The sequence below is a fragment of the Fundulus heteroclitus genome, chromosome 7 (assembly GCF_011125445.2).
Source record: "Fundulus heteroclitus isolate FHET01 chromosome 7, MU-UCD_Fhet_4.1, whole genome shotgun sequence".
NCBI classification, from domain to species: Eukaryota; Metazoa; Chordata; class Actinopteri; order Cyprinodontiformes; family Fundulidae; genus Fundulus; species Fundulus heteroclitus.
In genome coordinates, this window is record NC_046367.1 from 5,575,762 (window position 1) to 5,719,940 (window position 144,179).

At 42.8% G+C, this 144,179-nt stretch overlaps 5 protein-coding genes and 1 long non-coding RNA gene across 8 annotated transcripts in view; 1 reads left to right on the forward strand and 5 right to left on the reverse strand.

The window, feature by feature from the left end:
• The window catches only part of LOC118563667, a 10,586-nt gene extending 6,015 nt beyond the window's left edge, over positions 1-4,571 (reverse strand). The window contains exons 1-3 of the mRNA XM_036138802.1: positions 4,563-4,571; positions 4,266-4,444; positions 4,068-4,161 (exon numbers count right to left, since the gene is read on the reverse strand). Of these exons, the coding sequence (XP_035994695.1) occupies positions 4,068-4,161; positions 4,266-4,324 (153 nt within the window). The 5' untranslated portion in view covers positions 4,325-4,444; positions 4,563-4,571. The remainder of the gene's footprint in view (positions 1-4,067; positions 4,162-4,265; positions 4,445-4,562) is intronic.
• Positions 4,572-25,934: 21,363 nt separating this feature from the next.
• Positions 25,935-108,065, forward strand: LOC110367605. 3 transcript variants are annotated; one of them, XR_004931342.1, is made up of 5 exons: positions 25,935-26,180; positions 105,804-106,121; positions 106,651-106,802; positions 107,915-107,955; positions 108,031-108,065. It is a non-coding gene; the product is annotated as an uncharacterized LOC110367605 (long non-coding RNA). The 3 variants fall into 3 exon arrangements; XR_004931341.1 differs by lacking the exon at positions 25,935-26,180 and adding an exon at positions 93,283-93,316; XR_004931343.1 differs by lacking the exon at positions 25,935-26,180 and adding an exon at positions 93,283-93,316 and having other exon boundaries at positions 106,651-106,809; positions 107,915-108,059.
• LOC105922256 (gamma-crystallin M3) lies at positions 35,591-36,403 on the reverse strand. Its single transcript, XM_012858146.3, has 3 exons — positions 36,335-36,403; positions 35,997-36,239; positions 35,591-35,909 (listed from the first exon to the last, which is right to left on the reverse strand). Exons 1-3 carry the CDS (start codon positions 36,341-36,343, stop codon positions 35,634-35,636), a joined length of 528 nt encoding a protein of 175 aa, XP_012713600.1. The 5' UTR covers positions 36,344-36,403; the 3' UTR covers positions 35,591-35,633.
• On the reverse strand, positions 39,041-39,842 carry LOC105922254 (gamma-crystallin M3). The gene is made up of 3 exons (XM_012858144.3): positions 39,775-39,842; positions 39,428-39,670; positions 39,041-39,348 (listed from the first exon to the last, which is right to left on the reverse strand). The coding sequence occupies exons 1-3, from the start codon at positions 39,781-39,783 to the stop codon at positions 39,070-39,072; spliced, it is 531 nt and encodes a 176-aa protein (XP_012713598.1). The 5' UTR covers positions 39,784-39,842; the 3' UTR covers positions 39,041-39,069.
• LOC105922255 (gamma-crystallin M3) lies at positions 41,812-42,628 on the reverse strand. Its single transcript, XM_012858145.3, has 3 exons — positions 42,541-42,628; positions 42,195-42,437; positions 41,812-42,115 (listed from the first exon to the last, which is right to left on the reverse strand). The coding sequence occupies exons 1-3, from the start codon at positions 42,547-42,549 to the stop codon at positions 41,837-41,839; spliced, it is 531 nt and encodes a 176-aa protein (XP_012713599.1). The 5' UTR covers positions 42,550-42,628; the 3' UTR covers positions 41,812-41,836.
• On the reverse strand, positions 105,699-106,990 carry LOC105922114 (gamma-crystallin M3-like). The gene is made up of 3 exons (XM_012857999.2): positions 106,966-106,990; positions 106,632-106,880; positions 105,699-106,078 (listed from the first exon to the last, which is right to left on the reverse strand). Exons 1-3 carry the CDS (start codon positions 106,972-106,974, stop codon positions 105,797-105,799), a joined length of 540 nt encoding a protein of 179 aa, XP_012713453.1. The 5' UTR covers positions 106,975-106,990; the 3' UTR covers positions 105,699-105,796.
• Positions 108,066-144,179: the final 36,114 nt, after the last annotated feature.

The following is a 144,179-nucleotide window of genomic DNA, read 5'->3' on the forward strand; positions in this document are numbered from 1 at the left end:
GTTAGCAATGCACCTGAGCTAGCATGTAGCTCCCAAGATCCTGAGACCACTACAAGTGTAGACACTGAACCAAATGCTTCTGATGCTTATGATTCAACCAATTCAGCAGTAGCCAGTTGCTCGGATGAATGTGAGGTCACTGCACCTCTGGACAGCATAGAAAATGAGCTGAATCTTTCTTCAACACCATCTACAGTGACAACTCTACATAGTGATCCCGCTAAATGGGCTGAGACCCTCACTGAGTCAATGAAGGAAGTTCTTATTCAAAGAGGTGCAAAATCATTTCACAACCGTCACAGCCATTATCCAGCTTCTGTGAGGAACAGTGGGCTAGGAGGCAAAACCCGATGCCTAAACAATGAACATTTTACTTCACACTTGCCCAATGGACAACGAGTACAAAGAGAGTGGCTGATGTACTCTCCCTCTACTGGTAATGTTTACTGCTTTGCATGCAAACTGTTTTCCCCAAAAACGCATTCTTTTGTGACAGGCTATTGTGATTGGAAACACTCAGAAAGATTTGGTGAACATGAGCGAAGTGCTGAGCACATAACCTGCATGCAAGCAGTCTTGAACCGCGCCAAAGGTGCCACAGTTGATGCAGACCTGTTCAAACAGTTTCAGGCAGAGAGCAGCTATTGGAGGCAGGTGTTACAAAGAGTTGTTGCAGTCATTAAATTCCTTGCAGAAAGGGGCCTTGCATTTAGGGGTAAAAATGAATCGTTAGGGTCTCCTCTCAATGGGAACTACCTTGGTATTCTGGAGGTCCTGGCTGAATTTGATCCCTTTCTAAAGGATCACATCAGAAAGTTTGGGCAGATGGGTCGAGGTAATACCTCATATCTGTCCTCCACCATTTGTGAGGAATTCATTGAATTGATGGGTGCAAAAACCAAACAGGCTATAGCAGATGAACTGCAAGCAAGCAAATACTACTCTATCATTGTGGATTCAACCCCAGATTTATCTCATGTGGACCAATTGACATTCATATTCCGTTTTGTTAGCAAAGAGGGCAGTGTTGTTGAACGCTTTGTGGGTTTTGAGCCCATTACTAGCCATACAGGTGAAAGTTTGGCTAACTGTGTCATGTCTGTGTTGGAAAATCTAGGGTTAGAGCTGTCAAATTGCAGGGGGCAGGCTTATGATAATGCCAGCAACATGTCAGGGAGGTATAATGGGTTGCAGGCTCACTTAAAGAAAAGCAACCCATTAATACACTATATTCCATGTGCAGCTCACTCTTTGAATTTGGTGGGAGTCAACAGCATTGACAGATGTGGAAATGAAGTCTCTAAGTATTTTGACTTGATTCAGTCTATTTACAACTTCACAACTGCATCCACACACCGATGGGACAGGGTATTTGGCAATTCCAACATAGATCTCACACTTAAAGCTTTATCCAACACGCGTTGGAGTTGCCGTGCAGAATCTACCAAAGCACTGTGGCAGAACTACAGTAAAATAAAAGCAGCACTACAGGTTATTTCCACTGATGACACAGAGAAACGAGACACACGAACTGAAGCTGACAGTCTAGTGCGGAAGCTGGATTCACTTGAGATGGCCTTCATGGCAGGCTTTTGGGACACTGTTCTGTCCAGATTTCAGGCCACAAGTCTGCAACTTCAAAAAGCAGACATGGACCTTGGTACAGCAGTTAGATTGGTGGAATCTCTGCGCACCTTTGTTCTCTCCCAAAGAGATCTATTTGATCATTTTGAGCAGAAAGCCTTAAACATGTTGGGTGGCACCCCATCTTACAGGGCTGAACGGACGAGGAAACGTAAAAAGTTTGCTGATGAATCAGCATCCCCAGATGTTGTGCTTGAGGGAAGGCAACTGTTTCAAATAGAGACATTTATTGCCTCTATTGATCAACTGAGTTCAAGCCTTAATCACCGTCTGGAGGCCTACAAACATCTGAACAATTTGTTCAGTGTCCTTTTCTCTTTGGATACAGAGTCCAATGCTTCAGTCCTTCACAAGGCCAAGATTCTCACTGAATCATACCCATCTGACCTCAATGAAAGTCTTGGACAGGAGCTTATACAGTTCAAATCTTTTATACAGCTCAACAACACTGATGAGGAGAGGACCCCTTCAGGACTGCTCAAAACAATAATACATTTTGGACTACAGCCTACGTTTCCTAATACATACATTGCGCTACAGATTTTTCTCACTCTACCGGTCAGTAACTGTGAGGGAGAACGCTCATTCTCTCTTTTGTCAAGAGTAAAAAATTAGCTGCGCACAAGAATGACTCAGAAAAGATTAAATGCGTTATCTCTAATGGCAATTGAGAGTGAGCTGACAGGAGAGTTGGACTTCAATGATGTGGTGGATGATTTTGCAAAATTGAAAGCACGAAAGAAACCCCTTGCTTAAAGGTGCACTGTGTAAGATTTTTAGGTTATTTCCAGAATTCACCCATTCACTAATGTTAGGCTACCTGTTTTCATGAATACTTACCACCACCATAAAATTCTAAGTATCCATTATAACTTGGAGAATTGCACTTTCGACATTTCTGGGAAGTGTCACCTGGATTGTGAAGATAGGATTGACTTTAGGCAGAAGCTTGGTGCTTTCTCTGGCAAACTGAACCTCAAGCTTCATTCTCTGCAGCTTTGCATTCTTGTGCAGACTTTCATCCACAAGGAACTTTTCAACTTCCCCACTATCGTGAAGGGGCCATCAAAAGATTTCAGTGTGTCCAGCATGTCTAGTCTCTTACTCTCCTTTCTTTGAGCCATCTCTTGTTTCTCATCTGCCCTACTCTCGAATTTTGCCTTCATGAATTTACTCCAGTTGAGTTCAACCTCCCTTTTTGCTTGTGCTGCTGCCTTGAAACCTCTGAAGCTCCTGGCACTTCTGTAAAATTATTGACCTATTGACTGCGTTCAGTGTGCCCAACTTCTTCAGTTTGTAGTCCACCTTGCCACATTGTCTCTCCATCCCAATGTTGTGCACAGGGGTGCCATCAATGTTACTAGCCTGTTCACTGACAGGGTCCATTGGGAAGGTCTCCTCATCCATCCTCTGCCTGGCCAGGACAGTCTTCAGATGGGGCAGCATGAGATCTGTCAGCTGCTTCACTTCATCCAAGTATTCGGCAGCCACGTCTGACACTGAGTTCAGGACATGTCCAGTGCCTGTCCAGCCACTATAGCATTCTTGGAAATGGGCTATCTTGACCTGCATGCAGCCCTTGTACCATGAACTGGCCTACACCTTTCTTTGTGGTGCTCTCCGATGCATGTTATCATTTTACCTTTCTCCTTCTCCTCAAGCTTAACCACAAATAGATACAGACTTTGAGCCTCAATTTGCTGCACAGCTGCCGTTATGCCAAAGTGTTTTCCTAAGATATTATTTTATTTTTAATGATAGAAGGGAGGAAAAGGGGGCAAAAATCATGTCCGATTTAGTTTTTTGGGTGGGGTGGGGGGTTTATTTCATGATAGCTACCAACTTCCAATACATAATATCTCTCAAATGACCCAATGCACCATCACTGAAGTGGGCATAATCATTTTCCAAAATGTTTATTTTTAGGCCATTTATCCCCTCCCCCTGTGTCTGTGTGAAACCTGTGCTTGTCAGTGTCTGTGTGGTATACCTAATAGTGTGTGTGCAGTATGTGCACTCTTCTGTACAGGACAGTGTGCATGTCTGTTCACAGTATACAGTATTTCTTGCATAGTGCGTGCATGTGTGTGCGCCCGCACGCGCGGGGGGTTGAGGGGCCAAGACCATGTCAGGCCCAGGGGGCCAAAATTTCTTAATCCGCCCCTGAGGACCTTGAACCGTTTGGTTACCAGTAAAGTGCATTACATGGAGAAAAATCCTGGAATGTTTTCATCAAAAACCTTAATTTCTTTTCCACTGAAGAAAGAAAGACGTGGACATCTTGGATGACATGGGATGAGTAAATTATAAGCAAAGGTTTTTTTTTTAAAAGTGAACTACTCCTTTAACAGCAAATATTAATGAACAATGTAGTGCCAGCAATAATGTCGGCAATGAGACAAAAAACAAATATTTGAACTTACATGTTTTGTTTGTGTGTGGATGTATTCAACAAACTTGGCTACCTCCTCATCATTTTGAATAAAAACATCATCAAAATGTCCTGGCTCTTGAGTGCTGAAAAACAGACGATTTGTTTTCATTATACAATTTCTCCATTTTACATGTGCTGTTCATACAATCTACTAGTTAACTGACATGTCATTCACAATGTAGCGTACCTTGAATTTGATTTGAATCTATAAAGCTTGCGATTACCATCCACTGATACTGCAAGCATCTCTGGACTGCAGGCGGGGCAATTGAAGAACTGCGGCGTACACAGCTTTTGTACTTCATATTTTACGGCTACCCATTCCAAGAAGCTTTTATAAAATGTGTCTGGTGATATCTTGCCAGTCTTAAGACAAACAAAATACAGGGATATTTAATTTGTGCAGGTTGTGTTGTAACTCAACATAAATGTTGATAAATTGAAGGCATGTAACTAAATTGCATTTTGTAAAATGAACACTCACTCTTCCAAAGCACACAGTCCTTGCATCAAGCATTCTTAAGTATGCCTTCAGAGAGACCCCTGGTGCTGCCATTTTCAAGTCATAAAATGACTGAAAGATATCAGTGGCATATAGCGTGCAGAAGTTTGTGGTACCACTGCCTGGCCAGTATCCATCACGCTGGATGTCCTTGATGGAGATGGACCATGTGACACAACAGCTGCTGCAACTCACCACTGGCATTGATAGGTTGTAGCGGCCTGTACAGAGAATGAATCCAAATGAAGTAATACAGCATTTCCTCAAAAAATTGACTTAATTTACCTCACCAGAATAAGGCAATACTTCTTTGGATGTAAAAAAACTTTTTACAAAGTGTAATTGGTCAACGTTCTGAATGAAAACTGATTCAGTTTCTATTTGCATTGTTAAAGCTACTCAATTATGCTGAAATTACAAATTGAAACACCAACATTACAGTGGAGAGAAGACTGCTACTTAGTGATAAACCTGTTATTGTGAAAAATTACAGGCCTGTTTGTGTAATCATCATGGATTTCATGATTCCAATAATATAATTACAACTTAACAACTGTGATCCAAACAACATCCTGTTTTTTTATTAACATACTTACACCTAAAACCAGGCAGTAAGTCCACTGAAGTTGGAATACCTGGGTGACCATCGCTGACCCCACCCTCTCAGTCCAGTCACATAACAAAAACATCACCCAAATCTGCCTTCTACTACCACCTAAAAAAACTCTGAAGAGCACTCTGAAATTGAAACTCACATTCACTGTTTCAACAGCTCCTGTCTGGCCTATATTGCAATGATGTCATTGCACGGCTGCCAGGATCCTAACATGCACAAAACCCGAGCAGCATATCACACCCATCCATTGTAATGCACGACGCCAGACGATGAATAAGGGTCTTATTTAGCGAAACAATCGGTCATTTAAAAAATAAATTAAAAAGTTTAAGTTTTATAAGCACAAATGCGCCTTGCTCTGTTCTGTGATGCGCGTTCGTGACTCTCCTGTTTAAACTCGTTCATCAAAATGAACAAATGTTTTTTCGAGTCATGACTCAAAGGGTCCTAGATAAGACCCTTATTCATCGTCTGGTTTGTTTAAAGCCCTTTGAAGCTGCACTGAAACTGTCATTTGGACCTTGAACCGTTTGGTTACCAGTAAAGTCCATTATATGGAGAAATCCTGGAATGTTTTCATCAAAAACCTTAATTTCTTTTCGACTGAAGAAAGAAAGACGTGGACTTCTTGGATGACATGGGGGTGAGTAAATTATCAGCAAAAGTTTTTTTTTTTTAAGTGAACTACTCCTTTAAGTGTTTGAAACTGTAGTAACATGCAGTGTCCAATTTCACTAGAAACAATGTGGTTTAGCTGCACTTTATTGTAAAAATAGAAAGCATGATTTTTAACAATAACCCACATGTAAATTCTGCAGAAGTTTATCTGTGTCGTGAAGATCATCCTCCAACTCCAAATCATCCAATTGCTCCATTTTTCAAACACACTGAAAAGAAGAGAATTTTGACAGTCCATGTCAGTGAAATAAATAGAAACATACAATCTAATCTTTATAATTAATCTTGGATTATTATGTGAATAAGATCAGTGTTCATTATCTTTGCTGCAGGGTAGGCTACAAGATGTGAAGATGGGGATTATGGAAGTAATACACAGTCAAAGCACCTGTAGCCTATGCCTTAGAGAAATATGTAGACATCCCAACACTGAAGATTTAAATACGACTTTAGGTCAATTTTTCTAATATCTGGCCTATAATGCCTATTGCTTGTAGGCTAACGTAACATACTGCGGAATATGCAAAGTTTTGAACAGAACGCTTGTCCGAAGCACCATTCTGTCGCCTGTTTCACACAGTCTTGTTGGCTGAACGACAAATATGACACAATACCCTGCTGAAAAAAACAATAGAAACCATTCCAGAATAACTAATGGTTTTAATGGTTATAAAGGGAACTGTATTGGTTTTGATGGAAACTGTAATGGTCCTAGTGGGTCTCTGTTGGCAATTTGCTTTCTTCTATTGGTGTTATGTTTTGTCTATCTGTCTGTATTGGTTTTAATGGAAACTGTACTGGTCCTAGTGGGTCTCTATTGGTGATTTGCTTTCTTCTATTGGTGGCATGTTTTTTCTATTGGATACCATTAAGGACCAATAGAACACTTTTGAAATCTTATAGGTTGCAAGTATCTACTGGAACTAATTTGCAATGGAAACCATTAAATATGCACAAATCATGACCAATACATATGTGTTGGCTGCAACGCATTCTCATCCTTTGGCGTTTTAGAACCAATAGAAGCTGTAATGGAAACCATTAAATATGTGCAGAACCAATACAAACTGTATTGGAAACCATTAAAAATACAAATCATGACCAATACAAATTTGTAATGGAAACCTACACTGTAAAAAACTTAACTCATTATTTTGAGTTATCTTTTTGCATGGGTTTTTTTTAGTTTAACTAACTTATTTCGATAAGTTGAGGACAAGAAAAACTTAAAATTTCTTGTTGTCTGGACAATCTAGTTATCTCTACACAAAAAATAAGTTAAAATAACTAATTTGCTAAAATATTTTTTACAGTACCAATAAGTCCTAATGGAATGCGGCCCAAAACACACTACGTAATGGACACCACTTTGTAATGGTTTTAATGGTTAACGGCTGGTTTGTAATGGTTTTGTAGTGGAAACCATTAGCATTTCTGTAATGGTTTCTATTGTTTGTTTTTTTTCAGCAGGGATAGCAAGGCATATTTTATCTATTCATTGTATACAGAGAGCAATCAATGCTACCTGACAGTCGGACGCTGATACCAAGCGAAGTTAGCCACGAGCGTCCAATATTGCAGTCGATAAGGTTTACTTCTGAGCTGATTAAAGCGTTTCAAACAAACGCCATGGGTGACATGTGCGTGTTGAACATGCCCGAGAATAATAAACCCTTTTATTTAAATAAACCCATAAGTTAATACAATTAGAGGTGCATTCTGTATAGAGCATTTAGGAACAGGAGGCAGATGCTAACATTATAGCAATTTGCTCTGGATTTCTTTTTTTATTATTAAAATGTTCCGTTTTTATTACACTATTTGCAAAGACTATATAGGGAGTTAAATAAAACTTCCTGCTGTAACCAGCTTCAACATGACCATAACATGAGCATATATGTCTATATTCACATTTCACTTACCTGAATCAGCAAAGTAAAAAGAAGATTTAGAGAGTTGAAAAAGACTTAAGTCGGAATTCTGGTATGGACTGCGTCAGCGAAGTGACATGTGACCTGTGATCTTCTGGAATTATGGGATTCCGCTTTCAAAAACTGGAGAAAGCCTTATATTCATCAAATCAAGACAATTTAAAATGATGATATACGAATCACCAAGAAATGTATATATATATATAGAAAGGCCTAATATGTAAAACGCATTGGAGGTGGTTTAGCCGAGAGCGTGTAATAACATCGCGGATGGTTTTACATTGAAGTTGGTTGAAAGCCATTTGCGTGTCATGTGTACGCAAAAGGGTGCTATATGCGTGGGCAGAAAACGCCGAAGGACGTGACAAAACGGCCTTATATGACGCCCTGAGATGAGAACAGGTTGACCAGTTTTGATCCGGGGTTTTCGCGCATTGTTTTCACTCTATGTGCACAAATTATACATCAAAACGTAGGTCTTTTCGTCTGGATTCAGGAAATGTAACCCTCGTTGGTGTAGGACTTATAGATTTTTCTCATCACGCCATTTCAATTTACCATGGTGACAAAATGATCCAAAAAACACCAAACAACTTCAGCCTACTCGCTCAATTTCCATTCTACGCACACAAGTTATACATCAAAATGTAGGTCTTTTTGTCTGAATTCAGGAAATGTAACCCTCATTGGTGTAGGATTTATAGATTTTTCACAAATCACCTCAGACCGGCAACAACCCCAAACCCTCCCCAAATTGAGCGAATAAGCTACAGTTGTTTGGAGTTTCTTGTCGTGCAGACAGCCAGCCAGGGCCGGTCCCAGCCATAGGCGAACTGAGGAGCTGCTTGGGCCCACCGGTGCAATGGGGGACTGGAGGCAAATTGTTAGTTAGTGTACAAAAACACCAAGCCTCTTTGTTATCTTAATCAACAGACTGACTGGTCAGCGCAGGTCAGTGCATGACACCGCATTTCCTGGTTAGGTAGGGAACCAGACAGGAAATGTCCCTGTTATCTCAATAAACCATTGACCGCCACAGGTCGGTAAAATCTAAAAACGGTCAGTGCACCACACACCAGTCCATTGTTACGTAGTGAACAAAACAGGAAACGCTTCAACTTATCTCAAGGAACTAACCACTCAGCGCAGGTCGGTGTATCCGGTACCTCCCTCTGCATAACAACGGTCAGTAAAACTCAACACACCGTCTGAAAGTCACGACTCTCTCAGTAAACGCAGCCTCTAAGTACCAGAAATGTATAAAAATGGCCATTCGGTGCAAGACATTCATCAGGTGGACCATGTCAGAAGCCTGTTCTGCACCGGCCCTCACTAATGGACAGATTCACGCCGAGGGTCACAGCTCAGAATCCAACCAGACTCAACAACATGGCATGAGTTTTGTCGGTAAGTTCTCTTTTCTAATTAATATATTCTAACCCTCTGTCTCAGAGTTCTTCCTGCAGGGTCTGTTTAGGAGATATGTTGAACAATCTATTCCCTCGATGACGCCACTGGACATGTGATACCGTAGTAATGTCACTCGGGGTATACTCTTACACTTTCGGTTGTATTACAATATATGTTTAATTATTTAGGTGTAGAGCTGGAAGATATTGTCTTAACGCCGTCTGTTTTTGGTACTTTTTACTTTAATTTTTAATACGTCCGTTTGAAAATACTAATACATTGTTTTAACCATTTTCTTTTTATTCTTTTAGAGTTTTTAGATGAGGCGAGCGGTAATCCATACCTGCAATACAGCGTTTATCAGGCTGAATTACCAGCAAATCAGCCACAACCTGAACCGGAAAAAACTTGGCGCAGACGGGACCTGTCTATAACCATGGCCAGAAAGAGGACCGCAGGAGTCCACCTCTCAAGATATGGTTAACCCTAAATGAGAAGCGTCAGAAGTAATTGATCTGATTACGCCATTGCCAGTTCGCCGACCTCTCTTCACCCAGTCGCCGGTACCGCAACCTCACCAGCAGTTCCCGGCAGCTGTCCAGCTCACCTCGCAAAACAACCGGGTCCAAATGGTTGTACCATATCAAGGAATGTTTCCAGCAGCAAACCCAACGCCTTGTAAGTTTACTATTCTGTCTGAAACTATATATCGATTTTATTTTTCTGAATTAGCCCAGTTTAATTTTCTCCTTGTGTGCGGTTGACAGTCACACTAAGCGTTGAAACCTCAACCCAAACGGTACAAGAGGAGGAGGACACTTCATCATACGGTAAGCCAACAGGGCACAATTCATGTGGCGTGCTGTGATAACATGTAGCTTACAGCCAAGTTTACGTGGGTTCGATTCCCAGTGTGGTGCAGCTTTTTTTATAAATATATTTATTTATGTTGCATCTGTTTTTTCGCAGTCTTAAAACATGCAATTTTTAGACCTGTGTAATTAACCCCGTTTAAAAGCGCTCTCTCTCTCTCTCTCTCTCTCTCTCTCTATGTCTGTCTGTGTCGGGGTGTGTGTAGCATGCTGTGTTAACACACAGTTTGCGACCCAGCTTACGTGGGTTCGATTCCTGGTGTGGTACATTTTCTTATTTTTTTTCTTGTTTTTCTTTTTGTATTTATTTCTGTTGCATCTGTTTTGTCGCAGTCTTAAACTATGCAATAATTATAGACCTGTGTAATTAACCCCGTTTAAAGGCTCTGTCTCTCTCTCTTTCTGCTTATAGAAGCAACCCTCCTGAGGGAAAACGGGGCAGAGGTACGGACGATCCCATCTCGAACAGAAGAACAAGAACACGCAGCATCGTCTTCAGACGGTGAGTTACACAGTTGTCTCTTTCGTTACAGCCTTAGAGTAGTAGTAGTTGTAGTAGTAGTTTTCTCCCTCCCTCCCTCCTTCCCTCTGTGTGTGTGTGTGTGTGTGCGTGTGTGTCTGTTCTACCATATTTAGTGAGGACTATCACAGGTTTTTAACCTTTGGAGTGAGGACATTTTACAAAGTGAGGATATGTTAGCCGCTCCTCGTGTGTGTGTGTGTGTGTGTGTGTGTGTGTGTGTGTGTGTGTGTGTGTGTGTGTGTGTGTGTGTGTGTGTGTGTGTGTGTGTGTGTGTGTGTTCGAATCAGACCTCTGCTCCTTGGCCTCTCTGCACTTTTCATCTATATGCTGCTTTTTTTACTCATTTATTTAATTGTATTTATTTATTTACTTTTTCTACAATTAGGCTGCCGTATAATAATAAAATGAATAAATCCAACCTTCTTTTCTTTATTATATCATAATGAATCAATGTATTTCACCTATTTCTATATATCAAATCACCTTTTTTCTATAATTAAGCTGTCGTATAATAAATTCCCATTCATACCATATTAAATATCTGTATTTACAGTTAGTTTATGACATAATTAATCATTGTATTTTCACGTCTTCTTATATATGAAACTACCCTTTTTTCTACAATTAGCTTGTAATATAATACATTAATGTTTTATTATATCCAGATTATAGTTGCTCTGTTCTATTACAGAATCTGCATTGATTATTCAACAAATTCCACAGTGCGGCCACAGTGGAACCTACTACCTCTGGAGAGCTGATGAGCTTCAGAGAAGCTTCAGAGAACCTGCAAGTTTCTCCTGGATGAAGTCTCCAAGGCCTCGACACTACAGTAAAGTTAACCTTTTAAATTGTGACCTCTGTAAAAACGGATAGTCAGCAAATGAGAGATGCTTTGAATTAAATTGTTGAAACTGTGAATGAACTCCGTAATCTCCCTGTACAGCCTGCAACCGAATTTCTCAATCTAGCCCCAAATTCCCCCATCAGAACTCAGACCGGTCCCGATTGGGATCTTGAATGTTTGCTATCTGTAGAACGAGCCATTGAACGATTAAACGATTCTTTCTCTCAACCACTGTCTCCTGGAAATGATTTGTTGCAGTTTCAACAGCAAGTTACAAATGCTTTAAACGAAATCACATAAATGGTTAATGACCTTCAAAATCTTCCTGTTCAGCATGTGCCCGGTTCTTTCAATGTAGCTCCACATTCGCCATCCAGGTTAGAACAAGCGATCCATTAATTAAACATTTTTCTCTCTCAAACATTTAGCCCTAATCCTACAGGAAATCAGTTTCCGCAGCAACAGCAGTAGCAGCAAGGGGGTAGTTTAAATCAAAGTGTTGTAGAAAACGGTGAACATAATCCCTCAGGTTCTTTGAATACTGCTTTGCAAAATCACTCATCCAACCAGCCTCAACAGCCAAGCCTCATTGCACCCAACCTCACCACACTCTAACGAGCAAATCAACCCTGCACCAGTCATGGAGAGCGAGCTGTAAACAGCTCTGAACATACCCAACAAACTCAGAGAGAGTGTGAACGTTTCAATGTTACAGAAATAAGACGTCCTTTCAACTTGATTACCTCACGAGCCGGCAACACCCCCAACTCCGCCGAATTTTACACACAAGTCTATCATATTCTTATCGAGCTCGCAGAGTCAGCTGCTTGCTTAGCCTCTCGTAACGATATTACTCAGCAATAATTGAGCGGGGAAGGATTTTCTCGTCATGCGATCGTTCAAGTAAATGATGAATGTGATTCAATTCTGCCTGCATTTCTGGAATTTTTAGAGGAGCTAACACAGTCAAACGCGGAATTGCCAGATCCAAACAACTTAGAAATGATCATTCAGGTTGTAAGAAACCCTCATGGAGGTGTTGAACGTAAAGCCGATAAATCATTGGACTGTGAACTGATTCGTAAAAAATATCAACATTTGTATACCGTTGTCAATCGTTCTGATCCGCTGTGCTTTTCAATCAGTCAAATCCTCTTTTTCTGTTTCTGTTCAAAAACCATTATTATGGAATCAAAAACCTGGCAGCGTTCACCAGTTCTAAGTACATTTTCAGCTTCTGCTTTAGCGGTTTCGAAAACATCAACAGACATAACTGTGAGGGTCGTTGTTCAGTTTGCCTCCATTTGAACTGTACTCTCCAACAGTACAACTCTGTACAATGCACAGATTGTAACCGTAATGTCCGTAATTGTAACCGTATGTCGTAATTCATTCTGCTTTGATAAGCATAAACAGCCCACACTGAGACCTAACCTCAGGAAGCATGAGTAACTGCGAAACGACTAAATTCTGTCCTGTGTGTGTTTGAAAAGCTATATGATCTACCAGCAGGCAGAGACAGCAAGCCTCACGACTGTTCGATAGGGTTATGATTTTGAAACTTTTACTGATCAAACCAGTAAGCACATTCCATTCCTCGTCTACACAAGAACTTTGGCGGTAGATGTTTGGTACTCTTACGGGTTGAACTGCGTCAAGGATTTTCTGCTCCATTTCAGGAAACCCTGTTACAAGAGTTGCACCTTCATAGCCCACAACATTCGTGGGTTTGACTCGCTTGATACTTGATTCTGAGTGTGATGGTTCAATTGTTTATTACCTCATCACACAGGGGAGCAAAATCCTCTGTTTTACTGAACCTTATTACGGTCTGAAATTCATCGACAGCCTTTCATTCCTTAATATGAAACTGAGTCAAATGCCAAAAGCATTAGGCTTCACCGATCACTGTAAAGGGTTTTTCCCTCACTTGTTCTCCTCTGAGAACACTTTAGCCTAAGTGGGTCCGCTTCTTCCCCCAACCTTCTATGCGGTAGAGAGCATGAATCCTGCCAAACTGGAACGGTTTTCCATTTGGTACAGCGAGGCTTACAAACAACCCTTTGACTTTCAGAAAGAAGCTCTTTATTATTGTCAAAACGATGTGGAGATTCTTTTCAAGGCTTGTGTGAAATTCAGAGCAGAGTTCTTTAAAGAGACAAACGTGAATCCTTTAAAGTCCATCACAATTGCCTCAGCCTGCATGAATGTTTTCACATCCAGTTTCCTCCCTCGTAACACACTCGCGATTATTACCGCGAGAGTGTTACGAGGGAGGAAATTGGATTACCGATGACAGTGTAAGAAGTTTTTTGACGCATCCATTCAGTGGGTAGAATGGGTAGCTTTGGAATGAGGCATTTTTATTCAGCATGCGCTCAATAAAGGTGAAATGACGGTTGGTCCTTATCACGTCGATGGATACGCAGAGGTTCAAGGGGTGAAAATTGTGTTCAACGGATGTTTCTACAATGGTTGTCCCACTTGCTATCCACCTGAGAACACCTGTCCTCTCAGGGGTCTTTGAAGAATTTCACTCTGCTATCATGGAGAGAGCCAGGTTATTGCAATCAGTTTACGGCGTGCAATTAGAAGTTATGTGGGAACACGATTGGGTTCTGATGAAGGTGTCGCACTCGGGTCTTAAAAGGTTTCTGCAGTGTTTCAACGCACCAGAGCCCCTTTCCCCGCAAGGAGCGTTGTACGGCGGCAGGACTTGTGCTCTCAGACTCCGGTACACGGCTGGGGAAGAGGAATCGGTTCATTATGTAGATTTCACCTTGTTGTACCCGTACGTGAATGCAAACTGCCCCTATCCTCTCGTCCACCCCAAAATCATTTGCAAAGATTTTGACGATCCGCGTAACTATTTCGACTTCATCAGGGCGGTTGTGTTTCCACCCCGTGGTCTCTTTTTCCCTGTTTTACCGTACAGGACATCTGCCGGTAAACTGGTGTTTACTCTCTGCCGTGCTTGCGCAGAAATTAACTACCAGACAGGTCCCTGCCCCCACTCTGATTGAAAGAGAGCGTTCACAGGTGTTTGGATAAGCATGGAATTCTGCAAAGCTTTAGAACATGGTTACCGCATCGCTGAAATCACCGAGGTTTGGCATTTTGAAAAACAAAGCAGTTCAATCTTTAAACCATTTATCCACACTTTTCTCAAGGGTAAGCTGGAAGCTTCAGCTTTCCCTGCTTAAGTGACGGATGAGGAGAGCAGGTTACAATATGTGGCAGACTACAAACTGAACCAAGGCATCCAGCTTGATGTGGAGAAAATCGAAGTGAATCCTGCTAAAAGGCAAGTGGCTAAACTGTGTTTGAACAGTTTTTGGGGGAAATTTGCACAGAGAAATGACCTGGGTCAAACTACCATTGTGAGCGAGTCCGATGAGTTTTTTAACTTCCTGTTTTCAGGTGAATACGCTGTTAGCTACTTTCACTTTATGAACAATGACATGTGTATGGTTCAGTGGAAATACAACAAGCGATGCATCTCTGCCCAACAAGGTAAATAATGTGTTTATCACGGCGTTCACCATGGCACACACGCGGTTGAAACTGTTCATTTGTTTCGAACGACTTCAAGAGCGTGTTCTGTACATTGACACAGACATCCTGATCTATGTGGTTAAACCGGGTCAGACCTCCCTCAAGCTGGGAAATTATTTGGGGGATTTAACGGACGAACGGTGCTCTTTTCTTTGTGAAACTCTGTTCAAATTTCTTGTCAAACAGTCCACGCACCTTGGAGATTCTGACATGGTCGCCAGGTTTAAACCCAATCTTGACTTTTGCGCAGCATTCGGAATTGGTCCCATACAGATTCTGAAACACTTGAAAAGCGTTACTAGCGGTGATTTTGATAGGCGTCATTTTAATACTTGAATGATACCTGTGGTTGTAGCTTTTGACCAGATCCTGAAGCACGTTTAGATATCAGAGAGTGTTGTTTGCAGTGAAATATCTCCACATTCTTGATTTTAACGTACGGTTAAAACTCTCAACCACCGATGCTTTTATTTCACTAGCCGTGGAAAAATTTTCAATACCGTTTGATCCATTAACCCTTTGAATGATTTGTTGAAAAATTCTTTACCGTCGTCAGTTTGAAGCTTCTTTGGAATCTGAATAAAACGGATTCAAAAGCTTTTACGATGTTAGACGCAGTTTTCCATTTAAAGCCCTGGCATAGGCTCTTTTGGAAAATACATTGATAATGGTTAATAAATAATTGTAACCATTGTTTCTTCGGACAAGCTTTACATATCACAAAGATCGGCTTGGAACTGTTTCAGAGGCCCGGTGACAAACACTCTATTTCTAGGAAATCTAATTCTTGCGGGTTTATGCAAAGAATAAGCATCTTGTTCTGATAAAAAGCTTTGAACCTTTTCAACCGGTACCTTCTCGCCCGTTTCACTTTCCAAAGCTCTCTGTAGTATTTTCACCCCGCCAAAAGAACCGGGGTGTAAAGGCGTGTAATATACCCGTTTCATAAAACAAATTCAGCCATGCCTTCCCACATACACTTAGTGATGATGAATGAAGGAGAGGAGAAATGCGGCTGGGTTTTATATATTTTTTATTAACATAATGAGTCAGGAAAGAAATTACATTCATTTATTATATCACAAATTGATTGTTAAAACACTCATTTCATATAAAAAAGACGTTCTTTTAATACAATACGATAATCATAAACTAATTGTAGAAAATGCTACTTTAATATATCACAAGCTCATTGTAAATACAGTCATTTCATATATAAAAAAAAGATCTGAAAAGACACTATTTTAATATGATGCCACAAACTAATTGTAGAAAAGACTAATTTAATATATATTAAAGAAAGACCAGAGAAAACATGCATGCACTGGTTTTCAGCATCCCCGCCAGTACTGCGTGATGGCTTTAAGTTGATCTTTTAATTCATGGTTTTCTTGAACCAGCTGATCATACACCTTGTTGATGGGGTCATGCACCCGCTTGGATAGCTTCAATTCGTACAAATACGCCTGTGCGACAGCGTTGGATGTTGCGAGCGGCTAGAAACTGTTGAACGGCATTAATGACACGCGCATTATAAAGTACTCGCATTACACCATAGTAATTACTTTCAAAGAACCTGTCCTCAAGCTGCATTGATGGTCTCTCTGATTAGGACAGTCATTGTTACATCCATAGCACTTATCACGCATGTACTTTTCGATCGCTGAGCTCAAAAGATGGTGCACCACAATTTTCACTGCTCTGATAAAGCTTAAGCGGATCTACCCGTCATTTTCATCCGCCCCGCTCTCACCGTCTGGTTGGCTGTGGGGAATTTGCGTGTCATCATGTTGAGAAGGGTCCGGGGAGGCTGGATCTCCTTGGCTGGAGGGAAGTTGCGAGTCCTGAAGCTGTGAATCTTCCACCTGGGTCTCTGACAGAGACGGCATGGCTGGAATCCTGGCAGGAAGCATGGAATTCTTATCTCATAAAACAAAGTACTCGGGCCATAGTTTCACACCTCCAAGGGGCCTGGAACAGTAGACGGCAGTGTTTCCCGAAGGAATTTGCTCAGGCAAGGCGGTGAGTTGGGGGGGGGGGGATGAAGACCAGTTTTGCGCAAACTGAGTCGCAGAGCGGGGGGGGGGGGGGGGGGGGAGACGACTAGTTTTGCGCAGACAGACTTGCGGAGCAGGGGGGTGGACGACAACTTTTGCACGCGTGGGGGGTGTATCCATGTGTTTTTTTCCCTGCCATTCATTATATGCAGGCGCAAAAGCAACAACAAAAAAACGCGTCTTAACGTCAAATAAACATGCAAGCATATCGAGTTAGGTTTGTTTATCTATTTATTTTTTTGGAATGTTGGCGAGGCGGTACCGTGAGTTTGGCGAGGCAGCCGCCTCGCCAAGATAGCGCTGTGGGAAACCCTGGACGGTATGCCTCTGCAGCAATGTGAGGAGACTCTCACTGTCGCTGTCACTTTGGGAAGAAGATTCAGGGGTTGGAAAGGGTGCGGGTGAAAGTAGGTAAAAATTTGTTGCGTTCCGGGGAGCTATGCTGCGGTGATGCTGAAGCGGTTGAAGCGGTTGAAGGAGACGGCAGTGGAGTAGGATCGCTATCCAGTCCGCAGACCGTCAAACCGCTGCCCGTGTAGTTCCTCATGGTTTCAGATGTTAGAAGTCTGGTCAGTGAAGTTGCATGGAGTCCCCGATGTTATTTATACTGAGAAGGGGTGTGGTTAACGTTGAAGGGGGGCGGTATCGACTGTTGTGAGAGGGTGGGTCTAAAAAGCCAGCACTTTCTTGACCCCCAAAATCTTTCTCCACTTGCGACAGTCGCTAAACAGCATTGTAATCCGGTCTGCTATTGCAGTCATCTTGTCACGCCACGCATCAAAGGGAATCAAACACCCGTCTTTGATTGCCATGTTGCCGAGAAGATCCTATTTGTTGAATCTTTGTCAGTTTCGTTCAGGTGGGTCAGCGCCCGCTTGCAGTGTTTAGTGGCGGGTGAATCCATGATTCCGTACACGGTTTCTTGATGACCCCGTTTGCAACGCCTAGCGATGGGTGAATCCATGATTCCGTCATCGGTTTCTTGATTCACAGCGGGGTATGCCGCGTAGGTGTCTTCAGGGCCTGCCGCATACGTGTCATCGGGGTTTAGTCTGCGGAGCATGACGAGTCTCAGAACAGCCCAATCGTTTGACGTTAGCATGCACAAGGAGTGGATAGTTTGCAGCTTGTCGGCTCCTTCATCCAGCTGATACAGACACATTTTGCCGGTTTCGTACTTGAAGAGGTATCCCCATTTACCGCGAGCTCCATATGGTTTCTGATAGTTGTAAGTCGTGACGGGTGTGTTGGAAATGATAGATTCAAGCTTGGTTGTTGAAAAGGATTCAATCACTATCGAGGCTTGAGAAAAGGGCCTTATATTATGAGTGCAGCGAACGGTGGCGGGGTGATGTATGGGAGGGTGTGAACTCCCGGGGTGGGGGATGGGTCCGGAAATGGGGGAGGGGTGTGGATTCCGGAAGCGAGGGGGATGGGGCCGTAAATGGGGGAGGGGCAGGAAATCAAGGGGGGACCGTAAATTAAGGGAGACCGGAAATTATTAGGGTCATTAATCATCCATCAATTAAAATTTGTCATAAGGTGGGTCCTATGTCTCTCTAACCCCATATGGTATCATGGGGTTGGAACACTGAGCTGGAGCTGATCTCTCTTCTGCTCCTATTAGACTGCAACATTTCTCTACATATTGTGGAATCCAAGCTCTGCAGTAATAACACAATCCTAAAAAGGACATTTGTTTTTTAGTAACTGGTTTTTGGCGCACTTGCTATTGCAGTTTTTCTATCTTCCTGTATTTTTTTTTACCTTTTTCACAGATAACATGGCCTGTAACGGATTTGTTTTTGCACCCACTGCATTTTATCTTTTATAACTTTGTTTCCTGTTTTAGCTAAAAAGATGTAGCAGCTGCAAAGTGTTTAGCTGTTTTAGATGCAATTAGAAGGCCATCTACGTACATTAATACCTTACCTCCATGCTTTGGATTAAAGCTCTCCAAGGATGTTAAACTGGCCTGGGGGTGAAATTGTAGAACTATCTGTAAATCCCTGTGGTAGGCGTGTGTACGTATATTTTTTCCCCTTGAAAGTAAAAGCAAACCAAAATTGGGAATCTGGGCATGGTCTAAATGTTCCTGCATCCAATAATTTTTTTATAACTGCCGTTATACCCTCCTGTTCTTCATGTTTTACCAGGTATACATGTTTTACAGGCTTCTGAATGGCATAAAAGAGTAACTGGCTGTCCATTAATTATCAGCACTATGTATGGTTTTACTTTTTTTTCTTTTTCTTTTTTCCCAGTGTCCTGTCTAGCAATGTGGCAATAAGAATTGATGTCTTAATGCAAAATAGAGCTCGACAGATTTTGCTTTCACAAGTGGAGCAAACAGCTTTCGCCATAGTGCTCCGCTTGATTTGCATGTAAATAGCTTTATTGTGATTCTTGTAGGGAGAATTTCAAATTATATGGACACTACAATGGGAAAGTAGGATAGTAAAGGAAGAACAAGAAGAGAAAAAAAAGAAAGACAAGAGGTGAAAGAAGGAAGAGATAAAAGGGAGAGAATGATAAAACGTCCTCTGTCTGCTCCATCACCTGGAAAGAGACACACAACCAACAGACATAAAGCAACAGATACAATCGAGTAACACCTTGATGCCATTGCTAAATCATATGTATTATTATTTAACACTAGAAGTCCCAGAGATACGAGAATTTTCGTCAGCCTCCAGTCCCCCGACAATACTTCACAACTCATGAATCCCTGTTCAGATGTAAATGCCCCATTAGCCCTGTCGTTGGAGAACCATTCCACCCCCTTCAGTTTCGATTTTAGCTCAAACCTCTCTGTTGATGAGTATTTTACCCGAGAGCAGGGGGAAAAAATCATATTTGTAGTTTAATATAACTAGGTCTACGTCATCAGTGTCGCCAAGACCGAAATAATTTCAGACAGCGGAGCCACCAGCGCAGTGATCAGCTGTATATCTACATGTGCTGGAAAGTTGTAAAGACGTCTAGCAAGAATATTTATACGGTAATGACCATCTGCCCTATTCACTAGGGGGCAAATATAACTCAAGTCAGTTCAACGCGATCTCTCCTCCGCGACGCTGCAGCGAAGCCGCTCCGCTCAGCGCACACACACACACACACACACACACGCACGCGCGCATATATATACTGGAGGGCCAACTGAGTTTGCAAGCCGAAAAAACTACAAGTCGCCTCGAAAGCTTCCTCTGTTTGGTGGATATTGGTGTGCTGATGACCATCAGAGACTGCACAGTCCAGGAGGGTCGCATAACAGAACATGGCTGGAAAATGAGTGTGTATGAGCTGGTGGCTTTCATTGCAGTTCTGTTTATGAAGGCAGCACAGGGGAGTGTTGGCGCCATGCGGAATGTGTGGTCCAAAGACTTTGGGAATGCACACATCAAAGCCACAATGCCTCGAAACAGGTTTCAAGATGTGAAGACAACACCTAACAGACCCATTATACAGATACAGAAATTTTAATAGAATAGATATACATTATTTTTTCTCCTTTTGTCCCTCTCTTATCCCTTTTCTTGTTGTTTTCCTCTGTTTTTTTGTCCCTTTTTCTAGTAGACAAGCCATGATCTACTTATTTGAATGAAATAATAGCTGGAAGTAAATCTGCGCCCGTCTCCATTTCTTGGAAAGATCCTGTTCTTCACCTGGAGCGGTCCTCTCAGTACTATTGAGCAGTGTGCACGATCAGACAGCTGATTGGCCAGACCTGGGTCATCTTCAGGAAGTAAACTGTGCTGACTGCTTACCAGCAGAGTGGATGATGCTGGACTCTCTGTCTGGTGGAACAACATCATTATTAAAGCCTGGCTGGATAATCGGGGCCCCTGGGAACTTGGGGGCCCTAGGCAACTGTCTAGTTTCGCCTAATGGTAAATCCATCCCTGATAATATATTATCTGCACTTCTACAACAAAGACACTCGTTTGGACAAATTTGCTGCAATTTCAAACATCTGGCAACAGTTTGTACAGAACTGTGTGTGTCCTACAGTCCAGGGCAACATATTCCTGTTGATGAGCAGTTATTTCCATCAAAGGTTCGTTGTCCCTTTCTGCAATACATTGCATCAAAGCCTGATAAATTTGGAATTAAGTTTTGGATTGCAATGGATCTGGACACAAAATACATGTGTAATGCTATCCCCTTTTTGGGAAAAGATCCCTCCCGCCCCACAGGAGAAAGGCTGTCTGAGAACGTTGTTGTGAAACTGATGGAGCCATTTATGGACCAGGGCAGGACTGTAACTATGGACAATTTGATGAACTTTGTTAGAGGTTTATGCAGGAAAAGGCAATACAAAAAGAAAAGATGAGACAGCATCGTGAGATAAAGAGACATTCTCATGGTAAAACAACACAGTGCCAGGTGCGCAATCTCTGCAACAGGAACCACAGCACTGAGCGTTGTGTGCACTGCACAAAGTATACCTGTCGCAAATGCAGGAAGGACTCACCTTGGGTTTGTGGAAGCTGTTAAATGGGACAATTGCAGCTTCATATGTAGTGCTTTTCCTTGGGTGAAATCAATGTTACTCCAATACTGAAGTCATAGTGTTTGTTATTTTCTAAGCTGAAATATTGAATGACATGAAAAGGCGAGACAAGACAAAATACAATTATTCTCTTAGTTGTCTTTCACGTAGTGAGCTTTGAAGTATAAATGAGTCTGTTGGTGAATGGACAATATAAATAGGCTCTGCCTTGCCTTGTTGGAAAAGCATCGCTATGACCTGTTCTCAGCTCAGGAACTAGGACCATCACAGGTTATTGGCATTACAATAGGGACAGTTAGCAAGGTAGAGTGAATACACAAACCTGAAGAGGGGAGGGGGGCTTGCAAGAAAACTGAAATGCGGTACCGCGCGCGAGCTATTTTTAGAAACACAACGTCACAATGACGTCACATCACGTGGTACGCAGTGGGGCAAACTCCTGAAACCCGCTGCTGCTTTGCTTTAAAAGAGACATGCGTTAGCCTAGGTTTTACTCGGTAAACGACTGCTTTTTCCAAATCTAAGACCATGGTTTTTAAACATTGTTGCTATGGAACGGGCAACAGCGACTCGAGGTACGCTGATCGGCCGCATATGAAGGATGTTTTCTTCAAGACTGCCAAGGAGAAATGTGTGCGCTGGGACCGGGGCGGTCGGCCTACACAACAGTTCAACCCGGAAAAAGTTACCAAATTCAAGTACATATGTAGCAAGCATTTTGTCGGAGGAAAGGGCCCAACCGAAGAACATCCTGACCCAATTCCAGCGACATCAAGTCAAGGTAAGAGTATTTTGGTGGCCGACATGTTAATAAAGTAGCGCCTGCTACCATGACAGCATATAGGCTATCATGGTAGCAGGCGCTAACATGATAGCCTGCTACCAGGATAGCTTACTCAAAAACATTTCAAATGAGACAAACATTAAACATATACCCATTCCTGGACGGTGATTGCAAACAACAACAAAAAAAAAAAACGGCCGACGCTGCCATGATCGCCGCGCAGGAAAAAAAACAAAGCTTACCGTTCATCAACTCGGCCAGTTTTCCAGTCTTTTTAAGCCCTCGAACCTCAAGCCATCGTTTGAGCTGAAGGTTGGTGTGTTCTTCAACAGTGCGACCAGTAAACCGTGTGCCTGGGACATCGTCTTGGGAAAGTTTAACGGCTGTAAAGTCGGTCAGATCGCTGGTTCTGTTGCGCTTGTAATAGCTGGGTTATCCGTGCTTTCTCTCCTGTATGCCCTACCTAAGCGGCAAAAGGGGCGTTGCTCTTGAGACGGTGACGTCACGTGCGCGGTACCGCATTCTCTGGGACTTCTAGTGTTAAGCTGACATGTGTAATGTGATACCTGAAAAAAGAAAGTGAAAGAAAATAAATAAATAAATTACAGGCTTTCTTATATAAGTGAACACTTAATACCTGGAACCCTGCACCTGTGGGAGTTTGTGAGAGTGCACTAGTTTAGGTGAAAATTATCAAAAAGGAAATAGCTTGATAGTGGTTGTGGAGAACCAAAGACCCACCTTCCCCGAGCACAGATGCAGGGGTCAGGGGACCCATAACCGCGGACTCCCAAAGGGGCCCCCAAAGCAGTGCACCCAAGAGGGGCCATCACAGGAAATCTGCAACCCCACCCCCCCGAGGAAAGAGGAGAGACGACCTCGAGGAAATCCCCCCAGCCACCGCAATGCCGACGCCCCAAAGAGCCGCGGGGACGAGCCCGTGGGCTCTGCCGGCAGCCAGCCGCGCTGAAGTGGTCCCGGCCATGGGCCCTGAGGGCCAGAGGCCCCAGGGGCGCCCCGCCCCCGCGGCGGGGGCCCCGGCCCTCCACTGGGGGTCCAGGTCCTGTGAAGCCGCCACCGGGAATGGGCCGGCACCCACCCGGGATCCCGCCCCAAACCCGAGGACCATCAATGCGCCAGAGGGCCAAGGCGCCTGCCAGCGCAGCAGAGGAGGGCAGGACGTGGGGGGATGGGCTCCGCACCTATCGGAGACTTAAGATGTTCTTGGAAGAGGGAGCGGACCGGACCCGAACCTGAAAAAAACTCATTCACACCATCCCTCCCTAGTGCCCCACTCACCACACACAGACACAAAAAAGGACGCTGTACACACATTCCCACATAACACTCACATCCAAAAATCCCAAGTGTGGGGGGGGGGGGTCACCACAATTCAACTATACGACTGCCTGTGGTCGACCCCCGGACCCGCCCCCGGACCAGACGCCCCCCAGACCAGGCCCCCCAAAGAGGGGGGGTTAACACGACCCGTATGGGGCACCCGACCAGAACCCCCCTCACCCACTAAATACCTAATAAACGCCCTCCCTCCACGACCTTACCCTAGCAACCCCTGCCCCCCACCCCTTTCTGGGGAGAGCAGAGGCGTCAGCCCCACACCCGGCAAGCCGCTGGCTACCCACAGCAGCCCCCCACCAAGACCACGGACCCATTGGCCCGCACCTCCTCCAGGCCCCAGATTCCGTGCCGCGATCGGAGATCGGGGGTGTGCAAAAGACCCCCGATCCTCCCTACGCCTGCTCAAATATTGTGTTGTTGCATGTTGTTCTCAAGTGTGTTTAAAACTGGGAGCACTGAAGGGGGTGCACGGCACAGCCCACCCCCCCCCTTCGGAAGGAAGCTGGTGCCAGCGTCCCCCTCCAAGCAACTACCCAGAACCCTCAATGTCTAAAAGTGAGAGGGGGTGAAGGGAGCCGTCCGAGGCGAGGCTCACACAACAAATATTTCTTCTGGATCACACGTAGGATCTGCCCAGAAAATGTGTCCCCCCCCCCCCTCCAGACACACCACCTTCCATTTTAGCGTGTTTCTCGGCGTGATGCGCATATTCCATAACTGTGGTTACAGTAGTCGTTGTCAGTGTAACTAAGTGTTTTTAACCCACGCGGATATATGCAGCTGGAAAACTCCCATTAACATATTTTTTATCTGTTGCTGATATGGTGTTTCATCTCTGTCAGGGTGAGGGAAAACTGCTTGCGTGGCATCTGCTACAGCTGTCCACTGCTGTCTCTGTTTGTTCCCCATTTGCGCTTGATGTTCAAATATTCCGCCTTGTGGGGTTCTGCCTGTATAATCCACCCCTTATTTTTCCCCAATGTTTTCCCACTGACGACTGTAAGGCTTGTCCGAACTCATGTCCATTTAAACCATATGAGCTATAAATTCCCTCCATATCTTGGATCCATATTTCTGGATCTTCCTGCGGAGAAGTTAACTTTCTACAGCCTTTCTAACTTCCTCTAATGACCACAGGCGGAAAACTGCGATTGTTTGAGGCTGCTGAGCTCCTACATTAAGATTTGCGACCTGCACCATAGGATACACTCCTTTAGACTGGTCTGTAACGGATGATCTGATTTACTCAGTTCATCCAGGTCTGCATACAGATTTGAAATATCCTTGGGGGTCTAAGTGATTATAAGGTGGTGGTCTGTCTTCTACAGTTGCTACCATAGTTTGTGTGACTGAAGTAATGTTCTGGTGGGTTCTTTAAAGCCTAATATTGTGAGAAACCAAACAGGAGCTGAAGGACGGCTGACCAATGGACCAGCAATGCAGTCGCTGTCCATCGGCCACTCCACCCCCTACTGCTGGTTGAGGCTGTCTCCCATTATCTTCTGGATGGAAGAACATAACATTAATTCTATTTATTTTATTTTTTGTAATAACCTCCTCTCTACCTCGTGTCTGTATTAACCAACACCGCGCTATTTCGAGCTCTATATATATATATATATATATATATATATATATATATATATATATATATATATATATATATATATATATATATATACATACAGGGTGCGATTTGCAGGGGGGAATGGGGGGGATTTCCCCCCCCTCTGGTTGTGACGTCCCCCTCTGGTCATTCATGTTTTATCCCTGGGGGGGATACATTCCTCCCCCTTCTGATCTGAATGAGTAATATCATCAGGGGTTAAAGTTCTCCGTCGCTGCGACAGATTTCCGTCATTTGGAAAATGAGCGCAAAATGTTCTGTGTAGACTTTTTATTCAAGATTTTAAACAGAAGCCCCGCTCAACCAATGAAATCTGGCAGAGCCAGGACATTAGCCAATCAGAAAGAGAGTAGGGCGGGTCTTTGCAACGCGGAGGTCTCCCATCTGAGTTTTCTCGGTGTTTAATCATTTTAACTTTTGGAAGAACATCTCAAACTGACCACAAATGCTATGAATGAAAGTAGAGGTGGCATGGGCGGATCTACAGGGGGGCAAGGGGGGGGCAGCTGACCCCCCAATATAGAGCCCCCCAGCTGCCCCCCTAACTTTGTTGATCCAAAAGCTGTACCTGTAAAAACAACCTGCCACTATGTTCACAGGCTTCTCAAAACAATACATTTACCAAAAGGTTGCAATTTAGTTTTTTATTTTTAATGTATTATTTGCCACCGTCCCTCAAATACTTAGCTACGCCCCTGATTCAAACGTGCAGAGCGCAGTTCGCGCTCAGTCTGTCTGACACACCCACACACACAGTCTGCAGCGTCGCGGTGGCTCTGTAGTGTGCAAACCAACTGGAGAGACTGAGCTGTCCCAGGGCATCTGAAGGTGAAGTGACTTTTACCAGGTGTAGTTTAAACACACGTTTCACTTAAAAGTTACATTTGTAGTCAATATCTGCTAAAGACGATTAGCAAAAACAGCGAGTGTGTCGGTCAAATCCTTCCCTCGGGATTTGTAAGAGCACTCTTCCCTTTGATTAATGTTAAGAAAAAAACAGCTTAATAAAAAAATACAAAATATTTTTTGTATCCATAACGTTAACTGATGGTAACCGTTATGCCGCCGTTACGTTACAACACGCAGGCTACAGTGTTGATTTGATTAGCTGAGCAGTCCTATAAATCCAATTCCTCTCAGATATCGCAGCAATAAAACCAGGTTATAACTGGGGAAATAACAAATACAATAGAATTAAGTAGTCTAAACATAACTGGTGTGTGAGTGTGATAAATCTTTCTCATTTATATTTGTTGTATAGGCTATACTACAATACATATATATATATATATATATATAGGTATAGGTATTGTAGTATATGCTACCTAACTAAGTTCCATGGCCCTACAGTGTAGGCTAATGAAATACAAGGATAACCAGAGGTTTTCACATATTGACTTTTGCATGCAAATATTACTTCATAGGCCTAGCCATGAAAAGGAAGGCTAAAAGTGGGGATATAACCAGCTTTTTTGCAAAGAAAATTCCAACAAGTACACAAGAGGAAGAGCGCAAGGGAAATGAGGGAGAAGGCAGTAAACTGGAGAGCCCAGGAGGGTCAGTGCAGGAAAAGACTGAAGGAGACACAGAAATAAGTGACAAAGAAGAGGAAATACATGAAGGAGACACAGAAATGAGTGAAGGAAATGAGGAAATAAGTGCAGGAGCTGAGGAAAAAGAAGAATCAGTGAGAGATAAAGAGGAGGCTCCAGATTCAGAGAGAGGAACAGACGCAGGGAATGATCAGGAGGAGGAGGAAGATGACAGAGAGGAAGAGGGTAGACCTGAAATTCTCCCTGGACCACATGGTATGTTTTTATTCTTCTTCTATATAAATTGCCATACAGAGGGATAATATATGTAATGCCACATATGCATTAGCTATGTCCATGTACTGTTCAATTGCATTAGATCATATTTGGCACGCTTTGTTTTTTAAGATATATCAAAATGCAAAGGTGATGCAGCAGTGCAGCCTGATTTAAAGACATTTAAAGACACCACATGGTGTGGTTCAGGAGAGCTTCCTTGAGTACCAGAATTTAGAGCACTTAGATGCAGTAAGTTTGACAGAGAAAATTATTTCATGTCTAGAAAAGTATGGACTGGAATACAAAGAGAATCTGGTAGGCCAAGGCTATGATGGGGCTGCAGTCATGAGTGGCAGGTGCTCTGGGGTCCAAACAAGGGTTAAAGAAGTTGCCAAACATGCATTTTATGTTCACTGCAGGGCACATTGTTTGAATCTTGTCATTGTGGACAGTGTAAAAAATGTCCCAGAATCTGCATGTTTTTTTCACTTTGCTGGAAAGACTGTACACATTCATGTCAGGCTCATATGTTCACATTAAGTTGATGGATGTTCAAAAAGAAATGTTCAGTGGTGTGCCACCACGAGAACTTCCTAGGCTAAGTGACACTAGATGGGCCTGTCGCTATGCTGCATGTAGAAACCTTATGGACAGGCTGCCTGCAGTAATAAGAGTGCTGGATGAAATTTCAGATGAGGCTAATCCACAGAGAGCTGTAGACGCAAGAGGACTTCGTTCTCAAATGGATTTTAATTTCATAGGGCTCCTTGCAGTCTTCAGAAAAGTTCTAGGTGAAACTAAGATTTTATCTGAGATGCTCCAGTCAACTAATGTGGACCTTACCAAAGCAGCTGACCTTACTGAAACCCTCAGACAGACATTGGAAGATTATCGTAAAGAGGAGAGCTTTAATGACCTGTGGAGTACAGCAATTGACACATGCAATGGTTGTAACATTTCTACTATTGTCAAATCCAAAAGAACCAAACACACATCTAGGATACTACATAATACTCTTGTAACATCTACACTTGGACAGCAAACACACATTGACAGCAAAGATGCCTTTAGAATAGGTATATTCATTCCCATCATAGACTCAATGATCAGTGAAGTGGACAGGCGCTTTTCTAACTCTAGCAGTAAAATTATGAGGGGTATACAAGCTTTAAACCCATCCAACAATGACTTTTTAAAGGAAGAATTAGTTTTGTTAGTGGCTGAGGAATACGGCTCTGACTGGCAAGACTTAAAAACTGAGATACACCAGGCAAAAAGACTTCTTGAAAGAAGCAGAGCAAACGGCAAAGTAAACCCGTCCAGTCTGACGGAATTTGTGACATTCTTGGTGCCTTTTAAAGAGGTTTTCTTTGAACTTTTTTTCTGCCTGTGCAAGATTGCTATTGTTTTGCCAGTTAGTACTGCTGGGTGTGAGCGAAGCTTTTCCACTTTAAAGCTTGTAAAAACTCACCTGCGCTCAACCATGGCAGATGACCGTTTGAGAAATCTGGCTGTTCTCAGTATTGAGAAACAGCGTGCAAAAGCACTAGATTTAGATAAGTTTGTAAAACGTTTTGCTGCTAAGCACAACAACCGTCGCCTTAAGCTTTCTTAAAGAAATGGCTGACCATGGGTCATTTGTGGTTTCAGGGCATAAGTTTTTAGGTAGAGTATTGACCGCTGTTTCATACTTGTAGTCCACTGCATCTTGGACACAATTATTATAACAAATAAATTAAAGGGATTTTGCTTGTTAGACTTTTACTTTTCAAAAGATGCAGGCTTTGCTTATTCTGTTTTGAATTTAAAAGAAAAACTTTGTAGTGTGTAAGGGCATGATTAAACAACAACTACTGTAGTTTAAAAGTGTTTTGTGTTTATTTGGTTAAAGCAGCTCACATATAAGGATTCCCATGTACCGTCTACTTCTGCCACCCTGCCAAGACCTCTTGCCACCCCTTTGCCCCCCCATGTAAAATTTTCTAGATCCGCCACTGAGCGGTGGTGAAAGATTTTCTTTGGATTTATGTGAATCAGAAGGTCAGAAAGTTCAGTGACTAGAACAGCTGACAACAACTTCCCTCAGTAAGCAGTCTGTTGCTGCTCCTCCAGCTAATTAATGAATTATTTCCACCTGTAGCCATGTCGCCTGTCAGTGTTTATTCCCTCACTTCCAGTACTTTGGCTGATAAACGCAGCAACTAACTGCTGTCAGAGCGGCTGTCAGTCAGTATGCAGCAGCCTCCACCTCATGAGGAGCTGAACCAGGACACTCGTTAAAAAAAACGACTAGGATTTTGATGCATACAGATTATTAAGGAAACTACATCAAAAATAAACAAATAAACTGCAGCTACAACGTGGACTGGAGAACGGGTTCTAACTGTGTGAGACCAGAGAAAGGCGATTCTCAGAGTTTTTGTAGTTATTTGTTATTTTTACACGGAGTGGAGCGTGATGTGAAGCGACACTGTAGAAGCGAGTCGCACCAGAAACATGTTAAATAGACTCCTGTGAATCTATGGACTCATTTTACTCCAACCCAAAACACCTGCCAGACAGATAAGCTAAACCAGCCAAGATTACCTTAAACAATATTTAACTTAGCAGAAGTTTAATAAATTTTTTTTAATGTTCTTTAAAAGCAAGTTACATTTTTTTCTGATAAACTTTAAGCAATTTTATTAAACTTCTTAAAAATGGAACCTCCAATCCATGGATTATCTATACCTTCTTTTCCGTACAGGTGTTACATCATGCCGTATCTGATTGGAAAAAGCGGCTTGACGTAACACAGGGTCGTGGAGGAGCTGGTGACTCTCCAGCAGTCAACGAGCGAGAGGTGGGGACACAGAGTCCATCCTGGACATGTCACTGGGCTAAAATATAACCGTTTTTATAAACTTCAAAAAAAAGTTAATGCCTTTTTCTAAACTCACGAGTTGTGATAATTAATTGGTCAGCAATAACGGGCAAAGCAGAGACTGATTATTGTAATGTGCGATCTGTGTCGTGTTGGTTTTGTGTCCCTCTTTGTACATGGCTGTTGTTGGCCTTGTATGGTCATAGGATTGATTTATATTGAATGTGACAATGGAGTTAATGTACAGGTGTGAAGAAGATGATGTAATGATAGCCTCGTGAGACCATCCTGATCTCGCGAGCTTTCAAGGTTTCACTCGCAGATCAGTCTGGCTACTCTCCGTTAAAGAAAATTTGGAACCGTTCACCAAACGAACGTCCAATCAGCGTTGGCTTTGAGTCAATCTCAAAAGGTGTGACGCAACGAGAAGCGCGACAGTTCAGTCTAAAGAACATGGCGGCTTCAGCCGATGAAACTAGCGTTAGCGTGGCTATCGAGCAAGTTTTATCGGAATTACAGAGTATTTCTTTGCTGAGCTAACGAGCCTTTACCTGCAGCAGCAAGAGTAGCTTGGCTTGTGGTTGTGTTTTCGTCGTCGCTCGTAACAGAGCGACGACGAAGCATGTTGACGAGTACGTCATATGCTTCGTTGATCTGATTGGTTTATTTGGCTTGTCTATCACCAACATAGGCCAATCAGCTAACCAGTATTTTCGCCCCTTCCCAAAATTACTTCAACGGAAGGTTTCCAGATGGATATGCGAAGCAAATCTATCTGGCGGCATCAGGTTAATGTAATGATGCAAGCTGCTGTCTTTTGAATTAGCTGCAGTTTATGGAGGGTTTTCCGGGGGACAAGGAGGGAAGGGTTTTGAAATTGTAAAGTGGAAAGGTGAGTCGACTGTGGACCAGTTTGGCAAAAGTGTGAAGGAAGAACTTGCTTGATGCTGTAAATATGAAAGTTAACCAGGTAATATTATGGATGTGGAAAGTGAAGGAGAGGATGGAGAGGGCTGTCAAGGATGGCGCCAAGGCTCTGAAGCTGAAAGGTGGAGAGATACAGGAATTGTCAATGGAACTACCAGATTTGGTTAAAGTGGACTTTGCACAATAAGCAAATGAGGTTACTAAGGTGGCATGACGTCCACGGCCCAGGAATATATGGGCTGACTAGAAATTTTTTCAGTCAAATTGAATATTTTTGCTTTAACCCCTGAATATTATGTATTTATATTAATACATGTCTTGTGTCCTTCACATTTGTAAATTAATTTTTTTTGTTTGTTTTTAAAGAGTATTAATACCTTTTCTGCTCAAAGCGGTTAAAGTAAACTAATACCCACTCCCGAGTCCCGACAGTAGATGGCGTAAGTTTAAAAACAATAGTCTAACCTACTGGACCTAGCTAGCTACCTGAAAGGGCACCTGCTAGCTAACTTTTGAAATGATCCCCCCCTCTGTTTTTTTTGCAAATCGCACACTGTGTATATATATATATATATATATATATATATATATATATATATACACATACATATATATACACATACAATTTTTTTTATTTCCCTTTTTTTCCCTAGCGCTTATTTTTAGCCGGCACACAACGTTTTCCATTGATTCACCTTCAACACACCATCTTTTCCTTTTTTTTAAATATATATATATATATATATATATATATATATATATATATATATATATATATATATATGTATATATAATATTTATTATAATAATATTTTAAATTACTGGATCAATCTGATGCATAAACTTTCCATCCCCTCTGGGATTTCCCTTCTACTTTGTCCTGAACCCATCCTATTTACTTTTGCTTTGTGTTTCCAAACCTTCCAGGACCTTAATCCTGTTTCTTTTTTTTTATACCTTTCAGGACTTAAACCTGTTTTTCGTTTACTTCTGCTTCCATGACGGACTGAAAACCGCTCGTTTTGCTTCGAGGAACTTAAACCTCTCGATTTTACTTTTCAGGGAACTTTTAATCACCCGTAACAAGGGACTTAAACCCTGAACGACAGACTTTAACCGGTCGTTTTACACTTACTTGATTTGGTTTGCTTTCTTCTTCGGCTGTATCCTGTCAATCCCTCGTTGGCGAAAGGAGTTACCCTATGATGCTGGCACAGCGAGGAAATTACCTACTGGGACTTTCAACGGGTCCTTGATTCAGACCACTGGTGGGTTTCAGCGTGTCCGCGAGTTGATATGTTGGGATCCGGCTCACGGCACCAGGCTGTTAGGGTTATAATAAATAACCCATTTTATCCTAGGACGAAAACCACACAAATACAAGTTTAGACTCTTCAGCAGTAACAGGGCAGAAGGGCCAGAAGCGACCTGTTTCATCACATTCTTGGCTCATCTGCGCCGAGCCACCTGCTTCTCACTGCTATTATTATCAACTTCAAAGAAGGGACAAGGGGGGGTTTAAAACATGGGGTTTGGTACTCAAAGAGGTGTAGGATTAACATTCGTTATCTGGGAGAAGCATCTGTTCTTCCTGTGTGAAGTTAAAACAATAGAACATTGCTGCAAGTCAGCTCTTTAAACAGACTAAATGCTTGTAACTTAATAAAAAGAAAATGATTACATTCACATATTTCTAACAGTGTGAGGTGCTTTGAGTGGTTAGTATGACTGGAAAGTGCTATATGAGTTCAGTCCATGTACTATTTAGTATGTATATATGGAAATGCAACCCATTTGCAAAGCCCCAGGTTTCTCAAAAGCCTGGGGGTTTGGACTGGCAATGGAAGAGGGACTATTGTTATCACTTTTTTCCTAGCTGCGAGCCGCCGTTGTTTTCAGAATCCAAACAGTGGCTTCTCTGATACGTCACGTCTACGAAAATGACACCCGGCGGTCCTGAACGGACCTATTTTATGTGATATTGAAATCCCTCCCAATGGCAGCGAGTGCAGATGGATGTGTGGGTCAGTGAGTCCATGTCTCACTCACTCTTAGCATATAGCTTAATGTCATCCATGTACAAGAGGTGGCTGAGTCGATATCCATAGTTAGACTTGTTGATTATTTGGCTGAAGAGGTTCAGGTCTACGCAGAACAGCAGAGGGTACAGAGCATCTCCTTGGTATATTTTCGTAATTTAATGGAGATTTGTGCAAGTCCTCAAAGGTGGTTTTCCACAGCCTCATGGAGTTTGCATTGAAGGCTCTCAGTGATGTTGCCCTTGTACAACTTCAGGCATTTCAGTGTGTGGTATTTGGTCATAGGCTTTCTTATAATCAATCCAAGTAGTTTAGGGTTAGGGGTTATCCCATTTAACAGATTAAATATACACTCACCGGCCACTTTATTAGGTACCCCATGCTAGTAACGGGTTGGACCCCCTTTTGCCTTTAGAACTGCCTCAATTCTTCATGGCATAGATTCAACAAGGTGCTGGAAGCATTCCTCAGGGAGTTTGGTCCATATTGACATGATGGCATCACACAGTTGCCGCAGATTAGTCGGCTGCACATCCATGATGCGAATCTCCCGTTCCACCACATCCCAAAGATGCTCTATTGGATGGAGATCTGGTGACTGTGGAGGCCATTTGAGTACAGCGAACTCATTGTCATGTTCAAGAAACCAGTCTGAGATGATTCCAGCTTTATGACATGGCGCATTATCCTGCTGAAAGTAGCCATCAGAAGTTGGTTACATTGTGGTCATAAAGGGATGGCCATGGTCAGCAACAATACTCAGGTAGGCTGTGGAGTTGCAACGATGCTCAATTGGTACCAAGGGGCCCAAAGAGTGCCAAGAAAATATTCCCCACACCATGACACCACCACCACCAGACTGAACCGTTGATACAAGGCAGGATGGATCCATGCATTCATGTTGTAGACGCCAAATTCTGACCCTACCATCCGACTGTCGCAGCAGAAATCGAGACTCATCAGACCAGGCAACGTTTTTCCAATATTCTATTGTCCAATTTCGATGAGCTTGTGCAAATTGTAGCCTCAGTTTCCTGTTCTTAGCTGAAAGGAGTGGCACCCAATGTGGTCTTCTGCTGCTGTAGCCCATCTGCCTCAAAGTTCGACGTACTGTGCGTTCAGAGATGCTCTTCTGCCCACCTTGGTTGTAACGGATGGTTATTTGAGTCACTGTTGCCCTTCTATCAGCTCGAACCAGTCTGGCCATTCTCCTCTGACCTCTGGCATCAACAAGGCATTTCCGCCCACAGAACTGCCGCTCACTGGATGTTTTTTCTTTTTCGGACCATTCTCTGTAAACCCTAGAGATGGTTGTGCGTGAAAATCCCAGTAGATTAGCAGTTTCTGAAATACTCAGACCTGCCCTTCTGGCACCAACAATCATGCCACGTTCAAAGTCACTCAAATCACCTTTCTTCCCCATACTGATGCTCGGTTTGAACTGCAGGAGATTATCTTGACCATGTCTACATGCCTAAATGCACTGATTTGCCGCCATGTGATTGGCTGCTTAGAAATTAAGTGTTAACGAGCAGTTGGACAGGTGTACCTAATAAAGTGGCCGGTGAGTGTACAATATGGTATTGACAAAAAGAAATTCTTAGAATATCAACTAAATAAATCCATATTAAAAATGATTTAAGATCAATGAAGTTGGTCTACAACTGGCATTAAATGTATTACCGTTGTTTGATATACCCCCCCCCCCCCAAATAAATATTGTTGTCTAGATTATACAGGACATTGTCTAAATTAGATGATTCCATATCTTCTTCTGTTATAAACATGTTCATATATATATATATATATATATATATATATATATATATATATATATATATATATATATATATATATATATAAATGTTTAACAGAAAGGGCATACAAGTATTTTAGAATGTTTTCCCCCTTGATGTCCATTTGCTTGTTTTGAAGGAAATACTTTGATTCATGTTTTTGTCTTATTTATTTATTTATACATTTTTTTTTCTATTTTTGAATGGGATTTATAATTAAGGAATCATTATAACACACTGTATAATTTACACAACAGGGATTTAATGTTGTAGTCAGAGGTCTTTTTTCTCTTTTTTAACTTTTTTACCACATTTTGCAACACAAAGGATGTATTTCAGGAACAAATTAGAACAATGGCTGAAGAAGTGAGCTTTTTGGGTGATAACTTCTCAGCATCCTCACCATCAGCATCTCAGGATCAGAAATGATGCCGTTTCCTTGGCCTTTACTCTGTTACACCCTTTCACAACTGCCCCCCACAAGAAGGCCAGATGTTCTTGATCTTGATTTCCTGAGGTCAAGAATTTATATGTTAACTTTCTCAACTGCTGATTAGGTGCTTGATGAGTGAATATTCTAGATGAAACTCATCAATTTCTTTACTTTGTGTTAAATTCTCACATTTCTGTATAGGACCAACCTTTTTTTCCAGATTTCTTTCTAATTAAAGGTTCAAATTAATCATAGATTTGTAACTAACAAGAAGGCTTACATTAAGAGAACTTTCCTGAGGTTTTATCAGACCAATGTTAAAAGTCAATATTTTCAATAATTAAAATAACATCACTGACACTATTAGCATGAAATCTACATAGCTTTATTTTATGCAGTTAAAAATGTACAATTAGCACATGTCCATGATCCTCCTCATGCTCATGAACCTTGTGCCTCCATATCCCATCTCCCTGAAGCTCCTGTACTCTCCAGGCCTCAGGTACATCATCCTGCCTCTGAAGTGGGGCTGCTCATACATCAGCCAGTGGCCGTCCATCACGTGGCAGGACATGCAGTCAGACATACGGTAGCGGTCCATAATGGAGTCACAGTCATCCATCATCTCGTACATCTGACCCCCGAAGTTCTCCCTCTCATAGATCCTCATCCTGTAGGATCCCCTGTACTGTTGCAAGGAATAAAAAGATAAATAAAATTCCAGTTTCTGGTTTACCCAGTCATAGAAGATAATGACTTATTGCTTAATACCTACCGAGGGGATCATACGACAAGACCTGATTTCACTACTAAAGCCCATCATGCTCATGTAGTCAGCGTACTCGCCCCTCCTCATGAAGTACTGGTTTCCCATGTAGTTGGGACGGTCGTAGACCATGAAGCAGCCACTCTCCACCCTGCAGGAGTGACACCTGCTCAGGTAGGAGGACATGTCAGAGCAGTCGCTCATGCACTCATAGGAGCGACCCTGGAAGTTCCTGTCCTCGTAAAAGATGATCTAAAAAGGTTTTCAGAAAGCACAGCCACTATTAAACTCTACCAGGTACACCCTTCTAAATAATCTATCATTTAACGATTGTTCCAAATATTTACCTTGCCCATGGTGGTTGTTGTGGCTGGTCAGGTCTCTCAGAGAACTGTAGTTGAACTGATACCCTGCCTGCCTGAAAATGTTATATTTATACCTCGCAGGAGACAAAGACAGTGTATCCCTCTATTGTTCAAATTCATGAGCTGGCAAACTACTATTGAGGCCTATAGCATTTTGAGTAGTCCTAGCAGTAGGGCCATGACCTTTGTTTAGCAAATAATTTTTTTCTAGCAATAGTTTCAGTCTATAATTGAGTACCTAATGAATGAATGAAAAGTTATTCCAAATGGCAGATAAAATAAGACTTTGCTCTAATGTTTATAACTGTAAATAAAAATTGCAGTTTAATGTTTGTGACTGTAAATATAGAGAAAAGTGTTTTTTATTTTTTGTTATATTACTTGTACAAAGGGCCATGACCTTTGTTTAGCAAATAATTTTTTTCTAGCAATAGTTTCAGTCTATAATTGAGTACCTAATGAATGAATGAAAAGTTATTCCAAATGGCAGATAAAATAAGACTTTGCTCTAATGTTTATAACTGTAAATAAAAATTGTAGTTTAATGTTTGTGACTGTAAATATAGAGAAAAGTGTTTTTTATTTTTGTTATATTACTTGTACATTCAGGAATATTTAGCATTTTGGCCACAGACTGCACACAAATATGTAATGTTATGACATAAGGTTTGTACAGTGGGGTCATGTAAACCCACAATCCTTATGTTAGATGAACTCTGTACAGCTGATCTGAGATCCTTTAGGTAGGGTTCTATGTTTTTTTTCTAAATAGCAATAATGATTCTAACTTTAGCAACAATCTGATATTAGCTGTTGCACAAAAAAACACTAAATTTTATGTACAGCTTATATGTGTCATAAGCATAAAGTTTTTTTGTACTTCTGGCCAGGGAAAAAAATGTGAAAAAAAATGAAATTGATTACTTCTACAAGCACTGATTATCTAGCCTCATTCAGTTTGTTAGTAATGGACTTGTTGAGCTAGTTAGAGGAAATCAGATGACTACCAGCTCAGCATACTAAGCATGAGCCTAAACAGGTTATAGGTATAATTATAAAGAAGCCCCAACAATTCAACTAGCCTCCTCATGGATGCAAAACATTCACATGACTTTAGATTCTGCAATAATGGTGATTTTTTTTTACTTTAAAAGATGAGAAAATGATCAGGTTAATTCAGGTTCACTTGATCTACTCAACCTGTGACTAGCTGAATAATACATAGCCCCCATTTATACATATTTTTTCAGAGTTTTGTGAGTGCAATTGGATGAATGTGGCTCTAGTTAAAAAAAAATTGTATGGTCAGATGACAAAAAAAAGACCTACATTTCGTCCATTTAACATTTAAAATTATATTGTATAATAGGGCTGATGTCAGTGGAAAGTCTTAAAGATTTTAGTTCACTTATGAGAGTGGGTTTCTACTCTTAAGATGTCATCAGCCTTTTTCCTGCAGAATAATTAGCATCACCTATCTGTCAATTAAAATATTATTCAACATTATTAGGTTGGTATTAACTGTAGCTATTTTTGGAAAATGTTTATTGCAGAAATACAACCAAAACCAAAATCCCAAGAAACTGCATGGTAGAACAGTCATTGCCCGGCTTTCTTGGTTGTGAGACCTGTGCTTGAATCCCAAGCATTTCTTTTCTATATGGAGAAGAGATTTTCTTGTGATATATGCGTGGGTTCTTTCTCCATGCTTTGGCTTCATCCTTTTATCAAAAAACATTCATGTTAGGCTGATTGGCCACTGTAACCTGATCTTAGTTGTGAATGTGCCTGCTATAATGCTGTTTAATAGTGTTACTGAATATTATCCAGTTTAAAGCACAATCTGTGCAGTCGTGCTTCCTTAACCACACTCATCATCTTAGACTTTGTCCATGCAATTGAAAATTGGTTAGCTTTTTTGGATAAAAGGTTGATATCTATTTTGAAAAATCATATTTTAAAAATGCGGTGCATACACTGAGTCTGACTTGAAAGTTAAAATAAAAAAATCAATAACTCTAAAACGGTACAAATATATTACCATTACTATAGTATAATGAAACATGATCCAATATTGCACAACTATAATTACTGGGATGGACTGATTATTTTCAAACAGAAACTGTCAGGTGAAGGAGTTTAAGCAGCTTTTCTTCATGCATATCAATTTTCTTCATTGCTAAAGGACTACAGATATGGAGCCAAGGTAACATGGTGGAAGTGGTGTATTACTTTTAATTCTCTTTGAAAATAACATTTATCTCTGACTTCAAAAGAAAATCTTATTTTACCCAGGAATTGTCTTACACCACAGTTAATGTTTTGGATCTGATAAAATGTCAAATTATGATATTCAACATGTAACAGAAAGTTATTTAGGGAAACATGGGAGCATCAGGGATGTGTGGACTTTTTGTACTTGCAAATATGCTTGTTAGACATTTACATCGGGCATTTACTCATAGTTCTTGTTTTGAAAGGTGGTGAAACCAGAAATTATTGTTTTTTCAATGTATTTCTTATTATGTTTGTATTCACATTGAGGATTCTGATTTGAGAACTTATGTCGAGTAAAGTTATCTTAATTTGTGGTTCTGACACCATTTCAAAGACTACAGTTGAGATTTTGACTCATGATTCTTCTTTGCATCTTCTTCAGAAATAAAAACAAGGATTACAGAAAAAACAGAAATTGAAGTGAATATCTTTATTTGAATTTAATGGTAGGAATCCATGATCCTCCTCATGCTCATGAACCTCGTGCCTCCGAATCCCATGTCCCTGAAGCTCCTGTACTCTCCAGGCCTCAGGTACATCATCCTGCCTCTGTAGTTGGGCTGCTCATACATCAGCCAGTGGCCATCCATCACATGACAGGACATGCAATTGGACATACGGTAGCGGTCCATGATGTTTTCGCAGTCATCCATACACTCATGCATCTGACCACCGAAGTTCTCCCTCTCATAGATTCTCATCCTGTAGGATCCCCTGTGCTGTAGACATTTGAAAAACAAGATTAGATCAGGCTTTGCTTCTATGGATAGAAATCTATGTAGAAAGGAGATGTAGTACCATGGGGATCATACGGCAGGACCTAATGCAGTCAGACATTCCCATCATGCTCATGTAGTCAGCGTACTCGCCCCTCCTCATGAAGTACTGGTTTCCCATGTAGTTGGGGCGGTCGTAAACCATGAAGCAGCCACTCTCCACCCTGCAGGAGTGGCACCTGCTCAGGTAGGAGGTGAGCTCAGCGCAGTCACTGCTGGTCTCATAGTGACGACCCTGGAAGTTCCTGTCCTCGTAGAAGATGATCTGGGAATATAATGTTTTCAGAGCACACAGTAGTAATTAAACTTTATCAGATACACCCTTATAAGTAAGCTACCAATTATTTAACAACTTTTCCATATTTTTACCTTGCCCATGGTTGCTGTGGCTGGTCAGGTCTCTCAGAGTGCTGTAGCTGAACTGATACCCTGCCTGCCTGAAAATGTTATATTTATACCTCGCAGGAGACAAAGACAGTGTACCCCTCTATTGTTCAAATTCATGAGCTGGCAAAATACTATTGAAGCCTATAGCATTTTGACCAGCTTACACATATACAGTAGCAGTAGGGCCATGACCTTTGTTTAGCATTTTGTTACAGAAATGCATTTTTCTCTAGTAATAGTTTTGAGGTCTTTTGCTTTTTTTTAGTAGCAATAGTAAGTCCACCTTTAACAATATTCTAGTGTTAGCTTAAACAAAATAAATAAAACAACAAAACATAAAACAAAACCTATTTCCATATGCAGCTATGACATGTGTGACAATAATTTGATTCTATTATATATGTCCCAGAATAGAAGTGCAAGATGACATTTTTAACTGAAATTTATTTTTTGTATAATTTGCCAAAAAAAAAAAAAAAAAAAAGCTGAAATTGGTTACATCTACAAGAGGTGGAGATCTATTCTCATGCAGTTTTTCCATATTGGACTGGTTGACATTGACAGAGCAAACAAGCTGACTACCAGCTCACCATGTGGATATTAACCACCATTCTGAGTAGGCTACATTTCTGCAGAATCTTGCTACAAGATAATGAAGTAATCCTCGATAATCTTTCAATAATTCAACAAACCTGATTATGGATGAAAAAGTTCACATTACTTTAAGTTCTGCAAAGATTTAGTATCTTGACTTTGCAATATCACAAAAAGATCAAGTTAATTCAGACCCAGTTGATCGGCTAAATCCCTTGCTGAATATAAAAAAAAATCATGTATACATACTACTTTAGATTTTCCTTAATAAAGAGACATTTTTTTCAGTCTTTTGACTTTTTACCATGTATTTTATTATTTATCATATGTTTTACTAACCCTTTATAACTGAATATCAGTTAAATCTATTTTTTGTGAATTACATTGAGATAATATGGCTCCATTATATACTGCCATGTATATACCAAACATGAATGATTTAGTTTCAGTTCCCAAAGTTACACCACATAAAAAAAAAAAAAAAAAAAAAAAAAACTACCGGTAAGATACAAAACTCTCAGAATTTTCCCCCCTGTGAATTGTCATCCATAAAAACTGATGGTTTCTCTCTTTTATCAGAATCTTGGGTTTATACTGTTGAGACAGGGCCTGAGTAAGTATTAACCCTGGACCATAAATTGTCCCCCAGGCTAGACAGCATCTCATCATTGTTTACACCCCACTATGTTGAACTATAGAAGGATCTGAGGAGAATTCATGGAATTTATACTCTGGAAAGAATATAAGAAATTGTAAGATGGGGTGACTGTGGGAAGAGTAGTTGTCTTCAAACATCGACATGTGGGGTGAGGCGCATGACCTTCAAGTTGCCTACCAATCTAACATCGGTTTATGAATGCTTGCACGTATGTGCGAGTGATTGGGTGAATGAGACTCTAGTGTGAGTAATTTTGAGTGGCTGGAAGGCTAGAAAAGCCCTAAATTGCCTTCACTGCAAAAAGACTTCAGGCAAGTAGCCAGAGTAACATGGTTTTATAATTTTTCAATTTCATGTTTTTTGACCAAAAAGATCTTACGCTGCAGTGAATGTTTTGGATCTGACAAAATGTCAAATTATGATATCTGACTTGTAAAAGAGACAGTTATTTAAGGAAACATATGGGGGGGGGGGGGGGGGGTGTCATGGAATTATGGTCTTCTTATACCTGGTCATACTTGATAGATAGTTACTTGATAGGCATTCACTCATAGCTCTTTGTATGCAAGTGGGTGAACAAGAAATTTTTATTTTTTATCTATTTTTTATGTTTGTATCCACACTGAGGATTCTGATTTGAGATCTTATGTCGAGTAAAGTTACCTTAATTTGGGGTTCTGACACCATTTCAAAGACTACAGTTGGGGTTTTGACTCATGATTCCTGTTCTTCAGAAATAAAAACAAGGATTACAGAAAAAACAGAAATTGAAGTGAATATCTTTATTTGAATTTAATGGTAGGAATCCATGATCCTCCTCATACTCATGAACCTCGTGCCTCCGAATCCCATGTCCCTGAAGCTCCTGTACTCTCCAGGCCTCAGGTACATCATCCTGCCTCTGTAGTTGGGCTGCTCATACATCAGCCAGTGGCCATCTATCACATGACAGGACATGCAATTGGACATACGGTAGCGGTCCATGATGTTTTCGCAGTCATCCATACACTCATGCATCTGACCACCGAAGTTCTCCCTCTCATAGATTCTCATCCTGTAGGATCCCCTGTGCTGTAGACATTTGAAAAACAAGATTAGATCAGGCTTTGCTTCTATGGATAGAAATCTATGTAGAAAGGAGATGTAGTACCATGGGGATCATACGGCAGGACCTAATGCAGTCAGACATTCCCATCATGCTCATGTAGTCAGCGTACTCGCCCCTCCTCATGAAGTACTGGTTTCCCATGTAGTTGGGGCGGTCGTAAACCATGAAGCAGCCACTCTCCACCCTGCAGGAGTGACACCTGCTCAGGTAGGAGGTGAGCTCAGCGCAGTCACTGCTGGTCTCATAGTGACGACCCTGGAAGTTCCTGTCCTCGTAGAAGATGATCTGAGAAAATATGATCAAAATATATCTTTTTAGAAAAATACAAAGATGAAATTTGCTTCCTTACATTTCATGTAAGATATTGATATTTTCATGTTAAACCTACCTTGCCCATGATCACAGTCTTCAATGTTGTTTGACTTCAGGACTGAATCGTGGCTGATGTGTGCTCCAGGCAGTGGACACTGTTACATTTATACTTGCTCAAACTAAATATGTATGTTGGGCTTCTATTGTATAATGTTCAGACTCAGCAACATGCCATAGAAGACTCTGGGATAGCCAGGGAACTAAAGGGTCATTATCCAACAGTATGCTGTTCTGATTGAAATGCATGCAATGCATACATTCAGCATTGTGGCTAAACATAAAGAAAATGATTAGTTTCTAAACCTAATATGAGAGCTATGTTTGTGTTGTTCAGTGAATACAATGTTTTACTTTAATTGAAAAACAAAAGGTTTACCTGCAGAATACATTCACATAATGCATGGTTTTAGCTAAAATACCTAAATTTGTTGGATTCATTATGACATTGTGAGATGGATATAGTCGCTTTATCTGTTTATTTGTTTTAAATATGTTAAAGAGATCTTCAGAGCTGTTTCTGCCTGACACCAGACATCAAGAATTAGCTATTTTTCTTGTCACTGTGTTACCTTAATGAAACTTTTGATGAGACTTTTCATGACTCAGGATGTATACAGATTGCTTATAACACACAGACACAACAGAACAATATTTCCACACCCTTTTCACATCAAATCAGTTGATTGCACTGTCCAACAATGCTTCCTGAAAAGCTTAAAGTGTGTAAATAGTCCTTAGGATCTAATAAGACTAATTTCCAAGTAAAAAAGTCAGATAGTAATCCCTTTAAAACTGACATAGATTCATGTGGTGCTGCATTAATTAATCACCTGAATGCTTCATTGTTGATATACTCATGCCAACAGTAAATGCTGTGTAATAATTTTAGACCTTCACATTACAGAACTGTGCAAGCAGACATTCCCTGAGATATTAGAGTGTGAATTAGGCATTAATTGTGTGTTTTTGACATCACACAGACCACACACTGGGTTGGTAGTTTATTCATTCTAAGCACTCACAGCTTTTGGAAAATGTTGATGTCATGGTTTAAGTTTTGTCTGGCTTATTTTCTTGTCATTTTGCAGTTCACTTACCTCACGCTCCCTCAACAATTAGTCACACCTGTCTGGACACTAATTAGTCTTTATTCTCATCACCTGTCAGGCTCCCTTTATAAGCTCACCTTGTTTGTTTGTTTGTCGCTGGCTCGTAGTGTTCGTTTCCTCACCATCATGCCTGTCTGCTCCTGTTCCCCCGCCTTGGTTCCCGGCTCGTCAAGTTTGGTTTTTGTTTAGCTGTGCTGCTGGTCTCTGTTCCTCCGTCTTGGTCTTGGTCTCTGGTTCCGTTCCTGGTTCTGCAGCAGCCCAACTCCCCTCTGTTTCATGGACTACTGTTCCTCTGTGTCATGGACTCTGTACCTGCCAGCCAGCTCCTGCATCCTTCACCTCCGCCTGGTAACAGACTATGGTTCCTCATGTCATCACCATCCACCTGCAATAAACTCTCTTAAATCCTACTCAGTGTGTGCGTGCTGTGTCTGGGTTCATCCTCGACAAAATCACGACAGTTGTTTTTAAGACAATTAGTTTTTGATTTAAATAAGCATTTACCTGATGGAACTGGGACAAACAGTGCATTGCCCGTGTAGCTGGATTCTGTAGCACTGCGTCTGGCCCTTCTGGACAGCATAAACCATGTCCAGATCTTGTACTTACTTCACCACCCGTGCTCCTACATAGATTTACATCCTTAGTCCTTCCTCTCCTGTACCGTGCAGCACCCAAACCACACTATTATGCTGAGGCACAAGATGATTTTTATTGTAGCTCTATAAAAGTTTATCAGCTGAATAGAATGTCCGGTTCATTAAGTGTCCTGAGAAAGAAGGGCTGTTATTGGGACTTTTACACTAGTTGGGAGGTGTTCACAATTTAGGGAAGGTCAGAGGAGATGTGAATATACAGGAATTTTATGCTGTCCACATGTTCAATCACCTCTCCATGTATGCAGAGAGTAGTATGTTCAGTCACAGAGGTCAACAGAAGGTCATGCAGTCCACTTTGACCTCCTTGGTCTTGTTGATGTTCAGGACTAGGTTGTTACTAAAGCACCACTGTGTAAACTTTTGGACCTCCTCTCTGTAGCGGTCTCATCTTTATTGGATATGAAACCTACTACAATAAATGTTGTAGTATCACTATTATGTTTGTGGGGTGAATGGCAGAGGAGTCATGGGTGAAGAGGTTGAAGAGAGCTGAACTGAGGACAACCCTGTGGCATGCCAGTGTTGAGGATCAGTGGGGTACATATGTGTTCCCCAATCCTCACCACCTGGGGCTTATTGGTGAGGAAGTCACTGACCCAGAAGTAGCAGAGTGATGGAGATAATCCCAGATTTTGAAGCTTCAAAACCACCATGTCTGGGTGTTGAATGTTGAGCGGAAGTTAACCAATAGCATCCTAACACTTAAATTGGAAGGCTGCAGATGAGTCAGAGCTGTGTGAAGTGCTAACAAGACAGGCAAGGCAAGGCAAATTTATTTGTATAGCACATTTCAGTACAAGGACAATAGTAAGTGCTTTAAATGATTATACATAGTAAAATAAAAACAGAATAAAAGCAAGTTGTAATAGAATAGAAAAATTAAACAACATAAAACATAGGACAATGGAAACTAAAAGCAACTTTAAAACAGTTGGACCAAAAACTTAAACTAATGATGTTTCAGTAAAACAGTTTAACTAGAAGAGTCAAATACAATCCAAAACAAATGTGGTTCTAACCTTGATGTAAAGGAACTCAGGCTTTCAGCACTTTTACAGTTTTCTGGATGGTTTGTCTCTGCCTGTTTTCCTGATCCACTGGATGATGTGTGCCCTGCCTGTTGGACTCTTCTGCTGAGGTGGCCTGAACCTGCATTCTGGGTCTCTGCCTGTTCACTGTGAGTTCCAGCCGTTGGTTCTGCCTGTTCCGGTGGTTTTCCAGCCCGCACTGCTCAGTTTGGTCTGTCCCTACCTGCCTAATCTGGTCTTCTCCACATCTCTGCCTGTCTGCATCATCTGCCTGCATTCTCCTGCCAAGCCTATCCAAGATGCATCTGCCCAGACTGTTACTGCTTATCTGCCTTATCCTCCATTATTCACTCCTTCAATAAACTGTTTGGAACGCTTTCTCTGTGTCCGGCTGAATATCGGGTTCACCTGCATAATTCATCACAGAATCTGAGTACGCAGAATTCAGCCAGACAAGATCTTAACAAGATATTGCTAAGAAAACAGTTTGAGATGAAAACTGCTGCAGATTGAGGGTGAATCACCAGCGTCTGAGACAAGAACCACTTCTCACTAATAACCCAGACAACCATTCTACTACCTACATCAAAAATAAGTGGGAAAATGAAGGTACTTTTACTTTATCTGAAGATGAATTGGAAAGTATATGTTTATCTCAATGGAAGACAACAAAATCACATACCTGGAAAGAATTTAGCTGGAAAACTATCTCACGTTTTTTATAACACCATGTCAAAGCGCTCATTATTCACAAGGGAACACTGGATGCTGGAGAGGATGTGGGTGCCTAAAGGCGCATCATTATCATTTGTTTTGAGAATGCCCAGTTATCCAGAAATATTGGGAAGAGATGAACAATATAACGCAAACTGTTTATAACGTCACCATCCCTTTCAACTTCATGACCATGTAACTTGGACTGAAAACACCGGCAATGGACACAGTAAATGAATACCTTTGGAACATAATACTTGCTGCTGGGAAAAAAGCCATAACTAAGAAATGGATGACAGTCAGCCCCCACGATTTCAAACTGGATTGAAATCATGACTGAAACAAGAAACATGGAACAAATTACTTTTAAAATCCACTTGAAACTTGACATTTTTCACAAACTTTGGTCAAAATGGGACTCCTACCGGGTAAAATGTGCTGTGCTTCAAAATGGTCCATGATTCATTGCGACGTTAAACACGCTACATTTTTGCCAACTGCTCTCTATGTCGAACTGTTCTGTGTTATTAATGTTGTACTGAAAACTTTGAAAAAATAAAATCTAAAAAAAAGAACCACTTCTCACAATTTGTAAACCAACAGGGAGAGTGAGTGTAGACTCCTGCAGGCAGGAGATGTCACTGGTGTGAAGCCCAATGTGATTCAGAGTCCGATCAGAGCAACTAGAGGGATCTTACTCCTGGAACTGACAGGAAATCGGTGGTCAAGAAACAGGCACGGTGTCAGAACGCTATAGCAGAGTCAGGCAGGATGATCAGGGGAATAACCAGAATTCGAACTCCGAGATATTGAATAGGAGGGGATCCAGGATGGACCCTTGGGGAACCCCACTTTTTTGTCGTCTCTGATTTAACGTTACCTACTAACACAAAAAGTCCCTGTCCTTCAAATAGGCTTTAAACCAGTCAAGTGCTGTACCAGTAAGGCCGACCAAGTTTTCCAGATGCTCTAACAGAATGGTGTGATTGACAGTATTGAATGCTGCACTACGGTCCAATAATAGCAGCACTGTGGTTCTTCCACAGCATCCACTGTAGAACAATTCTCCCTGTAGGTGAACTGCAGGGTGCCCAGGACAGCAGGGATGGCGTCCTTGATGCATTCCAGAAGGATCTTCTCAAAGCACTTCATGATTACAGGGGTCAGAGCAACTGAACAGTAGTCATTGAGGCAGGTGATGGTTGATGGTGATGGTGACACATATAACCAACTAATTTGAGAGTGAACAGGCTTTTTTTTTTTTTAAAAAAACACTATTTCAAGAGGTATTTTATAGATATTTACATACAGTCAGTAACAAAACCGTTTCTATATACAAACATAATAGAAATATCAAAGCTGCAAGCAGCACTGGTGGCCCTTATAGCTCAGCACCACTCGGCCTCTGTAGCGACCATGGAAGCACAGCATCCCCACTACACTCCTCTCGCAAACCTACTGTGCTGTTCCACAGCTCGCCACTATGGTGTACCATGAGCAAACCTCAAAATTATCTCTGTCCATATTCAGTTCCCATCCTGTGAGAGTGGTGAAAATTGGGCCAAAATCTTACATTTCTAATGGAAGCTGTGGTCTCTTCATGTATGTTGGTGATGGATTAAGAAATACTTCCTGTCATGCTTTGTTGGCTGACGGCCGGCGGTAAGCGAAGGCGCTTGGCTGCAGGGCCGATTGACGCCGCTCGCGGCTTTAATTATTTAAGCAGAACAATGACCAGTGCAAAATTAAGTTGTATTTACCGTATAACCCGGAAGTAGCGCGGACGTCACTTTGCTGTTGTAAAGTGTTGATATTGAGGGGAGTGTTCATTTATTTTCATTGTGTCCCCTACGTTACTGTGTGCCACATATGCCACAACGACACATGTTAAAACGTCTGAAGGCATGAAATGTGAATAAGAGTTTTTGAACTTTAATTTATCTAATGCTGATTATTCATTGAATCATTTGAATTTAAATATTTAAAATACTTTCACAGCAAAAATTATATGTGATTAATTTAGATTAATTAATTACAGAGTATGTAATTAATTAGAATTTTTTAAGCGATTGACAGCCCTAGTTTATGCATGGTACAGTGACACTTTAAACCAATTTGTTCAACAGCAAGGGGGGCCTTACACTTACAGAATTGCATTATGCAGGATAAATAATGGGACTATTAAATCACAAGTAATCATAAAGAGAAAAATTATGACAATTTGTTAATATAATTGTAAAATAACAGTTGATTTAAAAAAAATGCAATATTAAAACTGTTCTTATTTTAATTTCAGGTCCTTCACTCTCAAAGTGTCCGCGCTACAGCAACACATCCGTGGATTCTTGCCAAGCGGGATGGCCTCGTACTGACTGGGCATTGCGACTGCAAGGCAGGAATGGGCAGCACCTGTACCCATGTCGCTGACATGCTGTTTCAGCTAGAGGCAGCTACCAAGATACGTGCATCAAAGACAGTGACTGAATCAAAGGTGTACTGGCTTCTCCCAGGGGGTGTGAAGGATGTTCCTTTCGCGCCTGTATCCGACATAGACTTTAGCTCTGCCAAGAGCAAACGTCAGAAACTTGATGATAGTATAGCAGCGCTCTCGCTTCCGTCGCCAACTGTGACTTCCACACCTGCTCGTGTGCGACCTGCTCAGCATGTGGCTGTTAAAACCAGCAAAAAGCAGGAGGCGTTCCTGACAGCCCTCAGCAAGCTGAGGCCTAAAGCAGCTGTACTGGCTGCCTGTGATGACTTTGCTGCTGCCTTCCGCCCTAAAGCGACAACTAGCAAGTACCCCGCACCTTTACTTGATCTGAAGGATGTAAAATACCAGGCTATGAGTAGGGGTGATCTGGAGGAAGTCTGTGCTGAGATCAGTATAAGCGTCACTCCGGAGCAAGCTAAACATATTGAAGAGGCCACTAGAGCTCAGGCGGATTCAAAATTATGGCATGTCTTCCGTGCTGGACGAGTGACTGCTTCATCTATGAAGGCTGCATGCCATACATTATTAGAGAAGCCCTCACCAAGTCTGGTGAGGGCCCTGTGCCATCCGGACAATAACAAACTGTGTGTTCCTGCTACAAAGCATGGGAAGGCACATGAAGAAGAGGCCAAGCTGGCTTATTTCAACATGCATAAGTTGCTACACACCACTGCTGTGTTGTCTGCCAGTGGACTGATGATAAACCCCACCCACCCTGAACTCGGTGCATCGCCTGACGCTCGGGTGTCATGCGAGTGTTGTGGACGAGGGGTGGTAGAGGTTAAGTGCCCCTACACTGTGAATCGCCCGGAAGAACACCCCTGCCTAGAGACAACCCCTGATGGTCTGCGGCTGAACATATCACATAAGTACTATTATCAAGTACAGACACAAATCCATCTGTGTGAGGTGGCCTACTGCGACTTTGTTGTCTGGACATGTGAGGCCATGCTTGTCCTCAGGATTCTTCCAGACAGCACTTTCTGGGAGAATGTTTGCTGTAAGAGCAAGACATTCTTCCAGAAAGTCCTGCTTCTAGAGCTGTGTGGCAATACTTTACCAGGAAGGACAAGCTGTGTTTCTCCCCCATCAAACAGAATAGAAATGTTGATCAGTTCTGTCTGTGTGATGGGGGACAAGCACAGTCTAACATGGTGCCATGCAGAAATGTCATGTGTGAGGGACAATGGTTCCACATGGAATGTGTGAAGTTGAAGCGCATGCCCAAACCTAAATGGGCGTGTCCTAAGTGCCGTATTGTACCATAAGTATATCTGTAAGCAAGGTGTTCTCAGCTGTAGGCTTGGAGGTGGTCTGGTACCAGGCCACCTTCAAGCCTACAGCTGAGAACACTCACTTCGTGGTATTTAATTTTCAATTGTTACCGATATGAAAGGTTACTATTCATAAGATTGTATATAAGACACACTAAGTAACCTGATGTGAGATATACTGTCATGTTCACTGATGTTATGTACCTTATCTCATTTATGTTGTTAATAAATTATATTAACCTAAAAACAGTCTAGTTTGTCTTCCTATCTTAAGAACAGTCTGATATAAAAACTGTAAACATTTTTATATATTAACACAAAATTGCACATTTTAGTTTAAATGAAATGCTTTGTATATAAACTATGGAAATTAAAAAAATAGAGTATGGAGTCTTAAATGTATTTATTTACATTTACAATGATAAATACACAGTGTGACATGGATACTACAATCCCTGCATTTCTAATCAAATGACACAATTCCATCCGAAAGATTGAATAAAGAACATGCTACTTTTGCAATTTTGTCTAATAATGTCAAGTTATTCTGATCTCTAACTTGCACATAGTCTAGAGGTACAGGCCCACCCACCATATTGTATCGCTGCCTAATGCCCCCTATTACCCGCTCTACATGTATGCGTAAATGAGCTATTTTCCGAGTTTCTATGACCTCACACATAGACAGTTGTTTCTTTCCTTTCATGAAGGCAGGAATCTTTACTTCGGCCTGTAATAAGCCGACCGAATCTTTTATGTCAAAGCCACGGTCAGCCAGGATGATGTCTCCTGGTAAAATGTGACTTAAGAACCCAGATTTTTCTGTAATGGCTTTGTCACTGGTACACCCACCCCATGCTTCCGAAATAAAACTGACTGAACCCTTTGGACATATGGCAATTAAAAATTTCACAGTGTTATGATGCTTGTAGTTTGACCAAGTCTGTGCTTGAGCCATTAAACCTGTTGGTCTATCAGTAAATACTTCAAAACAATCTATAATTGCACTCACACGCACACATACTGTTTCCGAAACTCCATTGGAGTGCTTTCAAACAATGCCTCCCTGGACGGCCATTTCACAAGAAATCCAATATTGTGGTACATGACATTGATAACATGACTGAAGGTGCGAGATACAGTAGGGCAGGACACATTAAAATGGTAAGCAATATCCTGTACAGATAAGTTTAGACGAAGTCTCATTAGAGTAAGAACCATTTGCTGGAATTTGTTGAGACAGCTATTGGGTCCACAGGTTAACTCATCTTAAATATAATTGCACAATAACATCAGAAGAGTAAATGATGGCAAGCCAGTGTAAAACTTAACTTTGCCATCATCATTTTCAAAAGTCCTCTGACAAACAGTAGATTCCTCAACCTTAATCCACAATTCCATATTTTCCTGTGTCAGTCTATTCAGTTCTGACTGCATGCCATCGATGAGCGACATGGATATATCCGTTTGGCAGGCCACAGTGTTCGGTTCTGCTGTCAGAATCTCATCTGTATCGGGTAGTGGCTCCACACCTGATATTTCTAAGTCCTCGTTAGGCTTGAATGACTTGCTGAGAGAGATAAGGCTCTCAGCAGCATCATATAGCTTCCTTTTATGAGCCCTCTGCTGCACACGCTCTTTCCGGGATGCTGTCAGGTCTGAAGCTGGTTTCAGCTTAGAATGGCCTAGGAGAAGGCTTGGTGCCCAGTCTGGGTTATCACAGTCAAAGAGTGCTGCAGGTTTGCCTGGAAAACAAAAAGCATTGTTGCTTAGCAAAGAAAATGCCATAAAGTTACAAAATAGCAATAGATTATCACATCAAGTTCATTTTTTGCAAGCTCTAACATTGTGTTCAACTATCTTACATTATTATCATCAATTTGTTTTTTAATAAGTACATTTTACCATAAGCATACAACATACCACCTGTATAGCTATCAGTCACAATAGTTATAATGCCTGAGTACAAAGTTTATCATTCTAATTTGTCAATAACACTGATTGACACACTGACCTCATAATATAGGTCAACTAGCACTGTAGGCTGCAGCCCGGTTTAACTAAACCCCAAGTAGATATATTGTTTAAATATAGGGCTTGGGATCCGCGTTGCATTGTGGGACGTGGCTGCCATGTTGATGGAAACGCAAAGTTAAAATGACAAAATCAGCATTATTAATAATTTGGATCCATATGAAGTTCCAAACAATGAGTGGAGCGGAACAGTTCTGAAGCTACAAGTCCTTGGAGTCTCATGTGCAGTTTAGGAATGGATGGGTTCAGGAGCTGCAGCTCATAAAGCCAGCAAACAGTGGGAACACAGTAACTCGTTCAAAGGTAAGCTGTGCTCAGACGGGCTCTGGCACATGCTAACCGTTAGTGCTAACAACCACTCACGCATGTAATGTACTTTTAACTAGCTGCTATGTGTTTCAAAGGTTTAGAACACACTCTCATTGACATCGGGATACTGTGGAAAGTTATGTTCGGTCGTCTTACAGCCGCGATCCAAGCGAGCCGACGACTCTTTGTTATCTCTGACACTTGTTCTCCGTGGTTGCGCCTCCAGGCAGGAAAGCGGTGGAAAATTAACCCGCAGTTAAAGTGATTGTCTCACACCTTGTCTTAGTAATCTGTTAATCTGTTTTACACGTCACCTGGGTGATCGTCGGGGAGAGGAATGTGATGGTAGAAAACCCAGATAGAATGTTTTTTATTTAAGATTTAAGGTGGTTTATGGGATTTTTTTTTTATTATCATTGAAATGTTATGCATATTTATGTGCCACCAGCACAAGAAAAAATAACAATGCTTTAAATGTTTTAAATGCTTATGATGAAGTCGACCTATGATTAAAGTCTGATATGGAGTGAAATTGAAGTTTGAAAGGAGTCATGATGCAGTTTGGCTGCAATCCACCACTTTACCATCTGCGTCACCAATCTCCAAAATGAGTACACACTTGAGTCAGAGTTGCTGTGAGGGCCGCACATTTTCCCATCAAGTTCTTTCTTTTATAGATCCCAACATTTGCGTGGAAGGTGACATACATATGTTACATGTCTCGTTTTGTGTGTACGCAAGTTTTATAAATGAGACTCCTGGACTTTTCCTACTCGTGCAATCCTTGTACCATGCATGTGTCGTTTTGAGCCAAACATATGCAAACGGTGAGATAATAGAAATTTGCCGCTCCTCGATGCCTACACTGTCCAGCCAACAGTAATTGTTCAGAGTTTGATTCCTCATTAACTTGTTCTGTGGGATCACACTACTTCAAGCCTGTATTTCAAAGTACATCCACCAGTGATACTGGCAACTTCTTGTTCTAAGTGGTTGGGGCTAACGTCACATGAACATGAGAATGCCGTGATTACTTATGTGAGATGATTCAAAGAAACTTTGATGCTGCTGCAAACTCGTGTGTGGAAATTACAGCTTTGTATTTTATGGTGAGAAGTCAGATTTTGAGGCTTTGTGCTATACTGATGTTGGGGACTGAGCCAAGAAGAAAATAAAAGTGAGGCTCCTGTAATGATCTGGCTTGGAGGTGAACCCGGAATTTAACCAAAACTCTGCTAGGCTGGAAACTGGTTTATTGAAGTGTTGATGAGGAGTGGAACATGGACAGGCAAACAAAACATAATCCAAACGGAAGGTAAAGCAGACATCCAGGCAACTCTTGAAAGGGGACAGGCGGACAGAACTGGGTGAACAGACAGAACAGGGTCATTTAAACAGAATCAAGGTGCTGGAGGCTCTTACCAAAAGATGGGAGTACATTCGGGGATGCGACGGAATGAAGTGCGAGCAAGCATGAGAGACGGACCGACAAATAGCTGAGAAAGGGGTGAGGCTTAAATAAATGGACAAACAGGTGAGCGGAGTAAAAAGAAATTAACCAAAGGTGGAAGCAATTGTGGAACTGACAGGAGCTGGGGAATAAACCAAAATCCAAGAACAGTAATGAAAACAAATCGCAGAACAAAAATTAGAACTAATACAGAAAACAGATAATGAAAATAATCAACAGGCTAAACAGAACTCCAGAACCTAAAACACAAATAAACCAAAAGGCAGGAAAAAGCTAACTTAACCAAATCATAAACAGGAACCAAGACAGAATATTACAGCTCTGATGGCTGAAGCCACAAGAAATGTGAGACTGCTGCAGTCACTCTCTAATAAACTCCTCTCACATCAGGGTGCCCACTCTATAAAGCCTAGCCCCCAAGGCCAAAAGCTTTGAGCAGCACAGGAGAGATCCTCTCTCTTTCGTGGACCATGGCACTCCAGCGAGGAGGGATGAAGCGGCCATGGGCATGCATGGGGCACAGAGACCTGCCAACCTGTATAGGCTGGACCAAGTAAAGTCTGTTTTCTCTGAAACCAACAACAAAATCAAGGCAGCAGTGATCTTTTTAAGCTGTGCAGGAGAAAGCTGACCCTGGAGCCAAGCCACATTTTCCAAAACGAGGGTTTTCACCCTGACCTTGCCGCTTGGTCGCAGTTGGCCCGTACTGCTAGCTTTCACCCCGAATGCCGCAACCGGACACAAAGGCAAATGTTTAGCAGAGATAATAGGTAACATTAGGATGGGATTTGATATTGTTTACTTTTAATGTGTTTAACTGTGGTTTTAAGGTTTGAGACCTGGAAACCTCTCACACCCATACAGTTCTCAGTGTCCATCGGCCTCCTGACATGCCCTTTGCAGTTTTTTTGGGGGGAGGGTGGGAGTGGTGTCTTTAGGATCTTGGGGGTAACCTCTCATTTCTCCTGGTCTCCCTCCTTGCTCTGAATGTCAATCTGAACGCACAGTGACAAAGGAAATTCAATGTGAAGTACGGCTGTCATCCGAAGTTTAAAATGGCAATCAGGCTTAATTTTTAATGATTTCTTTTAATGGAGGCAACATTTGTACCTTTTACAAATTTAATAAACACCGCTCTGTGGAATTTTTTTAATGTTTCTTTGCTCTTTCTTTGTGGTTGCCACTTCACTATGGGGAAAATATGATTAGCTGACCCGATTCTTAATCCATATTAACATCCATGTGGTGCTTTGCATTGACCATTTACACTTGAATCTGGATGTGTAGATGGCAGAAAATGAAGCACAACCTGGTCACAAACGTTTAGGTACAGTTGTGATTTATTGAGGAAATTGTGTGCTGATGCGCTGTCATATTTTTATCAATGTGACTCTGAGGAATGCAATGACTGAAACAAATGTAGGTTTAAGAAGGTTTAATTCAATTCAATTCAATTTTATTCATATAGCGCCAATTCATGAAACATGTCATCTCAAGGCACTTTACAAAGTTAAGTTCAATCATATTATACAGATTGGGTCAGATTATACACATTGGTCAAAAATGTTCCTATATAAGGAAACCAGTTGATTGCATCAAAGTCCCGACCAGCAGCATTCCCTCCTGGAAAAGCGTAGAGCCACAGGGAGAGTCGTCTGCATTGTACATGGCTTTGCTGCAATCCCTCATACTGAGCAAGCATGAAGCGACAGTGGGAAGAAAAACTCCCCATTAACGGGAAGGAAAACCTCCGGCAGAACCGGGCTCAGTATGAACGGTCATCTGCCTCGACTGACTGGGGATTACAGAAGACAGAGCAGAGACACAACAAGAGAGACAAAAAAGCACAGAAGCACACATTGATCCAGTAATCTGTTCTACATTAGATGGTAATAGCGGGTGAGCCGTCTTCTCTGGATGATGTCACAGTTAACAGAACGCCAGACCAGGTGTACCTACTATGAAGATAAAAGAGAGAGAACAGAAAGTTAAAGCAGAAATGACAACATGTAATGCATATTTGAAGAACAGTAGAACTCTATAGAGTGAGAAAATTAGATCCTGATGTCCTCCAGTAGCCTAAGCCTATAGCAGTAAAACTATAAGGAGCCTGATAGCTAAAGGATCTGCCTCCCATTCTACTTTTAGAGACTCTAGGAACCACCAGCAGACCTGCAGTCTGAGAGCGAAGTGCTCTGTTAGGAACATACGGGGTAATCAGCGCTCTGATATATGATGGAGCTTGATTATTAAGGGCTTTATACGTTAGAAGAAGAATTTTAAATTCTATTCTTGATTTAACAGGAAGCCAATGAAGGGAAGCTAAAATTGGAGAAATATGATCCCTCTTGTTGATTTTCATCAGAACTCTTGCTGCAGCATTTTGGATCAGCTGAAGGCTTTGAACTGCATTTTGTGGACTTCCTGATAGTAAAGAATTACAATAGTCCAGCCTTGAAGTAACAAATGCATGGACCAGTTTTTCAGCATCACTCTTGGACAGAATGTTTCTAATTTTGGCGATATTCCGGAGGTGAAAAAAGGAAACTCTGGAAACCTGTTTAATATGGGATTTAAATGACATGTCTTGGTCAAAAATAACACCAAGATTTTTTACTTTATTACCAGAGGCCAAGTTAATGCCACCCAAATTAAGTGATTGGTTAAGAAGTTTATTTTTTGAGGACTCTGGCCCAAAGATTACAACTTTGGTCTTGTCAGAATTTAGATGCAGGAAATTTAAAGTCATCCAGCTTTTGATGTCATCAAGACATGACTGCAGTTGAAGTAATTGATTGGATTCATCAGGATTTATGGATAAATATAGCTGAGTGTCATCAGCATAACAGTGGAAATTAATCCCATGCTGTCTGATAATTTTGCTGAGCGGAAGCATATATATAGTAAAGAGAATTGGTCCAAGGACTGAACCCTTTGGTACTCTACAGGTGACCCTAGAGTTTGAGGAAGATTTATTATTAACATGAACAAACTGGAATCTGTCCGACAGATAAGATTTAAACCAGCCTAATGCTTTCCCCTTAATCCCTACAGTATGTTCAAGTCTTTGTAGGAGAATATTGTGATCAACTGTATCAAACGCAGCACTGAGATCTAACAGGACAAGTACAGACACAAGTCCATTATCTGAGGCCATGATAATATCATTAGTGACCTTCACCAGAGCTGTTTCAGTGCTATGATGAGCTCTGAAGCCTGACTAAAACTCCTCAAGTAGGTCATTGCTTTGTAAATGTTCACAAAGTTGATTAGCAACTACTTTCTCAAGAATTTTAGATAAGAAAAGAAGATTAGATATAGGTCTGTAGTTTACTAGCTCATCTTGATCAAGAGAAGGTTTCTTAAGTAAAGGTTTAATAACAGCTACTTTAAAAACCTGTGGTACATATCCATTTACTAAGGATAGATTAATCATGTCTAAAATAGGACCACTGATCAAAGGGAATACCTCCTTAAACAACTTGGTTGGGATTGGGTCTAACATACAGGTAGAAGGTTTAGATGAAGATAAGATTTTAGATAGCTCAGAAAGCTCTACTGCTTCTAAACAGTTCAAACACTGTGCAGGTTCTAAAGATTCCTCCAATGCTGCCTCACTAACTGAGGATGAGGTAATCATGTTTGGGAGGATGCCAATTATTTTATTTTTAATGGAATCAATTTTATTTATGAAGAATCCCATAAAATCATTACTACCACGAGCTAAGGGAATGGATGGATCAACAGAGCTGCAGCTCTGAGTAAGTTTGGCAACTGTACTAAAGAGAAATCTAGGGTTATTTTTATTCTCTTCAATTAATGATGAAAAATATGCTGCTCTAACTTTGAGAAGGGTCTTGTTATACAACAATAGACTGCCCCTCCAGATTAAGTAGGATTCCTCTTGGTGTGTAGAGCGCCATTTTCTCTCCAATTTCCTAACATTGTGCTTCAAGGAATGCAGCTCTGAATTAAACCAGGGAGCCAGCTTCCTGTGAATAATCACCTTCTTTTTCAAGGGAGCTACGTTGTGTAATGCAAAACGCAATGAGGAAGTCACACTGATAGCAAAGGTATCGATTTGTGAATGGGAAGAAACAGCATTGCTGCCATCTACAGGGCATTTCTGCAATACTGAGGATATTAAAAGGTGGAATGTTATTAAAAAATTATCAGATAGGACAGGGTTGTGAGAGAATACTGTTAATTCTTCACAATCAATGCCATATGTCAGCATAATGTCTAAAGTATGGAGCCAAGAGTGAGTTGGCTTATGCACATTTTGAGCAAAACCAATTGAATATAGGATAGTTTTAAAGGCTACACTAAGGTTATCACATTCAGTGTCAACATGGATGTTAAAATCACCCACTATAATAACCTTGTCAGTATTAAACACCAAATCAGATAAGAAATCTGACAACTGATCCAAAAACTGAGTGTAAGGGCCTGGTGGACGATACAAAACAGCAAACAGAAGAGGTTTTATTGCTTTGCAGTTTGGATGAGGGAAACTGAGGGTAAACTGTTCAAAAGAACTGTAATTCTTAATTGGCCTGGGACTAATTAATAAATCAGACTGAAATATAGTTTCCACTCCTCCTCCTCTTCCCACAGATCTGGGAATGTGGAAATTTGAATAACTGCAGGGAGTTGACTCATTTATACTAATGTAGTCCTCTTGTAGCCAGGTTTCTGTGAGACAAAACAAATCAATCTGATTATCAGAAATCAATTCATTGACTAACAAAGTCTTTGGAGGGAGAGACCTTATATTTAATAGACCACATTTAATTCTTTTATTTTTTCGTTCAAAGTGATTTGTATGGATTTGTATTAGATGTTTATGATTTGTTCCTTTTAGATCAGTTTTTGATCTGTTAGGTTTTGGCCGTGGGAAAGACACTGTCTCAATAGGATAATGGGTGGGTAACAGTACAGAAGCTGCAGAGAGGTGTGTTAAACTACGGCTCTGCTTCCTGGTCTGGACCCTGGGTTGTCAGCATTTAGGGGAACTAATATATCCGGCCAGATTCCTAGAAAGAAGAGCTGCACCACCCAAAGTGGGATGAATGCCGTCTCTCCTGATCAGACCAGGTTTTCCCCAGAAAGTTTGCCAGTTATCAATATAGCCCACGTCGTTCTCTGGACACCACCTAGACAACCAGCGGTTGAATGATGACATGCGGCTAAACATGTCATCACTGGTCAGATCAGGCAGGGGACCAGAGAAAATTACAGAGTCCCACATTGTTTTAGCAAACTCACACACCGAAGCAACACCAACTTTGGTGATCTCTGATCGGCGTGACCGGGTGTCATTACCGCTAGCGTGAATAACAATTTTGCGGTATTTACGCTTATCCTTAGCCAGTAGTTTTAGGTAGGATTCTATGCCGCTCGTTCTGGTCCCTGGTAGGCATTTAACCATGGTCCCTGGTTTCTTTAGTGCCACATTTCTTATTATGGAGCTGCCAATAATTAAGGTCGGCTCCTCATCGAGACCTGTTTGCGGTAAGGCGTATTGAAAAGGTTGGATCTGGATGGATCTTTCAGGGGATCAAAGGTCTTGTGGGTTCTGCCGGAAAAGATGGAGAGGATGGTGAATAACTTGAGACTGGTACTGTGAAGATGTTGTTTGGAAAGAGGACTCACTGAGGCGGTGGCTTGGGTTTGATCCAGGTGAGGGGTGCTGTGCAGACGTCCGGGTTTTCAATGCAGGTCCTGGTCCCCCCTCAGTGTTGTGATTGGTTGGAGGGTGGACAGGCAGGCGAGCGCAGGCAGGAAGGCTAACTGAGTTACAGTTGGTTCCAGTTCGGTTCCGAAACTGTTTCCAGGCTGATCTCTGATGAAGCGAGGCTTCCAGGTTGGTGCGGATGATCGAGGTTCTAAGGCAAAAGATAACAAGAACAGGGTAAGACAAGGTATCAGGTTGGAACACGGAGAACATTTTAGTTTGGTCTGTACAACGCTGAAGTGCAAACTGGCTGGACATGATGGGTTTGATTTGGGACACGTGGAATGTAGGTTGGACTCGCAGATGTGGAGGAAGTTTGAGGCGGACAGCAGTGGGACTGATGACACGCTCAATCTTGAATGGACCAAGGAACCTGGGGGCCATCTTCCTAGAGGTGGCCTTTAATGGGAAGTCCTTGGCAGAAAGCCATACCTCTTGTCCGGGGTTGTAGGTTGGTGCAGGAATGCGTTTACGGTCGGCGATGTTCTTGTTTTGGATGGAGGTGTGTTCGAGTGCTGCCCGAGTCTGGTCCCATACCCTTTGGCAACGGAGGAGATGTGCTCTGACAGATGGGAGGATAGTTTCAGGGAAAGAGGCGGGAAGGAGAGATGGTTGATACCCGAGTGAGGCTTCAAATGGGGAGACACCGGTAGCAGTGGAAACATGGGCGTTGTGGGAATATTCCACCCAGGGTAATTGTTGGCTCCATGTGTGGGGATTATGTGAGCAGAGACAGCGGAGGGTGTTTTCTAGCTCCTGGTTGAGCTGCTCGCACTGTCCATTAGACTGGGGATGGTAACCAGAAGACAGGTAGACCTTAGCACCCAAACCACTGCAGAAATCGCGCCAGACCTGGGAGGTGAACTGTGTACCCCGATCTGACACGATTTCTGTGGGGAGGCCATGGAGTCTGAAGACGTGGTGAAAGAGTAACCGGGCTGTCTAGTGGGGTGATGGGAGTTGGGCCAGGGCAACAAGATGGCAAGCCTTTGAGAACCTGTCGATTATTGAGAGGATAACAGTCTTGCGGTTAGATGGAGGAAGGCGGGTTACAAAATCCAGGGCTATATGGGACCAGGGCGACTGGGTCTAGGCAGGGGCTGGAGAAGACCAACAGGAGGTCTGCTAGAACCCTTGCTCTTAGCACAAGTAGCACAGGCAGACAATCAAAAATACCTCCTGATTAAGGCGATAGTACGGCTTGAACCTGGGTGACCCGAAAATCTGGAGGAATGGCCCCAGCGGATAACTTGGGAGCGAACGGAGGTGGGAACGTACATTCTGCGCGGAGGTCCACCTCCGGGGTCTGGTTCCCTTTCTTGAGCTTGTTTTATTACTTTCTCTATGTTTCAGGTGATGGAACCCACAACACATGATTCGGGGATGATGGGCTCAGGTTCCTTGGTTTCTTCAGTGGTAGTAAATAGACGGGAAAGTGCATCAGGCATGGTGTTCTTGGATCCAGGGTGGTAGGTGATGGTAAAGTTGAATCGTGAGAAGAATAGAGACCAACGGCTTTGACGGGAGTTTAATCGTCGGGCAGACTGGATATAAACCAGGTTTTTATGGTCATTCCAGATGATTATTGGCTGTTCAGTTCCCTCCAACCAGTGACGCCACTCTTCCAGTGCCAGTTTAATGGCCAGGAGTTTTCGGTCCCCCACATCATAATTTCTTTCTGTAGGAGAGAAGCGTCTGGAAAAGAAGGCGCATGGGTGGAGTTTGTTGTCAGAGGCGGACATCTGGGAAAGGACTGCCCCAACTCCAGAATCGGAGGCATCAACCTCAGGGTGAATTGGGCAGCGGGGTCAGGATACGTAAGGATAGGGGCTTGAGAGAATCTTTCCTTGAGTTGCCGGAACGCCTGGTCGGCTTCTGTTGACCACTGGAAAGTCCTCTTGATGGAGGTGAGAGCGGTGAGGGGTGAGGCAATGACGCTGTAGTTCTTTATGAAGACATGGTAGAAGTTTGCGAATTACAGGAAGCGCTGAAGTTGTTACGGTTCTCCGGAGTGGGCTAGTTGACCACTGCCTCGACTTTGCTGGGATCCGTCTTCACCTGCCCATCCTGGAAAATAAAACCAAGGAAACTGATGGTCCTTTGACTGAACTCACATTTCTCGCCCTTCACAAAAAGACGGTTCTCCAGGAGGCGTTGTAGGACTTGGCAAACATGTTGTTGATGCTGCCGGTGTAACGTTCCTGGCACTGGAGCTGATCTGATTATTACTTCACACACCTGGTCACTCTCCACACTGCATGCAATCACCCTTTATTGGTTCCACCTGTTTTCTTCTCCATATAAAGCCTGCTTAGATCAGCCTCCAGTGCCAGAACGTCTCAACTCATACCCACGGTAAGAGCCTTCCAGCACTTGTTTATATTTCTAACCAGCTTGCCTGCCTTCCTGTTGTCCGACCAGTTATTCTGCTCTTCGTCCGAGTTCTGCCTTATTCAGTCCTGTTCCTGTCTGCCTGTCCGAAAACCCTCTGGTTGGGTTTTGGGGATCAGATCCTGCCTGTCACTGTGTTCTTCACTGTGTTCGGACTCTCCTGTGAAGCTCTGGGGAAGTCGTCAGTTGTCTGGACCGTGACTGGACCCGCTGTTGTGACCCACTGCTGGAACTGTGCTTTAACCCACCAGGACTTCCCTTTGTTAACTCCGCTCATCGCAGCCAGCCCTGTCTCTATTTGCCTGCCTCTGTCTGTAAATAAACCCCTTTTCAAGCATTAGCTCCGCGTCCGGCTGAATTCTGGGTTCTGTTTAGTCAATCATTACAGCCGGGGGTCTTGGGAGAAAATCAGGATGTCATCCAGGTAAATGAAAACAAATTGATTAATAAAGTCTCTAAGCACATAGTTTATAAGTGCCTGAAAAACGGCAGGGGCATTAGTCAGCCCAAATGGCATGACTAAATATTCAAAATGGCCAATAGGAGTCTTGAAGGCAGTCTTCCATTTATCACCCTCTCTAATCCTGACTAAGTGATAAGAGTTGCTGTTTTATGAAAGTTTTATTCATGTTCTGAAGTGTCATGGTTTTCAGATGACGAGCCCACATGCAGATACGATCGGGAAGCAAAGCAGTTTTAAGATGTTTATTTAGGAAGAGGCAGATATAAAGGACGAGACTACGGGCAACTCGGCAAGGTCAGAACGTCACGGCTGGTGAGACTGCAAAGAGAAGAAGAGTAAGTGACTTTGGAAAATGAACCAGGAGAACTACTAGAAACTGCGCTGCTTAACATAAAGCTGGGCGGACCTAACTGGGGGGAAGTAGCGTCGAGGGAACTCTGTGATCCTACCCCTGTTGGTGTTTGGCCGCTAGTGGCTGAGGGCGGCAGATGTAACTGGCGAGGGATCCGGAGCGAGCCTCCTCGGAAGTGGGTGACAGATGGATTGACCAGAGTGAAGGAAGAACCAGTAGAATCCGGGATGGGGAATCTCAGGCCCCGCTGGGTAACATCCAGGGAGTATGAGGGGTGAGCCAGAGCAAAATCTGAGCGAGAGAATTCTAAAGAAATGGTTCTTCGTACAAGACGTCAAGGCAGGTGAGTGCATCCGAGCACCAAAAACTGTGACAAAACAGGGAGATCCAAAATTAGTCAAAGTTCAAAGACGAAAAACTCACAAGCATGTTTCCAGGAGTTCGGTCAGAGGCCATGTCGTACCACAACTGGTTTAAGGCTCTGGCGTCTTCCATCTGTCAGCGCTCTGCTTAAGAAGCCAGAAGAAGCTGCCTGCAACGAGCTGCAGTGGGCCACGCCCCCTCAGCCAACTAGACACACCTGAGGAGCAGAGTTAGAGCAGGACAACACAGAGAACCCTGACAGGAAGAGATTGGCAAGATACAAATAAACAAATAAACACTGTTTCTATTAGAATAATAGTGCCCATATTTATTATCCCCCACATAATGCAGCAAAACAAAACAGCAAGCACTTCACACATGCAAAGTAGCAAGCACTTAAAGCAACATTGCTTTCAGACAAGTGTGATCTTCCACCCCTTACCATGGCACAGAACTGTGAAGCCGGTCAGTCCGGTAAGAGCACAATCCACACTGCCGGGCGTCCGTATGCGACCCATGGTAGACTTCGACGACTGAGGGCGGTTCCCTCCTTTTTATACTAATAAACAAAGTATCAGATGGGAGCGAGAGTGGCCACTTCTTCCTCCCATCTGAGCTGTTTGTCCCGTTTACAAAACATGTTTCCCAAACAAAAACCGTTTCCAGCATCTCAGCAGTGTGTGAAGCAAAATAATATTGCAAACTCAAAATACAGCAAATATAAGCAAAATAAGCAATCTTTCCCACAACACATTGTCATAGGTTCCCATCACAAGTTAAAACAAGTTATAACAAAATAACACATGTGGTTCTCAGTTTTATGTGAGAACAGAGCACGAGCATATATGTTGCTCTTAGTTTAAAACTAACCAGTTTTCCCAAAATACATTGTCAAAGAACAAAAATAATTCTTTAATATATCAGTTGCGAAGGTATAACTTAGTGAATATGGTGGCCCCCCGAACCGTATCAAAAGCCGATGCCAAGAGGGGAAGATATGCTGGGGAAGATTCTCAGTCATCCAGGTCATGATCATTCCAAAAAAAAAGTAAAAAACAAAGCAACTGGACTTGTTATCCGTTGTAGAAGACGTTTCGCTTCCTCTCCAGGAAGCTTTCTCAATTCAAAAAGTCTGGAGTAATGTGGAGTAACAAGCTTTATACCATTGCCAAACAAAGGGCTTGTAATGGCTGTTATGCCAGAAGCTGTTTGAATATGCCTATTATTATTATTAATTATAATTTGTCAGGATTCTCTGTGCTGCTCTACTCTAACTCTATTCCACAGGTGTGTCTGGTTGGCTGAGGAGGCGTGGCCCACACCTGCAGCTCGTTGCAGGCGGCTTCCTCTGGCTTCTTAAGCAGAGCGCTGACAGAGGGAAGACGCCAGAGCCTTAACCAGTCGTGGTACGACGTGGCCTCTGTCCCTACGCTCGGACACCAGCTTGTGAGTTTTTGCTCTTCGTTTTTTGACTAATTTTTGGATCTCTGTTTGCCTCAGATTTTTGTGCTTGGATGCACTCACCCGTCTTGACGTCTCGTTCCGAAGAAACAGACCAGCAGAACCGCCTGCTCAGATTTTGCTCTGGCGCTCCCCTCATACTTCCTGGATGTTACCCAGCGAGGCCTGAGTTCCCCTCTCCCGGTTCCTGCTGGTTCTGCATTCACTCTGGTCAATCCATCTGTCAACCGTTGCCGACGAGGTTCGCTCAGGATCCCTCGCCAGTTACATCAGCCGCCCTCAGCCACCAGCCGCCTAACTCCAGCTGAGTAGAATCATAGAGTATTCCCGACGCTACTTCTTCCCGGTTAGGTCCGCCCGGCTAAATGGTAAGCAGCGCACTTCTAGCAATTCCCCTGGTTCAACTTTCAGAGTTTCTGACTTCCTCTTTCTTACAGACTCGCCAGCCTTGACGTTCTGACCCAGCCGACTCACCCGTAGCCCCGTCCTTAGATCTGCCTGTTTCTTAAAATAAACATCTTAAAACTGTGCTTTGCCTCCCGATCGTATCTGCATGTGGGCTCGTCACCTGAAAACCATGACAGAAGAAGGCTCTGGCCACCAAAGTCCAGCGGATACGTTCGGGCGGCAGTTAGCCGCACAGCAAGAGCAGATGCAGTCGCTAGGTTTAGCCGTAAATTCAACACAGGAGCAGCTTCATAGATTAGCCGCTCAGTGTAGCCAGCTCATGGACACAGTTACTTCCGCGATGACGTCGCCTGTCACTCAAAACATTAGCACCCCGCCTCCCGTCGCTCCGAGCACTGATAATCAGCTTTGGGCTCCGCCACTTGAGGGCGCGTCACCTAGTCCGGAGAAATTCTCTGGTGACCATGGGAGTTGCGGAGGTTTCCTTTTTCAGTGTAAACTGGTGTTTAACCGATCCCCCCAGACTTTCGCCTCAGATGAGGTTAAGATATCTTATGTATTACGACTCCTAACAGGTAAGGCACTTAGTTGGGCTGAGGCTCGATTCCCTGATTGTCAGTCATTCGGGGTTACTTTTCAGGAGTTCGTTACCGAGTTTAAGACTATTTTTTCGCCCGAGTTAGATTCGGCTCACCAGTCTCGTCATCTCCTTTCGTTAAGACAGCGCGGTCGACGCGTATCTGACTTCTCAGTGGAGTTTCGTACGGTTGCCGCAGCGGCGGATTGGCAACCAAGACCGTTAAAGGCAGTATTTTTTCAGGCTCTTGATGAGTCCCTTAAGGATGAATTAGCCCGGGTGGAGGAACCCGGGGATTTTGAGGATTTTGTGGCGCTAGCCATCCGGTTGGATACCCGGCTACGTAGTCGGAGCCGAGTTAGACCGAATCAAGTCATGCGATCATCCACCTCTTCCACGCTCACCCATAGGGAACCGCGGTCCGCTCCATCACCTCCCGAACCCATGCAGTTGGGCCAGGTTGGTTTAACCAATAAGGAGCGTCAACAGCGCTTCGCGGGCAACTTATGTCTATACTGTGGAGGGGAAGGTCATTTCCTTAAGGATTGTCCGGTTCGGCCAAAAGATCCAGTCCACCGTTCGTAACGGGGAGAACGGTGGACGTTAAGAGTTCTAGCCCCCGAGTAGTTACTAAGGCGCCATCTCTTTCTCGCTTACATTTACCAGTAACGTTAATGTTTGATCAGGATACTTTCGATGTCTCGGCTCTAGTTGATTCCGGTTCGGACTTCAACCTAATTGACCAAACCGTAGTGGATCAGCTTCGTGTGCCGGTCGAACCTTTACCCGAGCCTCTCCGGGTGTCGTCCTTGGATGGGCAGAGTTTAACCTTAATCACCCATCGCACTCGACCTCTAGTAGTGATAGTTTCGGGTAACCACCGGGAACAACTTTCGTTTTTCGTGTTCCCTGTAAAGCGTTCACCCGTTGTTTTGGGTTTAGCCTGGTTAAGTGTCCACAGCCCGCAGTTTAACTGGGCCGAGTCCCGATTAGAATCTTGGTCTCCAGCTTGTCATTCTCGTTGCTTACAGTCCGCTCGCCCTGTATCTGTTACCCCTTCCCCTGAGACAGAATCTGGGGACGTTATTGACCTATCGCTAGTTCCGGAGGAATACCACGATCTTCAGAGAGTATTCAGTAAGACTCAGGCTTGTTCACTTCCCCCACATCGCCCTTACGATTGCGCTATTGACCTTTTGCCTGGGGCTCCACTACCGGTGAGTCGGCTCTACAACATCTCCAGGTCAGAACGTCAAGCGCTCGAGAAGTATATAGGGGAATCTCTAGCTACGGGGTTAATCCGTCCTTCATCCTCCCCATTGGGCGCCGGTTTTTTTTTCGTTGGTAAGAAGGATGGAACCCTTCGACCCTGTATCGATTATCGAGGGCTTAACCAAATAACCGTTAAGAACAAGTACCCGCTCCCTCTATTATCCTCAGCCCTCGAACCAGTCCAGAATGCTAAGATCTTCACTAAACTTGATCTGCGCAACGCTTATCATTTGGTTCGGGTGAGACAGGGGGATGAGTGGAAGACGGCCTTTAAGACCCCGCTAGGTCACTTTGAATACTTAGTCATGCCTTTTGGTTTGTGCAATGCCCCGGCAGTTTTTCAAGCATTAGTGAACGATGTCCTTCGGGATTTTCTGAATGTTTTTGTTTTCGTCTATCTTGACGATATCCTGATTTACTCTCGTGACCTAGAACAACATAAACAACACGTCCGTCTCGTTCTCCAGCGATTATTAGAGAATCGCTTATTTGTTAAGGCCGAGAAGTGTGATTTTCACCAGTCTTCTGTTTCCTTTCTTGGTCTGATTTTAGAGGGCGGACAGGTGAAGTCTGATCCGGAAAAGATAAGGGCAGTGGTGGAATGGCCTGTTCCTGAGTCGCGCAAACAGCTCCAACGCTTTCTTGGTTTCGCTAACTTCTATCGGCGCTTTATCAGGAACTATAGTCAGGTAGCATCTCCTTTACATGCTCTCACTTCCCCCAAAGTACCTTATGTCTGGAGTCCAGAGGCCGAGGAGGCTTTCAGTAAACTTAAGGCCCGTTTTTCCCAGGCTCCCATACTAGTTCACCCCGACCCAGCCAAACAGTTTATCTTAGAGATCGATGCCTCTAATACCGGGGTGGGAGCGGTTTTGTCCCAACAGTCGGAGGTAGACTGTAAGTTGCACCCTTGTGCGTTCTTCTCCCGTCGTTTATCACCAGCAGAGCAGAACTATGATGTAGGTGATCGTGAGCTACTAGCTATTAAACTAGCGTTGGAGGAGTGGCGGCACTGGTTAGAGGGATCCGAGCAGCCCATCATAATATGGACAGATCACAAGAACCTCTCCTATCTGCAGTCAGCCCGTCGACTCAACTCTAGACAGGCCCGTTGGTCTTTGTTTTTCTCTCGATTCAACCTCACCATCACCTACAGACCCGGCTCCAGAAATGTCAAGCCTGATGCACTGTCCCGTCTGTTTACATCTTCTGAACAAGAGAGGGAGCCGGAACCGATTCTTCCTCCCACCTGTACGGTTGGAGCGCTGCATTGGGATCTGGAGGACAGAATCAGACAGGCCCAACTCTTAGACCCGGACCCAGGTACAGGGCCACCTGGGCTTAAGTACGTTCCCCAGTCTGTTCGTCCTGAGGTTCTACGTTGGAGTCATGACACGAAGTTTTCCGCCCATCCGGGCATTTTTAGAACCCAGTCCCAGGTCTCCCGGCGGTTCTGGTGGCCTTCATGGACTAAGGATGTTCGAGAATATGTTCTCGCCTGCCCCGTTTGCGCCCAGAATAAGTCTTCTACGCAGCCACCTTCCGGTTTGTTAAATCCTCTTCCCATCCCCAGACGTCCATGGTCCCACATAGCGATTGATTTCGTTACCGGTCTCCCCTTGTCCCAAGGTATGTCAACTATCTTGACGGTAGTTGATCGGTTTTCTAAGTCCTGTCATCTTATTCCCATCCGCAAATTACCCAACGCACTCCAGACAGCTCAGCTTCTTATCAGACATGTGTTCAGACTTCACGGCATCCCTGTTGATATCCTCTCTGACCGGGGTCCTCAGTTTATCTCCCAGGTCTGGCGGCACTTTTGCTCTGCTCTGGGTGCCCGTTATACACTCACCTCTGGATATCATCCTCAGACTAATGGCCAAACTGAACGCATGAACCAGCAACTAGAGACTACTCTCCGCTGCCTTACGTCATCTTCACCCTCCGACTGGAACAAGTTTTTGCCCTGGGTGGAGTATGCCCTTAATTCACACATCACCTCAGCTACTGGACGTTCACCTTTTGAGGTTGCTTTGGGATATCAGCCTCCACTTCTACCCACAGAGGAACTCAGGATTCCCTTCACATCCGTAAACGACTACATTGCTCGCTGCCAGGACATCTGGAGATCAACCATCACTGCCCTCACTCGCACCGCAGAGCGGAGCAAGAGGTTTGCCGACCAGCACCGCCGACCAGCTCCTCAGTATCACCCCGGTCAGAAGGTTTGGTTATCTTCCAGAGACGTTTTGTCCAATCCATCCGCTAAAAAGCTTGCTCCCCGGTTCACTGGTCCCTATGAGATAGAGACAGTGATTAACCCGAGTACTGTCCGTTTACGTTTGCCCCCTCACTCCCGAGTACACCCTACTTTTCATGTGTCCCAGATCAAGCCCGTTTTGGACAGCAACTTGTGCCCTCCTTCCGGACCCCCTCCACCCTCCCAGGACAGTCAGAACCCTCGGGTTCTCAGGGTTGTGGATGCCCGTCGGCGAGGTAGGGGTCACCAATACCTCGTCGACTGGGAGGGTTGTAGCTCTGAGGAGCGCTCGTGGGTTTCCGCAGCTACTATCTTGAATAAGGACTTGATTTCAGATTTTTGGGCTACTCAGCCCAGCACCTCTTCGTCTGGGCCGCCAGGAGGCAGGCCGTTGAGGGGGGGGGTAGTGTCAGGATTCTCTGTGCTGCTCTACTCTAACTCTATTCCACAGGTGTGTCTGGTTGGCTGAGGAGGCGTGGCCCACACCTGCAGCTCGTTGCAGGCGGCTTCCTCTGGCTTCTTAAGCAGAGCGCTGACAGAGGGAAGACGCCAGAGCCTTAACCAGTCGTGGTACGACGTGGCCTCTGTCCCTACGCTCGGACACCAGCTTGTGAGTTTTTGCTCTTCGTTTTTTGACTAATTTTTGGATCTCTGTTTGCCTCAGATTTTTGTGCTTGGATGCACTCACCCGTCTTGACGTCTCGTTCCGAAGAAACAGACCAGCAGAACCGCCTGCTCAGATTTTGCTCTGGCGCTCCCCTCATACTTCCTGGATGTTACCCAGCGAGGCCTGAGTTCCCCTCTCCCGGTTCCTGCTGGTTCTGCATTCACTCTGGTCAATCCATCTGTCAACCGTTGCCGACGAGGTTCGCTCAGGATCCCTCGCCAGTTACATCAGCCGCCCTCAGCCACCAGCCGCCTAACTCCAGCTGAGTAGAATCATAGAGTATTCCCGACGCTACTTCTTCCCGGTTAGGTCCGCCCGGCTAAATGGTAAGCAGCGCACTTCTAGCAATTCCCCTGGTTCAACTTTCAGAGTTTCTGACTTCCTCTTTCTTACAGACTCGCCAGCCTTGACGTTCTGACCCAGCCGACTCACCCGTAGCCCCGTCCTTAGATCTGCCTGTTTCTTAAAATAAACATCTTAAAACTGTGCTTTGCCTCCCGATCGTATCTGCATGTGGGCTCGTCACCTGAAAACCATGACATAATTTGGTATTATAATTTAAGTAATAAGTCATTCAACTCAAAATTCCGCTATAACAAAATATAGTTAAAATGGTTTTGATGTTAGCTAGAAGCTTGTAAGGATTTGTACTACTAATACATTAGTCAATTAGCTGTTATTAACTCATTTATGCTGGAATAAATGATTTGGTCGGATTTTAACCGACAAGGTTTATCCGGTAGGATGTGAGAACCCCAATATAACTGCAATTAGAGTTTAAATCCTTATTCCTTATCACCACCCAATGATAGTCTCTGTATTAATATCAGATGTTAACTCTGAATGTAGGTAGCTCTGAATTCTGAATAACCATGCAACTGTGAATTAGATTGAACACAAAACAATTTCTGTTCCGCAGTTGTTGTTTTTATTGAACCAAAAGCAATTCCCTGTTACAGTAATCCTCTGATTCAACGACTTTGGAAATCTTACTCACTACTAAACTACACATGCAAAATATATGTGGAAATAAACTAACAAACAAACAAAAAAAATGGATTAACATGAGCGGTCCAGCTCACGGTCGTTTAACACCACATTTCAGTCACCCGACACCCTTCCAAGATGGCGACTATGATGACGTATGATCTACAAATTTGCGTGATGCGTGAAGGGAGGTCCTAAGGATGTCACCACGCTTACGCTAATGGGGGTGGTACCTCGGCCAGAGAGGGAGTGCCTGACTGGGGAGTTTAAACAAAGACCGCAAACTAAGTTCGAAAAAAGATTGAACTGATAAGGACAGGAAAGATAGAGCAGAGAGAGGAAAAGATGGGAGAAAATGGAAAAAAGTTAGACAAAGACCCACGGCGGGTCTTCACGGACCACAAAATCAAATAATAAAGTAGCTTTCACAAATGCATTCACATACAAAGAAAATATTCAGCAAAATAAACCCAACTCCTTCTTGGAGTAAAAAGCATTTACTAAAGTCCCTAACGCCTGCCCAGGCACAGCTTTATTACCATAAGGCGAAAAAAGAAATAAAAGGGGAGAAGCCCATTACTTGTGGATCAGGGCTGTCCCGGCTGGGTCCGTGAGCGCTCCGAGTACGCGGCGTCCTGAATGCGTCTTGACGAACGCAGTTGTACGCAGGCTGCAGCGGGACTGGGATGAGGAGGCTCCTTCGTCTCTTCCTCCGGGCTTACAGTCGCGTTGTTGGCCAGACAAAGCGGGGTCCTCTTCGATCACTGGGAGATGAGGCGGCTCTCAGTCTTTTGATCAGCGGCGATTTAAAAGTACTTATTTCAGTCGACCTCCTGCATCAGCAAAGTAGGGAATAAGGTTTGCTTCGAAAAATCTCGGTCCAGCGAGTATCTCCAGCACGTGGCATGTGGGTAATTAATCCACTGAGTACAGCTGTGTGTCTTCTCAGGTTGGCGGTGTGCTAGAAAAAGAAGGCCGATTGCGAGGCGCAAATGAGTTTTATCAACTTTGCCTAGCAACGTTATCGGTTGCTAGGGCGGCAGCCATTTTGGGCCGCATTGCATGATGGGAGTTGGTGGCCATTTTGACCACAGTGCATCATGGGAAACGCAGTCCGTCATGTCCCGAATTAATGCAGTCGTCACGTCTGAACTGGCATTACATGGCGTAGATAACATGCAAATTCAACCGAAACAGGTCAACCCCTTAGTAATGGGCGGTCGTTAAAGCCATTAGCCAGTAGATTGATCTGTAACGAGGAGTCATTAAGAATGTTATTGTTAAGACAAGCCAATAACAACCCTAACGACTCCTCGTTACAGAGGAGTGGACAAGTTTCGGTCCTAAATTTGGATAAATTTGGATGTTAAATAAGCCATTACAAGGCCTTTGTTTGGCAATGGTTAAGCGAAACTTCTTCTACTACGGATAACAAGTCCAGTTCCTTTGTTTTTTACTTTTTTTTGGAAAGAATCAAGAGGGGAAGAGAATATTTATTCTTAATGGTGATATGGTTTAGTCCTCTGTAATCTATACAAGGCCGCAAAGACTTCTCCTTCTCTACAAAAAAGAAACCAGCCCCAAGAGGTGAGGAAGAAGGTTGGATTATGCCAGCCTTCAAAGAGTCATTAATATAGCTCTCCATAGCATTCCGTTCAGACTGTGATAACTTGTAAAGACGAGCAGACGGCAGTGGAGCCCCACAAAGAAGATCTATTGAGCAATCATAGGGACGGGTGGGGCGGAAGACAAAAAGCCAGGTCCTTACTAAACACACGTTGAAGATCGTGATATCGGGGTGGTATGTTAGAAAGGTCTGTGGTAACCTTAGGGGAAACAGGACTGATCGGAGACTGAGGAACGGCTGAGTGGAGACAGGTAGCCAGATAACTGGAGCTCCAGGTCTCAATTCCCAAGTTTCTCCAGTTTATTTGGGGATTGTGAGCAGCTAGCCAGGGATAACCTAATACAACCGGGGAGTGTCTGGTGGAAAAAATAAAAAAAGAGATTGACTCGTGATGATGACCCGAAGTGATTAGTTGAAAAGGAAGTGTCTGTTGGGTTATGGTGGCTAATGGGCTGCCATCTAAGGCCGAGACAGGTGTGGGTAAATTACGGACCGGAATTTGTAACCTCTTAACCAGAACTGGGCTTATGAGATTCTGTTCGGAACCGGAGTCTACAAGGGCGGAGGCAGAAAAAAGGATAATACACTCAAATTGGAATCTCATCGAGAGTGACCTGGTACTCAGAGAAGTGTTTTCTGCACCACCAAAAATCAGCTTTAGGAGAGCTCCCACACTACGTGATAGGCTAGTACCAAGTCATCTCCCTGCTAAAAACAGGTTACTTGGCTTCATAGACAGTTAAAAGGTACCTACAGATGTGGATCTTGCAATCATTGTGCCAACATTAAAGAATGCAAAAAATTTTGTGATTTCAAGACAAACAAGATGGATAATATAAAAACATTCATTAATTGCAATACTATTTTTGTGGTATATAGGCTATCATGCAAATGTGGATGCTTTTACATTGGTCGAACCAAGAGACGCCTTAAAGACAGAGTATGTGAGCACAAAAACGCCATTAGAAAAGCTAACTTAAATTATCCTTTGGCAAAACACTTCCAAAATGTGCATGACTGCAATCCAGAAAGCCTCATGGTAGAGGGTTTAGAAACAATTAAAAGTAACATTCGGGGTGGTGACCGATTAAAATTACTTTTACAAAGAGAAACATTCTACATATACAATTTACAGGCCACAGTTTACCCTGGGTTGAATGAAGAAATAGATTTCAGTCCTTTTTTGTGATCATCTTTTTTCTGTATGTATTTGCTTAGGCTTAACTGGTAACAGTCCTTTTCTATACCTTGTACTCTCTCTGGAGGCTTATATTTACGATGTACAGCCACCTAGTGGATTATTTTTTGTTTTCACTTTTTTGTCTTTTTTGTATGTGAACATCTGTAGCCAGCCACCTAGTGGACAGTTCTGACATGTTTCATGTGGTAATCAACCATATCACTCAAACAGTTTCCCCTTTTGTAGGCAAATTTGAAACACCTGTTTGTGAAGTACACCCTGAAGAATGCTGCTTGTGCCGCTACGCGTGGGTTGCTTCTCCCTATGTTTTTAAAACGTTCTATTATGAATTAGCCAGTTAAATAAAGGCTTTTTATATTTTTGAAGAAGAATGCCTTGGACCTCCTTTTTTCTATTTATAAACTTCCTTCAATAAGTTGGAAGTGAAATTTGCTCCTTGGTCTGTAAGGATCTCTCTGGGAATACCTACCCTTGAAAACATCTGTATCAGACAATTGGCTATCTGACAGGCTTTAATCCTTCTTAATGGGAAAGCTTCGGGGTACTTTGTTGCATAGTCACACACGACTAGAATGTATCTAGTCCTGAACTACTTCTCTCCAATGGCCCAACAATGTCCATGGCGATACGAGAGAAGGGGGTGTCTATTACAAGCATAGGAATAAGTGGTGCCCTGTCACCTTTCCTGCTCGGAGCTGTCAACTGACACTGTTGACATGATTTGCAGTGTTGAACAGTATCTGAAAACTGTTGAGGCCAAAAAAAAAACGATTAGACATTCTGGAGAATGTTTTCACATATCCTAAATGACCCGCCCAAGGAACTGAGTGGGCCAACTGTAAAACTATTGGCCTTAAGCTTGTGGGAACTACTAACTGGTCACCCACTTTGCTACGACGATACAGGCGTTCATTCTTTACAATTAAAATTTCCGAATTCCTTCTGTAATCGGTGTTGCTTCTTGGGAACACAAACAGAGGTTCCAGAGAGGGGTCCTGCCTTTGAAGTTGGACAATATTGCTTGGAACCACCTGTAGCTCATCGATCTCTGGTTCTGCACGTAACTCAGCAAGTTTTGCCCCCTTTATTTTATCTTGTCTCTTCTGCATTTTGCTTTTTCTTGGGAAGTGCTTTCTTAAACTGTCCTCACCAGGAACTTCTGCATTAGCAAAAGGTGACTCACTCAAACCCGGCTCTGACTGAGACCTTTTAGAGCTAGACCTAGTGACGGCTAGCAGACCTTCACCTGAAATATTTAGATCTCTTTCTCTCTTTGCTAACAGGTCCCCCAGGATTGGCATATCCTGACCCAATACAACCTGACAAGGAAGTTTATCCATCACTCCTACTGTAAGAAAATTATTCTTTTAATGAACTTGAAGGACAACATTAGTAATGGGGTAATCGACATCACTACCATGAACACACCGCACTTTGACCTTACCACAAAATGTGGTGTCTATGGGAAGACAATCTTGCCTAATAAGGGTGCGGCTACTGCCTGAATCTAGTAGGGCGACACAAGGTTTTCCCTCAACAAAAACACAGATGGTGTGCTCCTGAGCACAAGAGGGTACTACAGACTCAGATTATTCCTTTAGCACATCAAAATACTCTGGTGACAAACACATACAAGTTTTACTGACTTGCTGACCTGGGCACTCAGCCTTGAAATGACCAGTTTGACCACACGAGTGACAAACCAAAGGACCTCTCTGTTTAAATTCCCTAACACGATTATTGCTACTAATTGGGGAACTTTCTTTGGGATATTTAGGTCTGTGTCCATTCCCTCCCCCTGACTTACCCAGCATCAAAGGAGCTAAACTAGGTCTCAAAGTGATATACCCTATTCGTGGGCGATGGGCTGCAAGGAAAGCCTCTGCCATCTCTGCAGCCTCTTTCGAAGTAGAGGGGTTCCGCTCTTTCACCCAGGTTCGAAGATCCGGGCTGAGGACTCTCAGAAACTGCTCCAGCACATCTCCAATTTGCTCTCTTGTCTTCTTCTTTGGATTCATCCACTTTTCATACAGGTCTTTAAGGCGTGTTCGCAGCTCTTTGGGTGTCTCGTCCTCCTTCACTGTCATGGTCCGGAACCTTGCTCTGTAAGTCTCAGAACTTATTTAAAACTTTTCCAACACAGCAGTTTTTACTTTGTCATAGTCCGACCCCATAACATTGTCAGAGACCCCTCACAGTCCCCCGTCCTTTGTCCAAACCCCTCAGGTTTGGACAAAAATAAGATACGCTTTTTTGATATAATTTCCCCAGCTGTAGAAAACACCCAGGTACAGATGATGCTGGAGTGCAGAGAAAATGTAATGAAAGGCAGAAGAGGTTTTGATAGATTGTTATTTGGTTTTTCAAGTATATCATAGGATCCTGGGACCCTCTGCCAAGTATCTGTGCATCTCCTGGATGGCTTCAGCTGTGGACCATTGGTCTGCCTGCCCACTTCGATGTCAAGATTTTGCCCAAGTTTTTCTAAAAGTAAAAAATTATATTTTAGTACATGGTTTACAAATATATAATGTTTAATAACATGCCTGAAGTGGGGGCAGAAAGTTGTTCCGAAGATGTTCCTGGCTTGGGCTCATTTGTGCAGATTTCCAGGCGATCCTGATTTAAAAAGACGATGGCTTGTAAATATTCATCAAGACAAATGCAAGCTATCACCGCATAGCAAGGTTTGCAGCCTTCACTCCAGATCAGCTTCTTCAGCCTAAGACTGCTGGTGGGAGAAGAATTGGAATAAAGGAGCCGTCCCTGTGTTATTTCAACGGAACAACTTTTGTGTTCCATTGAAATGTATATATTTTATTAAACTGCGATAAGGGTTAAATAAGTGAAAAGGACTAGGAAGAAATTAACAAACCGAAAAGTAGTGATATTCTGTTCTTGGTTATGTATATATACATTTTCTCTTTATCTACTGGTTACTTTTGTTTATAAAAACATATTTAAAATAAATAACTAAATATGGATCTTTATATATTTTGAATGTGTTTTTGCATGTTCTCAACTTCAACATGTTATCCAGACGCAGAAAATCTTACGTCTGTGAGTTCACATTGATTGGGTAATGCATCGAGATAAAGAAAACAAACACTTTGATTCAGTTATTCCTTTATATATTGTTGGCATCATTAATGAACTTTTTGCAGTGGCTAGCCTATTAATCAAAATCAGCAAATCAGAAAGCTAATGATAAAATGGTGGCAAGTTATCCCTTCAATTTCTGCCTCTTTCCCACTTGAAAAGGGATCTGGGACTACAAACGAAACAGCATTCCTATTATTTGAATCTTTTGAAGCATCCATAATTTTTTTTACATATCCATAATATTCTCTATCTATATATTGTTGAACCATACTTGAATCTGAAATATCTCCTTTGTTTTTCCGCTTATACAACAAAGTTAAATCTGTATCAATTTCAGGCAACATAGATGGATGAAGTAATGATGTAATAACTGTTTTACTGACATGTATTTGAGTTGGTTCAAGATCTTTTATAGTAGAATCTGATATCCATCCAAATTAATTTGATTTCTTCTTCCCTTTTTCCCAACTTGGTTTTAAAATTTCCTGACATGGATGAGTTTCACAATGATTCTTTAACTGAAACCAGTAAGTGGAAAGTAATTGTAATCTGCTCAACTGTAGTGGCATTTCTCCCATTTCTACTTGTAATGCGGATGTTGCTGTTGTTCTTATGGCACCTGTCCATAATCTCAATGCTTGATACTGAACAATATCCAATTTTTTAAGTACTGATTCTGATGCTTAACCAAAAGCAATACATCCATAATCAAAAACAGACCAAATCAAACCTGTATAAATTTATTTGAAAGCCTTCCTCTCAGCACCTCATAACATTTAAAATCATTTTGCATTTATCAATCATCTTCTCAATATGAACTTTCCAAGTAGACATTTCATTCTATGGAGGACCAAGTTTTCCATATTTAAAAATAAATACAGAAATAAATAAATGCTCAATAAATAAATATGCATACAATTATGTGCTACCAAAAAAACAATAAACAAATAAATGTAGATAGAAAATAAATTATACAGTGAGACAAAATGTATATATCTCCTTTAATTAGCCACTTTATTTATTAATTATTTTTTTAAGTATTTATTTATGTGCATGTTATAATATTTTTGTCTGTTTTATTCTTTCCTTGCATTTTTTTGCCCTATTTATTTCTCCGATGCTATTTATTTCTGCCTGTCCTTTTTACATTTCTGTCTGTCCTTTTTACATTTCTGTTTCTCGTTTTTACATTTCTGCCTGTCCTTTTTACATTTCTGTATGCATTTCTGCCTCATTATGCAAATGAGGAGGGGCTGTGTCTTAAGGGCTCAACTTCTTCCCATTGGTTGGTTAGCATTTTACTGCGTCGGTCGAATCTACATGGCTTTTCCCTGCACTAAAGCATTGTTTAGTAATGTCAAACTCAGCAGACAGACGTTCAGTGTCCGACCTCTTACGGGAAGCTGCTAATAGACTGGAAGAATTAGAACGCTGTACATTTGGGATCTGAAATGTTTTTCGGTGGTTTCAGATTTGGCTTTCCAGATCAATAACTCATCGGCGGATGATTTATTCTACAAAACAGACACCTCTCCGCAACCACCGCAAGGCAGACACTGAGCTACAACTGTAGTTTCCTCAAAACGAGTCTTAGTCCGAGGGCCAGAATCCGGAGCCCCTCTGGTGACATGGGCAGAATTTTTTTTTTTAAGATGTTAAGTCGTGGCCACGACTTACTAATGCGTGGCCACGAGATAGATAAGTTGTGGCCACAAGTTATTTGTGAGGGAGCTCCTTTATGGTGGTGTAGCATACATTAAAGAAATATAGAGAACATAGACTTGATTTCATTTTATTTCAACCTTGGAATGAACTATATTGACGTCCTTTGCTTATTACACAGCGTGGTAATAAGCAAACTATAAATATATATATATATATATATATATATATATATATATATATATATATATATATATATATATATATATATATATATATATATATGTATGATCACTCTTAACAGACTGTTCCTTCATTTCATGTTTCACGTGGCTCTTATTTTGAAAATTCCACATCACATTTGGATGAAAGTTGTTGAGCAACATCAGGAGGTTTTCTATTGTCATGCTGATGTTATAGTATTCGCCCAAAACGTCCAATTCTGTAGCAACATTTTCAACAAAACAGGTCAAATAGAGTCAATGTAGAGATTTTTAAATGCCTCTATTTTTAAATCACAAATCATGTATATGGACTTTGATGAATAACTTCTGGAGATCATCTGTTATCTGTAAGTTGAAGTAGTCAGCTGTAAAAGAAATCAGTTGTTTGAGTATTTTTTAGGCTAAAGAGAGGCTATTTTTAGGCTATTTGTCACATAAAATGTCACAAAGCATAGAAATATATTTCATACAACTGATGTAAATATGTGTAAAAACAAGTGGTCGTTACACCGCAAACATGCTGCTTTTATTTTGAAAAGTAGCTCAGCCGTCTCTGCCGTAATCCTTAGCGTGACCAATAAAAACAATTGAGGGCTCACTTGACCGCAGTCCTGAATTCAAGCACAATGCCTGTTTATTAGAAGGAAACCTATAAAAAGAATGTCATAGAACCGAGTCTTTTGACCCACATGCAGAACACACTGAGGAGGCAGAGATCCGAGTTTTTAAGAGTTTTATTAAATATAAAGCTCAAGACCTGTTTTGAGTCCTCCAGACGTCTGGTAACAGCGGGAGGTGGTAATCGCGGTATTATAATTGATTCGTCAAGGGGGTGATCGGCTGCTGCGGGGCACCAAAGACTGAAAAGCTGCTGGTGCCTGGACCAGGGGCGGAGGCTGCCAAGCGGATCGTCGGTTCTAGGTGGATTCTGGTGATCATAGAGGGTGCGGTGGCTGACAGATGGCAGCGTCCGAGGGGGGCGGGGTAGGGTCCGGTCACTCGTGGCTGTCAGCTGATCGGCGCTCTGTAGACGCCGAGACTTGTGAGGATGATCGGGACTTTCTTAGGTTTTCGGGCAGAGAACAGGGGGGACAGAAATTAGGCGCTTTCCAAGGTGTAGAAAGACGCTGGCCTACTGAGTCCTACCACTTAAGCCTGACACTTTGGCTATGAGGTGCTGACAGCAGCCTGTTTAAGAACCGTCCCTGCTGATGACGGAATGCAGATCACCTGCGAGAGGCGCCTCCCTGCTTGTCAGCCTCCACTTGTGGAGAAGGGAGAGGGGGAAAAAAAGGCAGCGCCCAGCCCATGTACGCCTGCAGCACCCTGACAAAGAATGGGAAACTTTTTAGACTGGATCTGGTTAGCAGAATTGTTTTCTGTTCCAGCGTGCAGCAATGACTGCTTCTGAATGAAGGATTTATCTGGCAGCCGCTCTCCCTACTTCCCTCTAGTGTGTGCGGTAGCGGACGGTACCGGCTTACTTTCACCACTGGTTAAAACCAAAATTATTCATAACTGATCGCTTTTCCTGCTGCTCTGTTAACATGAACTGCAGCAGGAATAATTACTGATGGCCACAAGCTGTGAAACAAGCTTAAACAGCTCCGCAGAAGGCAGAGGTTAGAGCTCTGTTAGCGTGAGCAGGTGAAGTCAGTGAAATGCGCGTGTTACACGGTCAATGCCTGTAAGATGAGACGTTTGCTTATTACCACTGTGTTTAATTGCAAGAGGTTGCAGGATGTCAAAATAGTTTGTTCCAAGGTTGAAATAAAATGAAATCAAGTCTATGTTCTCTATATTCCTTGAATGTATGCTACACCACCATAAAGGAGCTCCCTCACTAATAACTTGCGGCCACAACTTATCTATCTCGTGGCCACGCCTTAGCAAGACGTGGCCACAACTTATCTATCTCATGGCCATGCATTAGTAAGTCGTGGCCACACCTTAGTAAGTCGTGGCCACGACTTAACATCTTCAAAAAAAATTTCCGCCCATGTCACCAGAGGGGCTCTGTAAGAATCTGTAGGACGTCTCCTTAAGAAGTTTCGTATGAACTGTCAGGGGGCAACTTTCTTGCACTTGGATAAGTTGCTACACATAGCAGTGATCTCAAAACACCAATGTTCCCACGTTTTCACTAGCACATTAATAAGTTATTGCTGATAAAAAATCTAAACGGTTGTGCTCCGGTCCGAGAGGTCACGTGATTCGATTTTTGCTGCTCAGCCAATCAGATCCCTGTATTGTCAGCTGAGTGCGTTCAATGTGTAAGGTGTTGTGAACATTTGTTTCCAGACGAAGAAAGCCCAATAATAGCATTGTCTGGTGCCAGTTGGCAAAGATCTTGATGGCAAGGAAAAAGAAATAGCCCAGACCATCCATCATCCATTTTCTAACATGCTTATCCCTGCTGTGTTCGCGAAGGTTGCTGGTGCCGATCTCCAGCTGTCAATGGGCGAGAGGCGGACTATAACCTGGACAGGTCGGCAGTCCATCACAGGGCAGAATTAGCCCAGACTTTTGCTCATTTTACTGTGATATCACCAAGACCTGCTGCGCTAAGATAGCACAGGCGACAGGTGTCGTTGTGCCTAACGGCACAAGGAGACCTCCCACAGATTCTGGCCCACAGACTAAGACTCGTTTTGAGGAAACTACGGTTTTAGCTCAGTGTCTGCCTTGCGGTGGTTGCGGAGAGGTGTCTGTTTTGTAGAATAGATCATCCACCGATGAGTTATTGATCTGGAAAGCCGAATCTGAAACCACCAAAAAACTTTTCATATCCCAAATGTACAGCGTTCTAATTCTTCTAGTCTATTAGCAGCTTCCCGTAAGAGGTCGGACACTGAACGTCTGCCTGCTGAGTTTGACATTACTAAACAATGCTTTAGTGCGGGGAAAAGCCATGTAGATTCGACCGACGCAGTAAAATGCTAACCAACCAATGTGAAGAAGTTGAGCCCTTAAGACACAGCCCCTCCTCAAAAGAAACCTTTTTCCTTGTAAAAAACAAAACCTTTGTTTTATCTACAGAAATATTGAATCCCCATCTAAAGGACCAATCTTCTATTTTATTAATGGGTTCTTGAACTTTTTTAATGATGAAACTTACATTTAAAGAAACATCAATTGTATTTTCCACATCTTCAATACAAGTTATCTATATATTATACTCATAGGACAAATCTATCAGTAAAATTCTGTTTATAATAGTATCCATCTCTATATTTATTCAGTAAAAACCCATGTCCTGTACTTATGGAAACATTGTTTATCTTGCACTTGCTGCTATTGCACTTCTGGTTAGATGTAAACTGCATTTTTTGCCTTGTACCTGTACCTGTGTAATGACAATAAAGTTGAATCTAATCTAATCTTTTAAACATATCATTAATCATAATAGAAAAAAAATGGACTAACGATGCTTCCTTGGTGGATACAATTTTCAACATAAATATTTCCTGAGAATTGGTTTCCTATTCTTACTTGTATAGATCGATTATGAAGAAAATCCTTTATCCAGTTGAACATTGAACCTCCCTGTCATGAACCAGAGACAGAGGGACCCAGTATTCAACCAGACAAGCAAAGGTTAGGTAAAAGATAATTTATTAACAAAATGCAAAAACCAAAACGGGCATCAAGCCAAAAATGGGAAGACTGCAAAATGCAAAAACCAAAACGGGCATCAAGCCAAAAATGGGAAGACTGCATCCAATAACCAAAAATAACAAAAAAGCTGTCACAGACAAAACTATATGCAAAAACAGGGGACAGGCTAACTCAAACATCCAAAGGCAAAACAGGGTCAGAAGAACATGCAAACAGAGCGCATAGAAAGCTGAACTAGACTCACCCATGGACATGGCAAAAACAAACAATGATGTGCAGATTGCAGGGGGCAGAGGCAGGTATAAGTAAGGGAGAGATCAGGTGAATGGAGTGAAACTAATTACTGGAATGGGTGGAGCTAATCAGGGGAAGGGAAGTGACAGGGTAGTGACTGAGAGGCTGATGGGACAAAAACTAAAATGGACAACTACAGAGCCAAAATAACCATAAAGACCAAATAGAAAACAAAGCTAAGACTGAACAGAACACAAGCTATAATAAAAACTAATAAAGGAAACCAGATAACTAAAACAGTAAACAGGCTAAACATGAATCCAACAAAATACAAAACAAGAAACAGAAATAAACCCTAAGGCACGAAAGCCAACATAACCAAAATAACATCTACCAGAACCGAATCGTGACACACCCACTCCCATCTTCCTTAATTTGATCAAAAATCCTTCCTTCCACATCATATCATAAGCTTTTTTAATGTCAAAGTAGACAGCTACCACATTCTCTTTATTAACTTGTGCCTTTCTGATTTCATGTTTCAATAACAGAATATGACCCATTGTATTCTACCTTTCCGGAATCCTTTGGTTGACGGTGCAGTGTGCACCCGCCGCATCCGGCGACCAGTTGTATTACATTTGTTTCACCAGCAGATAGCATCATTGCATCATATTCTGAAAATTCATTTTTTTTTATTTATGTTTGCTCCTGATAGGTATTAAATTTATTAAAAATCAACGATTTGCTCAAAAATTAAAAAAAATATTCACAGATGTCCAAGAATGCTTTCTCTAAGCACTTGATATTTTTTATTGTGTTTTAGAAAAAAATGTTGGAGAAAGAAAATTGTATATGTTATAGTGCTGTACATTTTAATTTCAATGTCTTGTAAATAGTAAAAATGCCTGGATTTTTACCAAACTGATATCAATGTTAGGTCTCCATGTGATCAACAACTCTCCACATTTTCATTGGCCTAGAAAAATATTTGTGGAAAATACATTAATTTCTCCATTTTCCAAACTTTTAAAAAATCAGAGCCTGCAACTTTCAAAAACCTCAATACACGCAGTGAGAGAATTGTTACACCTTATTCAAGGAATACATCCTGAAAATCTGTGATCGTTACACCAAAAAATTTATTTTTAAAACATTTTTTATACTTTTGTTATTATTAGGGTTCCAAGCCCGCAGCGCAGGCGAACGGCTATGCCATTCGTCTGCTCTGTGAGCAGAGAACACTATTGTTTTTTGTGTGTTTTTAAATTATTTATTATTAGGGTTCCAAGCCCGCAGCGCAGGCGAATGGCTATGCCGTTCGTCTGCTCTGTGAGCAGAGAACCCTATTGTTTTTCGTGTGTTTTTAAATTATTAGGGTTCCAAGCCCGCAGCGCAGGCGAACGGCTATGCCGTTCGTCTGCTCTGTGAGCAGAGAACCCTATTGTTTTTCGTCTGTTTTTAAATTATTTATTATTATTATTATTATTACGGAATTAAAACGCGTTGTGCAGCCCACGCGGATTTGTAACCCTATTGTTTTTCGTCCGTCCGTCTTCTTCCGCTTATCCGGGGTCGGGTCGCGGGGGTAGCAGCTTCAGTAGGGAGGCCCAGACGTCCCTCTCCCCAGCCACTTGGGCCAGCTCCTCAGGAGGAATCCCAAGGCGTTCCCAGGCCAGCCGGGAGACATAGTCCCTCCAGCGTGTCCTGGGTCTTCCCCTGGGCCTCCTCCCGGTGGGACGTGCCCGGAACACCTCACCAGGGAGGCGTCCAGGAGGCATCCTGACCAGATGCCCGAGCCACCTCAACTGGCTCCTCTCGACGTGGAGGAGCAGCGGCTCTACTCTGAGTCCTCCCCGGATGACTGAGCTCCTCACCCTATCTCTAAGGGAGAGCCCAGACACACTACGGAGAAAACTCATTTCAGCCGCTTGTATCCGGGATCTCGTTCTTTCGGTCACGACCCAAAGCTCGTGACCATAGATGAGGGTAGGAACGTAGATCGACCGGTAAATCGAGAGCTTCGCCTTTTGGCTCAGCTCTCTCTTCACCACAACGGATCGGTACAGCGCCCGCTTCACAGCAGACGCTGCACCAATCCGCCTGTCGATCTCCCGCTCCATCCTCCCCTCATTCGTGAACAAGACCCCAAGATACTTGAACTCCTCCACTAGGGGCAGGACATTCTCCCCAACCCGGAGAAGGCACTCTACCCTTTTCCGGTTCAAGACCATGGTCTCGGATTTGGAGGCACTGATCCTCATCCCGGCCGCTTCGCACTCGGCTGCGAACCGCTCCAGTGAGAGCTGTAGATCACGTCCTGATGAAGCCAATAGGACCACGTCATCCGCGAATAGCAGAGACGCAATCCTAAGGCCACCAAAACGGATCCTCTCAACACCTTGGCTGCGCCTAGAAATTCTGTCCATGAAAGTTATGAACAGAATCGGTGACAAAGGGCAACCTTGGCGGAGTCCAACTCTCACCGGAAACGAGTCCGACTTACTGCCGGCAATGCGGACCAGACTCTGACACCGGTCGTACAGAGACCTGACAGCCCTTATTAAAGGGTCCGGTACTCCATACTCCCGGAGTACCCCCCACAGGATCCCCCGGGGGACACGGTCGAATGCCTTCTCCAGATCCACAAAACACATGTAGACTGGTTGGGCAAACTCCCATGCCCCCTCAAGAATCCTGCTGAGGGTATAGAGCTGGTCCAGTGTTCCACGGCCAGGACGAAAACCACACTGCTCTTCCTGAATCCGAGATTCGACTATCCGACGGACCCTCCTTTCCAGAACCCCTGAATAGACCTTACCAGGGAGGCTTAAGAGTGTGATTCCCCTGTAGTTGGAACACACCCTCCGGTCCCCCTTTTTAAATAGGGGGACCACCACCCCAGTCTGCCAATCCAGAGGAACTGCCCCCGATGTCCACGCAATGTTGCAGAGCCGCGTTAACCAACACAGCCCCACAACATCCAGAGCCTTAAGGTACTCAGGGCGAATCTCATCCACCCCCGGGGCCTTGCCACCGAGGAGCTTTTTAACAACCTCGGCAACCTCAGCCCCAGAGATGGGAGAACCCGACCCAGAGTCCTCAGGCTCTGCTTCCTCAATGGAAGACGTGTTGGTGGGATTAAGGAGGTCTTCGAAGTATTCCGCCCACCGACGCACGACGTCCCGAGTCGAGGTCAGCAGCACACCACCCCCACTGTAAACAGTGTTGGTACTGCACTGCTTCCCCCTCCTGAGACGCCGGATAGTGGACCAGAATCGCTTCGAAGCCGTACGGAAGTCTTTCTCCATGGCCTCTCCGAACTCTTCCCACGCCCGAGTTTTTGCCTCGGCGACCAGCCGAGCCGCCTGCCGCTTTGACTGCCGGTACACATCAGCTGCTTCCGGAGTCCCACAGGCCAAAAAAGCCCGGTAGGACTCCTTCTTCAGCTTGACGGCTTCCCTCACCGCTGGTGTCCACCAGCGGGTTCGAGGGTTGCCGCCGCGACATGCACCGACAACCTTGCGGCCACAGCTCCAACTAGCCGCCTCAACAATAGAGGCGTGGAACATGGTCCATTCAGACTCAATGTCCCCCGCCTCCCTCGGAACGTGTTTAAAGTTCTCCCGGAGGTGGGAGTTAAAGCTCCGCCTCACAGGGGACTCTGCCAGACGTTCCCAGCAAACCCTCACAGTGCGTTTGGGCCTGCCCGGTCGGACCGGCTTCCTCCCCCGCCATCGGAGCCAACTCACCACCAGGTAGTGGTCGGTGGAGAGCTCCGCCCCTCTCTTTACCCGAGTGTCCAAGACATACGGCCGCAGGTCAGATGAAACGACAACAAAGTCGATCATTGAACTGCGACCTAGGGTGTCCTGGTGCCAAGAGCACATATGGACACCCTTATGCTTGAACATGGTGTTTGTGATGGACAATCCATGACGAGCACAGAAGTCCAACAACAAAACACCACTCGAGTTCAGATCAGGTGGGCCATTCCTCCCAACCACGCCCCTCCAGGTCCCACTGTCATTGCCCACGTGAGCGTTGAAGTCCCCCAGGAGGGGCACTCTCCAGTACCCCTTCCAAGGACTCCAAAAAGGGTGGGTAATCTGAACTGCTGTTTGGCGCATAAGCGCAAACAACAGTCAGAACCCGTCCCCCCACACGGATGCGGAGGGAGGCCACCCTCTCGTTCACCGGGGAAAACCCCAATGTGCAGGCACCGAGATGGGGGGCAACCAGTATGCCAACCCCAGCTCGGCGCCTCTCACCATGGGCAACTCCAGAGTGGAAGAATGTCCAGCCCCTCTCAAGGAGACTGGTTCCGGAGCCAGAGCGGTGCGTCGAGGTGAGTCCGACTATCTCTAGTCGGAACCTCTCAACCTCGCGCACAAGCTCAGGCTCCTTCCCCACCAGAGAGGTGACATTCCACGTCCCAAGAGCCAGCTTCTGCAGCCGAGGATCGGAACGCCAAGGTCCCCGCCCTCTACTGCTACCCATTGCACAATGCACCCGACCCCTTTGGCCCCTCCGACAGGTGGTGAGCCCATTGGAAGGGGGACCCATGTTGCCTCTTCGGGCTGAGCCCGGCCGGGCTCCATGGGCAAAAGCCCGGCCACCAGACGCTCGCCAACGTGCCCCACCTCCAGGCCTGGCTCCAGAGTGGGGCCCCGGTGACCCGCGTCCGGGCGAGGGAACACGAGGTCCAATAATATTACTCATCATAAGGGGCATTTTGGGCTGCACTTTGTCTGGTCCCTCACCTAGGACCTGTCTGCCTTGGGTGACCCTACTAGGGGCTTAAAGCCCCTGACAGCATAGCTCCTAGGATCATTGGGACACTCAAACCCCTCCACCACGGTAAGGTGGCAGCCCAGGGAGGGTTTTTCGTGTGTTTTTAAATTATTTATTATTACGGGTAATTATTATTCTCCGCTAAAACGCGTTGGGTGGCCCATGCGGATTTGTAACGAACCTATTGAATCAGGTATCCAAGTACAGAATGTGCACCGCTACTCAAACCCAAAAATTCAGACCCCTCAACAACTAGGGGGCGCTATAACAAAGGACAATGCGTTTACGCCTGCAACCACCAAACTACTGGTCCTACACTCAAAAAATTGATATAACTTTGTTTATTGGATGATTCTGCAAAATAAAGTGAATTGGCACATCCTTCGTTTCCCAGCTAGTTTTCGCGCTACATGGCTACAAAGGTTAAACCTTTCTTGTTAATCTCCTCCTACATTTTTTGTGCAATCCGCGCAAAACTTTATATATAAGCGTATCATGGAAAAATAAAAAAAGTTAACGTGGCGAATTTTTGAATTTTGACTTTTTCGAAAAGTAACACTAAAATAAGTGATTGTTAGCTAGCTAGCTCTAAATGTAATTGCTGATTATTCTAAAACCATAACAGATTTTAACATGTCCTTTATAACCCAAACTACAAATAAGATTTTGCACATGTGACCCGCGTTTGAAGATCGTCCATCACTAGGGGGCGCTGTGATGTCAAGAAATCTACTACGCAAGAATGGCTGATCGGATTTTTACAAAACCTTCTTCATTGCCTTCCAGACATTGCCCTTAACTAAAGTAATAAATATAGTATTTATTGAAACAAGTGGGCGGGGCCTATTTCCAAAAGTGTGGAAAAAAACTTGAAAACTTCAAAAATTCACCTAAAATCACTTGTGTGGTGTAACAAGCTCAGATTTTCAGGATGTATTCCTTTAATAAGGTGCACCAATTCTCTCACTGCATGTATTCCAGTTTTTGAAAGTGCCACACTCTGTTTTTGTAAAAGTTTGTAAAATGGAGAAATCAATGTATTTCCACAAATATTGGTCAATCCCAATGTAAATGGCCTCTATCTGTAAAGCACAGCCAGAATAAACATGTCTTTCAGTTTGGTAAAAATCCAGGCGATTTTGACCAATTTACAAGACTTTAAAAATTAATGATACAAGATTATAAAGTTTAATATTTTTTTCTCTGAATCCATTTTTTAATGACCATCAAAAAAATTGTGTGGTTAGATAAAAGACTCTTGGACATTCATGAATATTTTCAGAATTTTAGAGCAAACCGTTGATTTAAAAGGAATATTTATTTAGATAGTTTGACATAAAACCTATTATAAAAAGCTTTTCAGAAAATGAAGCAAGGGCTTCATCTCGTGGCTTGTTTTTGCAACTACAACAGCTCTTACCATTAATAGTCTAAGTAAGGGGTATTCAATTAAAACTTAGAAGTCCAGTATATATATATATATATATATATATATATATATATATATATATATATCACTGATTCTTGAGAGTCAGGACAAAACACGTTTTAAAAAACTATTTTAAAAAATACACACTATATCAATTAGAGTGATATGTTTCTGCAGAGAAAGGTCTTAGTTATTTAACTATGTAAACGAACAGGTTCTACATAAAAACACATTTTTAACAAATAAACATGTTTCCCTTCAGAACTGAATTTGTGTCAACTCCGTCAGACACACTAAAAAGTATACAATTTTAATTCTTCCAATCATACAAGAATCTAAAGTTCTGAAGTATACTATAATACTGTTTAATTACTATATGTAAAAACAAACATAATGTATAAACTTAAGTTGTGATTTCACACTATTTTGAAAACTCAGATTTCTAAATATTTGCATTTTCAAACTTTGATTTTAATTTCAATATTGTAAAAACGAGTTCCTTAAATAAATAAAACATAAGAGGATGTAGATCAGATGGTCCTTTATTACAGAAACAACATAAACTGAAGGAAGAATATTTTTTCTCCCAAAAAATTTACACAAACATACATCCAACGCTGTTGACGAAGATCTGATGGTGTTGACAAAAAATGTGTGCATTGCTGATTTAATGAACAGATTTGCTCTTTGACCACTACCACTAAAACTACTCCTTGTTAATAGAGAATTTAACTTAGTGTAAAGCAAACTATAATAAACATATTGCACATACAACATTTCTAACTATTATAAACTACACCGTTTCCAACTATCAAAAAAACAATAAGGAAAACAAGGGGCCCTCCTTCCCCTCTGTTTTCATCTGCCTCCTCTATACCACTTTCTTCTCTTCATCTTCTCATCCACCTGTTCTTCTCTTCCTTTCCTCCTTTGTAAGAAACCATTTACTTTAAAGTGGTGTGTGTTTGTGTGTGATTGCACTGCCTACTTTATACTGGGTGTGATCTTAAATTGACATCGTTTGACAAAAATACAGCAACACAATCTGTATCTTAGAATTAGGTTCAATTAGGTTACTTAAGATTTCATTTTTGTCTAATCTGCACTTCTGCCTTGAGCAGCAGGCGTCGGACATGCTCCCTCTTTATAAAGTCCATCACATCAGGGGCTATGCTGTAGATCTCTCGTTTTCTCAATTTGACTGGTGATGCATTTCCCATTAGTTTCACTATGATGTCTTCAACTGGGCAGAAACAGACATCCTTTGTGAGAAGCTTAGGCTGATACTTTGCTGTTGGACCATGGGGATGCAGAAACTCCACTTTCACATCTTGATGCTCAGTATCCACAGCAATGGTCTTGGCTAGCCACCAGTGGTCATCATATACTACTGCTAGCCAGTCTCTATTATTAAGGCTGCTAACAGTTGTTACTGTCACAGTACCCTCAGGACCTTTCAGAGGCTCCTCATCCAACTCCTCCTCCGTTACATCTTCCATTTCCATATCCTCTTCACCCCCTCCCATCTCTTTTTCCATCTCCTCCAACAACAGGGCCAAAGGCCTTTTTTCCCTGCCCTCCTTGTATGACTCTGCTGTTCCTCTGGGTAGCCATGAAAACAGAAGGTAGCTGGGCTGAGGCACTGGCAAACCAACATCTTGCTGCAAAAGCAGGAGAGTTGTCTGTGCTGGATCCTGTTCTCATGTAGGATGACCTGGTGTATTTGTCTTGTTGAGGGAACCTGTTTGAGAGGATGCATGAGAAGTCTATCATATCTTTGCATGTCTTCTTCTGCAATGTGATACAGCTGAATGCTCTTCAGACTGTTTGAGACCTTTTCAAAGAATGTGTGTCCATCTGTCACATCATTTCCTCTCAAGACCAGGTTGTCAGCTGTTCTTTTTACTGTTCCGCCAATGCCGTCTGGTGCGCCCTTACCATGGGAAGTGGGGAAGAAGTTCCATGTTGCTCTTTCAAACCCAAGTGCAGGGGGGATACAAGACAGAAGGAAAAAATTCTTCTTGTTCTTATACTGTTTACTTGGACCATCGGACCAAAAGTGCACAGTGGTGACCTGTGGATATCTCGTTTTGATATCTTTTAGGACTGGTTCCATGTGTGTCCAGATTGCTCCAGCATCCTGTCTCTTTGACTCTGAAAGTGTGCAAAACCCTGCCTTTCCACGCTTTATGTAATACATTCCGGTATGTAGCGTTATCTGTGGAAGATTTTGTCCAAAATGGCAGGCCTGTACTTCAGATTGATACTTGCATCTCCAGGATTCTGAAAAGTCAACATGAATAATTGCTGTACTTTCTTCACAAGTCTCAATTGAGTTTCTGTATGCTTTTGACTGGTTTTGCACTAAACACACGAGTTGTGATTTCATTTCTGAGTATTTGCTCATAAAGTATGATGAGCTCTGAAAGACTGCCACTGTGTTGGACGAGTTTAGTGTGGATTCCATTGACTGTCTCTTCTTGAACTCTCTCCCACTGCTTCCACTGAACATGGATTTTGTCTTGCTCTTGGGTTGTATTTGTTCCTTTGTTTAGACATCTTGAACATGTGCGAAGAAGGCAGGCCTCACTTGCTGGAGAGCAACAAACTAATTGAAAACTGTCATTAGTTTGTTTGACTTCACAACTCCAGACGTTCTAAGGACCTCAAGCATTAAGTATGCATTTTCATGCTTTTGACATAGACATGTCTTACGATCAGATGCTTTTGGTGCTGTAATATAGAATGGTTTCAGAGCACAGAAAGAAGAATAGCTCAGCTTCACAGTGGGGTTCCTAATGAGGAAATCAGAGTGGAGGTTGATCATGGAGTCTGCCAGGATTATTCTCTGCTGCTTTATCTTATTCCTAGTGATGGTGTCAGTCTTATCAGTGGTAACACGTGCATAGTTCAGGAAGAAATCCTTTACAGTCTTGGTTATTCCCATTAGGAATGTTGGCTTTTTCTTTGTCTGTTTCTTTCCTCTCATTAACTTGTAGGTTATCCCAAACTGGTGGATTTGATGAAGGAGACGATACTTTTTGAGAATTTTGCCTGATGACACACTTAGTGCTGGTTCCTGACGCCGTGGCCCAGGAGTTTGTTTGTTTTTCTTCAGCTCTCTTCTGAGGATGTTGTGGAATAGAAGGGCTTTCTTGATTTTTGGATTCCTTATGTTGTTTCCTGATAGCATCTTCTTTGTTTCTGTGCCTGGGGAATCAAGTATTGTTTTATTTGTAGCGCTTCTTATTCGATATATTTTCTTTCTCATTCTGTTTCTTTGCTTTGTTACCTTCTTAAGCTTCTCTTTCAAAGTTTTTATTTCTCTCAAATGCCTTTTTCTTGTTTTATTTCTCTCCCTTTCCTGTCTGAGTGTCTGTCTGCTGTGTCTGGCTTTCTAAAATTCCCCTTTGCCCTGTCTCCCATATCGTCTATTTGTATTACTTTTCTGTCTTTAACTCTCTTCATCCACCTTTGTCTTTCCTTCTCTTGCATTGCATGCTTGCTCTCTTGGTCACTGTTTAATTTTTCTCTTCTCCTTCGTTGGTACTCTCTATTTCTTCTTCTTTTCTCCTCAACTGACAATTTCTGTCTAGCCATTTTTTCCTACAATACAAATTGAAATAAAGAAAAATTTACTTGAATAAGACTATAGAATCAGATTTTTATTTACATGATATGATTGATTGACTGATGGATGAATGGATGGATGTAAAATCCTCTAGGTGCAGTATGTAGTTTCCATAACCAGATGTTGTGATAATCTACACATTAGCTTCTCATTTCCCTATCTCTGTCTCTACATATATATATATATATATATATATATATATATATATATATATATATATATATATATATATATATATATATGTATATATATATATATATATATATATATATATATATATATATATATGTATATATATATATATATATATGAAAGTGCTGGCAAAGTAACACGTAACAATAATAAGCAGACAACTGCCTGCCCATTCTCTACAAGTCAGATGCGTATGGTTAAATAATGTAATGCATGCTATGTATGTGCATTTATGTGTAAATAAAACCCTGAAATATCAGTTTAACCTTTTACTATATTCACAAATAATATCATATTTGCACATTAAGAGGTCATTAGTGGTTTTGTCAACTCCGTCAGCTTACAGGTCAACTCCGTCAGACATAGAACCTGACGGAGTTGACGTCTGACGGAGTTGACGTAAGGGCATGCATTTTCCCTCCAAAACATGCATTGTACACTGCAGCTAGGTACTTTTTCCTCAGTTGCTAGCTGTCCCAATAACCTCACTAAAATGCTTAAATCCAATCCACTATGGTTTAAAAAAAGTATCTCAACTGAAAGACGGTATTGACAATGTGCAGCTGTGACCATAGGAATATTGACATTGTTTGTCTCAAATATAAAAGAGAGTGATCAAACTCTTATGAACTGATTTTCCACAATTTAATATATGTGGATTATGAATTGTGTTTTGGTCATTAAACTGTGTGTTTTCATGGGCTGCTGGGCGATCATAAAAGCCAAAGAGCTGGTTGTAGGTGAGGCCGGCAGTTCCTTGGCCTCTCGGCAGGGGGCGCTCAAGGGGCACCGCTTCTGATCCCAAAATAGTAGAGTCAAAGCAAGTTTTGGATGTATTATTAGCGAGTTTTGCTAAAGAAGTATAGCACTAAAAAGACTCTAAACATACAGCCGGAACAGGACTGGTCAAGGAAGGCTTTCCTCCCTGGCAGTGAGCTCCACTGAGACTGAGAGACTTTGAAAACTGAAGAGGATAAAAATAACTTTTACCAGAAAGTGACCGATATTTTTGTTCAGAAAGAGCGCAGCTGAACTTCATTTCTAAGTAGAGGTAAGACAGCGATAATTTTTCATGTTTTGTTTTTGTAATGAAATGTGCGTAATGTAGGTTATAGTTTTTGAATGTGTTACAAATGCAGAAATCCATCATAACTCATAAACTGTTACCAATCAAATGACAAATAATTTAGTTTTTTTTTTTTTAACAAAGAATATTTTTTCCATGTCTCTTGGTTAATTGATTTGGCTCAACCAGTCTCCTTCAGCACTTTGCAATGAGTCTACTCTGTAGAGTGTATATATTTGTAAATGTGACTGATGTCAGTGCTTCACCAGCTATGAATCCTACCGCACGTCACTGATAGATAGATATATCTATCAACATCTGCATACCTTGATTCAAATGAAATGATTTTAGTCTTATTTACCACTACAAGCTACAAGGATAAGAAGAGAATATCTTGGTTGAACTTAGAATAAAAAGGTATAAGTTACGGGAAACATGTAATTCATATATTATGAGTTGTCATGAAAAGGAGTAATAGCATTAATGATTTAAAGGGTCACTGTAAATGAAGAACATTCATTTTATATATATATATATATATATATATATATATATATATATATATATATATATATATATATATATATATGGAGAACAGTTCATGGTGGGGGTTTGAGGGTCTCTGTTGATGCTTTGGGCTGGGGACATGCAGCGCTGGGATGAAATGTCCTTAATGGAGGGAAGAGGAGCCCCTTTGATCCCTTCTGCTGTCCCCACCACTCTCCTCATTTCCGGTGACGTCACGTGCGCGGTACCCCATTAAGGATGAGCTACAATTTGAACATATGACTGATCTTAGTGGCTTAACTTCTTCAACCCATTGAACAGCTAATAATATTGCAATCATTTCTCCTGTATAAACTGAAAGTCCATCACTTATTCGTTTCCTAATTTTAACATTAAATTATGGTACGATAAAGGCTATTCCTATATGATTTGTTATATTTTTAGAGGCATCTGTATACATTTTTACATAAGTATAATGTTTATTAATATATTCCTGTACTATATAAGTTTAATATAAATTCCTTATCCTTTCTTCTTTTCAACAAAGTACCCTAGCATCTGGAATTATCCATGAATGTATAACTGATAATGGAACTGTTTGACTTATACTAATCTGATCCATTTTGAATTCTGTTATTGTTTTTTTTTTCCAGTCCAACCAAAACTTCCAATACCTTTTGTTTCTTTTTCCCAACAGGGTTTTATTACCTGCAGAGTTGGATGATCCTTTCTATGACCTTTTAAATTAGCCCAATAATTTAATGTTAATTGCTCTCTTCTAAATGCAAGTGGCATTTCTCCCATTTCTACTAATAATGCTGGCTGTTGGAGTAGTTTTAATTGCTCCTGTACATAATCTCAATGCTTGATACTGGATCCGATCTAATTTTTGTAGATTTGTCTCTGCTGCTGAATTATAAACAATACTTCCATAATCACTGATCTAATTAATCCTGTATATATATATATATTCTTTGTGCTATTCTATCTGCTCCCCACTCCCTACCAATTAAGCATGTCATAATATTTATTACTTTCTTGAATTTGTCTAAGACTCTTTGAATGTGTATATTCCATGTTATTCTTTCGTCAAACCAAACCCCTAAAAATTTGAATTGTTTCACTCTTTCTATTTCTTGATTATATAATTTTAATTTAACATCATTAATTTTCTTCCTTGAAAAGAACATTGGTTTAGTCTTATCCACTGAGAATTTAAATCCCCATTTTAATGACCATTCTTCAACTTTAAAAATAGCTTCTTGCATCTTTTTAGTAATAAACTCCAAATTCCTTCCTCTCTTCCACATAGCTCCATCATCTGCAAAAAGAGAAAAACCCATTCCATTATCTATAATTTGAAACACATCATCTATCATTATCGAAAATATTAAAGGACTTATTATACTTCCCTGTAGAGTACCATTTTCAACAATATATTTCTCAGAATGATAATTACCTATTTGAACTTGTATTTGTCTTTTAGTTAGAAAATCTTTGATCCACCAATACATCCAACCTTTAATACCCATCTTTTATTATTATTATTATTATTATTATTATTATTATTATTATTATTATTATTATTATTTATTTATTTATGTATTTATTTATTTATTTATTTATTTATTAATTTATTTATTTAGTTTAAGTAGGCTTGGTGGGTGGGCTGGGGGGGGCTTAGGTGTTGGTCCTGGTGGGTGGTTGGCTGGCGGGCCCTGCGGCCTCTCCCTGGCCCCCGGGCTACGGTGGTGCCGCTGGCGAGGCCCCCTTCTCTAGGTGGGGCTTTCGGGGAGCGGGGGTGCCTATTGGAGTCAGTAGGGGAGCTGGCTCCCTGGGTTGGCTTCCCAGTCATTTGCTCCCCATCCCCGGACTCCTCCCTCTGCCTGCTCCATCACGCCGCCACACATGTAGGTCATGAGGGAGGGGGCGTTACTGGAGGTTGCCACTTTCTGGTGACGCCCCTCTCCCCAATTTTATTTTGCATCTTAGACACTTTCACTTCAAACATTTTTCACATCACACACTCATATAGGCCATGGTAGGGGGGGGGTGGGGGGAAGACGTCTGGGAGGAGGCTTATGTTGTGTGGGCCTCACCTCGGACGGCTCCCTTCACCTCCTCTCCCACTTAGACATTGAGGGTTCTGGGCAGTCACACGGAAGGGGTGCGCTGGCAACAGCTACCTTCCGAAAGGGGGGTGGGCTGTGCCGTGCATCCCCTTCGGCGCTCCCAGTTTTTAAACGCACTTAAGAACAACATGCAACAACACAACATTTGAGCAGGCGTAGGGAGGGTCGGGGTCTTCTGCACACCCCCGTTCTCCGATGGAGGCAAGGAGTCTGGGGCCTGGAGGAGGTGCGGGCCACTGTGTCCGGGGTCTTGGCGGGGGGCTGCGGTGTGCAGTCAGCGGCCTACCAGGTCTGGGGCTGATGCCTCCGCTCCCCCCAGGGGACGGGGGGCAGGGATGGCAAGGGTAAGGTGGGGGGAGGGAGTGGGTTTATTAGGTATTTAGGGGGAGGGGGGGGCTCTGGCCGGGTGGCTTGTGCGGGTCGTGTTGGCCCGCCCTCTTGGGGGGGCCCGGTCCGGGGGGCGTCTGGTCGGGGGCCGGGGCCGGGGGTCGGGCACAAGCAGTCGTATAGTCGATTTGGGGTGACCCCCCCCCCCCCCTTTGGTCAGTGTTGGATGTGAGTGTTATGTGGGAATGTGTGTACAGCGTCTTTTTTTTTTTCTGTGTGTGGCGAGTGGGGCACAAGGGAGGGATGGGGTGAATGAGTTTTTTTTTTTTTTTTTTTTTTCTTCAGGTATGGGTGTGGTCCGCTAACCTGACAACAGCCAGCTGTATGTATCGCTCTGCCTAGCTCCACTCACATACATCTGGGACATCGCTCATTGAAAATGATTTCCCCAACCAAATTTATGGTCTGGCCAATCAGGACGCAGGGCGGGTGTTTCATGGATGTGACGTAGTGGAGACGCCACCGTGAGATTCCAACAACAATGGCGGCTCGCATCGAGGAAGCAAGCGTTAGCATTGATGCTGCTATTTCCTCCGTGTTGTCCAATCTATCTGATATTGTTTCATTAAAAGAACATCAGAGAACGCCTCTGAAGGCTTTTGTTGGTGGAAACCATGTTTTCGCCCTTCTCCCGACCGGATTTGGCAAGTTTTGTTTTCCGGGGCGCGGACGCGGACGCGCCCCGGAGCGGTTAGCGGTTAGCGCTAACCATATTGGGAGGCCTATTAGTCCTCAACGCGGTCGGCCCGGGATCGACTCCGACCCGCGGCGCTTTGCCGCCTGTCTTCCCCCCTCTTCCTGTCAGCTCACTGTCAATAAAACGTGTGCCACTACAGTGTTTCCCGCATGGATTTGCTTTTGCGAGGCGGAGCGGGGGGGGGGGGGGGGGGGGGGGTGGAATGACTTTTTCTCCGCGGACCGGCTCGCGGAGCGGGGGGGGGGGGGGGAATGACTTTTTCTCCGCGGACCGGCTCGCGGAGCGGGGGGGGTTGGACGACACGTTTTCCGCGGCCGCCTCGCCAAGATAGCGCTGCGGGAAACCCTGCACTAGAGCCGCAAACACATAAAACAAAAAAAAAGTTTTTTTTTTCCGGCGTCGGTCTCATCAGCGTCACGGGTTAGCTTCGGTGTGACTGGTTGAAATAGCACGTCGATAAAGATGACAGACAAGTGGCTTATCCAATCATATGCAAGGAGTTTTGATAAGGCCCAGCCTTCAGTAAAGGCAATGCCTATGGCGGTGTCCCAGATGTATGTGAGTGGAGCTAGGCGGAGCGATACATGCAGCTGGCTGTTGTCAGGTTAGTGGTCCGCTCCCTCTCCCAAGAACATCTCAAGTCTCCGATAGGTGCGGAGCCCATCCCCCCACGTCCTGCCCTCCTCCACTTCGTTGGCGGGCGCCTTGGCCCCCTGGCGCATTGGTTGGCTTCGGGTTTGGGGCGGGTTCCCGGGCGTGCGCCGGCCCGCTCCTGGCGGCCTCTTCGCGGGGCCTGGCCCCCCGGGGGGCGGCCGGGGCCCTCGTCGCGGGGGCGGGGCGCCCCTGGGGCCTCTGGCCCTCAGGGCCCATGGCCGGGACCACTTCAGCGGGGCTGGCTGCCGGCGGAGCCCACGGGCTCGTCTCCGCGGCTCTTGAGGGCGTCGGCATTGCGGTGGCTGGGGGATTTCCTCGGGGTCGTCTCTGCTCCTTCCTTGGGGGGGGGTTGCAGATATCCTGTGTCGGCCCCTCCTGGGCGACCTGCTTTGGGGACCCCTTTGGGAGTCCGGGGCTACGGGTCCCCTGACGCCTGCCTCTGTGCTCGGGGAAGGTGGGTCTTTGGTTCTCCACAATCACTATCAAGCTATTTCTGGATAATCTTCACCTAAACTAGTGCACTTTCACATCTCCCACTGGTGCTGGGTCCCAGGTATTAAGTGTTCACATATATACAGTAATCTTATAATTTATTTATTTATTTATTTATGTTGTGTCACTTTCTTTTTTCAAATATCACATTACACATGTCAGCTTACATAATAATATATATGATTTAGCAATGGCATCTAGGTGTTATTCGAGTGTATCTGTTGCTTTATGTCTGTTGGTTGTGCTGTTCTTTTTGTGTCTCTTTCCAGGTGATGGAGCAGACAGAGGACATTTTATCATTCTCTTCCTTTTATCTCCTCTTTCTTTCACCTCTACTCTTTTTTTTTTTTTCTTTCACTTTTTGTTCTTCCTTTACTCTTCCATTGTCATGTCCATATAATTTGAAATTCTCCTTGCAGGAATCATAATAAAGCTATTTACAAGCATAAATCAAGTGGAGCACTATGGCGAAAGCTGTTTGCTCCACTTGTAAAAGCAAAATCTGTCGAGCTCCATCTGGCATTGAGATATCAATTCCTATTGCCATAGTGCTAGACAGGACACTGGGGGAAAAAAAAAAAAAAAAAAAATACCCATCTTTATAATTTTAATTAATAAACCTTCTTTCCACAACATATCATCTGCCTTTTCAATATCAAAAACACTGCTACAATACTTTCTTTATTAATTTAAGCTTTTCTGTTTTCAAATTCCAATTCCTCCCTCTTCAAGTTTCTGCTCCGCTTAGAAACATCCCGGAATGTTACGTCACACATGATGTGCCCAAATATGGGCAAAATGGCCGCTCTGTTCACAGCTCTGGATAGTCAGAGCTCTGGATGGTGAGAGCTGTGAACAGACCATAAAATTCTTAAATTTTTGATTGCTCTAAAATTCTGAAAATATTCATGCATCTCAAAGAGTGCTTTATCTAACCACGTGATTTTTTAAATGCCAATTGAAACAAGCGTTTCAGAGAAAACAAATATTAAACTTTATAGTCTTGCACACGTGAATTGCAATGTCTTCTAAATAAGTCAAAGTCGTCTGGATTTTCACCAAACTGAAATCTATGTTTAGTCTGCATGTGCTTTACAAATAGAGGCCATTTTTGGGGGGATTGGATAATAATTTTGGAAAATACATTGATTTCTCCATTTTACAAACCTTTAAAAAATCAGAGTATGCAACTTTTAAAAACCTCAATACATGCAGTGAGAGAATTGTTACACCTTATTCAAGGAATACATCCTGAAAATCCAAGATCGTTACACCAAAAAACTGATTTTTGGTAATTTTTTTGAAGTTTTCAAGGTTTTTTTCACACTTTTGAAATAGGCCCCGCCCACTTGTTTCAATCATTACCATATTTAATGCTTTAGTTTAGGGCTATGACTGGAAGGGGATGAAGAAGGTTTTGTAAAAATCTGATCAGCCATTCTTGCGTAGTAGATTTCTTGACATCACAGCGCCCCCTAGTGATGGACGATCCTCAAACGTGAGACACATGTGAAAAATCTTATTTGGAGTATGGGTTATGAAGCACATGTTAAAATCTGTTATGGTTTTAGAATAATCAGCAATTACATTTAGATCTAGCTTGCTAACAATCCTTTATTTTAGCATTACTTTTCAAAAAAGTCTAAATTAAAAAATCCGCCCCCAACATGTTTTTAATTTGTCCATTACACGGTTATATATGGAGTTTTGCGCGGATCGCACAAAAAAATTTAGGAGTTGGCAGGGTTGGCAGTTAACGTTACTAACTACATCTTTGGAACACATAGCAGCTAGTTAAAAGTACATTACATGCGTGAGTGGTTGTTAGCACTAACGATTAGTAGTTACTAAACTAGCAGGTTCCAGAGCCCGTCTGAGCACAGCTTACCTTTGTATGAATTACTGTGTTCCCACTGTTTGCTGGCTTTATGAGCTGCAGCTCCTGAACCCATCCATTTGTGAACTGCACATTCAATTCAATTCAATTCAATTTTATTTATATAGCGCCAAATCATGAAACATGTCATCTCAAGGCACTTTACAAAATCAAGTTCAATCATATTATACAGATTGGGTCAGATTATACAGATTGGTCAAAAATGTCATAAATAAGGAAACCAGTTGATTGCATCAAAGTCCCGACAAGCAGCATTCACTCCTGGGGAAGCGTAGAGCCACAGGGAGAGTCGTCTGCATTGTACATGGCTTTGCTGCAATCCCTCATACTGAGCAAGCATGAAGCGACAGTGGGAAGAAAAACTCCCCATTAACGGGAAGGAAAACCTCCGGCAGAACCGGGCTCAGTATGAACGGCCATCTGCCTCGACCGACTGGGGTTACAGAAGACAGAGCAGAGACACAACAAGAGAGACAAAAAAGCACAGAAGCACACATTGATCTAGTAATCTGTTCTACATTAGATGGTAGTAGCGGGTGAGCCGTCTTCTCTGGATGATGTCACAGTTAACAGAACGCCAGACCAGGTGTACCTACTATGAAGAAAAAGAGAGAGAGCAAAAAGTTAAAAGCTGAAATGACGACAGTCATTTCAATGTAATACAATGCAAAACTGGAGAACAGTAGACTGAAGAACAGTAGAAATCAGTAGAGTGAGAAAATTAGACCCTGATGTCCTCCAGCAGCCTAGGCCTATCACAGCACAACTATAGAGATAGCTCAGGATAACATGAGCCACTCTAACTATAAGCTTTGTCAAAAAGGAAAGTTTTAAGATTAGTCTTAAAAATAGATAGGGTGTCTGCCTCACGGACCAAAACTGGGAGTTGGTTCCACAGGAGAGGAGCCTGATAGCTAAAGGATCTGCCTCCCATTCTACTTTTAGAGACTCTAGGAACCACCAGCAGACCTGCTGTCTGAGAGCGAAGTGCTCTGTTAGGAACATACGGGGTAATCAGAGCTCTGATATATGATGGAGCTTGATTATTAAGGGCTTTATACGTTAGAAGGAGAATTTTAAATTCTATTCTTGATTTAACAGGAAGCCAATGAAGGGAAGCTAAAATTGGAGAAATATGATCCCTCTTGTTGATTTTCATCAGAACTCTTGCCGCAGCATTTTGGATCAGCTGAAGACTTCGAACTGCATTTTGTGGACTTCCTGATAGTAAAGAATTACAATAGTCCAGCCTTGAAGTAACAAATGCATGGACTAGTTTTTCAGCATCACCCCTGGACAGAATGTTTCTAATTTTGGCAATATTCCTGAGGTGAAAAAAGGAAACTCTGGAAACCTGTTTAATATGGGATTTAAATGACATGTCTTGGTCGAAAACAACACCAAGATTTTTAACTTTATTACCAGAGGCTAAGTTAATGCCATCCAGATTAAGTGATTGATTAAGAACTTTATTTTTTGAAGACTCAGGCCCAAAGATTACAACTTCTGTCTTGTCAGAATTTAAATGCAGGAAATTTAAAGTCATCCAGCTTTTGATGTCATCAAGACATGACTGCAGTCGAAGTAACTGATTGGATTCATCAGGATTTATGGATAAATATAGCTGAGTGTCATCAGCATAACAGTGGAAATTAATCCCATGCTGTCTGATAATTTTGCCAATCGGAAGCATATATATAGTAAATAGAATTGGTCCAAGGACTGAACCCTGTGGTACTCCACAAGTGACCCTAGAGTTTGAGGAGGATTTATTATTAACATGGACAAACTGGAATCTGTCCGACAGATAAGATTTAAACCAGCCTAATGCTTTTCCCTTAATCCCTACAGTATGCTCAAGTCTTTGTAGGAGAATATTGTGATCAACTGTATCAAATGCAGCACTGAGATCTAACAGGACAAGTATAGACACAAGTCCATTATCTGAGGCTGTTTCAGTGTTATGATGAGCTCTAAAGCCTGACTGAAACTCCTCAAGTAGGTCATTACTTTGTAAATGTTCACATAGTTGATTAGCAACTACTTTCTCAAGAATTTTAGATAAGAAAAGAAGATTAGATATAGGTCTGTAATTCACTAACTCATCTTGATCAAGAGATGGTTTCTTAAGTAAAGGTTTAATAACAGCTACTTTAAAAGCCTGTGGTACATATCCATTTACCAAGGATAGATTAATCATTTCTAAAATAGGACCACTGATCAGAGGGAATACCTCCTTAAACAACTTGGTTGGGATTGGGTCTAACATACAGGTAGAAGGTTTAGATGAAGCTAAAATTTTAGATAGCTCAGAAAGCTCTACTGCTTTTAAACAGTTCAGACACTGCGCAGGTTCTAAGGATTCCTCCAATGCTGCCTCACTTACTGAGGACGAGGTAATCATGTTTTAGAGGATGCCAATTATTTTATTTTTAATGGAATCAATTTTATTTATGAAGAATCCCATAAAATCATTAGTGCTAAGAGCTAAGGGAATGGATGGATCAACAAGCTGTGGCTCTGGGTAAGTTTGGCAACTGTACTGAAGAGAAATCTAGGATTATTCTTATTCTCCTCAATTAATGATGAAAAATATGCTGCTCTAACTCTGCGGAGGGTCTTGTTATACAACAATAGACTGTCCCTCCAGATTAGGTAGGATTCCTCTTGGTGTGTAGAGCGCCATTTTCTCTCCAATTTCCTAACATTGTGCTTCAAGGAACACAGCTCTGAATTAAACCAAGGAGCCAGCTTCCTGTGAATAATCACCTTCATTTTCAAGGGAGCTACATTGTCTAATGCAGAACGAAATGACGAAGTCATACCGTTTACAAAGACATCTATTTGTGAATTGGAAGAAACAACATTGCTGCCATCTACAGGGCATTTCTGCAATATTAAAAAGGGGACAGACTCTTTAAGTTGTGATACAGCATTATCCGATAAAGATCTACTATAATGGAACCCTCTTTTGGGGGTGGAGAACTCAGTTAGATTAAACTCAAATGTTATTAAAAAATGATCAGATAGGACAGGGTTGTGAGGAAATACTGTTAATTCTTCACAATCAATGCCATATGTCAGCACAAGGTCTAAAGTATGGAGCCAAGAGTGCGTCGGTTTATGCACATTTTGAGCAAAACCAATTGAATCTAGGATAGTTTTAAAGGCTACACTAAGGTTATCACATTCTGTGTCAACATGGATGTTAAAATCACCCACTATAATAATCTTATCAGTATTTAACACCAAATCAGATAAGAAATCTGACAACTCATCCAAAATCTGAGTGTAAGGGCCTGGTGGACGATACAAAACAACAACCAGAAGAGGTTTTATTGCTCTGCAGTTTGGATGAGGGAAACTGAGGGTTAAATGTTCAAAAGAACTGTAGTTATTAATTGGCCTGGGACTAATTAATAAATCAGACTGAAAGATGGTTGCCACTCCTCCTCCTCTTCCCACAGATCTGGGAATGTGGAAATTTGAATAATTGGAGGGAGTTGACTCATTTATACTAACGTAGTCCTCTTGTAGCCAGGTTTCTGTGAGACAAAACAAATCAATCTGTTTATCAGAAATCAATTCGTTAACTAACAAAGTCTTTGGAGGGAGAGACCTTATATTTAATAGACCACATGATACTCCAAGGACTTGTAGCTTCGGAACTGTTCTGAAGTATAGGCGCTCACACCACAAACAAGGTAGCCGAAGACGTCCGATATGCAAAACGGTGTCAGCAAGTTGTCGTTGGTGCTCCACGCATTGTTTGAAACTTCATATCGATCCAATTTATTAATAATGCTGATTTTGTCAACATACCGGTCCCTGGCTTCTCTATTTAATGTGTCCCGGTAAATTCCAGATCCTTTTCGGGATTTTAACATCTTTTTTTCTATCTTTTCTACTTCTACATCTCTTCGTTCAACAACGTTATGTCAGTGTCATGTTAACGTTTGCGTAGCCATCAACATGGCCGCCACGTCCCACAATGCAATGCGGATCCCAATCCCTATTAGTGCCCTTGAAGAGTCAGAAAGGCTTTTAAATTGAATTTCAACTAAGGAGTCACATAGTTCATTTTGTGATTGTTATTGTGTACAAAAACGGGACTTGTTCAGAAGGCTAATTGGACCTAATGTTAGCTGACTTCACATGTGTGTGATATAGCTGAAAGACTGGAGTCCATTTTAACCTGTGTTTTGCACTTTTTGAAAGAGTCCTCACTCAAAGGAAATGATTTTGGGTTCTTCATTTTATTTAATGCTTCTTTATGGGTTTGTTACAAAAAAACAGATAAGCCATATATTCAGAACTTATGTGAAGCTGAGGGCCGAGGCACATTAAAGGAATATTGTGCCTTTTTGAGTTTTATACTAAGATTAGAGTTGATGTGAGATGTAAAATAGTATTGTTCTATTGAAACAATGACCATTGTTAAAAGCTAAGATGCTTGAATATTAAAATACATTTTATTGATGCTGATTAAAAATGGTAAAGCTATTAAAATAGTTAAACATTTAATGTGTATTTCTACTTTGATAGTAAAATACAAAAAGGTCTTAAAAAGGGGACATTGGATTTAAAGCACTAACTACAAAGTTAATATGGTTGAGATAGAAAAGCCATTTGTAAATTAATTTTGTCAGTTGATAGAGTTCATAATGCTAGATAGAGCATGTTAAAAGAATGATTGTTTGGTGTAAAGGTATATTACAGCCATTTTTTTATGCAATGAAGCTAATGGTTCTCTACCCGAAGTGTGTGATACCTGAAGTATGTTGTACATGAAGTGTGTTTGTAAAACACAAGAAGAAAAAATCTTCCAGTTGAAGGTAAAATAAGCTCAACGTGTGTCTCGTCTTTCTTATACCACAGCATCACACGTTGAGGGAAGATCATCATATACATTACCCTCAGCCATCCAAGGTTGCAGGGTAACACATGCAGTCAGAGCAAAGATAGCAGAGAGAGGAGTGTGTGAGCCTCTGATTACTGTGTTTTTGGTGAAACTGGATAAATGCAGTGTGGATTAAGTCAATGTATAAAAATTCATACATTTGTTCACAAAGCAATGTTGACGCATGTTGCATTTCAGTGACATTTTAACTACAGTGACATAGGTGATTATTATAGTTTTGTTTTCAGATACTTGTTGCTCACAAATAAACTTGCTTTGTATTGTCTGGTGTGTAAATCCTCTCCACATTGGTTTACTGTATAGTGCTGCATTTCACTGTTCCATTAGGTTTAGGAATCTATGCAAACCCAGAACTCTTTCTTACTCACAGCTTGAACTGAAATTGGAATTTTGATGCATGTTTACAAGTATCCTTCTCCCGGGTTTGATCATCTGCAAATTCTATGAAAGTGAAATGGTAACATTATTTTGAAAGTTAAGGTGCGTGAAAAGAAAAATAAACTAAAAACACAACTTGAGTGTAATAGAAAATAAGAAACTAAAAACTTTAATTTTTTACTTTTATTTTTTTATTCTTGTAGTTTAAGTCTTTTAGTTTTGTGATGCACATATCAAAATTCACCACATAATAAACTGTCTATTGACATAAATAAACAGTTAATTTCAGGTAGTTTTATCTTAGATTTTGAAGCCATACTTTTTTATTAGAAAATTCAAATAGCTAAATTTTCTCTTTCCAATAAGTCATTTTTTATGGAAATTAATTTTGCTTTTCAACCTAACAGGATTCCATGATGCGTCTGGTGGAGCCAATCCTCATGTCCATGGGACCTGTCCCCATGTCTCTCATGCTCCTGTACTCTCCTGGCCTCAGGTAGAGCATCCTGCCTTTGAAGCTGGGCTGCTCGTACAGCAGCCAATGGCCGTCCATCACGTGAACAGACTGGCAGTCGGACATGCGGTAACGCTCCTGTATGGAGTCACAGTCGTCCATCAGCTCATTCATCTGGCCACTGAAGTTCTCCCGCTCATAGATCCTCATTCTGAAAGGACCTCTGTGCTGTGTGGGGATACACAGTTACTTTCAGGAATCCTACAGTAAGGTTGAATTAACACATGGTTAAACATAAAGATTGGACACAGTGCGCCCTTCATTTAAAATAACTTTCACCACTACAGTATATGAGGAGACCATATACTGTAATATTACAATTAAATCACAGTTAGAAACAATAGCATTTATACAAATCACTTGGAAAAAACATACAAGAGTGCATAACAGGAGATTTGTTACAATTCCTTTAAAACATCTGTGAAGAAGAAAAAAGTGTTGTAAGAATGACTTTGAGATGTGATTCTGATTAGAAACCCCTGGTCCAGTATGTTGCAGACCAAACTGACTTTCTGTTTTTCTCTTTAACCCTATGTGACAATGTATGATCCGTCTCTTTTTCTTATTTTGTGTTTTTATATTTTTTATCCTTGTGTACATCAACATGCTTCCATTTGTATTTGACTTCGCTGCTGGTACACCTGAATTTCCCCACTGTGGGACAGTAAAGGATATTTCCATTCTATTCTTTTATCTCTGGCATGTGATTATGGCTTGTTACCATGGGGATCATGCGGCAGGAGCGGATGCAGTCACTCATGCTCATTCCCATAAGCCGCTGGTTGTCAGGGTACTCTCCTCGTCTCACCAGCATCTGGTGGCCCATGAAGTTTGGACGTTCGTAGACCATGAAGCAGCCACTCTCCACCCTGCAAGAGTTGCAGCAGCTCAGGTATGAGGTGAGCTCAGCACAGTCACTGCTGGTCTCATAGGAGCGACCCTGGAAGTTCTTGTCCTCATAAAAGATGATCTGGAAAATAAAATAGTTTTAGACATGATCTGATCAGGAATTTTATCTGCTTGTGGTTTAGCAAAAACCCAGAACTCTTTCTTACTCTGCCCATTTTGGTGGTCAGTCCTGTCCCTGATTGCACTGGTACTTTGGAAAGGCAAACTGTGTCACTTTTATACTCATCATGATGGCTAAATGATCTATTGAGCCATTGTTTTGAATATCTTACTCAGCAGTATAGCATGCAGGGGTATAATGTTTGTTAAATCGCTCTGCAAATGGTTATTATTCCACTGTGTATGCATCTGGTGCAGTGCCAGTTACATTGGCTGTCCTATGGGGTTCAGGTGGGTGACAGCAGAAAATGTGTCTGTGAGAACTATTTGTGCTGTCAGATGGATAAAAGGTACTTTTAGAAATGTCAGTCCATCATCTGAACACATAACAATCTGTTTATTTCAATTACATTCACATACATAAACAAACTTTACTTCATTTCGACTCTAAATCACTTTACTCAAAGTAGTATTTCATGGTCACTTAATTCTATTACATATGGTTAATATGATCTGTTAACCTAGTAAAATGTTTATTTAAGTACTCAAACCCTTTTGAGAAAGACAGAAGAGTGTATATGGGAAGCTAGGTATAATTTGGTGATTTGCTATATTGTTTTTTATACAAAGATAAATTCCTGTTCCACATGTTTATATTGACACAGTTCTGTTCAGATCATATTTTCCTGTTTGAATGTTTATTCATCATACACCTGACAACCATTTATTACTTTACTGCTGAAAAGTAATAGAATCAGTACACAGTACATTTGTCATACTCTCAGGTCTAGGTGCAGGTCTGGGTTTTCTCTCTCTCCTTCTCTGGACAGGCAGGTGCTTCACATCACCGCTAATTAGAGCCCTTCTTAAAGAGCGGAAACCAGCAGGAGGGCGTCTGTTCTTTAGCGCTTCCAGAGTTGTACTAGACCAACTCACTCTCTTATCTGAGTAACCCCCTAGCCTGGTCCTAATTCCATGTTTCTATTTTCCTCCTAGAATCCTGGACCCAAGCCCGAGAACCTCCGAGCCGGTCCTCAGTGAGTCAAACACCCTTCCACAATCCTCTTCAGAACCATCCCATTGTTCACCAGTGCCCTTGTCTTCCCCAGCAGAACTAGGACATTCCAACCTGCCAGCACTTCCTCTGATCTCACAGTAGCATTGACAATAAACTTTCTTACCGAACTATCTGTCTCCGTGGTTGCCCTGATTCAGAGTCATACTTCTCTAAACATGACATTACAACTGACAGTGCATCTGGACACATATAGGTTACTTTACATGGTCTATATATTAATAGCACTTATGAAAATACTATACATTTTAAACTTGCTATAGCTGCCTTTGTTTTTAGTAAACTTCTGAACTTAAGGGCCCTGCTAGTGTGGGATCTTAAGTAACTGCTTAGCTATCATATGCCTTCCATCTGCTCTGTTTGTAGCATTAGGATTATATATCAACTAACATTTGAGTGGTGCTAAAGAGGGAAATAAATGATTTTCCAGATGTTTGGACAAGCAGAGTACAAACTAGAATGGCAGCAACTACAATACCAATCATTTTGGAAGATGACATCAACCCAAGAGCTTCATTATAACATACTTTAATTGTGAAACAAAGAACAGTTTAAATGCTGGTTGAAATGAGACCTTAAAGTGAGCTGTAAGAAACCAGTATTAGTAGAACGCTTGGAGAGGCTGTCTTCTGAATCTGTGTAGAATTACATATGATACAAAGAAAATAATATATTATCAAAGGCCTATGTTTGAAATTATTGTTGGACTTATTGCAAAACAATAGACTTAAAAATAGCTTACTTTCTAAAGTACCAAAGTTAGTTATCCTATTGTAATCAGACACACAAGATCCCATCTCCCCTCCATACACACAGACAAAATCACCAACATTGTGAGAGAAAGAAGCGACTTGCTCCATGAAAACAAGCCCAAAAGAAGCGGAACAAGCAAACCACCACACTGTAATACAGAGGTAGCTTCTAATCATTACAAATGCATGTATTTAGCTGGTATTTACACACACTGGTAATTTCCTGCACATAAAATATTTGTCTTGGAGGATGGGGGGGGGGGGGTTGATATTAGCCCAGCTTATGGCTCTTTTTGCATGGTGCATTAACCAGAAAAAGGGTTTCTGTTAAAAAAAAGCCAAGCCCAAAAAAGTGACTTCAAGTCCAAAAACAAGCCAAAAAAGACACAGAAGCCGACTCAAGAAAGTTGGAAGGGACGTTGAGAAAATCAAGCCCAAAGTTGCTAATAATAAGCAGACTATGCAACACTGAAGCTCATATACACACATAAACACCCTGCATGGATTGTATGATGATGTTTTCATTCCGCTGAAAAAAAGCCAAATAAAGGTAGCCTACCTGCACAGATGTTGCAGTCACTGGTAACAGGACTGGACATTCAAGTGTTGGCTTTTCCTTACCACCAACAAAATGTTGAAAGCACATATAGGTGTCTTTGGTCAGATTTTCCACAATAAAGACCTCCGCTTACAAGCTTGTATTCCAACACTGACATTTTTCTGCTATCCTTGGGGTTTTGTTAAATCAATGGGAGAAAAAAATCCTTTCATATGGTCAGGATCATCATATCACGAGTAACTCCAGCAGATATCTAAGGAGAAGTGTTGTTGCCATAATATCTCTGTTGATGCGATATTCAGGACAGATCTGTTAACTATTTGACTCAACATGTAAACTATTCAGGCTGTACCGCTCTATGCTTGTCTGAATCTAATATGGTGTGATGCATGCACCCTGGATTGGTGCAAATTTGAGTTCCTGATTGACGTTATTTGAGAAAAGCCCAATGGGGTACCGCGCACGTGACGTCACCGTCTCAAGAGCAACGCCCCTTTTGCCGCTTAGGTAGGGCATACAGGAGAGAATGCACGGATAACCCAGCTATTACAAGCGCAACAGAACCAGCGATATGACCGACTTTACAGCCGTTAAACTTTCCCAAGACGATGTCCCAGGCACACGGATTACTGGTCGCACTGTCGAAGAACACACCAACCTTCAGCTCAAACGATGGCTTGAGGTTCGAGGGCTTAAAAAGACCGGAAAACGGGCCGAGTTGATGAACGGTAAGCTTTGGTTTTTTTTCTGCGCGGCGATCATGGCAGCGTCGGCCGTTTTTTTTTTGTTGTTGTTTGCAATCACCGTCCAGGAATGGGTATATGTTTAATGTTTGTCTCATTTGAAATGTTTTTGAGTAAGCTATCCTGGTAGCAGGGTACCATGTTAGCGCCTGCTACCATGACAGCCTATATGCGATCATGGTAGCAGGCGCTTCATTATTAACATGTCGGCCACCAAAATACTCTTACCTTGACTTGATGTCGCTGGAATTGGGTCAGGATGTTCTTTGGTTGTGCCCTTTCCTCCGACAAAATGCTTGCTACATATGTACTTGAATTTGGTAACTTTTTCCGGGTTGAACTGTTGTGTAGGCTGACCGCACCGGTTCCAGCGCACACATTTCTCCTTGGCAGTCTTGAAGAAAACATCCTTCATATGCGGCCGATCAGCGTACCTCGAGTCGCTGTTGCACGTTCCATAGCAACAATGTTTAAAAACCATGGTCTTAGATTTGGAAAAAGCAGTCGTTTACCGAGTAAAACCTAGGCTAACGCACGTCTCTTTTACAGCAAAACAGCGGCGGGTTTCCGGAGTTTGCCCCACTGCGTACCACGTGATGTGACGTCATCGTGACGTTGTGTTTCTAAAAATAGCTCGCGCGCGGTACCCCATTGACCTCTTTTATGAGTTGAAAAAAAAATAAGTTTAAATATCCAGTTTGAAGCTAATTCGATCGTGCATGTGTCATGTGTCTCTCTCCGAGGTCGGTCGTGTCTTTCTCTCTCTGCAGCTTTCCCCCCCCCCCCCCCCCCCCCTATCCTGCTTGCTTTGCTATGTCTTGTCTTCTGAGCACTTTCTTCATATCAACCGAACTCTGAAAAACATGGATCTGGTAAGCTGGTCTCTCAATACTATTGATAAATTTTTTTCGACGGGTAGGCAACGGAAGGGGGACCCGTCTGGTCCTGATTTGACTTATTTTGTGAGATACACCCTAAATTCCTGGAGGAAAACGGTGTGTCTTTCGACCTTGTCATTCCTGGACGTTTGAAATTTTCACATTGGATTAAGGATACTGGGATCTCTACTTATTGGTTTTTGTGGATTTTTGAAGTATCGGCAAATACAGCGGATGTCGGAGCCATTTGGCCTTGATCAGGCTGCCGGCTGCATGACGCGCTCACTCTGGCTGTGAACGGACAAACCTGGCAGGTGAATGGAGCCAAGCCGAAAAGCTGGCTGCGCTGGAACGCAGACTGACTTTGGGGTTGAACTCAAGGGGAGATGGGATAAAATCTGGGAGTGAAGCGCGAAAAAGCCCAATAATTTGGAAAATTGGATTTATGTGGAGCCAGCAAAAGACTTAAAAGCTGACAGGAAAGGCAGTGCAGCTTGTCTCATAACAAATAACATATTTGGATTCCCTCCCTATCTTCTCCTGGATTGTTATGACGGAGTGCCCAGAAAAGCCCCCGGCTACCCCCCTCCCCCGCTGACACCTGAGGATGCTTCTCTGAACTGTGGGCCGGCTGATAACATCAAGGACAATGGCCTCTGGAGAGTGTTCACGGAGAAAAACACTTTCGCCCATACACACACGCATAACTGATACTCATAAAAACTGATGAATTACACTCACGCGACAGGTCTCAAATGTTTACCTTCTGCATACATGTTGTCTTGTGTTTATTTGTGCTTTTGTGCTATGAGGGTTTTTTTGTGTCGGTTGTTTGTCTCTTTATAGGTGAGAGCATAAATAGGCAAACATCTGTCTCTTTTTTTCTCCCCCCTTCTTTCCCCCATGTTGTTGCTCTTTCTTCGAGAGTTTTCAAGGCAGCGCCTAGGGACCCCGTGTAAAGCGGGGTCTGGGGCAGTTTGGGGAACGCACCTCACGGCTAGCGCTCATGTAGCAGCGGCCGACTGTGTGTGTTCCTGGCAACGCAAGGCCTCAGTCAATCGTTCCCCCAAAATGTTTGTTAAGTGTATGTGATGGACGGTTGTACTGGAACTGAAATTTCGATTGTAATGCAAATTGCAGTTGACTAATAAAATTGATTGATTGATTGATTGATTGATTGATTGATTGATTGATAAAAGCACCCTTATGCATATGGCAAGATATAAAATATTTGTCACACCCACAAGATCCAACGCACAGTCATGGTTTAGTATCACATTTATCATCACCTTGTTCTGTGTCGTCAAACAGAACTTGAAACTTATAATTCATAAAAGGATATCTAATCATGTCACTTCCTTTTCTAAGAATCACAAACCTTTATTGGTCACATGTTTTATATATATATATATATGTATAAGCTTGAGCGTGCAAAATATTAGTATTTTCTAAGTGGGTGTGGCTAAACTGATGCCATCAATTTACCATACCGCTATGTTGAACAGTCATCAATGAGGAAGCATGATAAAATGTTATGTTTATCCTATAGTGCATCATCAAGCTATAGCTTTCTGAAATATTCTTTGGGCAGCGTTAACTGAAATTTCAATGTAATCCAATTGAGCTCTAAAGACAGCTTTACGCTTGACACATCCTCTTTCTTACATTAACGTCTGCACTGATGCTGTCCTACCCACAAAGACAATGACAGTCTTCTCTAACTAGAAACCATGGGTGGACAACACAGTGCGGTTCCTGCTGAAGGCCCCGACTGGCCTACAGCAGAGCTGTAAAAACTTAAAGCAGAGCTTAAAAAAGGAATCCAGAAAGCAAAGCACAAATACAAGCAGTTTATTGAAGACCACTTTGGCAGCAACAATCCACGCGAAGTGTGGAGAGGCATTAGAACCATCATGGACTACAACCGTAGCGATCAGCAGCCCAACAATGACCCAGCTCTCCCCATAAACGGCTTGTTTGCACGCTTCAACGCAGGGACCCTGAGCATCTTCCCCAGCAGGAGGACCACCATCAACCTCTCGTCCTGCAGCTGCATCAAGTGACCTCCTCCCTAAAGAAAGTCAACATTAACAAGGCTGCAGGTCCAGACATGGTGTCAGGTCGGATGCTTAAATTATGTGCTGATAAGCTAGCAGGGGTCTTTCTGGACATCCTCAACCTCTCCCTGCATGTCTTGATAATTCCTGCCTGTCTGAAATCATCCCTTATTGTGCCTATCCCCAACAAAACAACCATAACCTGCCTCAATGATTATTGTCCTGTTGCTCTCATCATGAAGTGCTTCGAGAAAATCCTCCTACAACACATTTTTTGTGTTGTGTTTGGCTATGTAGAATTAAGAATTGTCTTAATGCCAAAGAGAACAGTAGAGGAAAGGGAGAGAGTAATATAACATCCTCTGAATCTGCTTCTAATCCTGCAAAAAGAAATATAGAAGGAACAGCAAGACCAACTGATAAAGTACTACAAACAACCAATGCATTAATACCAACACTGAAGGAGATACAGTGTTATGTAATATGAAATGTATAAAGTGAGGGCTGCACAGTGTCGGAGTGAATAGCACTGTTGCCTTGCAGCAAGAAGGTCCTGGATTTGAGTCCTACCCTTGTCCTTTGCATGTTCTCCCTGTGCATGCATGGGTTCCCTCCAGGTACTCCACTTCCTCCCACAGTAAAAAAAAACATGACTGTTAGGTTGATTGGGCTCCACAAATTCTTACATCCCTAAAATTGAGTGTGTGCGTGAATTGTTGTTTGTCCTGTTTGTCTCTGCGTTGCGATGGACTGGTGTACCCTGCCTCTCGCCCATTGACAGCTGGAGATAGGCACCAGCACCCCTCGTGACCCCGCATAGGATAAGTGTGTTGGAAAATGGATGGATGTATAAAGTGACAGCTAAAGATAATAATAGGGAGTTTCTGTATAGAAATTAATCTGTAAGCACCTGAATCCAAGTACCTGTAGGTGTTTGTGAGAGTGCTCCTTGAAGCAGTCGTGAGGAGCAAATTTTGCTTTACAGATTTTACCCAGCTTTTCCTTACTTAAGTTACTAGTTTCTAGTAATTTATTTTTTTTCTTCTACTTCCTGAATCTTTTTGTTTTCTATCTTCTTTTCTTCTTTGAAATGAAAATGCAATTAGTTTACGTCTCATCTCTGCTTTCCCTTCCTCCCAGGAAGTAGATCTTGATATCCCTGGTTAGATCATTGAACTCCAAGTATGAAGCTCTCACTCCTTATATTTACCATGTGAGTGGAAAGTTGAAGTTGGAAAGTGCATGTCCTTATAGATATAGATATACATATACATAGACCCAAGTGACATCATGTAAAGACCTTGTGGTTGTCTGGTCAATGGGAAAGAAGCAGAGGAATATAATAAAGAAAGGCAGAGGATTAATAAGGTGTAGAGAAAAAGAAGGGGTGAAAGAAAAAGGATTACTACCCATAACACAGAAACCCAGCCGTGAATAACCAACATACCATGCAAACGTCCTGCTGAGTTTTGCATACATTTAATTTATCACCGAATTCAGCTCTATTCTGCTTTAACCTGTGTCAAATGCTTTAAATTCACCAGTTGTGCTGCTAATAAAGCCATTGAGTGACCTTATGTTTGACCATTAATATAAAGCTTGTCTATAGCACCTGTAGCCCTGACACCCTCAGCCATGTATTTTTTTCCTGAAGGGGAATAATACAAGGATTTCTTTTGGAAACTGATCATTGACGCTGACATTTTTTCCTCACAGCTCTCTGCCCTGACCTCCTTTTATTTGTTATGGTCGAATTTAGCTATAATTGTCCGAGGCTGGGTTTTATCAGGCTTCTTACCTCCAAGCCTGTGAATACGGTGGAAGGTAGGGTAGTTTACCTCATCACCTGGAAGTTTCAGCTGCTGCTGGAGGAACTCACGTATTGTTTCTTCGGCATCCTCCTCTTGCTGCTCTCTCATACTTCAGGTCTGAATATCCAGAATGGATTCCTTCATCTTACTATTTTAACTGACATGTGAATCATCCCATCTGTGAGATTACTGACTTCTTCCCTCAGCAATTTATTCTCAGTTGTGAGAGAAGCTAGTTGTTCCTGGCTGTATTCCAGCGACTCTCTCAGAGCTTGAAATTCCTCGTGTAGGACTTCTACCAAGGCAAGACGGGCATCCTGACTAGTTATCTTCTTATCTATGGATTCCAGAACGTCACTGTAGCTCCAATTTGGAGATATAGTGGAAGTGCCGGTTGTGGAGTTGGAAAGGGAATATTTTGTTGATGGTGTGTTTGTGGAACTTTTCAGCTTCCCCATTATGATGCTGTCAAAACACTCATCCAGGTAGCTCTCAGGGCTGGTCAAGGTCTTCTCATCCTGTGTGTTTTATTTGTAAATACGAAACAATTGTTAATATATAAACGTTGAAATGTTTTATTTTTAATTGTTGTTTTTACCTGGGTGGATTGGATTTATATTATGTGTATACTGCCATTTCAATCTGAAAAACTCACACAGAAAGAAAAGACAATTTTATTGAATTTTATTGATAAAATATTTTAAGACTTTGGCGCTCAGACCTCGGCAGGAAACATTCACGCTGAATTATACTTCAATATGCATAAGCAGGTGTATGATAATAGGGATGTTTCCCCCAGGCCTGAAACTAGTGGTGGAGTGGAGATAGATGAAGTTGGTTTAGTCCATAGACGCTGGTATGCGAGATGATCTGCTTGAGATGTGTTGGTGGGATCCAGTAGACTGCGTAAGTTGGTAACAGTACTTCACTGAGGGACCCAGAAAGATAAATGTCCAACTTGGATAAACACAGGTTTGCATGAACCTGTCCATGATGAGCAAGCATGAAGCGACTGTGGAGAGGAAAAACTCCCCTTTGGGAAGAAACCTCTGGCAGAACCAGGCTCAACATGGTGGTCTTCTGCCAGACCGATTGCCATGTGACAGGGAATTCCGTAAGAGTCCGGGGAGGAATTACACTCTGATAGGGTCAAGGTTGAAGGAACACCATAGGAAGCCAGACGGAGCTTGGCTACGATGGTGGAGAAGGGGATGGAGGTTGGTTGAATCAAGTCATCCGAGTCCAAATCAGACATGCGCAACCACTGCTTGCTTTGCCGGGTAGAAGGCTGAGACGTGAATTTAAAGTTCTTTTTAAGATGAACCCAGGATGCTGATTGGCTTCGTGGAGGAGCAGTTCAAAGCTGATTGGCTTGCGTCGGAGGCGGATGAGTCTCTGATTGGATGGAGGTAGGCAATAGAGTTTCTTCAATTGTACTTCCGCTTAAGCTCCATTTTTACTTACTCACAGCTCTTGCAAGATTTCAGTCGCTTATCTCCTCCCCAGCAGCCAGCAGGAAGTAAGCTGATAACATTCTCTAAAATTCTCCTCCTTACATATAAAGTCCTTAATAATATAGCTCCAATCTGATCAATCTGTCTGAATGATTTGATTGAATTAGACTTTGTAAAGTACCTTTAGATGATGTGTTGTGAATTCACACTATACATATCAAATTGAATTGAATTGAATCTCCTCTAATTCTTCTGAAAATTACAAGTTTTCATAACTTTGATGTTATGAGTTTTTGGGTTAATTGGGTGCCACAGTGAGTCTAGCTCCAACAATATACCACAGAGTGCAAACACCAAGCAATATTCACTCGAAGCCAAGCAGACAAAAGAGATAAAAGGCTCACAATTTGGTAGCAGGAAGCATTATGGCAAGGCCCACTCACAACACTTTCTTTTCTTTTTTTAACTCTGATGACAAACCTTTTGTGGCTCTGGGCTAAAACTAAAAATGGAAACATAATTGTTCCACAATAAAAACCTCTGCACATCTGAATCTCAAACATACTTTTGATGATGTGTTACGCATGGCTTCCCAGGTGTATGGAAAGTTCTATAAGCCAGCGACATGACAGCCAGCAACTACGTTCTATCATATTCCTGAACTGAAGGGATTGTTTAGAAAACTTGCAAAAGGCCTTGAAGGCCATCTGCATCCTAATTCATTATTACCTCCCATCATCTACCTTCCTCCCTGTCATAAATTGTGTTGCACTTATATACATTTTCTTCTCATTATACCAATGCTGCCCATTTCTTATTCTAGTGTTAATCTAACACAGTACTATACAGTATTATATATTTTCATATGAGTGCATTTCTAATGTTTTTGTAGATGACACATGGGTTTATATTAAAATAATTTCACTGCTCTCCACAGTCTCACCATGTCAGTATCCACTCTCACCACCTGCCTTAAGAAGGTAAGAGTATGGATAAACTCAAATTTGCTTAAACTAAACACCTCCAAAGCAAAACCCATACCAGTGGGCACCTCTCATCAGATTTAATTCAATTCAATTCAATTCAACTTTATTTATATAGCGCCAATTAACGAAACATGTCGTCTCAAGGCACTTTACAAAGTCAAAATAAATCAGATTATACAGATTGGGTCAAATTATACAGATTGGTCAAAATTTGTCAAAATTTCCTATATAAGGGAACCAGTTGATTGCATCAAAGTCTTTACAAGCAGCATTCCCTCCTGAAGAAGTGTAGAGCCACAGGGAGAGTCGTCTGCATTGTCCATGGCTTTGCAGCAATCCCTCATATTTAGTCAACATTCATTTTTACTATAATATCCCTCTTCGGCCAGAACATTCCACTTTCTTCCACAGTTAGTGACCTCAGTGTAAGATTCGACTCTCAACTTAAATTTGAAATATACGTTAAACAGATTTGCAAGGCCTCGCTCTATTGTCTCTGTCTAAACTCTGTCTGCTGCTTTTGTTCTCTATGCAGAAAAACTCTATGGTTTCATCTCTTTAAGAATTGATGCACATTTTCTATGAGCACCAATTTAAGCCCAAACTGAGACTTTTATTCTTGCTGATTCAAGTTCACACTTTTCTCTCCAATAGCAGGCTGAAATCTTAAAATATAAAATGCATTAAAAATTGTATTATCATTATCATCATTATTTCTATTTTTATTATATAAACAGTGATTCTCAAGGAAGTTGTAATATCATCGTTATGTGCACTCCCTTTAGCTGGTACTTTGTTGAAACACCTTTTGAGTCACATTTGTATTCTTTTGTAGGAGTCTGTCAGTTTCTCCTTTCTTTATTTGATAACATCTGCTCATTCTGTCTTGCAAAATATGTCCAAACTTGTCAGACTGTGAGAAAATTTCATGTCCACTGTTAAGGTTTGTCGTTTGGATGCTAGGTTTGGAAAGCCTGTGTATATAGAATACACAGGAATAAAGTAATAGACCAAGTACAAAATAAACAACAGGGACATGGTGAGAAAACACAAGTGAAAATCAAAACCTAACATTCAAGTGACCCCATAGATTTTTATTATCAAATGTAGTTCTTGACGCTGACTAGGCAATTCAAAAGCTTTAATTTACTACTGATTAGATCATTCTTTTGTTAATTTTGATGTACATGTGGACTCACTGCAACGCAAAACTGAAGTAAAAACAAAAAAATCCCCCAAATCAGCATTTCTACCAAACAGCAGAAGGCTTTGGGCCAAAGCTGACTGGTATTTAGAATTGCTTATAACTTCATCTTGTAATACAAATATTCAGTTCCTTATGAGGAAAACAAGCTTATTATGCTGCCACCATCACATTTCAATGTGGGTACATTCTTTACATGATGCATGTAGCTGATTTTGTGATAAACATTAGGATTAGTCTGGTTAAACCATACTGAATAGGGGGTTTTCACTGACGTCACTGGCCAACTTCCGGTCCGCCATATTGGGTGGTACACTTCCTTATCTCTAGTTGTCGTACACGTATTATCGTATCGCGAATGGATAAGTACGCCAGCACGCTAGAGCGACCAGATAAGGACGTATATCTGAGGAAATGTTCCGTGATCGATCATATGGACCCCTATGCCCTCCACGGTGCCTTGTTTAGCCGTAATCCAGATGATTGGCCAAATGTAGAGCACGGCGACATAGTGCATTACCTGGTGTTCGGTGAAAACCCTCTGCACACTCTTGAGGAAATGAGAGCTTACAAGGGTCTAGAGGCTCACAACCAGTTCACATCTGGTTATGTACATCAAGGAAATCGGCATCATACGTGGACGGGTGAGTTTTAATAAGATGGTAAAAATGTAAACAATCCGACGCAAATGCGGCGCATGCTTCTGCGGTGGCTGACGGCCGGCGGTGCGCGAGGGCGCTTGGCTGCAGGGCCGATCGACGCCGCTCGCGGCTTTAATTATTTAAGCAGAACAATGACCAGTGCAAAATTAAGTTGTATTTACCGTATTGGCGCTGGTAGGAGCTGCAGATCATAAAGCCAGCAAACAGTGGGAACACAGCAACTCGTTCAAAGGTAAGCTGCGCTCAGATGGGCTCTGGCACATGCTAACCGTCAGTGCTAACAACCACTCACGCATGTAATGTACTTTTAACTAGCTGCTATGTGTTTCAAAGGTTTAGAACACACTCTCATTGACATCGGGATACTGTGAAAAGTTATGTTCGGTCGACTTACAGCCGCGATCCAAGCGAGCCGACGACTCTTTGTTATCTCTGACAGTTGTTCTCCGTGGTTGCGCCTCCAGGCAGGAAAGCGGTGGAAAATTAATCTGTTTCTATGTTTTTCCCATGGCGATCATGTGTTGCGCTGTTACAGCCCACAATACAGCAACGGTTTACCATGGTTGAAATCAAGTTAAGGTGAAATTTTTCAAATTAAAACACGGCTGAGAGAGGGAGTACAGTACGCGGTAGTCATAGGCAGTAGAGGCGGCGGAGGCAGTCAACATGGCAGCCGCGGAAAGTAATAAGTCATAACGCCCAAGCCCTATTATTAATATATTCTTCTTACATGTTTTAAATACTTAACAGTTAATTACCTGTGACAAAGTGAGCACCGCAGACTCTGGCGTATTCCAGCTTAACACCGTCCAAATCGGACCTGGATATCCGTGTCAGCCATAGGTGACGTTGTTGTTCAGAGAGCTGTTTTGTTTTTTCACACTGATTTACTATTACGGCTGGTAGGCGATAGAAAGAGCGTTGATCTCCACCTCCACGGGCCGTGCAACCAACCATTAAACACGTTTTCCCCATTGTTCACTTCCAATACTGCACAAGGCGTCATACAATGCAGGTCAACGGTGCGAAACGACTGCCACCCAATATGGCGGACGCGCTGAGTAGTCACGTGAGCGTGACGTCAGCTGAAAACCCCCTATTCTCTGACAGGATATTGGTATAATTCCTCCAGATCCGTATGTTTACTTTAGATGAAAAGGCTTCAAAGTAGAAACCCTACTGCTACGGCCAAAGAACGCCCACAGTTTTTCTCCCAGCAGAACACGAGCTTTTAATGGAAGGTTATGCCGAATTTGAGTCATTAATTAAAACACCTCAAAATCTGTTAAAGCCAGGAGAGAAGGCTGGCAAAAAGCAGCAGACAAATTAATGCGTAAATACTGTCCATGGTAGATGTTTCTATTGCTTTCTACAGTATGTATTTGTGCATTTTAATAATTTCATATTTACTTTGTTCTTTTATATCAGAGCCTCCACGGGACCCACTAGAAAATGGGAACAAGTAAAAGTGAAATACAAGAATATTCTACAAAATGGTAGCCTTTAATTATTACACTTTATTTTAAAAAGGCACTTGTTATGTCAAGAGATCCAAATTTCAGTGTCATTCCTTAGACACTGGAAGTAAAGGACCCGTGCAAACTGGGAATTTTAACAAAAAAAATCTTTATCCATAAAAAACGAAAATCTTCCTTTTCCAAGTCATCCACAGTTTACACGGTAAAACTGTATTGCTCCGTGTCTAGATAATCCATCTATAGTTTTTTCTAATACAATATACGGCTCGACAGGAAGCAAGCCTTTCAAAGTAAACTAAACTTCACAATAAATCAAATCTTAATGAATATGATAAAAATAAAAAGCAAATAATCTTACAAATAACTTAAATATTTTAGATTTATGGCTCCAACATCACTTTTTCCTCTTTAAAAGCCACTGTTAAATTATGTGTTTGTCTGTTTATAACAGCCACCAAGAAAAATCTCTCTACAATTACACTGTTGCGCTGCGCTAAAGGATCCTGTCTATTGCACAATACGCGATTAATTCGAAAAACTCTGCAAACTATTCTTGCACCTTCCGCAACTGGTTGCAGTTGTAAAAATGGACATGGCTTCGCCAGACTTCGGTCAGACCCTGAGAAGAAAAGGGCGGTACTAGATTCGCCCGTGCCCGACTCCCGGCGACAACTCCAGCGTTTCCTGGGTTTTGCTAATTTTTACCGCCGCTTTATCCGTGGTTACAGCCAAGTTGCAGCCCAGATCTCCTCCGCTTTTACAGCCGTGATCTAATCTTGTTTACATGAAATAAGCCTGCTCTGGAGCAGGCTTAAGCTGGCGCACATGTTGCTATGACAACAATTGCAGGATGTCTTTCGAAGAACCAAACAATCCAAGATCATGCCAAATCGTCAACAATGAAATCCTGCTAACTGAGTTAGCGACGTACGAAGAACGGACCCCAGATCTCCACCAACTACTGTTGTGGTGGGTGGAGATTTATCTCTGTAATATCCATATTTTTGATGAATAATTGATGAATTGTTGAAGAAATATCATATTTTTATTATTTTGTCACATTAAATGGCACACAAATTCATATTATTAGCCACTTTTCTTAAGCCATTTTATATTATTAAGTCCTTCATTTATTTCTGTGTGTATTTTTAATTATGGCAGGATTGGTCCTCCATAGTTTATATGCATTTTGATGAAATTTCCAGTGACATGTATGCAGATTATTTTCACAATCTTTGTTTAGGGAAGGTAGACAATCGTTCATTTATTAGTTTCGCCATAGATTTTTGTGCATTCTCAGAAAGACGTCAGGAAGTGACGTTTCCTACCATCGCTACAGTAGTTGCTATGGATGCAGGGTTCTACATCAACGCCTTGTGGTGAGATTCTGGTACATAAGAAACAATATTTTAAGCAAAACATCTGTAGTCATTTACATTTTTATGACATCACTAGCAAAGGATATGCATAATATATTTATAATCTTCATTTAGAGAAGGCAGACAATCTTTTTATTAGTTTCGCTAAAGAGTTCAGTGTGTTCTCAGAAAGATGTGAGGTGGTTGCTATGGACGCAGTCATTTACATCACCAGTGTGTGCCGACTTCCATATTCATAAAAAACGATATTTAAGGAAAACATCGCAGTTATATACATTTTGATGTCCTCTCTAGCAAAAAGTAAGCAAAATATATTTATAATCTTCATTCAATGAAAGTAGACAATCTTTACTAGTTTCACCAAAGATTTCTGTCACATGTTCTACTGTGTGTACACTTTTTTATTGATAGAGGCAGAATGCAGCATATTTGGATATAATTCTATACATTTTAATAAAATTAATAGCAAGAGGCACGCAGTTGGGGTGGATGATATATAATATTATACCAGTGAGATTTGACTGTGAAATATTTAGGAGTAAGGAAATTTTACAGGTGGCATCCTCTAAGAAAACCACACAGAAGTTCTCTGTGTCCCTGATAATCTGTGTCCCTGGGACACATCTCAGGGACACATTATCTCACAAACGTTTGTTGAGACAGTTTGCATGCCTGGTGTTTGATTTTATACACCTGTGGCCATGAAAAGGGTTAGAACATCTGATTTCCATCGGTGAAGGAATACATTTCACTACATATTTCTAGTTTTTTTAAATTGGCCACATTGTACACCCATTTGCATGTGAGACACCTAGAATATCATGCAACCCCCCCTTGCATATTAAAGTGAGCTTTTAACAGTTTTCAGGAATGTGCAAGCAGATGTGTCCCAAAAACATACTTTACTCTGTCATGGTTCCTAGTCTTTTGACCCACATGCAGAATACACAGCAGGCAGAGGGATGGTATATAAAGTTTATTAAATTAAACAGAAAACGATCGCGGGAGATCCTTTGGACCCGGCAAACAGGCAGGGACACACTGAGGTTCTGGAACAGAGGGAAAATTCATTGTGGCCGCGACAACGAGGCGAGTATTTACGAGCGGGAGCTTACCTAAGTGGAAGACGAACCGCTGGGAAGAGTGAGACAGGGACACTGCGGGGCTCTGGGGCCGGAGGCTGCTGGTGAGAGCAGCGGAGCAGGCGGCTGTTGCTCCTGAGACTGCTGACAGGTGGAGGTTTGGCAGGGTTCCGTGATTGGACTGCAGACCGGTGCTGACGGCTGACTGCTGGATATCTGCTGTATTTCAGAACTGGATAGTTCACTGTGAAACGTGATTCGGAGCTGTCCACCTGAGACACAAAACAGACGCTTTAGTCGAGAGAAATGACGTTGGAAAAACGCTGGCCGTGAGTTCCTACCACAAATGGCTAATACTCTGGCGAAGAGGTGCAGTCAGCCGCTTCCTTTTAAAGCTGTCTCCGCAGTCGCGCTGATGTAGAACACCTGTGCTCAGCACCGCCCAGTCGTCAGCCGCCTGTGAGAGGGAGAGAGCCGCCGCAGCAACCTGACCCCCCCCCCCCCCCCCCAAAGGCAGCCCCGACGTGGAGGAGCAGGAAGCCAGGAAGGCAGAAATAAGGGAAGGGTCGGGGATGGCGGAGCCAGGCACCCAGGACCGGTCCTCTGGATCACAATCCTCCCAGTCGACAAGGTACTGCCAACCGCTGCCCCGCTGGCAAGAGTCCACAATCCATCGGATTACAGCGGCTGGTTGCCCGTGGAGGGTCCGGGGGTGGGGGGGGGGGGGGGGGGGTCGGTAGGAGGGCAGAGGGGACTGGATCTCACCGGCTTTAATTGTGAGACATGGAACGTGGGGTGTATCCTGGAATGCGAGGGCAGGCGGAGACGGACTGTTGTGGGGCTGATGACTGACTCCACTGTGTAGGGGCCGGTGTAGCAGGGGGCTAGCTTGCGGGATGCTGATCTGGTGGGTAAGTTTCTGGTTGAAAGCCACACCTGCTGCCCGGGTTGGTAGTGTGGCGCAGGGGTGCGTCTCTGATCCGCAAAGCGTCGATTCTGCTCAACTGTTCTGAGGAGGGCGCAACGGGCCTGTGACCAGATCTCCTTGCAGCGGCGGATGTGCTGTTCTACGGAGGGAGAGGAAATGTTTCTCTCTTCAGCCGGGACGAGTGGAGGCTGGTACCCTAGGGAAACCTCAAAAGGGGAAAAGCTGTGGCGGTGGAGGTGTGGGAGTTGTGGGCATATTCCACCCAGGGGAGGAACTTGTTCCAATCTGTGGGGTTGGTGGAGGTGAGACAACGGAGGGTGGTCTCCAGCTCCTGGTTCATCCGTTCAGTTTGGCCATTAGTTTGAGGATGATAACCAGAGGTAAGGGTGTAGATGGCGCCCAGGGCCGCGGAAAATTCCTTCCACACCCGAGAAGTAAACTGTGGCCCACAGTCAGTGAGGATGTCTCGGGGATTCCATGTAGCTTGAAAACGTGTTTAACAAGAATCTGAGCAGTTTGGAGGGTGGAAGGGAGTTTTCGGAGGGGAACCAGGTGACAGGCCTTAGAAAAACGGTCCATGATGGTTAAAATGACCGTCATTCCTTATGAAGCCGGGAGTCCGGTGACGAAGTCCAGGGAGACGTGAGACCAGGGGCGCTCGGGAACAGGAAGGGGCTGGAGCAGGCCTGCTGGGGGTCGGTTGGATGACTTATTCTGAGCACATGTGGAGCAGGCTTGAACATACTCCCTTACATCATGACGAAGGGACGGCCACCAAAAGTAGCGGGTGATTTGGCTGATTGTACGGTTGATGCCAGGGTGACAGAAAAGCTTGGTGGAGTGAAACCAGTGAATAATTTGAGGTCGAACAGAACTTGGAACATAGGTGTGGTTTGGTGGTCCGCCACCAGGATTGGGTTCATTCCGTGAGGCCTCAGAAATCAGGGCCTCAATCTCCCAGTCAAGGGCTTCGAATGTGCAGGTGGGAGGGAGAATGAGAGCAGGTTCTTTATCTGACTCCTCAGGGGAATGCAGGCGAGAGAGCGCATCAGGCTTTGTGTTTTTAGTGCCGGGACGATAGGAAATAGAAAGACTGAACCTAGAAAAAAAGAGGGACCACTGGGCTTGTCTAGGATTTGGGCATTTAGCTGACTGGAGGTAGGCCAGGTTTTTGTGATAGGTCCATACTAGGACGGGCTGCTCGGAGCCCTCCAGCCAGTGGTGCCACTCCTCCAGGGCCAATTTAATAGCGAGGAGCTCCCTGTCACCCACATCATAATTGCGTTCTGCAGGGGAAAGGCGTCGGGAGAAGAACGCACAGGGGTGTAACTTATGGTCAGTTTCAGCGTGCTGAGAGAGAACCGCCCCCACTTCGGTATCCGAAGCATCTATTTCCAGAACAAGCTGTTTCTGGGGATCTGGATGAACAAGGATGGGAGCTTGTGAGAACCTTTGCTTAAGCTCCCGGAAGGCGGAATCGGCCTGCTGGTTCCAGGTGAACGGGAACCTGACAGATGTGAGGGCGTGCAAGGGGGCTGCAACTTGGCTGTAACCACGGATAAAGCGGCGGTAAAAATTAGCAAAACCCAGGAAACGCTGGAGTTGTCGCCGGGAGTCGGGCACGGGCGAATCTAGTACCGCCCTTTTCTTCTCAGGGTCTGACCGAACCTGCCCGCCCTCGAGAATTAGTCCAAGGAAGGTGACGGAAGGTCTGTGGAATTCACACTTCTCCGCCTTTACATAAAGTTTATTCTCAAGCAGGCGCTGGATGACTAGATGCACATGATGCTGGTGTTCAGTGGGATTGCTGGAATATATTAGAATGTCGTCCAGGTAAACGAAAATGAAGACATTTCAATAGTCCCGCAGAACATCGTTAACTAAGGCCTGGAAGACAGCTGGGGCGTTGCACAGTCTGAAAGGCATCACCAGATACTCAAAGTGGCCGACAGGTTTTTTGAAGGCGGTTTTCCACTCATCTCTCCGGCGGATTTGGACTAAGTGATACGCGTTACGCAAATCTAGCTTTGTAAAAAGTGTTGCGTTTTGGACTGGCTCGAGCGCTGACGAGAGAAGCGGAAGGGGATATTTATTTTCACGGTAATCTGGTTCAGCCCGCGGTAATCTATACAGGGACGGAGCGAGTCATCCTTTTTGCCAACAAAAAAGAAACCAGCCCCTAGCGGCGAAGATGACGAGCGGACAAGACCCGCTACGAGCGATTTGCTAATGTAATCCTCCAAAGCTAGGCGCTCGGCTCGGGAGATGTTGTAGAGGCAACTAACTGGCAATGGAGCCCCGGGCAGCAGATCGATAGCACAATCGTAAGGGCGGTGGGGTGGCAGAGATTTAGCTGTGCTCTTACTGAAGACGGGCCCCGAGACTGTAATACTGTGTAGGGACGAGAGAGAGATCCGGGGGGTCCTCTTTAACGGGGACACCGGAGGTGGAGCTGAGAGGCACGGCAGACTGCAGGCACCGAGAATGACAGAGCTGGGACCAGGCTTCCAGCCTGCAATCGGACCAATTTAGATGTGGGTTATGCTGCTGCAGCCAGGGGAACCCAAGCACGACGGGAGAATGTTTAACGGGAAAAATAGTTCTTCACGATGGTTACCCGAGACTAAAAGCTCTAGGGGTTTAGTGCGATGAGTGACTCGGGGCAGGCTGCCTCCATCCAGGGCGGAAACCTGGAGGGGCGTAGGAAGTGTCTCTAGTTCAATCTTGGCCTGCTGAACAAAACAATGGTCTATTAAATTAAAATCACAACCAGAGTCTGCCAGAGCAGACAGGTTGTAGCACTGCTGGGCAGTGAGAATAGTTGCCGGGAGAATAAGACGACGGTCTTCAGGGAGTTTACCTTTCTGGTCCGGCGGTCTCCCTGCTTTGACCATCGGACCCGGTCTTTTGGCCGAACGGGACAGCCGGAAACAAAATGCCCCGGTGAACCACAGTACATGGAGAGGTTCTGCTGGCGATGTTGGGCACGTTCTTTGGAAGACAAACCCACCCTACCGATCTGCATAGGTTTGGGTGGTGGCAAGGTAACTGGTGGGGCCGGCGGCGGCCGATTGGGCTGGAGGGCAGCGGGCGCGCCACAATAGATCACCGGTACGAGTATTTGTGCCGCGCCCGCCTTCTATTTCGCAGCCGATTGTCGAGCTGGGTAACCAGGGCGATTAATTCATCCAGGGTTGCGGGTCCCTCCAGGCGGGCCAACTCGTCCTTTAACGGCTTGTCAAGTGCCTGAAAAAAAGTGCCAGTTAAGAGGCTCAGGATGAACGAGATCTTAGCGTCATCCTGCTGAAAAGTTTGAGGGGCGCTTATAAAAACTAACAAGCACTGGAAAAGGAACCCGCCGCAGTTCCCTGAGAGGTTCTCCGGGGAGGGTGCGGCGAAGTGTCGGGACTTGGAGCCTCTGGCTGGGATGCTGGAGGCGTGGGCGGAGGTGTTTGGGCAGCGCGAGTGAGGTGGCCAACCTTGTCACAAAGGTGCTGCACCTGATCTTGTAACGCGCGGACCATCGCACTCTGACCCAGGATTTGCTCCTGTTTGTCATGTAACGCCTGCCTTAGTGTATCTGCTGGGTCAGTTTGTTGGCCAGAGTATTCTGTTGTCATGGTTCCTAGTCTTTTGACCCACATGCAGAATACACAGCAGGCAGAGGGACGGTATATAAAGTTTATTAAATTAAACAGAAAACGATCGCGGGAGATCCTTTGGAACCGGCGAACAGGCAGGGACACACTGAGGTTCTGGAACAGAGGGAGAAAGAATTAATTTTGGCCGCGACAACAAGGCGAGTATTTACGAGCGGGAGCTTACCTAAGTGGAAGACGAACCGCCGGGAAGAGTGAGCGGACACTGCGGGGCTCTGGGGCCGGAAGCTGCTGGTGAGAGCAGCGGAGCAGGCGGCTGTAGCTCCTGAGACTGCTGACAGGTGGAGGGCTGGCAGGGTTTCGGTTATCGGACTGCAGACCGGTGCTGACTGCTGGACAACGCGCCGGTTTGATGCAGGCGGCGGCGAGATCTTTGATTTACTTTTCGGCAGGAGAGCAGATCTGGATGAGGGGATGTCTGCTCTATTTCAGAACTGGATAGTTCACTGTAAAAAGTGATTCGGAGCTGTCCACTTGAGACACAAAACAGACACTTTAGTCGAGAGGATTGACGTTAGAAAAACACTGCCCATGAGTTCCTACCACAAATGGCTAATACTCTGGCGAAGAGGTGCAGTCAGCCGCTTCCTTTTAAAGCTGTCTCCGCAGTCGCGCTGATGTAGAACACCTGCGCTCAGCACCGCCTAGTCGTCAGCCGCCTGTGAGACGGAGAGAGCCGCCGCAGCAACCTGACATACTCATACTTGGCCTGGATTTTATTTATTCCTGTTAGGAGAGCCTTAAGTATAACTTAACACTCATATATAAACATAGGGGTACTGGCTCTTATTTGGTGTCTGTGTGAAGGTTTCCCAACTACCATTGGGTTTCAGGAGTAGAATCTGTGCATGTGCCATAGTCTTGTGAATGCTAGTTACATCTTTGTTAAATGTGTAAAGTTAGATCTTAATGTGTAAAACAGCTGGAGGTATAACTTTATATGCAGGACTATACTTTATTGGTAACATCAAAACAGGAAACAGCCCCACCTTATGAAACGTTTTCCGTTGCAGAAACTTTATCATGTGAAAGTCCAGTAAGCTCCACATCTGCTGTATCAGATACATCTGTGCTCAACACTTTTGCAGTGACGTTTTAAAGTAATGACACAATTTAATCACTTATTTGGTGGAAATAAAATTATCACTGTAATGTGTATTCACGTATTACATTTTTTATTAAATTTGATTAAAAATACATTCTTAATTCTAAAGGGAATTTTAATGTTGGTATTTCTTCAATGAGCTGTGGATGGCTGCATGCAGGAAGGATCTCCTGTAGCGGGCTGTCTTACAGTGGATCTGAAGAAGCTTCTCACTTAAGATATCATGCCCCTGTTGTATGACAATCTGATGAAGAAGATGCTCAGGGTTGTCCATAATGTTTTCCATATTATGAAGAATACTTCCTTGTAAAATCCTGTCCAGACGTTCTACAGAAGTCCCCAGTACAGAGCTTGGTTTCTTTATTCAAAGAATAACATGAAAATATTCTGCATACTTTTTTGCTAGAAATGTCATCAAAATGTAAAGAATTGCAGCTCCTGTCTTTATATATTGCATTTCACTCTATGAATATGGGGCATGCATACAGAGTAAATTGGACGCATCCCTACCTTGGCTCAAGCCTACTTGCACGTGACACTGAAATCTTCTGCAAAAATAATGAAGGAAAGATTGTCTACCTTCCCTTAACCCCCATTATAAATATGTTATGAATACTTTTTGCTAGCAATACCATAAAAAGCATACAACTGAGATGTTTTCCTTAAATATTATTATATCCACGAAACCTCTTCCCCGGAGACAGTGGAGACTGTGAAGGTTTTTTGTTTCAGTGGTCCCTAGTTTTTAATCGTTCCACGCAGTTGTTCGCCCAATGAGTTTTTGTCTGAATTTAGGATGGTTTTGCTGCACAGAAGTACAGGATTCTCGACGACTCCTAGCTCTCCGGCAGCGGGGAAGGCGTGTAGCGGATTTCGCCATCGAGTTCCGCACGGTGGCGGCGGCGGCAGACTGGGAACAGCGTGCCTTAAAGACCGTGTTTTTCCAGGCGCTAGACAAGTCCCTTAGGACGAATTAGCTTGTCTGGAGGAACCTCCTTCTCTAAACGATTTCATCGCTCTTGCTATCCGCTTAGATAGCCGACTCCGGGCCCGGTCTAAGAACCGACCCGATAGACCGCTCGCTTACCGGCCGCTTGCGCCCGAGCGAAACCCTGCCAAACCCATGGAATCCCCTCTTTCGCCCCCGTAACCCATGCAGTTGGGCCGGGTCCGGCTCACTTCAGATGAGAGGCAGCAGTGAATGAGCTCGAGGCTTTGTCTGTATTGTGCCCAGCCGCTCACTTTATTAAGAACTGCCGTGAGCGGCCAAAAGATCAGGTCTGTCGGCTGTAGCGGAGGAACCGGCGGACCAATCTAAGTTGACTTCTTCTTCCCCTCCGCGACTCTGTTTAAAAGCAACTATTGTCCACTGTCCACCCTGGTTGACTCAGGGTGCGATTTTAATTTAATTGATAGTGCTGTCGTCCACCGGGCTGGACTCAAGACTATCCCTCTGAGTTCTCCTCTCCACGTTTCGCCGTTAGATGGTGGGGTTCTTCCTAGTATAACCCATAGAACCAAGCCCTTTGAGTTAGTTGTTTCTGGAAATCACAGAGAACGGCTTTCCTTTCTTGTTTTTCCCGTTAAACATGCCCCTCTAGTTGAGACCTGGTCACCAAACTGCCATGCTGTCTGTTTACAGTCTGCGGTGCCCCCCTGTCAGGCCTCCCTGCAGCCGCTTAATCAGGTAGATCCTGAATTATTGAAGTTGGTACCTGAGTGTTATCACAACCTCAGGCAGGTCTTTAGCAAGTCACAAGCCTTTTCCTTGCTGCTGCACCAGCCTTACGACTGCGCTGTAGATCTCCTGCCAGGTGCCCCGCTGCCGGCCAGCCATCTTTATAATATTTCCCAGACTGAACGTCAGGCCGTAGAAAAATATATTACAGAGTCTCTAGCTGCTGGGCTGATCCAAGCCTCGTCCTCGCCGTTAGGGGCGGGTTTCTTCTTCGTGTCCAAGAAAGATGGTTCTCTGCGTCCTTGTATCGATTATCGGGGTTTAAATGTTATAACCGTTAAGAACAAGTACCCCCTTCCACTACTCTCCTCTGCCCTCGAACCGGTCCAGTCAGCCACCGTCTTTACTAAGTTAGACCTTCGTAATGCTTACCACTTGGTGCGGATCTGCCGGGAAGACGAGTGGAAAACAGCCTTCAAGACCCCTCTGGGTCACTTTGAGTACTGTGTAATGACGTTTGGCCTGTGTAACGCCCCTGCAGTCTTCCAAGCCTTGGTCAACGATGTCCTCCGTGATATCCTTAACGTGTTTGTTTTTGTCTACCTAGACGACATCCTCATTTACTCCCGCAACCTCACTGAGCACCAACATCAGGTTTGACTGGTCCTCCAACGTCTACTAGAGAACAGGCTGTTTGTAAAAGCAAAAAAATGTGAGTTTCACAAACCCTCAGTGTCCTTCCTTGGCCTCATCCTAGAAGGAGGGCAAGTCCGTTCAGACCCAGAAAAGATCAAGGCGGTCCTCGACTGGCCGGTTCCCGAGACCAGGAAAGAGCTGCAACATTTTTTAGGGTTTACAAACTTCTACCGGCGGTTTATCCGGGGGTATAGTCAGATCGCCGCCCCCCTTCACTCACTCACCTCCGTCAAGATACCATATGTCGTGTATGATACACTGGTTCAAAATAAAAGAAGATTCAAGCAGATTACTGGAAAGAACACACGACAACTTTATTTTTCATCAAACTACACTGCCCTTCTTCTTTGTACACAGCGTACATTCTCTGTTGCTCTGCGAGAGCGGCCCCTATAGGTGAACTGGTATATTTCCTCTATTTACATACTTAACAAACTCAACATTCTCCACCACATAGGAGCATCATCAGACCCAATGGTATCTACCAAACCAAAACTTAATGGTTCACTTATTTCTATGTCTGGAACACCACAGCTCCTCCCCTGTAAAATCAATACTTCTCAATCAATCAAACATTTTCTATTTTTTTTTTTTTACTAATATATCTTTTTCTCTTTTTCTTTTCTCTTACACCCTTATTTAGAGTGCAATTTTAAGTTCAGTCTATCAGGAGGTCGACGGTTCCTCATTGGACAAGTGTTCCTTTCGACTGTTGATGATGGAAAATCCATTGGTTGATTTCCAACAGTTTTTTCCTCCATCTGCTGATCCACACCGTTGGCTGTATCAAGATTATCCTCATTCCAAAAACTTCCAACACCAAAGTCTGTTTGTATAAAATGAGCTGGGTTTCCATTTATCCCCAGAATCTGATTTAAATGTCTTTTAACACACTTCCCATTTACTTCCACACTGTAAGTTACAGGACCCAGGATTTCTTGTACAACTCCATTCAACCATTTCTCCCCTCCCCTGTAATTCTTAACCAATACAGGTTGACCTACAGTGATAACTCTAACACGTGGAAGAGTGGGTTCTGTTTCAGTTTGCATTCTCTGCGAGAACTGGGGTCTGATCAGCGACAATCTTGTTCGCACCTGTCTTTTTAGGAATAACTCAGCAGGAGTTTTCCCTGTAGTTGTATGGGGTGTGTTTCGGTACCCTAAAAGAAAATTTGTCACACAGTGTTTAAGTGTCATTCCACCCACAGCTCGATTCTTTGCTAGGGATCTTTTAAGATTTTGGACTAAACGTTCTGCTAATCCATTACTGGCGGGGTGGTATGCAGGTGACTTAATGTGTTGCACTCCATTTTTCTTTAGAAATGCCTCAAACTCTTGTGAAACAAACTGCGGACCATTATCTGTTACCACTTCTTTTGGTAACCCATAAGCAGCAAACAATGTTCTAAGTGTTTCAATGGTTTTGACCGAAGTAGTAGTTTGCATAGGCATAATCTCTGGCAATCTAGCATAAGCATCCATAACTACCAGAAACATCTGCTTGTGGTCCTCTGCAAAGTCCAGATGGATTATCTCCCAAGGACTAGAAGCCCATTTCCATCTATGCACTGGTGCAGTACAAGGCATACTTCGCTGCTTTTGGCAGATAGTACACTCACTGGCTTCCTGTTCAATACACTCATCTACTGCTGGCCACCAGAATAAACTTCTGGCAAAGGATTTCATCTTTACTACGCCCCAGTGGTGTTCATGCAGTTCAGAAATCAACTGATTCCGTAATTTCTTAGGAACCACCACTCGTAACCCCCACAGCAGACAATCATCTTCAACCGTCAGCTCAAAACGTCTCTGAAAATACGGTTTCAGTAACTCATCCTGTACGTGTTTAGGCCAGCCGGTTAACACCAACTGTTTCACCACCTTTAACACAGGATCTTTGTCGGTTTCTTTTGCTATCTCCCTGGCAGTTATAGGTAACTCGTCCAGATAAGATACTTTGTAGATAGGATTTGACACTACATCCACACTTGGTTTCATCGGTAACCTTGATAATGCATCTGCATTACTGTGTTGTTCAGATCTTTTGTACTGAATCTCATACTTGTATGCAGCTAAGATTAGAGCCCACCTCTGCAATCTTGCTGCAGCTAGCGTCGGCACACCTGTTTTTGGACCCAAAATTTTTAGCAATGGTTTGTGGTCCGTCACCAAAATAAATTTCCTTCCATAAAGGTAGTCATGAAACTTCATAACACCAAACACTAAACCTAGAGCTTCTTTTTCAATCTGTGAGTAGTTTTGTTCTGTCTTAGTTAGCATTCGTGATGCAAATGCAATCTACCTTTCACTTCCATCTTCCGTTTGGTGACTGATTACAGCACCAACTCCATAAGGAGATGCGTCACATGCTAAGATAATAGGTAACTCTGCATCAAAATGTACCAAGATGTTGTCAGATTGGAGAGCTTTTTTAGCATTCTCAAAAGCCTTTTGACAGTTTTCTGACCAAATCCAGTCTGCATCTTTGTGTAGCAATGCTGACATTGGCTGGATCAGTGTGGATAAGTTTGGTATAAACTTCCCATAGTAGTTTAGCAGAGCCAAGAATTACCTCAGTTCAGTCACATTTCTTGGAACTGGAGCCTTCTGAATGGCAGTCGTCTTTTCCTTCATAGGATGAATGCCGGCGGCGTCAATGACATGTCCTAAATATGAAACACTGTCTTTCATGAACTGACATTTTTCTCGCTTTACCCTAAGGTTGTAGCTTCGGAGCCTCCTAAGGACCTCTTTTAAGTTAGCCAGGTGACTTTCTACATCTTTACCAGTTATCAAAATATCAAGATAGCAGATGACATCATCCATACCCTGGAGCCCTTGATACATTATTTTCTGGAAAATTGCAGGAGCACTTGCAACACCATAAGGCAACCTGTTGTATCTATACAACCCCTTGTGAGTGTTTATGGTCAGGTAACACCTAGAACTTTCCTCTAACTGGACTTGCTGGTAAGCCTGGGATAAGTCTAGTTTGGTGAACTTCTGACCTCCTGCTAATTTTGCAAACAGATCTTGCGTTTTTGGAAGTGGATACTGATCCACGTTTAACCATGGATTTATGGTGACCTTGTAGTCTCCACATAATCTCACACTGTCATCCTTTTTAGGTATGCACACTATAGGAGCAGCCCACTCACTGTAATTAGTGGGTGAAATAACCCCTTCGGCTTCCAACTTAGTCAGTTCCTTTTCCACAGCTTCTCTTAATGCATATGGCACATTTCTTGGTTTGTGGAACTTGGGCACTGCTTCTGGAGCAACATGTAGCTTAGCTTTAATACCCTTCAACTTGCCTAGCTCAGGGTTGAACACTGATGCATACTGAGTACATACATCTTCCACTGTTTCTGGAGCCACTCTATTCACTTGTGACCGGTCTAACTTCAGCTGACTAATCCAGTCTCTACCCATCAAAGCAGGGCCTCTTCCTTTGACTACTAACAGTTCTAGTTTTTTAGTGATCTCTTTACATTTCACTTTTGCCACAAATTTACCCATCATCTTCAATGACTCTTGGCTGTACATTTTAAGTACACAATTAGCTGAACTTAGTTTGACTGATTTAAATCTGCGCTTATACAGATTTTTAGATATCACTGACACTGCGGCACCAGTGTCTATTTCCATGTTCACTCTTGAACCATTTACACTGACATACACATAATAAGGCTTTACAGTGTCACCATTACCTGTGTTAATTTCAAACAGACCAAAATCTTGACTGTCCAACGTCAGTTCTGGAACAGTGTCAGGGTTGTGTGCAGCCTTCATCTTGCACTGAACTACCACATCACTGGCGGCTCCATCTTCTCCGACTTGATGTGATAGCAATTTGCTGTCATCTGGATCCCTTTTAAACTCGTGCTTGTTGCCTGGATCTGCATAGCGGGATGCAGCTTCAGGGGCATACTGGGGACCGATCCAGCTGCAGACATCTTGCTGTTGGAGAACGGCGCCATAATGGCGCTGCTTGAGAACGCTGGGTTGCCTCTTAACATCCAGATGCATGGTTCCCTTGGTCGTACTTGAACGGCCTCCCTCTTTGCGCGTGCGACAGGCTTTTGTGATGTGTCCCTTCTTCTTACACTCGTGGCACTCGCTTTCTTTAAACCTGCAGTCATTCGGATTGTGACTTTTCCCACCACAACGATAACAGGGCTTCCCGGTAGCTGTATTTTTCTCAGCTTCGCGGTACTTTGTTTTAACTTTCTTGTCCACGACATGAGCCTTGAAAGCTTTCTGTGAAAATTGCTGTGCACTGTCCTTAGTTACCTCAAAGGAGAGCGCCATTTCTACAGCCAGTGGCAGCGTCAAGTCTTTGGTGTGCGCGGTGCTGAGCAGCCGGTCTCTCAGCTCACTGCTCTTTACCCCACAGACGAATCTATCACGCAGTGCTTCATCCAAGAAAGTCCCAAATTTACATGTAGCTGCTAATTTTTGTAAACTAGCCATATACTCACTAATTGTTTCGTTGTCTTTTTGGTTTCTTCCGTGAAACTTGCACCTTTCTGCAATAAAGTTAGTCTTTGGTACGTAGTGCCTCTGCAGCAAAGCCACCAACTCCTCATAGCTTTTCTCTGACGGTTTATCCAGAGCACACAAGTCCATCAGCAAGCTATGGGATCTTTTCCCCCCTACCGTGAGAAACACCGACTTAGTTTTTTCGTCTTTAGTGTCCAAGTCGTTTGCCGCAAAATACTGTTCAAGACGCTCGCGGTAGTTGTCGAAACTTTCTTCACTTTCCTCGAAGTGGAAATCTTCTGGCTTTCCAAAAGCCATCTTTTCAGCTCTGGTTCGGCGGTCCTTTTACTCACCAACACGCTCGGCTTTCTCTCTTTTAAAAAAAAAAAAAAAAAAAAAAACGGTCACGTGTTGCCTCTATGGAGCCTCTTTATCTGCGGACTGTGGACCTTCCAACTTTAACAATCCCATCCTCGTCGCCAAATTTCTGTCGTGTATGATACACTGGTTCAAAATAAAAGAATGTTCAAGCAGATTACTGGAAAGAACACACGGCAACTTTATTTTTCATCCAACTACACTGCCCTTCTTCTTCGTACACAGCGTACATTCTCTGTTGCTCTGCGAGAGTGGCCCCTATAGGCGAACTGTTATATTTCCTCTATTTACATACTTAACAAACTTAACATTCTCCACCACATAGGAGCATCATCAGACCCAATGGTATCTACCAAACCAAAACTTAATGGTTCATTTATTTCTATGTCTGGAACACCACACCATACACATGGAATCCCCAAGCAGACTCTGCATTCACCGACCTCAAGAGGAGGTTTTCTCAAACATCCATCCTCATCCACCCAGATCCCAAGAAACAATTTGTTGTTGAAATCGATGCTTCAGATATTGGAGTTGGTGCGGTCCTATCCCAGAGCTCTGAGTTGGACCAGAAGCTACACCCCTGTGCTTTTTTCTCCCGGCGCTTGACCTCGGCCGAACGGAATTATGATGTTGGGGACAGAGAGTTGCTCGCCATCAAGCTCGCCCTGGAGGAGTGGCGCCACTGGCTTGAGGGGTCCGAGCAGCCCGTTCTCATCTGGACTGACCATAAGAACTTGGCCTACATCCAGACAGCAAAGAGGTTGAACCCCAGGCAAGCCCGCTGGTCCCTTTTCTTTTCCCGATTTAATTTGTCCATCTCTTATCGTCCCGGATCTAAGAACCAGAAGCCAGGCACCCTGTCCCGCCTTTACTCCTCCCCCGACACCATCCTGTGTTTTTGGTGCCCTCCAGTGGGAGATCCAGGATCTAATTTCTCAGGCTCTGCAAACAGACCCAGATCCCGGTACTGGACCCCCCATAATTTGTAATGTTACTGATATTAATGTATGTTTATTTAAAGAAAAAGAAAGGCAGAGAAAAAATACCGCCGACAATCATCATAATAATAATAATGATAATAGTGTTATTATTATCATCATTATCATTATTTGATAATCAATGTGTTTACTCTATAGACTAGGAAAATATTTTTATTATGGTTTAATTTTTCCATTATCTTGTGTTAGTGACTCTCTTGCCTTTGTTTTGCTGTGGTTACTGTTTAGATATTTTTTTTAAAGAATTTCAAGCATTATTCTGTGTTTTTTTAACCTACAAACCTTGACAATAATGCAGACAGTTGGTACAAGCTGAAATCATCCATCATAAATACACTAACTTTGTCTGTATTACTGGATAGTGTAGTGTTTATTATCATGGTGATTATACTAAGGAATACACTGGGAGTAAAAAACTTGTGTTTGCACCATAATACATTTTTTATTATTATTTCAGCAGCTACTTACTTCTCTACCAGTCACTTTTTGTGTTTTGGCAGACATGTCATGGTCACTACACCGAATTAACCACATAGCAACTTTCACTCATCCACTTTGATTGTAATCAGGATAAGGTGGTGCCTTCTTCACACTGGTTATAAGCATATTTCCTACAATGACCACCCCTATAAAACAGTCAGTAAAAAAATTGTGACATCTCATCTAATCTTTTGGGGCATAATGAAAAAGCTGTGCAGTATGCACATTTTACACTTTACCTATTTAGAAAAAATCTCTATCATCTCCTCTCTTAGACTGATCAACACAACCTATTTTTTTATGTTACACCTGCTCCAATTTGTTATTTGTTATATTATTCTGAATTTATTGTTTCTCAGAGTGTTTTGATTTTGATTTTAAAGCACTGTCACCACCTTGTTATCAGTTGTCTTCTATGACTTTTCTGGATGAACAGTGCAGACAGTTAAAAGGTGGAAACATGATCAAGAACATGTTTTGTGTTTTCAGGGTAAGAGTACACAACTGTGTTTGTGTGTGTGTTTGTGTTCTTGTACTTGCAGCTTTTTGCTCAATTTACTAGTAAAGTGAGGCCCTTGATGTAAAGTAAGGACCATTTGTCAGTCCTCACTTTGATTTTGGGCTAGGGGTTAGGTTTAGCACTATGGTGTAAATTAGGTTTAGGTCAGAGCTAGGTATAAACCCATAAAGGTTAGGGTCAGGGTAAGGCCATAGAAAGGCTTGAAGATGAATGGAAGTCTATGGAAGAGAAGGCACGGCCCTCACTATGTACATTAAATAAGGATATGTGTGTGTGTGTGTGTGGGGGGGGGGTGGAGCCTATGAAAGTCAGAGCTCACCTAAGCCTGTGGACAAAGAGAAGCCTGCCGCTGATGACTCAGTGGCTTTTGTGGAACATGTCAGATGCGGTTTGTGCTGAGGCTCAGGGTGCTGGAATAACAACCTAGACACACAAAGGGAGCACAGACAGCACACTGTCACAGCAGCTAGGGCTATTCACTTCAAACGCTTTTTTGTTTAAAATATGCTCTCAGTGAGAATCAGCCTAGGATCAGACTAGGAGTGGTGGGGGTTGTTGCTCTCAAACATCACAATGAGCTACTGAGCACCCCCTTGTGGATTGTGTGTCAAAGAATGCCCTCCAAACATACAGGGGGAGAGACATTCGGTCCTTTGCCGAATGTCTCTCCCCCTCTTCTACCCCCCTTCCTGTCAGCCTACTTTCAAAAAAAGCAAGCCACTAGAGCTGCAAAAAAAAAAAAAAAAACTTTAAAAGTAACTATATTTTACCGTTTTTAACATGTTTACAGCTTCAGTACTGGGCCCTCACAACAACCCAACCCAACGCAACAGGTGCAAGAGCACCCAGTTCATTCTCTCACACAGACATTAAATAGAACCAATTGTGTACACCAATTCAGGGGCATGCACAGTATGACATCAGTGTTCTGTTCATCACATTGGTGGAGGAGATCATGCTATAATGCAGACATGTCCTTGCTAACACATTTCCCCCTAAACAGTCATTCTTTCCAATCCAAGTATGTCAGACTTTGTGCCTCCAGAGTCCGTTTTTCTGTAATTTCCATGGCAACCAATTTTGCAGTCCAGTCTCTGTAATCTCATAATCTCTAACATTTCCTCAAATCAAAATGACTGAAATTAAAAGATTTGCTATTGAAATGCTATAAGTGGTGTTTAAGGTTGAGAATAAGTTACCTGAAAATATTCAATAGTTGTTTGTTGATAAAGAGGATGCTTATAAACTCAGAAATAAAATTAACTTGAAGTTTGCGGCAACTGGGAAAGGTCTTTGTTGGTGTGAGATTATGGAACTGTTTGCCAATAGAAATTAAACAGTATCAAAATATCAAGCCACTAAAAAAAGTATAGAGAAATTATTTTAACAATGTATGACAATGCTGAAAATATGTAATATTATTTCTTAAAATTTACCCAGGTAAACTTTTGTTTGTGAATTTAAGTAAACAGGATACAGGAAACTGGACAACCCTAAGCAACAGTTTGCTGTTGTAATGCCGTCCATCCATCTATCGTCTTCCGCTTATCCGGGGTCGGGTCGCGGGGATAGCAGCTTCAGTTGGGAGGCCCAGACTTCCCACTCCCCAGCCACTTGGGCCAGCTCCTCCGGGGGAATCCCAATCCTCCACTGCTCCTCCTCTGAACGTGTGTGTGGGTGGGGGGTGGGGGCAACGGTTCTACTCTGATTCCCCCCTGGATGACTGAGCTCCTACGGGCTGTGCCCGTCCGGGCTCCATGGGTAAAAGCCTGGCCACCAGGCGCTCACGAACGTGCCCCACCTCCAGTGACCCATGTCCGGGCGAGGGAACACAAGATCCATTTATGGTGCTCATCATATGTGGTCCTTGGGCTGCTCTTTGTCTGGTCCCTCACCTGGGACCTGTCTGAGTGACCCTACTAAGGGCATAAAGCCCCTGACAGCATAGCTCCTAGGGTCATTGGGACACTCAAACCCCTCCACAACGGTAAGGTGGCAGGCCAGGGAAGGGTTCTTGTCCAACCAATATGCATACACGTGTGCATATCCTTAGTCATTTCAACAAGAGAAATTCAAATTAGATTTACAGACTAAACTTCTTTCAGTCAAGAAAGGTCTTGAGGGTTCCACTCATAAATGTTTAATCAACATTTATCAGAAGCAAAAGCCTGAACAACAGCACTATTTTTCTGTTTATTTTTTTATTTGAGAAATCTATTGAAATTTGTCAAAAACCATGAGTAACAGTTCTGTATTGTGATCAAACTGGTCTCAGTAAACCATGTGAGGAAAAAGATTGAATTCTGGTTTTGTAAAAGTGATGTTTTGTGTAGGACGTCTGAGTAAGAAAACAAAAGAAATTCCTTTTTGTCCCACAATGGAGAAATTAAGGCGTGACAGTGGTAAAGAAAGAAAACAAGCTAATATAATATAATGTTAGTCAGAATCAGAATCAGAAATACTTTAATAATCCCAGAGGGAAATTGTTGTTTCAGTACAATCTCCACAACATACACAAACAAACATCACAAACATTTCAGGGGGAGACGATTTACTGAGGCCTTGCTGTCAAGATGGTGCTGCCATTACTCTGTGAAAAGATAGAGGCCACAAAAAAACGAAGGTGAGAGGGAAAAAAACATATCTCATACTTTATCTTATAACAGGATACAGTTTGAGATTTTAAAAACCTCTTGCACAAAAAGCACAAATAAGACGAGACACTGGAGCATCAGTTATTGTATTCTGTTCTGTCTCTCTCCGAGGTCGGTCGGTTTTTCTTCAGCTCTCCAGAGCTCCTTATCTGCTTTTACCTGCCCCCTCTCTTCTGCTATTTGCTTCGTTTTGTGTCTTTTGTGCCATTTCTGCATAGCAACTGAAAGCTCTAAGGAAATTATGGATCTCGTCAGCTGGTCTCTCAACGCTATTGATCAAATTTTTTGAACTGGAAAGCAAAGGACCGGGGAGCGTGCCTGTCCCGACAGAACTTTTTTTGCGGGATACATCTTGGACCCGTGGGAGAAATGGTCCACGGTGTCCCTCTTAATTCTTTCTGTTGAGGACGTTGAAGATGTCCACTTATTCGGATTTATGATACTTGGATTCCTCTTTTTTTTGGTCTCGGAGGATATCTAATGTATCAACACCTTCTGAAGCTGCTGGCGGTCAACATGGCCTTGATCAGACTGCCCGCGGCAGTCGACGTGATCACTAAGGCTTTGAATGAACAAAACGGGAGGCTTGATAAGCTGACTGGGGTTGTGGTACACAGAGGTGAGATGGGATAAAACCTGGAAGTGTGAACGTTAACTAGCCCATCGATTGGAATATTGGATCCTGGAGCCAGCGACGAAAAGACTCTAAAAGCTGAAGGAAAAATTGGGTTCAGCTTGTTCTCACAACAAATTCTGTTTTTAATCAGACTTCCCACTATCTAAATTCTCCCCTGAATTGTTATGTCGAGATCGCACAACCCCCGCCCCCTCCTTCCCCGCTTTCTGAACTGTTGGGCGGCTGATAACATCAAGGACAAATGGCCTATGGAGAGTTTCCACGAAAATATAAACACTTCACCCAAGCAGACACACATAAACTGATGCTCACAAATACAGATGAACAAAGTGACCACTCTCAAATGTTTACCTTTCTGCATATATGTGTCTCATACTTATTTGTGTTTCTCGTGCAATGAGGTTTTTTGTCAGATTCTCCACAGTATATGTGGAAACATAAATTGTAAGGCACCTGTCTTTTTTATCTCCCTTCTCTTCCGCCATGTAAAATCTCCTACAGATTTCAAGGGCAGCGCATGTGGACTGCCCCAGACCCTGTAAGGCAGGGTCCGGGGCAGTTTGGAGGAATGCACCTAACGGCTGTGCTGAAATAGCAGCGGCCGACTGGCTGCGTTCCTTGGCAACGCAAGGCCTCAGTCAATCGTTCCCCCAAAATGTTTGGTAAGTGTATGTGATGGACGGTTGTACTGGAACTGAAGTTTCGATTGCAATGCAAATTGTAGTTGACAATAAAATTGATTGATTGATTGATTGATTATGTGTGTCTGTTTGGGTGAAAGTGTTTATATTTCCGTGAACGAAGGCCATTGTCCTTGATGTTATCAGCCGGCCAACAGTTCAGAAAGCATCCACAGGTGTCAGCGGGGGAGTGGGTAGCAGGGTAGAGTTCTGAGCACTCTCCGCCATTACAATCCAGGAGTAGAGATAGGGAAGGCATAGACCAAATATGTTATTTGTTATGAGGGCAAGCTGCACTGCCTTTCCTTCAGCTTTAAGTCTTTTGCTGGCTCCAAATGGTGAAATCCAATTTTCCAAATTGTTGGGCTTTTCCGCACCTCACTTCCAGATTTTATCCCATCACCCCTTTGAGTTCAACCACTGAAGCCAGTCTGCGTACCAGCACATCCAGCTTTTCGGCTCTGCTCCTCCACCTTCCAAAACTGTCCGTTCACCACCTTAGTGAGCGCGTCATATGCAGCCGGCAGCCTGATCAAGGCCAAATGGCTACCGACATCTGCTGTATTTGCTGATACATCAAAAATCCAATATAGGGTGTATCCCACAAAATGAGTCAAATCCGGACCGGACGGGTCCCCCTTTCGTTGCCTACCCATCGAAAAAATTTGATCAATAGCATTGAGAGACCAGCTTACCAGATCCATGTTTTTCAGAGTTCAGTTGATATGAAGAAAGTGCTCAGAAAGACAAGACATAGCAGCAGAAGCAGGAGAGGGGGAGGGGCGGGGGTGAAAGCTGGAGAGGAGAGAAAGACACGACCGACCTCGAAGAGAGACAGAACAGCAACAGTTAGTACTAAAGCAACGTAGATGAGCTTATCAGAAAGGCAAAAAAATATTTAAAAAAACTAAATACCAGAGGAAATATTGCACAATTATTGATAATACGGAATACTCAGGTAAGAAAGATGAAATCTAGATCTAGACACGGTTTATGCTCAGTCCAGAAAAGGGCCATTGACATTGTCCCACTTCCATCAGGTCAATTCAATTCAATTCAATTCAATTCAATTTTATTTATATAGCGCCAAATCATGAAACATGTCATCTCAAGGCACTTTACAAAGTCAAGTTCAATCATATTATACAGATTGGGTCAGATTATACAGATTGGTCAAAAATGTCCTATATAAGGAAACCAGTTGATTGCATCAAAGTCCCGACAAGCAGCATTCACTCCTGGGGAACCGTAGAGCCACAGGAAGAGTCATCTGCATTGTACATGGCTTTGCTGCAATCCCTCATACTGAGCAAGCATGAAGCGACAGTGGGAAGAAAAACCACCCATTAACGGGGAAAAAAACCTCCGGCAGAACCGGGCTCAGTATGAACGGTCATCTGCCTCGACCGACTGGGGTTACAGAAGACAGAACAGAGACACAACAAGAGAAACAAAAAAGCACAGAAGCACACATTGATCTAGTAATCTGTTCTACATTAGATGGTAGTAGCGGGTGAGCCGTCTTCTCTGGATGATGTCACAGTTAACAGAACGCCAGACCAGGTGTACCTACTATGAAGAGAAAAGAGAGAGAACAGAAAGTTAAAGCAGAAATGACAACACATAATGCATAATTGAAGAACAGTAGAACTCAATATAGTGAGAAAATTAGATCCTGATATACTCCAGTAACCTAAGCCTATAGCAGTAAAACTATAAAGGTAGCTGTGAGTAACATGAGTCACTAGTTATAATTTTTGTCAAAAAGAAAAGTTTTAAGCCTAGTCTTAAAAGTAGACAGGGTGTCTGCCTCACGGACCAAAACTGGGAGTTGGTTCCACAGGAGAGGAGCCTGATAGCTAAAGGATCTGCCTCCCATTCTACTTTTAGAGACTCTAGGAACCAGCAGCAGACCTGCGGTCTGAGAGCGAAGTGCTCTGTTAGGAACATACGGGGTAATCAGAGCTCTGATATATGATGGAGTTTGATTATTAAGGGCTTTATATGTTAGAAGAAGAATTTTAAATTCTATTCTTGATTTAACAGGAAGCCAATGAAGGGAAGCTAAAATTGGAGAAATATGATCCCTCTTGTTGATTTTCATCAGAACTCTTGCTGCAGCATTTTAGATCAGCTGAAGGCTTTGAACTGCATTTTGTGGACTTCCTGATAGTAAAGAATTACAATAGTCCAGCCTTGAAGTAACAAATGCATGGACCAGTTTTTCAGCATCACTCCTGG

Bases quoted from the DNA above. Each gene is read 5' to 3' on its own strand.
- LOC105922256 (XM_012858146.3), bottom strand. The intron at 35,910-35,996 runs GTAGGTATTAAG...TCCTTGCAACAG, and splicing joins CTTGTCGTATGATCCCCTCG to TACAGGGGATCCTACAGGAT.
- LOC105922254 (XM_012858144.3), bottom strand. The intron at 39,349-39,427 runs GTACTACATCTC...AAATGTCTACAG, and splicing joins CCTGCCGTATGATCCCCATG to CACAGGGGATCCTACAGGAT.
- LOC105922255 (XM_012858145.3), bottom strand. The intron at 42,116-42,194 runs GTACTACATCTC...AAATGTCTACAG, and splicing joins CCTGCCGTATGATCCCCATG to CACAGGGGATCCTACAGGAT.
- LOC105922114 (XM_012857999.2), bottom strand. The intron at 106,079-106,631 runs GTAACAAGCCAT...ATCCCCACACAG, and splicing joins CCTGCCGCATGATCCCCATG to CACAGAGGTCCTTTCAGAAT.